The sequence below is a fragment of the Geotrypetes seraphini genome, chromosome 14 (genome assembly GCF_902459505.1).
Source record: "Geotrypetes seraphini chromosome 14, aGeoSer1.1, whole genome shotgun sequence".
Taxonomy (NCBI): domain Eukaryota; kingdom Metazoa; phylum Chordata; class Amphibia; order Gymnophiona; family Dermophiidae; genus Geotrypetes; species Geotrypetes seraphini.
Window position 1 is genome coordinate 56,582,434 of NC_047097.1, and position 126,463 is coordinate 56,708,896.

The 126,463-nt window shown below is 42.4% G+C and overlaps 2 protein-coding genes across 4 annotated transcripts; both read left to right on the plus strand.

The window, feature by feature from the left end:
• The first annotated feature begins 241 nt into the window (after positions 1-241).
• Positions 242-50,172, plus strand: ZNF592 (zinc finger protein 592). 2 transcript variants are annotated; one of them, XM_033920275.1, is made up of 10 exons: positions 247-700; positions 9,916-10,009; positions 20,744-23,103; positions 28,975-29,153; positions 29,523-29,699; positions 34,731-34,890; positions 38,210-38,521; positions 39,811-39,923; positions 43,584-43,731; positions 47,393-50,172. In XM_033920275.1, exons 2-10 carry the CDS (start codon positions 9,922-9,924, stop codon positions 47,861-47,863), a joined length of 4,008 nt encoding a protein of 1,335 aa, XP_033776166.1. In that variant the 5' UTR covers positions 247-700; positions 9,916-9,921; the 3' UTR covers positions 47,864-50,172. The 2 variants fall into 2 exon arrangements, with proteins under 2 accessions (XP_033776167.1, XP_033776166.1); XM_033920276.1 differs by lacking the exons at positions 43,584-43,731; positions 47,393-50,172 and adding an exon at positions 40,362-43,570 and having other exon boundaries at positions 242-700.
• Positions 50,173-54,715: 4,543 nt separating this feature from the next.
• SEC11A (SEC11 homolog A, signal peptidase complex subunit) lies at positions 54,716-92,792 on the plus strand. 2 transcript variants are annotated; one of them, XM_033919499.1, is made up of 6 exons: positions 54,760-55,038; positions 58,304-58,413; positions 72,846-72,995; positions 75,263-75,382; positions 89,264-89,321; positions 91,884-92,792. In XM_033919499.1, exons 1-6 carry the CDS (start codon positions 54,988-54,990, stop codon positions 91,932-91,934), a joined length of 540 nt encoding a protein of 179 aa, XP_033775390.1. In that variant the 5' UTR covers positions 54,760-54,987; the 3' UTR covers positions 91,935-92,792. The 2 variants fall into 2 exon arrangements, with proteins under 2 accessions (XP_033775391.1, XP_033775390.1); XM_033919500.1 differs by lacking the exon at positions 72,846-72,995 and having other exon boundaries at positions 54,716-55,038.
• The last annotated feature ends 33,671 nt before the right edge of the window (positions 92,793-126,463 follow it).

A 126,463-nucleotide genomic window follows, 5' to 3' on the forward strand; every position in this document is an offset into this window, starting at 1 on the left:
TTTGATATACGAGTGCTTTGGATTACAAGCATGCTTCTGGAACGAATTACGCACAGCAAACCAAGGTTTAACTGTGGATCCTTTTTCCAGATGTTCCCATCCAGACAATTCCTTGACACAATCTCCAGTGATACATTTTGCCCTGCTCCACATTATTGAAGGAGATGGAGACAAAAGCAGGCGCAGAGCCACAGCTCAGCAGGGATCTCTGGCATTTGGGCCTTCTCAGGTTGAGGGACCGCCTAGAACTCGGCCTAGGCCCGTCCCTTAATCTCTACCGGACCTGTTCGCGGGGCAGTTCTTGCGCCTCCCGCAGCCTCCCCGCATTAAGGGGCCGACGCCGGCGCGACCGTTGGCCCGGGAGCCGCGCGCGCAGGGCGGCACGCGACCGCTACTGCTCCTCCCCTTTCTCCTCCTCCCCCCCCTCCCCCCGCCCCCGCACGCCGCCGCCATGTTTCCTGCCCGCCCTCGGCGTGCAGCCGTGTAGGCCTCTGGCGGGGGAAACAGCTGTGCCGCGATAGCTGACATCCGTCGGGGAAGCGAATCCCGCCCGGAGGGCGAGGGGCGGCCTCGGGTGCAGGCCGCGAACGGAGCCGCTGCGCCTCCCCGCCCGGGGACGGCTTGAGGAGAGGCGGAGCGAGGCGTGCGAGGAGCCGTGGGCCCGGCACAGGCCAAAGGCCGGACACCGAGGAGGCGGCCGGTGAGTATGGGCCCTCCCCCCATCCCCCACACATTGGGGCCCCGGGGGCTGCCTTTTTCGCAGTTATAGTGGGGTCCCGGATACAGCTTTCTGCGCTGGGGCTTGTAGGGGAGACCCTGCCTATGGCTACCTCCTCCTCCGAGTGTCATTGTCGTGCACATTGGGTCCCCTTGGACTTGGACTCGAACCCTTTCATAGGCTGGTATCTTAATGCATTCTGCTTCATTTTTTTCAATCAAGTTCCTTATATTCAACTTGATGCATTTGATCTGTTCTATGTATTACTTCTTTCCCTGCCATGCCGGTATTTTCTGCATTAGATTGTTAATGCTTTCTGTCTTTATCTGTTCTTAAGTCCATTATTCTAATTTGTATTTTATCTGTATCCCATGTATTAGCTCACCTTGTGAACCGCCTAGAACTTTTCTGGTACAAAATTATTATTATTATTCTTCCCTCTCAGAACCCCAGCACCTCCACTGGCCCTGTATCACACACTGATCTTGCTACCATAGCCTTTTCACAAATTGAGGCCACTTTGCCCCTTCGTGGGTGCCCACTGGCCTCGTTTCACCATGTCAGGTTCACACTTTAGTTCTCACTGGTCCCCAGTTTACCAGGACCTAGACACATTTTACCAGCTTGAAATGAATGATACGATGCTGTATAATTTTGGATCACATACAATATGCTTCTGCTGCAGATGGTTGTTTATACAGTGTTATCAAATGTACACTGCACTGTACAGGTACATATGAGAGACATTGCATTATGGAGCTCTCAGTCTAGTCAAATAGCATGAAAAAAAATGGTTAAATTAAGAAGATCCATGGTTGGGAGAACCAGGGTTTTCTTTCTTGTTTTCTGTGCTTTGGTATGTGATCTTGTTCATTTTAGATTGGAGATCTATTTGTATGCCTTTTTCCTGTTTTGTGTAGATACAGTACAATTATTTTGTAAACTTGTAGGCAACCCAGACCAATGTATGCATCAATGAATGCCTAAGCCTTTGGTGTTCATTCCAGTTCTTGAAGGCTACTACTACGAATCTTTTCTATAGCGCAACTAGATGTACGTAGCACTGTACACATTAATATGCAGGCACTCTCTTTGTTTCTAATGGATTCACAATCTGTTTTTTTGTTTTGGGTTTTTTTTTTGTACCTGGGTCAATAGATCCCTCCCCACCCCCTTTTTTATTTTTACAAAACTGTAGTGTTTTTAGTGCTGGCCATGGCAGTAACAGCTCTAGTGCTCAAAAGAATTCTATGAGCATTAGAGGCATTACAGCTATTACCACACTACAGTTTTATAAAACAGGGGGGGGGGGTGTTAAGTGACTTACAAGGAGTAACACCAATAGGTCAGATTTTTCATGATATCCCTGCATTCCTACTACTTCCACAGTATACAATTTTTCTCTATCCTGACAACCTAACCCCTTGATGGCTCTGAACATATAAGAATAGTCTTACTGGGACAGACCAATGGTCCATCAAGCCCATTAGCCCATTCACAAGGTGGCCAATCTAGATACCTGGCCAAAACCCAAAGAGTATCATCATTCCATGCTTCCGATCAAGGGCAAGCAGTGGCTTCCCCCACGTCTTTCTCAATAACAGACTATGGACTTTTCTTCTAGGAAATTGTCCAAACCTTTCTTAAAACCAACTATCCTATCCAATCTTACCACAATCTTTGGCAATGTGTCCCAGAGCTTAACTCTTATCTGAGTGAAAAAATATTTTCCCCTATTAGTTTAAAAAGTATTTCCCTGTAACGTCAAGTGTCCCCCTAGTCTTTGTAATTTTTGACGGAGTGAAAATTTAATCCAATTGCACCTATTCTACTTCACTTGGAATTTTGTAGATTTCAGTCATATCTCCCCTCAGCCGTCTCTTTTCCAAGTTGAAGAGCCCTAACCTTTTTAGTCTTTCTTCCTACAAGAGGAATTCCATCCCCTTTATCTTCTTGGTCGCTCTTCTTTGAACCTTTTCTAGTGCCGCTATATTTTTCTTGAGATAAGGAGACAAGAACTGAACACAATACTCTAGGTGAGGTCGCACCATGGAGCGATACAGGGGCATTATAACATTCTTAGTCTTGTTAACCATCCCTTTTTAAAATAATTCCTAGCATCCTGTTTGCTTTTTTGGTTGTCGCCACACATTGGGCGGCAGGTTTCATCGTATTGTCTAATCTCCCAAGGTGGACCCTGTGAATCGGGTTATTCTTACCAATGTGCATCACTTTTGCATTTGTCCATATTAAATTTCATCTGCCACTTGAACGCCCAGTCTTCCAATTTCCTAAGATCTGCCTGCAATTTTTCACAATCCGCATGCATTTTAACAACTTTGAACAGTTTAGTGTCATCTGCAAATTTAATCACCTCACTCGTCGTTCCAATTTCCATATAATTTATAAATAAATTAAATAACACCAGTCCCAGTACAGATCCCTGTGGCATGTCACTGTTTACTCCCCTCCATTAAGAAAAATGACCTACTCTCCGTTTTCTATCCGATAACCAATTCCTAATCTACAACTGAGTTTTGCCACCTATCCCAGGACTTTAATTTTCTCAGGAGCCTCTCATAAGGAAGAGCCAGGAGTTAATACCAGCACCCTAAATAAACAAACACCAACATAACTTTTGTATGGTACAACATTAAAACACATCTTTCTGTAGCTATAAATGCATAATTTCTTTGCTGATTTTAATAGGATAAAAATAATTTAGAAAGTGAATATGTCAGGTGAAACAACTGGAAGGGTGTCCAAACTTTTGTATTACCTGCCCCCCCACCCCCTCATTTGTTAACAAGACTCAAAACTTTAGCAACTGCTTAGGTGTTAAGTTATGTGAAAATAATTCCAGTTGAACAACTACTCTGACCCCAAATCTCTCGACTTTTAATCTTTGTTCTGTATGGGCCCCTTATATCAAGCTGCACCAGAGGTTTTTAGCGTGAGCTGATGCAGTAAATGCTTCGATACTCATAGAATACCTGTGAGTGTCGGAGCACTTACCTCATCAGCCCCTGTAAAAACCTCTAGTGCAGCTTGCTAGAAGGGGGGTATATTTTGATTTAGCTTATGCTTATTTTAGTAGTAGCTCAAGGTGAGTTACATTCAGATACTCTAAGTATTTCTCTGTGCAAAGAGGGTGTAAAGTCTAAATTTATACCTGAGACAGTGGAGGGTTAAGTGACTTGCCTAAGATCACAAGGATCAGTAGTAGGATTTCAACTGGGCTTTCTTGGTTAAGAGCATAAGAATTGCTATACTGTGGCAGACCGAAGGGCCATCAAAGGAGAGTGTAGTGCAGTGGTTAAAGCTACAGCCTCAGCACCCTGAGGTTCAAACCTACGCTGCTCCTTGTGACCCTGGGCAAGTCACTTAATCCCCCCATTGCCCCAAGTACATTAGATAGAGTGTGAGCCCACCGGGATAAACAGGGAAACATTCTTGAGTACCCGAATAAATTCATGTAAACTGTTCTGAGCTCCCCAGGGAGAACGGTATAGAAAATTGAATAAATAAATAAGTAAGCCCAGTATCCTGTTTCCAACAGTGGCCAACTCATTCCCAAGTACGCATCTACATCCCAAGTAGTAAAACAGATTTCATGTTGCTTATCCTAGGAATATGCAGTGGATTTCCTCAAGCCATCTGAATAATGGCCTGTGGACTTCTCTTTTAGGAAATCATCAAAGCCTTTTTAAAAGCCTGCTAAGCTAACTGATTTCACCACATTTTCTGGTAACGAATTCCAGAGTTTAATTACACATTGTGTGAAGAAATATTTTCTCCGGTTTGTTTTAAATCTACTATTTAGTAGCTTCATTGCATGCCCCCTTAGTTCTAGTATTTTTGGAGTGAACAAGCGATTCACATCTACTCTTTGACACGCAGCTCCTGATTGGTGAGGCCCGACTTTAGTGCCGGAAGAGACAATCGGAGCATACCGCGAGTGATTTCCTTCACTTGCCGGCACTCCAGCTGCCCTCTCCTGTCTCCCCCGCTAAAAACCGTATTTGTGGTTTTTCAACATTCGCAGTGTTTCCTGGAACGGAACCCCCACGAATATTGGGGGAATACTGTATAACATTTTCATCTTTGCTTTTAAGTGCTTTCTTAGCAACCACCACACGTTGAGCTGAGGGTATCAGCATATCTTCAACAATGACACCTAGATCCTTTTCTTGGTCAGTGACTCCAAACATAGAACCCAGTATCACATAGTTATAGTTCGGGTTCCTCTTTCCCACATGCCTCACTTTGCACTTGCTCACATTAGTCATTTGCCATTTTGATGCCCAGTCTCACAAGGACCTCTTGCATTTTTTCACAATCCTCTTGTGATTTAACAACTTTGAACAACATTGTGTCATCAGCAAATTTAATTATCTCACTAGTTATTCCCATCCTTAGATCATTGATAAATATGTTAAAAAGCAGTGGTCCCAGCTCAGACCCCTGGTGAACCTCATAAGCTTATTTTGCTTAACTAGCCTCAATTTTCTAATTGAACTAGGCTTCTGCTAACAGCAACTGACAACTTCACAGGACTGCATTTATTTATGTTCAACTTTGATACGACAGAAGTTGTTTTTTCAGTGTTTTTTCAAACATCAGTTGTAACATTGGAAAGAGGAGGTTTTTGTGCTGATGACATTATCTATACCCTCTCTAGTTAGAGAAGAGTTCTTCCCTAATGGGGTTCTGATGCTTTTCTTCCTCCTCCAATAATTGTTTGTACACTGTTTGTTTGATTCTAAAGATATATTCATAGCTTGTTTTGTGTAGATATACTGTAATTGTCGGCTGTGGAAGGGTTGTCTACAGTGATTGTAGAACCTCACTATTTACCCTTCTCCTTTGAGAATATTGACTATTTAAACTTATTCTCTATTTTCTGTCTTTCAACCAGTTCTTAATCCATAATAGGACCTCCTATCCCATGACTTTCTAATTTCCTCGGAATCTTTCATGAGGTACCGTATTTTCACGCATATAACGCGCGCGTTATACGCGTTTTTACCTACCGCGCATACCCCTCGCGCGTTATATGCGTGAGCGCGGTATACAAAAGTTTTAAAACATAGTTCCCGCCCGACGCCCGATTCACCCCCCCAGCAGGACCGCTCGCACCCCCACCCCGAACGACCGCTCGCACGCGCTCCCACCCGCACCCGCATCCACGATCGGAGCAAGAGGGAGCCCAAGCCATCTTGCCCGGCCGACTCCCCGACGTCCGATACATTCCCCCCCCCCCCCGGCAGGACCACTCGCACCCCCACCCCGAAGGACCGCCGACTTCCCGACAATATCGGGCCAGAAGGGAGCCCAAACCCTCCTGGCCACGGCGACCCCCTAACCCCACCCCGCACTACATTACGGGCAGGAGGGATCCCAGGCCCTCCTCCCCTCGACGCAAACCCCCCTCCCCCCCAACGACCGCCCCCCCCCAGAACCTCTGACCGCCCCCCAGCCGACCCGCGATCCCCCTGGCGACCCCCCCGACCCCCCCACCCCCCTTCCCCGTACCTTTTGTAGTTGGCCGGACAGACGGGAGCCAAACCCGCCTGTCCGGCAGGCAGCCAACGAAGGAATGAGGCCGGATTGGCCCATCCATCCTAAAGCTCCGCCTACTGGTGGGGCCTAAGGCGCGTGGGCCAATCAGAATAGGCCCTGGAGCCTTAGGTCCCACCTGGGGGCGCGGCCTGAGGCACATGGGCCCAACCCGACCATGTGCCTCAGGCCGCGCCCCCAGGTGGGACCTAAGGCTCCAGGGCCTATTCGTTGGGGGGGAGGGGGGTTTGCGTCGAGGGCAGGAGGGCCTGGGATCCCTCCTGCCCGTAATGTAGTGCGGGGTGGGGTTAGGGGGTCGCCGTGGCCAGGAGGGTTTGGGCTCCCTTCTGGCCCAACTACCAAAGGTACGGGGAAGGGGGGTGGGGGGGTCGTGGGGGTCGCCAGGGGGGTCGCGGGTCGGCTGGGGGGGCGGTCGGAGGTTCTTGGGGGGGGCGGTCGTTGGGGGGAGGGGGGGTTGCGTCGAGGGCAGGAGGGCCTGGGATCCCTCCTGCCCGTAATGTAGTGCGGGGTGGGGTTAGGGGGTCGCCGTGGCCAGGAGGATTTGGGCTCCCTCCTGGCCCGATATTGTTGGGGAATTGGCGGTCCTTCGGGGGGAGGGATGTATCGGACGTCGGGGGGGGGGCATCAGGCTTTCGGGATGGGGACAGACCTTCAAGGGGGGACAGTGCACGGAAGTCAGGGGGGGTGAACGGAGAGTCGGGACAGCGCACGGAAAGTCAGGGCGGGCGAAAGGAGCATCGGGCAGCATGCGCGGTATACCCGTGAGCGCGGTATACCAAAGTTTTTGTACATATCATCGTGATTTCTGCGCGCTATACCCGTGTGCGTGTTTTATACGGGTGCGCGTTATTTGCGTGAAAATACGGTACTTTGTCAAACGCTTTTTGGAAAATCCAAATGCACAATATCAACCAGTTGACCTTTATTTACATGTTCTTTCACCCCTTCAAAGAAATGCAATAGATTGGTGAGGCAAGACTTCCGTGGACTAAATCCATGTTGGCTTTCTCTCATTAATCCATGCTTATGTGTATGTTCTGACACTTTTGTTCTTTATAATAGTCTCTACCATTTTGCCCAGCATCGACATTGGACTCGCCATTCTATAATTTTCCGGATCACCTCTGGAACCCTTTTTAAAAAACTGTGTCTTGTTGGCCACCCTCCAGTCTTCTGATACATTACCTCCCTCACCAATTCATGTGCTCCACTAAGAACTAGATCTACAATTGCTTCACCTCGCTTCTCCATCAGTCTCTGCAGTTGTGGTTAATCTCTCCAGAGGTCTACTATTCCTTCTAAATCAAGTCGTCCTGATATGCACAGACAATCAAGTTGCTATGTACTATGTAAACAAAGAAGGCAGCACTGGGTCTCGCCTCCTTTGTCAAGAGGCCACTTGAATTTGAAATTGGACCATTCCATGAAACATCTTTCTCAAAGCAGTATACCTGGCAGGCAAACAGAATACACTAGCAGACAAGCTGAGCAGGTTCTTTAACCTCACAAGTGGTCACTCAACTCGAAAACAGTACAGCACATCTTCTCCACATGGGGAACCCCCTCAGATCTGTTTGCATCTCCCATCAATCACAAACTTCCACGTTATTGCTCCAGACTACAAGTTTCAAGCTTTATTAAATTTGATATACTGCTTATAATTGTCTAAGCGGTGTACATAATTAAAAGGCTAAAAATATAAAATTTCACAGATAATCGTAATTGACTAAGACATACAAACTTGATTACAGGATGGATGAGGGAAGAAATACAATGCTTGATAGGTTTGATTTGAATTTAGAAAGACAGGAATTTTCACAGAGATAAGATGGCCTATTGTCCATAATGTTGGAACAGTGACAGAAAAATAGATTTTCAGGTTGTATTTATTTATTTTAAAAATTTCTATGCCATTTAAAACTAAATGGTTTATATAATTTACAATTTATCAAAATGTATACAAGCTGAATATCCAAAAAAAAAAAATAACCAACAAATATTCAGAATAAAGCTGCTAATAGTGGAAGGAAACAGGCTGAAAGGCAAGTAACTAACATGGAGAAAAAGACCTCAGTGTTTCAAGGAAACAACCAAGAAACTATATGTTCAGTTATAAACTGCCATACAAAACACATCCCAGGTCAAAAAACTCCATGGAAAAGATTCATAAAGATACAGTTTAAAATACACAAGTTAAACTGCAAAAAACCAGCAAAAAACTGTAAAAACTTGCACTTATCTTCCATTCATCTCCCACAAGCAGTGGAAATAAATATCCGTTGCTCCAATACGGAACCAGACACACTTTTCAAAAAATGAACTCAGTATTCCTGACAGGCCCTGTTTCGCCAAGTGGCTGCATCAGGGGAATATCTTTAGAAAGAGAGCAATGGCCATTTTCCCGAGGAAGATTTTTTGAAGCAGTTGCTAAGGGGCAGTAACAGAATACGATGTGGTTTGCTTTGGAATGGGGGACAGAACAAATTGAAGAGGAGTTCTGAGGAAGGAGAGGAGTGTGAGGAAAGAGTATGGGGGGGTCTTGCTAGGAGTTAGGGCTGGGGTCTTGATTGAAGAGTGGGGAGAGAACTAGAGAGGGAAGAAATGAAGGGTCTTATTGAGTAGGGAGAGAGAACAGGGATTAAGGAAAGGAAGCTGGTTGGGAGGGTTGGAAAAACTAGGGGCAGAGAGAGAAAGTTAAAGGTTGAACCTGTCAAGAGGAAGCATAGGGAAGGGGTTCAAGCTAAGTAGCAAATAGAGACAGCTAGGGAGGGTTGAGCCTGAGTGGGGAGAGAAAGAGTTGGGGGGAATGGTTTCAGACTTTAGGCGGAGAGGATCTAGGCCTGTGGTCTCCAACTCAAACCCTTTGCAGGGCCACATTTTGGATTTGTAGGTACTTGGAGGGCCTCAGAAAAAATAGTTAATCTCTTATTAAAGAAATGACAATTTTGCGTGAGGTAAAACTCTTTATAGTTTATAAATCTTTCCTTTTGGCTAAGTCTTAATAATAATATTGTAATTTATAGCTAAAGAGACATATGATCAAGAAACTGTTTATTTTACTTTTGTGATTTATGATAAACATACCGAGGGCCTCAAAATAGTACTTGGAGGGCCACGAGTTTGAGATCACTGATCTAGGCCCTCTGATGGGAGATGGGGGGGGGATTCAGCACAAAACATTGCAAATAAAGAATGCAGAATTTTAAAATATTGTGTACAGAATTCTTCCAGTATTTTTATGATCATTTTGCACAAAACCAGAGAAAACAGACCTTTCTTCTAACAAACTAGTGAAGTGAACACTAGCCAGAAACTCAGGTGTTTTAGCTGAAGGGTTACTGCAAACATGGAGAGTCTTTGTGTTTGTTGGCATCTGTATTTCTTGTATGCCCTTTGTTGCTCTGGCTGACCTCAATAAACATGATTAAAAAAAAAAGATGCCAAGTCACTAGAATTATATATATTATAGTTAATGATGGATGAGCAGGGGGATGCTGGATAAGGCACTTATTTTTTTCCCATTGTTCAAGAAACTTAAGATTCCTAGATAAGTTTGAAGTGCAAATTTATACTACATATGAATTTAAAAGATGTGTGTTTATCTGTTTTTATTCTAGGTCTTAATGCTGCCTTTGGATTTTGGATCTGCTCCTCCTACTTCTGAGACTGAAATCTTCCTTTCGAAACATGTACTAGCAGTTGTGCCACAAGGTAAACCTTGTGATTTTAAAATTAAGATGAAGGATCTGATTTGATAATTTTAGAATGTTCAAATTTAACAGCCTTTTAAATTTAAAGACTATTTAAGTGGCCTTTTTGATATTTGGGGATAATGAGAAACAAGTTAGGCAGTGAAATCATGGAGAAGCACCTGGGAGACTGTATAAATAAAAATAAATCAAGCCTTTAAAACAATGGTTCCCAAACCTAGTCCTGGAGGCATCCAAGCCAGTCAAGTTTTCAGGATATCCACAATGAATATTCATGAGAGATATTTGCATGCACTGCCTCAACTGGAAGAAGAGGTGGAATCCTGACCATGGGAGGGGGGAAGATAAGAGGAAAGAGAGAGAGAAATACCCGACCACAGGGTGAGGGTGGAAGGGAGGGAAAGGGTGGGAAAACAGGAAGATTTGCTGGGAGAAAGAAATGCAGATGGTGAGGGGGTGGGGGTGGGGTAGAGTGATGTTCGAGAGGGCCAGATTCTGGAAATAGTGATGGAAAAAGCAAGGGAGATGGTGCCAGAGAAGGAAAAGAAATGGTGAGTAAGGAGTGATGGGAAGAGAGAGGGGAAAGAAGAGAGGGTACCCATGGAAAGGAAGGGGAGAGAGATGATGATACCCATGAATGGCAGGGAAGATACTGTAAGAGAAGAGACAGAAACTAGACAAATTTGATGAGGAGGATGAAAAGTAGAAGAAAATTTGATCATGAAAGATGGATAAAGGGCAGGAGGTAAAGAAGAGGAAAAAAGAGTGCCTAGACAGAGCAACGGGAAGCAGAACTAGAGATGCGGAACAAGATGATTAGAAAGATAAAATCACCAGACAACAAAGGTAAGGGGAGTAATGGGATTTGATATGACATTACATTACATTAGTGATTTCTATTCCGCCAATACCTTGCGGTTCAAGGCAGATTACATAAAAGTTTTCAGAAATTACATAAAAGTTTACAGGAATAGTGTAAGAGTTACATATGAATTACCAAAGAGTTGTCGAGATCTCAAGGTGATAAATGTTTGGGTAATAAGAATTACCAGAGAGTTGTCGAGATCTAAGGTGGTAAGTGTTGGGTAAATAGAGGCATTTAGCATTAGTTGGGTAGTTGGGGGCTTATTAGAGTATATTAAGGGTATAGAGTGGGTAGGTGGGGTTTGGGTAGGAACTGCCTTTCTATGGGACAATTGAATTGAAATGTGTCAGTTTTAAGAATTTACATCTGCTATGTATTTATTGCACTATACAGGAGGAAGTGTGAGGGGGCGCTTTATGCAATTAAAATTTGTAATAGATGTATAGCCCTAATGATAACAAAACCATATAATTAAAAGGCAAAAATCCTATTGTAAAAAGATATTTACAAAACAAATATATTTTCAGTCACTTAGGAAGTACTGAATCATATTGTATAACACACACAGCATCTGTGCCCATTTAAAAAAATGGCTAAACAATGATTAGACAGGTAAGCAACTGGTCTTGACCAGTCGCTTTTTTTGGATCGCTAAAAGCAATCACTTTTTTTTTTTTTTTTTGTACATTGGGAAGCCATGATAGAGCATCAATCACTCTTCTAGTTTACGTGGCATTTCAATATTAATGAGCTTACTTGCATGGTTGGATCAGAGAATGAGTATCATGGAGAAAACCACACGGTGAGCAGTTTTCTGCATCGGGTCAGTAAAGGCGATTGTCGCTAAACCAGTCAAAACTGGTTTAGTGATGATCATTAGATGATCACTGACTTTAGTGCATCTGGCCTTTTGTCTGTACAATTCATCAAAATGTAAAACTTATTCTTTTTGCTATTTTACTTCCAAATGGCTACAAACTGCTTTTGAGCAAAACTGTTTGTGATATTAACTCAAAAGGCTGCATGTTGCAGCGGTGTGAAAAAAGCCCTGGGAGGATTCCTCGGGAGGAATATCTTTCTGATTATTTTAAAGAAAATTACCCTGATATTGTATTTAAGCAATGGATTCACACAGATTGGGATACCTTAGAAACTTGGCAATTATGCGTAGATGATTTTATTTCAGAATTAGTTGGCAAAATTTGTAACCTGGCTAGCCACTATTTCATCTAAAGGAGGTTCATATCGTCATTTTGATGGACTTTGCTGAGGATTATTTCTTTATTGTTCAGGATACAGTGCAGGGGTTTCATTGGAAAAGATTGTTGGGCGACATCCCACCCTTTTGTTGTTTATTGCAACCCTGATATCCAATGTTAGGTTCCAAATTTTGCACAGCAGCTTAGTACCAGGGGTTGTATTAATCCCCAAAATTTCAGTCCTCTGATAGTTTTGTTGAGCTGCAGCACCTACACAAAGTAGCTGTTATCCCAGGACAAGCAGGCAGCATATTCCCACACATGGGTGACGTCACCGACGGAGCCCCGCAGCGGACAGCCTCGAAAGCAAACTTGCTTGAAGATCTCGAGCTTTCGAGTGCTGCATCGCGCATGCGCGCGTGCCTTCCCGCCCGAACTAGGGGGCGCATCTCCTGTGAGGATCCTCAGTTCAACGTTTTCCGCGGAGCTGAGAAGACTTGTCGACTTGGTTCCCGTAGCGTTGTGCCTTCTCTTCACCGCGGCTGAGTACTCTTTGTTGTTTTCGGTCGCTGTGTTCTCGTTCTTTTCTTTTCTTTTCAAAAAAAAATACAATTTCTTTTGTGTTTTATTGTTGTCGGGTTGGGAGATTGAGGCCTAGGCCTCTCTTCCTCGTTCTCGACACGGACTTTGTCCTATCTATGTCCCGGCCTGTTACCGGGTTTAAAAGGTGTTATCAGTGCGGCAGGACTATCTCCATCACTGATCCCCATAGTCGGTGTATGATCTGTCTCGGGTCGACTCATCGCCCGGAAGATTGTCTTCGCTGCCTCACTCTTCAACCTCGTGCCTTCAAGCGCCGCTGCAACAGGTTCTTAGAACTTTTTCCTCGAATGGAGCCTGAAAAAGCTATGGCCTCGGTCGAGGCAGCTGTTAAGCCCTCGACTTCGGGACAATCCTCGAGTGCTAAGACCTCGACCTCGCCTCCTCGACAGGCCTCGGCCTCGAAGACCTCCGGGTCCTCGGCCTCGAAGGCCTCGGCGGTGTCCTCGAAGCCTGGATTGGGGGGTAAGTCTCCTGCTTCCTTTTCAGGTACCATCCCTAAGAAACCAACGGAGTCTGCGTCTACGCAACCTGGGGCTCCAGGTTCGACTCCGTCTTCTCGACCATCTTCAAAATGTGCTTCCAAGTCCAGGGAATACTCTCATTCGAGGTCGCCCTCCTTGGAACGCACAAGACCACCTGTGACTCCGAGTCCCTTGGTCTCCGTCCCCATGTTTGAGGACATGCTTAAGTCAATTTTGACTACGCAGATTTCCTCGATAGTGGCTCAGTTGGTCCCGGCCTCGACTCTGTCTTCGCAACTCCAGCCTGAGCAGCAGTCTGCACCTTGTCGACGATCTCCTCGTCGCAGGTCTCGATCTAAGGTTTCCTCGTCGGATTCCTCTCCTGAACGGATTTCTAAACTATCGTTGCCTCGATCGAAGCATCGGTCTCGGTCTTCGAAGCTCACTCCCTCGAAGAGCTCGAGGCCTTCGGATCTCACTTTGAAAATTGTGCCTTGCTCTCACAGTACCGTTGCCTCTTCGGTTTCATCGAGGCATTCAAGGTCGAGGACTCCGCCTTCGAGGCGTTTATCTCGGGATCGATCTCCTCTGGCTAAACCTCGCACTCCGCGCACCTCTCCATCTCGGAGTCTTAAGCGGAAGCATTCAGCCACTCCTCCTCTGACTGGCAGTGGAGCATCCTCTATCACTTTGCACCTCGAATCGGAGCCAGTCTCTCAATATTCGCGCGAGGCTTCTCCATCGTTTTCAGTGGCGCCTCATTCTCGTTCTGCCTCCCCTGAGGAAGCCTCGACTTCAAAGTCTTCTTCGTTTGCGAAATTTGTTTTCGACATGGGGCAGGCACTTAACATCGACTTGCATTCCGATTCTAAGTACATGCCCGAATATTTGGCGGATATGGAGCTTTCCCATCCTCCTAAGGAGACTTTGCGTCTGCCCATGACACCGGTGCTGAAGCAGACTTTCCTGCGGAATATGGAGACTCCTTATTCTGTGACAGCGATCCCCTCGAAGTTGGAGTCTCGGTATCGCACTGTTCCCTGCAAAGGTTTCGAGAAATCACAACTTTCTCATCAGTCTCTAGTGGTGGAATCGTCCCTGAAGAAGGCTCATCCTTCTAAGGTGTCTGCAACAGTCCCACCGGGGCGCGAAGGGCGCACTATGGACAAGTTTGGGCGCAGACTTTATCAAAATTCGATGATGACAAATCGAATTTTGAATTACAACTATGTCTTTACTTCATATTTTAATTATTTTTTGAAGCAGTTGTCATCCTTTTGCCCAGACTGGCCCAGAGAACGCCTTTCTGAATATAAACATATTATTCAGTCTCTCTCTCAATTGCGTCTCTTCATGTTGCAGGCATCTTATGATGCTTTTGAGCTTTCTTCCAGGGTCTCGGCATTTGCAGTGGCCATGCGACGTCTTGCATGGCTCAGAATAGTGGACATGGATCCCAACTTACAGGATCGTTTAGCGAACCTGCCGTGCCTAGGTTCTGAGCTTTTTGATGACTCGATTGAGGCGGCTACTAAAAGGCTCTCTGAGCATGAACGCTCCTTCGCCTCTCTTCTTCGTCCAAAACCAAAACCTTCTGTGACTAGAGCTTACAAACCTCCAGCTCGTCGCTACCCGATGAAGTCCACGCCGGCTTTCTCTAGGCCTCCACCTAGACGGCCCCAGCAACAACGTCCTCAAAAGTCCCAGGCGCCTGCTCCAACCAAAACAGCTCCGTCTTTTTGACGGTCCAGTGGTGAGCATTCTAACCTCTTTGCATCCAAACTCCTCCCTACCCATCGGAGGTCGCCTTTCCCTTTTTACATCTGTCTGGGAAACCATTACATCGGACCTTTGGGTCCTCACGGTCATCCGCGAGGGATACTCTCTACGCCTACTTCAGGTGCCTCCAGATCACCCTCCAGGAGAGTGTCTTTCCAGTTCCTCGCAACTCCCCCCTTCTTCTTCAGGAGGCTCAGGCGCTTCTTCGCCTTCGAGCGGTGGAGGAGATTCCTCCTTCCGAACACAATCTGGGGTTTTACTCCAGATACTTCCTAGTTCCAAAGAAGACGGGGGATTTGCGACCCATTCTGGATCTCCGAGCTCTCAACAAATTTCTAGTCAAAGAGAAATTTCGCATGCTCTCTCTTCCGATTTTGTACTCCCTCATGGATCAGGGAGATTGGATGTGCTCACTGGACCTCAAAGAGGCTTATACTCACATTCCTATCCATCCAAATTTTCGCAAATATCTCCAGTTCAAGGTGGGGAACCTTCATCTTCAATACAGGGTTCTTCCGTTTGGCTTGGCAACCTCTCCCCGGGTCTTCACCAAGTGTCTAGTCGTGGTAGCCGCGGCCCTTCATGCTCGGGGACTTCAAGTTTTTCCTTACCTCGACGATTGGCTTATCAAAGCTCCTTCTCTTCCAGAGGTTACTCAAGCGACCCTTCAGACTATTTCTTTTCTTCAAAGTCTGGGGTTCCATATCAATTTTCCCAAATCTCAGTTGGTTCCAACTCAATCGATCCAATTTATTGGCGCCGTGTTGGATTCTGTTCGCATGAGAGCTTTCCTCCCCCTCAATCATCAGGACACTCTCTTGCGCCTTTGTCATCACGTAACTTCCCTGTCGACTCTCACGGCTCGACAAATGATGGTCCTTCTGGGACATATGGCATCTACGGTGCATGTGACTCCCTTTGCAAGACTCCACCTTCGCATTCCTCAGTGGACTCTGGCGTCCCAGTGGCAACAAGCCCTGGATCCGCCTTCTCGTCATATAGCGGTGACGCCTTCATTGAAGAACTCTCTCCGCTGGTGGATGCTCTCTTCCAATCTTTCCAGAGGTTTGCAGTTTCACCACCTTCCTCATCAGAAAGTTCTCACAACAGATTCGTCCGAGTACGCATGGGGAGCCCACGTAGATGGTCTCGGTACGCAAGGGTTATGGACCGCCACAGATCGTCGATGTCACATCAATCTGTTGGAACTCAGAGTGATATTTCTTGCTCTCAAAGCTTTTCTTCACCTCCTTCACGACCAAGTAGTCCTTGTTCGGACGGACAATCAAGTAGCGATGTATTATGTCAACAAACAGGGCGGGACGGGTTCCCACTACCTTTGTCAGGAAGCTCTGAGGTTGTGGCATTGGGCGATTTCTCACAACATCCTTCTTCGCGCTGTTTATATTCAGGGCCTTCAGAATTGCCTTGCAGACAAATTGAGCGTCTGCTTCAGCCTCACGAATGGACGCTCAACTCCCCCACACTTCGTCAAGTATTCGTTCGATGGGGGACTCCTCGGGTGGATCTCTTTGCGTCACCCAGCAACTTCAAACTACCTCTGTTTTGCTCCCGCATTTTCTCGCCTCTTCATCTCGAGGCGGATGCTTTTCTTCTGGATTGGAGGGGTCAGTTCCTCTACGCCTTTCCCCCTTTCCCTCTGATTCTCAAAACCCTTGTCAAGCTGAAGTCGGACCATGCCACGATGATTCTTATAGCGCCTCGGTGGCCCCGACAACCTTGGTTCTCTCTTCTTCTTCAACTCAGCATCAAGGAACCTCTTCTTCTGCCAGTTTTTCCTTCTCTGCTCACTCAGAGTCAGGGGTCTTTACTTCATCCCAACCTGCAGTTTCTTCACTTGACAGCATGGTTCCTTTCTACTTGACAGATTCTGCTAAATTTTCTCAGTCTGTTCAGGATGTATTTCTGGCTTCCAGAAAACCGTCCACTCGTCAATGTTATGGTCAAAAGTGGACCAGATTCTCGGCTTGGTGTTCCACTCATAGTCTTCAGCCAAAATCTTCTCCTTTGGCTTCCGTTCTGGATTATTTGCTTCATTTATCTCAGTCAGGTCTTCAATCCACATCTATTAGAGTTCATCTTAGTGCAATTGCTGCTTTTCATCAGCCTTTGGATGGAAAACCGCTCTCGGCACACCCTCTGGTTTCTCGTTTTATGAAGGGCCTTTTTAATCTCCATCCACCTGTCAAACCGCCTCCTGTTGTATGGGATCTTAATGTTGTTCTGGCTCAACTGATGAAACCTCCTTTTGAACCTATTGACTTGGCTCATTTTAAATATCTTACTTGGAAAACTGTTTTCTTGATTGCCCTCACTTCAGCTCGTCGAGTTAGTGAGTTGCAAGCTTTGATCTCGGACCCGCCTTTCACAGTTTTTCACCATGATAAGGTGGTTCTCCGTACACATCCCAAATTCTTACCTAAAGTAGTGTCTGATTTTCATATCAATCAATCTATTGTGCTACCGGTATTTTTTCCTAAGCCGCATTCTCACCCTGGTGAGGCGTCACTGCATACTTTGGACTGTAAACGTGCGTTGGCATTTTATCTTCAACGTACTCAACCTCACAGAACTTCTCCTCAACTTTTCATTTCTTTTGACCCAAATAGATTAGGTCATCCCTTCTCGAAGCGCACCATCTCCAACTGGATGGCTGCTTGCATTTCTTTCTGCTATGCTCAGGCTGGTCTTCCTCTACAGGGTCGAGTGACGGGCCACAAAGTTAGAGCTATGGCGGCTTCTGTCGCTTTCCTCAGATCAACTCCTATTGAGGAAATTTGCAAGGCTGCCACTTGGTCCTCGGTTCATACTTTCACCTCTCATTACTGTCTGGATACTTTATCCAGGAGGGATGGCCATTTTGGCCAATCTGTTTTGCAAAATCTTTTTTCGTAAATTGCCAACTTCCCTCCCCCCTTTTTACTTAGCTTGGAGGTCACCCATGTGTGGGAATATGCTGCCTGCTTGTCCTGGGATAAAGCACAGTTACTTACCGTAACAGGTGTTATCCAGGGACAGCAGGCAGATATTCCCACAACCCTCCCACCTCCCCTGGTTGGCTTCTTAGCTTGGTATCTGAACTGAGGATCCTCACAGGAGATGCGCCCCCTAGTTCGGGTGGGAAGGCACGCGCGCATGCGCGATGCAGCACTCGAAAGCTCGAGATCTTCAAGCAAGTTTGCTTTCGAGGCTGTCCGCTGCGGGGCTCCGTCGGTGACGTCACCCATGTGTGGGAATATCTGCCTGCTGTCCCTGGATAACACCTGTTACGGTAAGTAACTGTGCTTTTTGTGTTTTGTGGAGCATGGCACTCTGAGGTTGACCTCCATTTCAGTTGCCTATAAGTCTTGAACCAATAGATCCAGCTGAAAAATTTTGCATGATTAGTTTGAGACCCCTGTGAATGTCCACCCAAAATTTTACTCAATTTGGAGGAGGTCGAGCATGGATGATTTTCAAAATTGGACCACTTAACGTGGAATAACCCATATGCAGAAGGTTTGTTGCCTTGAGTTACAGCCAACGCTTACCTACAGATGTTAAGCCATGTGTCCTCAGCATATATGCCATATCTTTTGCTCTCCTCAAAATGAGAGAGTCTCAGGGACCTCAAGTTCCAATGGAAATGGTACACCCAAGACAGAGACACAGCAGGCAAACGATAAATCTGGAACTGCCCTTCTAAACAATGGATAATAGTACAGATTGAGCACAGTTCCGACGGACATCATTTAAGTGCAATGGTGAGTATCAGCATCCTAGTTTTTCAGAAAATAAATAGGGTTCAGGCATCATCTGAATGTGTCAGGGTATGCAGGGATTGGCCTGTAAGGGCAAGATACAGCAGGCAGATAAAATACTAAGGGGCTGCCCTGTGAAGCAATAGATAATAGCATAGATTGGACTATCCAAAAGATCAGAAAGACAGCAGTTAGCAGAGGCATTAGAAAGTGTCCAATTATATTACATTACATTTCAGAGTACATTTATCACTAACTCAGATGACACATGTTTGTTTCTGAAATAAAAATGCTTTCAAAGTTTGCAGAATGTCTTAATTGGTCATACATTTTAAAGTCATTGGTAGTAGATTCCAAATCTTAACTGCCTAGAAGATCAGTTGTTGGACATACTTGGGTATTGTAGAGATAAAAAATGTTTGGATGAAGGATTGCAATTTTTTGATAACATTTGATCTAAATTTGTCATACTGCATGGGCAGGCCTCAGTATATATCAGAAATATCAATACACAAATTTTAGATGCCGCCCTTGTCTCCACAGGTAGCTAGTGTAGACAAGCAAATAAGGATGATAACCTGTTAAATTCTGACATTCAGTCTAGCTTTCAGGCTGCATAAGGGTTTGTGGGGCTGAGCCACTCTAAGTTGAAGATAACAGCAGAAAATGAAATACCAGCAACTGTCCTAAAAAGAAAAAGACACAAAAACCCAGATTGGACAGGGTTCAGACTGACAGCAATTAATATTTACAGTAGTTTTTTGTTTGTATTATTATGAGTCCCAAAGTGTTGTTTAGACTTTCACATATTTATATTCATCTACATCAGTGGTTTCCAACCCTGTTCTGAAGGACAACCAGCCAATTGGGTTTTCAGGTAAACCCTAATGAATATGCACGAGACTTCCCTGGGAACTTGCGCAGCCATTTCTGATCATGGCTCTGTACAGAGTAGGAGCGAAGAACAATTGCTCCTGCCCCGTTTCACTGCTAGACCACAAGGGTTCAAAAGGTATGTTGGAGAGGGGTCCGGGAGGCAGGAGGGAAATGGGGTGGTTAACAGTTGGCCTGAACAGGGTGTAGGAAGGAATGCTCCTGTCCCAGCTCACCACTGGACCACCAGCGGGAGACCTGCAATGGGTCTGGGTGGGGGGCATGCAGACTTGAGGACCCGAATATAAACTGAGACCTCCCCATTTTTGGGCCCCAAAATCTCCGTTTATATTCAAGTATATACGGTAGACTCAACTTATTGACTTTGGGCAAGCAGTCAACTAGTATCATTTCTCTAATTTGGAGATTCATAATTACATTGAGGTTGTGTGTTCATTTCTGTCAATCCCCTGGAATTCGCTGGTTTGGCACAAATTAAAGGGGGTGTTGCTGATGGATGCTGTGTTCTTTGGCTGACAGTTTTGTGAACAGCCTCTGCCCATGGCATCTCAAAGTAAGAAAGAGGTTTGAAGCTTAGAAGATTTTTGAGGTATTACCACATTTCCTGGGGAATCTTGTGGTGATCTAGGTGTTCACGGTGAGCTGTGATAGCACACGCTGTTTATCTTAAGTGTATGCCAAATGCACAGAGTATACCAGGCCACAATGCATTTCATCTCCAAATGATGCATTTTTGCAGCATATAAGCTCACGTATCATAGAATATCTAGGAAATGGTAGTGCAGGCAGAGAAATAACTGAGTGCTAGCTGATGCAAATGTTACATCTACAGTGAAACTGGCTAGATGGAGAGAGGATTGGCTCTGTATTGTTGCTTGTCTGTCTGTATGAAAGTGATTGTATGACAGTGTGTGTCACTAAGAATGGGTATGTGTTTTTGTGAGAGAGATAGACTTTGTACTGTTGTCCTCTTAGTATGTTGCTTTTGCTTGACCTTTAAGTTAAAAGATACAAGAGATTTTAATCATCTGCAAACAATAAAAGGTGGGAACTACTAATCTAGTGGCACAAGATATTCTCTGTGTCAGTCTATGGAATTGATCAGTCTTTTTCCTAGACTTGGTAACTTTCGTATATATTTTGTAACCTGTTCTGTTTTGTTTTTCTTTGCAGATTTTGTCAAACTTCCAAACATGGGTGACGTGAAAACCCCAGATTTTGATGATCTTTTAGCAGCTTTTGACATTCCTGACACAACGAGCCTTGATGCTAAGGAAGCTATCCAGTCAACCAGTGATGAATCAGAAGGCCATCTTAAATCAGCAGGAATATGTATGGATGAAAACTTGTCCTTGTCCCATACTGTCCCTGCATCTGATGTTCCAGTTGTAAGTGTCATTGTAAAGAACACTAGTCGCCAGGAGTCCTTTGAGTCTGATAAAGAGGGCAATCATCTTGGTCTTGGCCTCCTGCAGAATGGATTCCGTGGTTCTGACATGCCATGTGATCCTCATAACATAGGACATAATTATGGAAAATTTGATTCTACTTTTATTAATGGAGATAGCTCAAGAAGCTATGTTGATAAAATAGAATCTCACAAGACAGAATCCTTACCAACATTCACTCAGTTCAGTCCAATTTCTAGTCCAGAACCAGATGACTCTGTGAAGGACAATGGTATTACTGATAAGCAAAATGAAGCAGAAAGCCCATATTTTCCACATACTCCATTATATGTTCCTTCTGAGACTTGTTCCTTGGATACTCCTCAAAAGCCACTGGAACCAGAGTTGAGTATGTTTGATCAGTATTGTAAAAAGGAACAAAAGACTGATATTCAGAGTCCCCCCAAAAATACTCTGGAAACAAAAACAATGGAACAGGACAGAACAATAGATAATATGGAGGAATTAAATAAAGATCCCATTAAAGCTGATAGCTTTCTTAGCTCTGCATCACCTTTCAGTGATCTCCAGAACAGCAGCATAGAGGAATCCAAAAGTGTTTCAGCAGATATGAATACTACTTCTTCAGCTCCACCTCGCCAGCGCATAAAGCCATCCCATTCAAAGCTGTCATCTTGTGTGGCAGCATTGGTAGCTCTACAAGCCAAGAAGGTTGCTGGCATTTCCAAGGAAGAGCAGATAAGTACTGCAAAAGAAATTTCTGTCCCTTTAAAAGAAGCAATAAAAGGGAGTCCTAAAATGCCCAAATCACCAAAGAGTCCAAGGAGCCCATTGGAGGTTGTAAAAAGGATAAACAAGCAGCCTGATAGCCCAATGAGTGTCTGTAGTGACACCAGTAGCAAGGGCTCTCCATCTGTGGGAGCTGGATCTCCTCCAGCCATACCAAAAGTTAGGATTAAAACCATCAAGACTTCCTCAGGGGAAATTAAAAGGACAGTGACTAGAATCCTGCCAGACACGGAAGCAGATGAGTTGGAGAAATCTCCTGAAGAATTCTGTGCTGACAATCTTACCTATGAAGAGCCTGGTGTGAAACCTTTAATTCTTGATTCAGAATCTACTACAGAGAGTGAACAGACTAAAACCCCTACTAAAAGTGCAACTTCCACTTCTGCCAGTTCAGTATCCAGCATAGTCAGTGTTAAAATGGAGAATAATGCAAACAAAAATACAAGTGTAGCTTCCTCTCCACTTCAGAACCCCGGGAGTGGCACTGTGAAAGTTAATGTGGCACAACTGCAAATCAAGAAGCAACAGCAGCAGCAGCCTGTGACCAAGCCAGTATCTAACCTAACTAATCATCTTCCCAAGGCTGTACACCTGGCAAACCTCAATCTTGTGCCTCATAGTGTTGCTGCTTCTGTAGCTGCCAAATCTTCTGTCCAAAGGCGCAGCCAATCTCAGCCAACACAAATGTCTGTGCCCTTGGTGCATCAGGTAAAAAAAGTTGCACCAGTCATCGTTGAAGCATTTAATAAACTACTAAATAGTGCCAATCCTGTGCCACTGTATATGCCAAACCTTAACCCACCTGCAGAAAGCAATATACGTGTACCTTCATCTGGCTTCTGCTGCCTAGAATGTGGAGATTCTTTTGCACTAGAAAAGAGTCTTACACAGCATTATAACAGGCGAAGTGTCCACATTGAAGTTCTGTGTACACAGTGTTCCAAAGTACTGCTGTTTTATAACAAATGTAGCTTGCTTGGACATGCCAGAGAACACAAGAGTAATGGTTTCATCATGCAGTGTTCTCAGTTGTTAATGAAACCTATCTCTGCAGACAAAATGTTTGCATCATCTGCTACAGTAACCTCATTGGCATTAGCTACTCAGTCTTCAACTCTGACAGCTGCCTCAAAGGCTTCTGTATCACGAACTTCCACATCAGATTCAAGTGGGACTGGTAGTTCTAGCAATGTTCAGCCAGCCATGCCTCTATATGCTGAACCCACAAGGTTAAGTCGCCATGGACCTAAATGTCTTGAATGTAACAAGCAGGTGCAAGATTATTGCTCTCTAGCAGGACATTTTCAGAGGACAGTGGAAGAGAATGATGGATTGGTAAGGAAAATATTGTTGCATTCTTTATTGGCTTTCTGTAATTTTTCGCACATTTTCTCCCTCGTTGGGATTATTCTTTCAGGTTGTAGGTTCTACTTGTTCTTAGCAATCAAAAACATTCATTGGCCTGATTCAGATGAAGGGAAATGGAAAGGATGAGATCTGCACAAAACCAACAAATATCTGAGCAGATCAAATCCACAAAAGCCCAAATGAGTTATTGATATGTAATAAGGATTAACAGTATCTTTTACAAGCAACATAAATAATGCATATACACATAAAAACCCAATGTGGCCTTGTTTCATCCCAAATTGGACCACATTAGGGGTAACACTGGAAACATAAACTACAATGTGAAAATCATAAGAACATAAAAATGGAGGTATAAATATAACAAATTGTGTAAGTGATCAACTAAGAATAAAAAGCTATTTTCTAAAATATATGCATATATTGTTCTCTTCCATACACTAAAAACAAATAGCAAAAACATACCTGAATGAATGGAGTTATAAAGTACCTATGAGCACCTTGTATCATGCCAACAACGCAGTTTAACAATAGCGTTTGAATATAAATTGTATGAAAATACCTTCATTTTAAGCAAACCAATTAGACCATGCACTAAATTTATTCCTGTCTGCAAGCAGATAGCACAGGAAAATAAGTAAACAAACTTGCTGAAAAACAGCAAGATTCACTATACATACCACGAGAGCATAAGAATTGCCATACTGGGACAGACCAAAGGTCCATCAAGCCCAGTATCCTGTTTCCAACAGTGGCCAACCCAGGTTCAAGTACCTGGCAAGACCCCTTTTTAAACCCTGCTAAGCTAACTGATTTTACCACATTCTCCGGCAACGAATTTGAGTTTAATTGCACGTTATATGAAGAAATATTTTTTCTGGTTTGTTTTAAATTGACTACTTTGTAGCTTTATCGCATGCCCCCTAGTCCTAGTATTTTTGGAAAGTGTAAACAAGCGATTCAAATCTACCCTTTCCACTTCAATCGATATTTTATTGGCCTCTATTATATCACCCCTGAGCCATCTCTTCTCCAAGATGAAGAGCCCTAGCCACTTTAGCCTTTCCTCATAGGGAAGTCATCTGATAATTCCTAACATTCTAGTGCTTTCTTAGCCGTTGCTTCACATTGATCTCAGGATTTCAACGTATCCTCAACAGTGACAATCTTTTTCCTAGGCAGTGATTCCTAATGTGGAACCCTGTATCACTTAGCTTTAGTTCGGGATCCTCTTTCCCACATGCATCACTTTGCACTTGCTCACGTTAAACATCTGCCATTTTGATGCCCAGTCTTCCAGTCTCACAAGGACCTCTTGCAATTTAACAACTTTGAACAACTTTGTGTCATCATCAAATTTAATAATCCCACTTATTTCCATCTCTAGAACATTGATAAATATGTTAAAAAGCAACAGTCCCAGCTCAGACCCCTGGCAACCCCACTATTTACCCTTCTCCATTGAGAATATTAAGTGGTTTAAAATTTTTTTAGTAAACTTGAGAATATTAAACGGTTTAAAATTTTTTTTAATAAACTTGAAACTTGAACTTGAAACCATTTAAACCCACTCAATGTTTTCTTTCTTTCAACCAGTTCTTAATCCATAATAGGCCATTACTACCTATCTCATGACTTTCTAATTTCCTCGTCTTTTATGAAATACTTTGTCTCTTGAAAATCCAAATACACAATATCAATTGGTTCACCTTTATCCACATGTTCATTCTCCCCTTCAAAGAAATGCAGTAGATTGACGAGGCAAGATTTTCCCTTGACTAAATCCATGTTGGCTTTCTCTCATTAATCCATGCTTACATATATGTTCTGACAATTTGTTCTTTATAATAGTCTCTACCATTTTACCCAGCACCGACATAAGATTCACCATTCTATTATTTCCCGGATCACCTCTGGAACACTTTTTAAAAATCAGCATCACATTGACCACCCTCTAGTCTTCCAGTACTATTCTAGATTTGAAACAAAAATTACAAATTATTAACAGTAGATCTGCAAGTTCATTTTTCAATTCTATGAGCACTCTGGGAAATATTTTTAATACATGGAAATACTTTTAAAACCAATTGGAGAAAATTTTTTTCACTCAAAGAGGTTGTGGTAAGAGTAGATAGCGTAGCTGGTTTTAAAAAAAGTTTGGACAATTTCCTGGACGAAAAGTTCATAATCTGTTATTGACATGGGGGAAGCCACTGCTTGCCCTAGATCAGTAGCATGGAATATTGCTACTCTTTGGGTTTTGGCCAGGTACTAGTGACCTGGATTGGCCACTGTGAGAACAGGCTACTAGGCTTGATGTACCATTGGTCTGACGCAGTAAGGCTATACTTATGTTCTTATAGTTCTTGTGATTTGCTGTTCAGTTTGTCAATTTTGTCAATTGACTCATTACGTTTTCCAGTGTTACAAAGATTTGTTTGAGTATGTTTATTTATTTGATTTTCTATACCATTCTTCCAGGGGATTTCAGAATGGTTTTCATTAATTTATTCATGTACTCAAGCATTTTTTCCTGGCTGTCCTGGCAGGCTCACAATCTATCTAATGTACCTGGGGCAATAGGGGGATTAAGTGACAAAGAGTAGCGTGGGTTTGAACCCACAACCTCAAGGTGCTGAGACTAGCTTTAACCACTGCGCCACACTAAGGGTCAATTTTCTGTTTGTTTACCGGTAACTCTCCCATATCTTCCTCGGTGAAGTCCAAAGCAAAGAATTAATTTAATCTCTCCGCTATGGCCTTCTATTTCGCTGAGAGTGCCTAAAAAGTTTTTTTGTGTGTGTTTGCTTCCAGCACATTCTTCTTTTCAAGGTCTCTCTTCGCCTTCCTTATTAGCGCCTTCCATTTGACTTGACATTCCTTGTACTTTTACAATTATTTTCAGTCAGATCCTTCTTCCACTTTCTGAAAGATTCTCTTTATCTCTAAAAGCTTCCTTCACATCATTCGTTATTTACGCTAGTCACCATTTAATCTTCCTTCCTCCTTTTCTAATACATGGAATATATCTAGTCTGGGCTTCCAGGATATTGAATAATATGTACGCCTGATGTAAATTTTTGATTTTTGCAGTTTCTCCTCTTAAGTTTCTTTTTTACCATTCTCATGTAATCATAGTCTCCTTTTTTAAAGTTAAATGCTATTGTATTGGGTTTCCTGTTATCAAGCGGCCCCAGAACAATTAATTTTCACACCAATTCAGGCGCTTCACTAAGAACTAGGTCTAGAATTGCTTTGCCTCTTTTCAGTTTCTGAACCAGCTGCTCCATAAAGCAGTCCTTGATTTCATTAAGGAATTTTATTTCCCTGGCATGCCCTGATGTTACATTTACCCAGTCAATATAGTGGTAGTTGAAATCATCCATTATTATTGTGTTACCCATGGGTCACATAATCAACTCTGTGGCAAGAAAATGGTTGACCAAAAAATTACATTATAACTTGTGTCAAATGGAAGCAAGATGTAAAGTTGATGAAAAGCTTATCCGCTTCAATAAGCATTCCACTATGCATTTCAATGATATGATATGTGTATTTCAAAGTGGATCTGAGTACAGTAGAATCTCAGTTATCCAGCACCCATGGGGATTGGTGGATGCTGGATAACTGAGAGTTGTCTCTCCCTTCCAACTTTACTCTTATCATCCCCCCACCCCCACTTGTAGGTCTAGCATCTTCTTCCCTTCTTTCTTAATTTCTTTCTCTCCCCCCTTCTCCCCACACTCCCTCCCTCTCTTATCTAAAGCAGCAGAGCCAGTGCTGACAACCCCCTCCCTCCTTCCAACACCAGAGAAAGAGAAAAAATGATGTGCTACTTCTCTAGACTAACAGCAGCAGCAGTGGAGGCAAGTAAAATAAAAGCTGCCATGAGTTCTTTCTCTCTTTGCTGCTGCTATCTTTGCCTCATAACTGGAAATGATGTCATAGGGAGGCAGGTCTGGCAGCCGCAAGAAGAAGAGAAAAGGACTCACGGTGACTTTTCTTTGTTTTGCCAAAGGGGTGGTGTTGGCGTTGGGTGAGAGCAGCAGACGCTTCCCCATTACCATGGGAATAGTTGCTATTCCCACGGCGCTACTGCTGAATGGTCCACCATTTCCAGGGGATTTTCTGGGGTTCTTCCCACTAACTGAGATTGTTAGTGTCTCCACTGAGGCAGAGCTGCTTCAGGAAACCTAAGCTGTTCTGAGGCACCAGAAAGCCTCTAAAGTGGTTTTAAAAAATACTTAATATAAAACCCAAAGAACAGAGCACAGAAAAACAGACACCTTCAACTCATGTGTAGAAGAATGAACTGGGAATCACAGAGCACTGCCAAAGGAGGCGGAGCTGAAAAATATAGATGATGCCTTCTATACAACTTACAAGTAGGGATAAATAACCCATTGGTCAAGACTAGTATGCCATTTGCACTAGAAAAGCTAGTGAAGGAGATGTAGGAAGCCATTTGGTATAGAAAAATATTAATGTGGCCATGAGTGTAATAGCTGAAACAATTCAGTAGCCCAAGGACACCATGTTTTGAAAACAGGTTTTCTTGTGGGCAGATTCTGGTGAACTTGTATGAATTCCTGGAGTTTTGAGGAAACAGGATAGCTGCTAATTTAGACCCATCATAGCCATTTTATTGTTGTGGAAATACTGTAGATGGAATTCCTCTATTTCTGATGATCCACTATATTGCGTCTGAACACCTTTATGAGTTCGGTTGTGGAAAGTATCAGCAGTAAGATTTTCTGACAAGATTATAAAAAATAATTGAGGATTTTTGCACAAGTTCTGGTTGTCTACAGTGTTTGTAATAAAATTGTACCATGTAATAATTTAATAAATTGTATCTGAAATGTTTTCCTATTCTATTTTAATGATCATTTATTTTAGATATCTCCTTGAGAGGTTGCTGTGTAAAATATTTTGGCTTAATTCTGCCTTGAGATTTGGGTGCACATACCTCCCCCTTTTTTTTTTTTTTTACTAAACTGTGATAGCGGTTATTAGCGCAGGAAGCTGCGCTGAATGCTCCGCGCTGCTCCCGACACTTATAGGAACTCTTTGAGCATTGGGAGCAGTGCATCTCCCTGCATTAATAACCACTATCGCGGTTTAGTAAAAGGGGGGATAGTTTGTCACCTTTGGCATTAAATGCTCTGATTTTAGGAAGAACATCTTGCCAGTGATTAACGTGATTCATGCTTGCTAAATTTTTTGCATATTTTCTGCTTTTAATTTGAGTAATTTCCTTTTAATTTTTTATGCTAGTTATATTTTTGTTTTATTTTGTGTTCAACCTTGTTTTTGTGCACAACTGGTTCTTTGAGTTCATTCTTCAATACCTGTTATATTCTTCCTATATTTGTCCCTGCAGTTCTGGAGTTCTGATTAAGGTTAACATAACAGTGCACGAGTGCTTTCATTGGTACAGTGGAACCTCATTTTTCTTTAAACAGAAAAGGTTGAGGGAGGGAAATACAAAAGTATATGAGAAAAAAATGTAGTAGTTTTTAATATCATTCTCCAAATATGAAAGATTTTGAGTAATTACACAGCTTAGATTATCAACATCTCCCAGTGATTGGCTTCAATTATAAATGTTACAGCTCTGACCAGGCCATGGGTGGCTTCATTAAAGTGCAAGCTATAAGCTCTGAAGCTGTGCTCTCAGTCTAGCAGCCAAAATGTTATGCAAAACGTCAAAACGTTTTGCTCTTTTTTTATTATCTTTTTTTTTCCTCTTGCTGCTTGGCTGAAGACTATTAGATATGGTGCTCTGCTGTTGACACAAGGTATTGCTTTTTTCCTTCTTTCTCTTTCCTTGAACAGACTTGTCAAATATGTCAGATGATGCTTCCAAACAAGTGCAGCTACACTGCCCACCAGAGAATCCACGCACACAAATCCCCCTACTGCTGTCCGGAATGTGGGACTGTGTGCCGTTCCGCATATTTCCAAACGCATGTCAAGGAGAACTGCCTCCACTATACACGTAAAGTAGGATTCAGGTCTGTGTCAGAGAGGCCTTTTTAGTTCATTTTGTAAAGTAAAAATGTAATTCAACTCGTCAAAGCTTGAAGATCATTATTCCCAAAATAGCAGTTCAGTGTTGCTGAGCAGATGCTCAGTAACTGCCCAGCTGTTAAATGTTTTTGAGGAAAAATTAATTTTAAAAATAATAAACATTGTAACTTTTTTAACTCTGCTTTCTGTTCTTGACTGAGTTTGGAACTCGGATTTCTTACAGTATGCTAATTAGAGTTTCATTAATGTTAAAAACACAATTTGGACACAATTTGAGAATACTTTATGGCAAAATGAGTTTGTTCTTCTATTAGTTTTGCGATGTTTTTCATTCCAGTTGTTTTTCTTCACAGATGCATCCATTGTGGAGTTGTTTGCGTGTCTTTAGGTATGTTGAAACTTCATCTTCAGGACAAACACTGTGAAGTCTTCCACAAGTGTTCTTTTTGTCCAATGGCCTTCAAGTCAGCAGATAGCACCACTGCCCACATCACTGCTCACCACCCAACAGCACCACACAAGATTGCTCAGTAAGTGATTGTGACAGTGACACTTGCACGTCTAGAAATTCTGTATAAAATTGGAGGTAGCACTTGACAGATTCAAGTGCTGACTAGAATCATAGAAAGCCATTCACAGTGCCTTCTTTAAGAAAATGAAAATCACAAGAACTATACTGTATATAAATCAGAAACTCAAAATAACATTTAAACAGTATGGACTCCTGTGATAAGAAAACTGCAACATCCCCAAAAAGTAGAGAAAAAGAGGCATCAGAATAAATGTACCCACATAATTCAGCACAATCAATTTTTGCAACATGGGACTAAGTCAAATGGCTGGTGAGCCTATAATGGGACAAGTTTTTCCTTTACAGTTTTGTTTTGTGCTTGAGTTTGATTTGGAGATTTTTGAAGGGGGATATTTGCTAGAACTCTTGAGGTAGCTGTGTGTGAAACAGGGCCACTGTTGAGTCTAGCTGTTTAATTTTTGTTTTCTGTTTCCTGTTTTTTTCCCTTCTTTATGTGGTGGATTAATTTAGTCTTGATGTATTCCTGTGTTTAAGAAGATTTGGCTACGTATATGAATGTACGAACAAATTTTATATACATAGAAACATGATGGCAGATAAAGGCCAAATGGCCCATCTAATCTACCCATCCATAGTAACCATTATCTCTTCCTCTCTCTAAGAGATCTCAGGTGCCTATCCTATGCCTTCTTGAATTCAGACATATTCTCTGTCTCCACCACTTCTTTTGGGAGACTGTTCCACACATCTACGACCCTTTCTGTCCTTAGATTACTCCTGAGCCTATCACCTCTTAACTTCATCCTATGCCCTCTCATTCCAGGGCTTCCTTTCAAATGAAAGAGACTCAACTCATTCGCATTTACACCACGTAGGTATTTAAACGTTTCTATCATATCTTCCCCTCTCCCACCTTTCCTCTAAAGTATACATATTGAGATCTTTGTCTGTTCCCATACACTTTGTTACCATTTGGATCTTCTTATATTTGCAAACTTGGATTTACAATTCTGACAGAAATTAAATCTAATAAAGAGAACGACTGCAGATGGTGGATGATGAAATGTATATTTGCTTGTCGACTATCGAACCCTATTTTGAATTAATTTGCACTCAAAAACAAGCACATCCATCTCATTGATTAGCAATTCAATTCTATCTACTTTTGTATCACTGTTGTTAAAATTAGCCAGACATAGCTTAAATAACTTTTAATAAATAACTTTCAAATTTAATTTTTCCTCAGTTTAGTGTGCTGGAGCTAAAAAGGCTTGATTATAGAGCTTGGATCCAGTGCAGGAAAGTCCCTGAAATACAAATATGTTGTATCACTGCAAGCATAAAGGGCCTATAGACCCTATCAAAGGCCTTCTCTGCATCAAGGGATAAAATTAAATATGGGATTTGTCTAGAGGAAGCTATATCAATGAGACCTAGTGCTCATCATATATTATCAAAAGTCTTTCTGCCTATTATAAAGCCCTATTGGTCCGAGTGGATAACATCCAGCAAAACCTTTTGTAATCTAGCATCCAATATCTTAGTATAATTAGTACCCAACAACGATATCTACTTATAGGGCTTGCCAGGAGTTAGAAGCCAGCATTCATCCTCCCGAGGGTCGACCAGTTCCCAGAAGAGCTTCTTACTTCTGAACAATCTGCTGGGAGCTGTTCTTTTCAGCACCATAATCCACTCAAGATGAGTGGATAGTTCCCAGCAGCATTTGCAGCTCTTATGCAAAGTAGCTCTCCTCTCAGGCTCAGTGAGCTCCACTGTTTGGGCTCCCTCCGCTGTCCAGTGACAGGTACTCCACCCTATCAGAGTCACTCTTAACTAGATAGAAATCCACATCAAAGAAGTGGAAGTAGAACAATCGCAGCAAATTAACCACATCTCTCCATATTGCCGTTATGTGCTGATGGCGTCCCGGATCCGAGTATCTGAAGTTTGTTGGTCAGGTGTTGATTCCCCTGGGTTATCCCCTACCATTTCTTTTGTAGTTGTAATGATTGTACCCCTCAAAAGGTTGACTTTGATGGTTTATGTTTTATTAAAATTTGTTATACCTCTTGATCATACGACAGGTCCAAGCGGTTTACAGTAAAAATTCAATATAAAAAGAGCTCCAATAATATGATAGACCTCCAGCATACAAACAAGAATTCAATTATCTTTAAAATCACACCATATTCTAAATTAAATCTGAATGTCCTCTAACCTCTATAATCTCAGGCATCTTCCTGCCAGATTGATTTCCCTCAATAAATATGAATAATCTCTGATATGGATAAGTCATGATATGATGATGTTGAAGAACTGAGAGAGGGGTCCTGAATCTCTGGGAATAATTTCTGGGCACCCTCCATTGTACACAACCTTTGTAGTTTCCCTTCTAGACAGAAGGTTAGTATGAATGAATGCTGCCATTTGTATTTAATGTCCTTATCCAGTACATAGTGGATGTAAGGCTTCTTTTCTTTTCTTTTGTGCAGTGTGATGATAGCCAAATCGTGATACACAGTATCTCAATGGGAAAGATGTCCCAGCTAAAACACCTACACTGTGCACTTTAGCCAAGTTGGCCTCCTTCAGCTTTTGTGTTTTGAAGCATGTAGTTTTTTTCTGTGAATTGTCTTCCTATCAATTGTCATAGATCCTGTTGAGAGGCAACTGCCAAGGGATGTGATGATACAGAATAAATCAAAACAGCAAAATCCAAATAACACCAAAAGGTTCCACAAAGGAAATGAAGCAGCAAAACAACAAAAGATTGTGGAACAGAAGATCGGATGTACCAGTTTGTAGTTTAATAAGCGTCCAAATAACTTAAAAACAATCCACAAAGGGTATGTATATGCAGTCACAAGTGACCCACAGGATAAAAACCAAATAATGTATACAATAAAAATGACCCAAATAGGCTGTGTTTTATGACTTTTATGTTTTTATATTTAAGACAGCCATGTGTTTTAAGACTTTTATGTTTTTATATTTAAGACCCCTGAGGAAGGCATTTTTATTTTGCTGAAACACGGCCTGTGTTGATTCATTTTTATTGTATACATTACTTGGTTTTTATCTTGTGGGTCACTTGTGACTGTATACACCCTTTGTGGATTGTTTTAAGTTATTTGGATAGTTATTAAACTACAGACTGGTACATCCGATCTTCTGTTCCACAATCTTTCTGTTGCTTTACAGAATAAATCATAACATTGCAACTCTTGTGGCAAGTCCTACAGGTGTCTGGGATGCTAAATCACCAACATATATGCTATATTATCAGCATCTTCAAAAGAGGGGACATTCTGCATACTACCAAAGCTTGATAAGGACAGGGCACAAATTCTGATATTCTGGAGTCTGTAGCATCTGAGGATGGGAACAAAGATGAGAAAAAGGCATAAGCCAGATGCTGACCTTTTTGGTCTGAAAGTCCTGCTTGTAATCCCACTAGGAAGGGAATATAGAAAGCTGTCTGGTATTAATCGGTGTGGCATTTATCTTACTCTTGGATTTAGCATTAAGAAGAAAGAAATAATGAAGACAGCAGACTCCAGAATGTCAAGAGATAGCCATATCAGGTCAATTCACTACTATCTTGGATCGAGACCTCTTTTTCTGAAATATAATTTGTAGTGAATAAGTAAAATATTTTACAGACAAGTGAACACAACCTGCTGCTCAGGAATCTCCCAAATATAGGCACTTGCTCTAGAGCAGTGGTCTCAGACTTGCAGCCCAGGGGCCACATGCGGCCCGCCAGGTACTATTTTGAGGCCCTTGGTATGTTACCATTGTTCTGGCACATTGCCCGCCTCACTGCTATAACCTCACGCAAGCGCTTTCCTGCTCTGTACGCGAGTGTGAGGTGGAGTGGAGAGGACAATCGTGTACAGACTGCAGTTTATTGTGAGTCTGCCTCGTCATTCTAAAAAGTAAAATTTTGGAACAAGCAGTTTAGAAAGTCCATTGAAGATGACCCTCACACTGATCAGCCTGTGGAAGCAACTTCCACAGAAATGTGCAAGAAAGTCGATGATTTAATTTTGTCAGATAGATGAATTAAGGTTTCCTGACTAGCTGAAGAAATGGGGCATCGTGGCAGGTACAGTTTGTAAAATAATTCACGAAAAGTTGGGCATGTCCAAGATGTGTTCCAAGAATGCCAACGCCATGTTAGAAGGCCACGAGGCTCCAGTGCTGTCAGGAGAACTTGGAGATGCTCCATGAAGACCAAGTGAATTTTTGTCATCGTTTGTTGACTGGAGATAAGACTTGGGGGTCTATCACAGAGATTTGAGTCCAAAATGGAGTCAATGCAGTGGAAACACAAGTTATCCCCTACCCCAAAAAAGTTCGACAGAAAAATCTGCGGGCAAAGTCATGGCAACTGTTTTCTGGGATGATGAAGGACTTTTGCATCTGGAGTTCATGCCACACAAGACAATCATAACTAGGGATCATAACACAATGATTGCTTTGCAGGAGTCAATCAAAGATGAAAGATGAGGAAAACTCACAGCAGGCGTTCTGCTTCTTCATGACAATGCGCTGGTGCACATGTCAAGACAATCACAGGCTGCCATCTGAGAATGTGGGTTTCAGCAGCTGATCCATCCACTCTACAGTCCTGATCTGGCTCCCTTGGATTATTTCCTGTTCTGAGTTTTGAAGAAATCTCTACGTGGATTACGGGTTTTCAAGTGATGAAGACGTCAAGGAAGCTGTGATGTCCTAGTTTGAAGGTCAAACAGAATAATTCTTTTTCAAAGGGGTTAAAGTCATTGCAGGAAAAGTAGATGAAGTGATAGAGCTACCAGGGGACTATACTGAAAAATAAAACAAAAAGTTTTTGAAAACTCTTTTCTTTCCTACTGAGGTAGTTAAATTATTGAACAGCCATCGTATATTTAAAGCAATTTGGACATGGCAATAATAGTGTAGTAATGCCTATCATGTCACTACTAATTACAATATAGTGAACGATTTTAAAGCAATTTTTTTTATTTGTTTTGTTTTCCAGGATGATATACAAATGTTCTTGTGAGACAGTGTTTAATAGAAAGAAGCTACTACATGAACACTTTTTCCAGAATACTAACAAGTTGCTCGTGTGTGTGTTTAAGTGCCCAGTTTGTGATCTGGTGTATATGCAGAAACCATTGCTAATGCAACATGTGAAGGTAAGCTCAAGAACTTGAGAGAGAGGTTTTGTTTTTTTTTTGAAACTTTGGGAAATGGTCTCAATCTAGTGATATGTGCTAATTATCTTCTGAACAATGATTTCTGTTGTTATGACAGACATGTCAGAAATTGGTCAATACTAGTACAGTTTTTAGATATCTTCCTAGAGAATGACACAGGGATAGGGACAGAGCCTACAGAGAAGGGACAGGGGCAGTCTCTAATTAAACTTGAGACGAGTATCAATATGTGAAAACGTAACACATCTTAGACCATTGACAACTGAATTCAATGAGTAAAAAAAGCTGCAGAAGCTGCTTTTGGATTTAAATGAACCATTGTTAAATGACATCATTTGTGTCTTGTCTGCCTTTTATATGGCAACAAGATTCTTGTCTGCTGATCAGGTACCTACCATCTGCAGTGTCCTTCCATCATGTGCCCAGCAGCAAAAGCATCTTATAGGAGAGCATTTCCAATATTTAATATACACTTATTTTCTTTTCATCCACCACATAGGGCTCCTTTTATAAAGGTGCGCTAGCGTTTTTAATGCATGCACCAGATTAGCTAGCTGAAAATCTGCTGCCCGCTCAAAAGGAGGCGGTAGGTAGTGGCTAGCGCGCGTGTCAATTTAGCACGCGCTATTCCGCGTGTTAAGGCCCTAGCATGCCTTTGTAAAAGGAGCCCACAGTGTAGGTTATCCTAGGACAAGCAGGCAGCATTTTCTCATATGTGGGTGATGTCATCCATGGAGCCCGGTATGGACAGTGGAAAGAACATAAGAATAGACTTATTGGGTCAGCCCAATGGTCCATCAAGGCCAGGAACCCATTTTCATGGTGGCCAATCCAGGTCACTATTACCTGGCCAAAACCCAAAGAGTAGCAACATTCCATGCTACCGATCCAGGGCAAGCTGAGGCTTCCCCCATGTCTTAATAGCAATGGACTTTTCCTCCAGGAATTTATCCAAACCTTTCTTCGCTATCCGCTTTTACCACAATCACAAGAATTCAAAAGCTTTAAAACTGCCTGCTACCAAGCATGCATGAGTACCTTCCCACCCGACAAGGGCTCGGATTACCTCAGTTCTTTATTTTCTGTGGAGGGAAGAAGTTGTGTTACTAGAAGCTGCATTGCCTTCCCTCAGCACATTCGTTTTCAACTTTAATTTGCTTTTATTCTTTGGTTCACTGTTTTTTTTTTCTTCATACTTCATAACTTAAAAAAAAAAAAAGATTTAATTTTCTTTATTTTTCTTACCCCTTTTTTCCTCTTTAAGGGCGGGCGTCTAGTGTTGTGATCAGCGAGTTTTCTTTCTCTCAAAATTTAGTTTAATTTAGCCAATCAAGTTTTCCTGTCCATGTTGAAGCCGTAGACGGGATTTAAGAAGTGCTGTCGGTGTCAGCGGCATATTTCTATGATTGACCTGCATAACTGGTGTATCCAGTGTTTGGGGCCTGAACACCGGGTGGAATTTTATATTTATTGTTCCACCCTTCAAAAATGTTCACTTAAGGCCTGGCGACTTTAACAAAAAAAAATGTTCGCTCACAGTATGTTGGCCAAATCATCATCATCAGTTCCTGCATCGACTTTGGCATCAGATCTCCCTTCATCTTGAAAACCTGCTAAGAAGCCTATTACTTCCCAACCAGTATTGCAGGCCTCGTCACCATCAAGTCCCTCGATGCAGGCCAAACCTCAGCATCGATGCTCTCCTTCTGTGCAGGCAGTGCCTCCCACCCCCAGGCGCCCTGCAGAACCATTGATACCCGCTCAGTCTCAGGTATGGTACAGGATTTTTAATCCCAGGTCGATGACATTCTGTGCAGAGAGATTAGTAACATGTTCAAACTAATCTCCACGCCAGTGTCGGCACCGACCTCATCGGTACCAACTTTGCTTGAGTGTAGTTCTCATAGGACACAGGATACCACTTCAGAGCCTTCATCTAAATGTGGCTCTGCTTCACATCGACGTTCTTCAAGTCAACGTTGACTTTCATCTTCAGAGTGTCAGTCTGTATCCAGAGGATATCGACGCTCGATCCAAGCACTGACGATTGTCTTTTTCGGAACATCAGTCATCATCAAAGCATCAATGTACATCTTCACATAGAAATTCTACATCAAGGCATCAATTAAGTCATCGGGATTCGGCATTGATGCATTGAGGGTCTTCCTTGGGACATCGAGACATTTCATCAAAATGTTGACGTTCTTCGTAGGGGCGTCAACATTCATCATCTAAACATAGATGTTCCATGTCTAAATATTCTTTGAAGCATACATCAAAGTACTGGTGATCCCTTTCATCAGTATCTGGTCGGTACCGTCATCACAAAGAATCCACAAACCTCAAGCAGGATTCGGGTTTAATGTCAGAGTAGGGGGGAGGGGGATTTGTTAGCTTCTGAATCTTATGGTATACCTTCAGAACCGTCTCCCCCACCACCAAGGAGATTTCCTCCTGAGAGTCTTTCTTTTACCAAGTACATGAGGCAGTTGGGTAAAGAGCTTCCTGTAAAATTGGAAGCAGATATGGAATCCAGAGCTGAGTTACTGGAGGTATTAGACCAGGGGTGCCCGAAAGGTCGATCGCGATCGACCAGTACATCGCGAAGGCAACATGAGTCAATTGTGGAGCCCATCCCGGGCTCTGTGATAGACTCGCATTGCCTTCGTGTTCTCCCTGCTTCCCGATGCCGTAAACAGGATGGCAGAAGCACCGGGCCCACCATTTACCCCCCCCCCCCTTCCTGGGCCAGCCAATCGCAGGGAGAGTTCAGAACTCGGTGGCAGTGACTTGAAGGCCCGTTCCTATGATGGTGTGAAGCCAAAACAGTGAGTAATATTCTCACACCGGCTAATTAGCCCTAGTAAAGCACTGGAGTTTTTCTCCTTTTTGTGTTGGAGCACATTACCTCACACTGAAGATTCACATTATATATTTAAAAAAATTGTTTTTGCTTCAAACTGTGAAGTGTTCTTGCATTCAGTGAAGATAGCCCTTTGGTATAATTATGTATTTTTTATTGAGCCAATATAAAAATGTTAATGCTTATTCAAGGTTAGTTATTATTGCCTATAGATACTGTATTATTACATTACATTAGTGACTTCTATTCCGCCATTACCTTGCGGTTCAAGGTGGATTACATAAGAATTGTCATTATAGACTCTAAACCCGATTTGCCTAATTTAGTTCAGACCAGGGTGCTTTTCTCAGGCTGTATATTAGGATCTGATATTAGCAGATAAACCATAAGCTATTTCAAATTATGATTCATACTTATTTTATTATTGCTCCTCAGAGTGTGCATGGTGTACCAAAGATTCCAGAAGATCCTACAACTCTTCGACAGAAACCAGAAGCAGCTTCCAGTAATCAGGCCTCTGCCAGCTCCATACCTACACCTACAGCCATCGTGACTCCAGTAGAGCCAGCAGTAGCTAATGGCAAATCACACACTGCTTCTGCTGCCACAAAGAATACCTCAAGTGAACAGAAAGCACAGGAAATAAAATCCAGGCCAAAAGCAGCTGGTTGGACATGTGCAGAGTGCACTGAGTGGATTCCTGATCGTGAAACATACATTTCTCACATGAAGAAAAGCCATGGAAAAGTAAGTAAAACTTTTAGTTTCTGACTAATTTCAGCAAGAGTTTCTCATCTTCATAAATTGCAACAAAATATCACAGCAACCTAACATGTATGCCAACATCCTTAAAAACATTAGTAAGAATGTAATTGAATTTCACCTCTATCAGTTATGTTTACATTTTTATGTCAGCTATGTATTAAGCCTATAACATTACATTTTTACTTTTTCGTCGCATTAGCAGGACTGAGATTAGACATGCTGAAGTCCAGGGCAGAAATTAAGGAGGGAGCCCCCCTTCCCTAATCTCCCATCTGCCATTACTACCACATGTAAAACAAATTTAAATGATGACTTCACAACACAAAACCTAGACAGACACCAAATACAGAACAAGAAATCATAGATTAGAAATAGGAAGATAATAATTGAACTGAGAACTCTAAGAAGTTAAGCTGGAGAAATAAAAACTGAATTGCATTTGCTTTTGGACTGAATGTGTGTCCCAAAGCTAACATATTCCAATAATAAATTCAAAACTAAAACATTTTATTTCTACCTTTGTTGTTTGGACCCTTTATTTTTCTTTTATAATGATCCCAGTTTTTCTCTTTACTGCTAATTCGGTTTCCAGTAACTCCTGCCTGTCTTTTGTCTTGTCTCCTGCCGCCTCCTGTCTTGTTCCATTCCCTCACTATACATGTCTGATATATTGTGGATTTCATTTTAGTTCCTTTTATCTTTTCTACCTCTGTCCATTGCCTTCCCTCAGCACATTCGTTTTCAACTTTAATTTGCTTTTATTCTTTGGTTCATTGTTTTTTTTCTTCATACTTCATGACTAAAAAAAAAAAAAGACTTAATTTTCTTTAGTTTTTCTTACCCCTTTTTTCCTCTTTAAGGGCGGGCGTCTAGTGTTGTGATTACATCCTTTTTCTCAACATTTTTCCCTCTATTTTCCAGCTATCAACTTTCCATCTCATGCTCTCTAGCGCTTCCATTTCCCATCTTGCTCCTTCCCCAGCTTTCTATTCCCTTCCATCTTTCATCAGAATTACAGCCCTGGTTAAGTTATTATTTTATTAGCTATTCTATCAATTATGTCTAAAAGTTGTGTGTCTCCCCCCCCCCCCCATTTATGCTTTTGAAGCACTAGAGAGAGAGACAATCATGCACTGCTTCAGATGAGTTGTAATGAATTTGCAATACTTTTACTTACTTAACATATAGTTTGTATTCTATGTGTAACTATGTGAGCAGATGTACAGGGTCAGGATGCAGTCTAAAATAGACTGCTGTGTTTTTTTCCTCAGTCTCTGAAGCGATATCCATGTCGACAGTGCAATAAGTCTTTCAACTCCTCCAACAGCCTGCGAAAACACGTCCGTAACAATCACGATACATCAAAGAAAGTCTTCACATGTTCGTAAGTATCATAGCAGCCTACAGTGTTAATCATACCTTGTGTATTGATGATCCAAAGACTTTCCCTAGCAGTTTACCATTGCCCTCTCTGCTTGAAAAGTAGATGGAATCTGAGTTTTGAATTAAATCCCAAGTGTAGTAGCTGCTTAGTTTTATTGACGGGAAATTCTCCTTTTAGATTTGCCAGACAGTGTGTCATTACTACTGTTTGGAGAGAACTGGAGAAATATCTTATGTTGCATTTATATACCACCTTCATTAAACAAAGTTCAACCCAAAGTAATTTAAAGGAAAAATAATATTAAGGGAGGACAGCTTCAGCGCAAGCTTGTAAACTGATTTTCAAATATTTCAGCTGCACAAATATGTTAGTCTATAGATATGTACTCCTTGGGAACAGGAATTCCTTTATCTCTCGTTTTTTAAATTTAAATTTTAGGATTGGATAATTTTTACTTCTGCTGAGATTACCACAACCAGGCCTGCAGATAAGTTCTAATGGCTTTTTTAAAATTACCTACCATAAATGCATGTATAACCAATACTGAACATATTGGTTGGGCAGACTAGATGGGCCATTTGGCCTTTATCTGCTGTCATGTTTCTATCTATATATCAGGCAGTCCTGGAAGAGATTACACTTGTGTATAAATACTCATAGGCAAAGTATTCATATCAATAGTGGTTTCAAATCTATGGACATACTTTTTTGTGTTAACCCAGAAGAAGGTTAGCACATAAATTAACTCTTGAGGTAGGCATCAGTGCACATCAGATTAAAGTGGATAGTAATGAGGCTATTAGTTATTCCACCCTATTGCAGAGAACTGCTGCAGAAGACTTGAAAGTACACATAATGTGTGAAACTGAATGCCAGATCTGAGAAAGCATAGAGGGAATAGCTCACTCTTCGGCACTTGCATCGGGGAAGAAGAGTTAATGACCCCCCCTCCCCCCCAAGTTTCATTTTGCGGTGGCATTTTAAGTGAAATGTCCCAGTCAAAGCCCTGATATCCGTTCTTAGAGAAATACAGTGGTTCAGCTGATAGATGCTCATGACTTCTCAGACAGTATATTACAAACTAGTTTAGAAGAGAAATTATATATTTATTTAATCTATTTAAAAATTATTTTAAACCGTTTACAGCTAAGTGGTTCACAAAACTACATACATAACTATCAGATGACAAATTAGATAAAAGACCTGGCTAGATTAGCATCACTTGTTCATAATCCTACTAAATATGAGGCACTTTGAATCTCCTGTTCAGAAATTCCATCGTTTATTCCTCAAATTGTAAATACCCTATTGCAATTAGTAACATTATTACATAGCTGGGAGTCGTTTGGGACTCCAAGGAAGATTCACCTATAAAAGTATTTTTTTGGATGTCTGATCCACTAAAACCCTTATTCACACTGGAGAGAGGCAGAATTGATTCCTGTAATTTCACATCTATTTGATGCCCTTAATATCAGATTAAACATTTTCAACTACTTCAAAATTCAGCAGCCAGACTTCTCTACAGTGCTAAGTTTAATGATCATATAACTCCTCTTCTCTTGTTCCCCATTTAAGATCTTGATATGGCCCACTATCATACAGTTATTCCTACATATCTTCATTAAATGTTGTTTTCGTACCATCCTCATGTGCTGAGGTTGTCCCAAGAAGACTCTGGTGTAATTTATTGCATCATACAGCATTCAGCTATGTGGCTCCAAACCTATAAAATTTTCTTCCTTTTAGAACTATGTAAAGAAACTTCCTATGAGAAATTTAAATTGGGACTTGGTTGTTTAGACAGGTATTTGATTTATAATGTCCTTTGGTTGGGATCTAAGATTTGGCTTCTGCAATTTTTAGAAATCTGATTATAATAGGTGTGTCTTATGAAAATCCTTTGGTTTTCACAGTTAAAAAAAAAAAAAAAAGAGTTTATTGTTTAAATTATTCTATACTTTCCTCCCTTATGTTCCTCCAAAAAATTTGACTAAGGGCTCCTTTTACTTAGCGGCTTTAGCGCACGCACATTTTTAACGCGCGATAACCCCCACGCTAGCTGAAAAACTACCGCCTGCTCAAGAGGAGGCGGTAGCAGTTAGCGTGGCCGGCAAATTAGTATGCACTATTACAGGCGTTAAACCACTAACGCGGCTTCGTAAAAGGAGCCCTAAGGTTTTTATGTACTGTTTTACACTTATTATGTGAACTACTCTGATATGCTTTATGAAGGACAGTATACCAAATTTTCTTTAAAAAATAAAACAAATCAACATGAGATGTTGGGTCACATGGCTTTGACAGTATATGTAACTCCCTTGGCACATCTCAGAATGAGACAAGCCCAATGGATTTTGAACACTTAATGAATTCAGGCCACACAAAAGCTCTGAAACATAATGTGTCATCAGCTCTCTATAGGATACTCTTATCTGATGGATGGATCAAACCATTCTGTCCAAAGGAGTCCCCTTCCAAATTCCTCCTGTGAAAATAGTTCTCACCACAGATGTATCGGGAGTAGACTAGTTGTCTTTCAAGATAAACTTCATCCTACACATTTCTTGTCTTTAAAGGCAATATGTAACGCCCTAAATGTTTTCATAGATCGGTTGGCCAACAAAATAATTCTAGTCCAGGGAGATAATCAAATGGAGAATTCTGTGCAGCACAGAATTTGTGCAGAATTCCCCTACCTCATAGAATTCTGTAATTATTGTTCAAGATTTTGCTCAGTGCCAGCATTGAGTCTCTCCCCATTCCCCAGCAGAGATTGTGCAGCAGGAGGAGGAGGAAGTGAACCGCTGCACATCAGGTCACTTCCTTCTCCTCTTGCTTCAGCCACCCAGACCCTCTACCTTTAAGTTACAGAGCAGCAGAAAGGATGCCCACTCCCTCCTGCCACCAAGTGGCCCCCCTGTGGAACCGACCCCCTAATGCCATGACCCCCCTCCCCATGCCAGGCTCCCCACCCAACCCCCATACTTTAAAAAAAATTGGCAAGCGGGATGCCCACTCTCTCCTGCCTCAGTCATCTGGCTCCTCCCCTCCCCCATATCCTCTACGAAGAAGACAGCAAGAGGGATGTCCAGTCACTCCTGCCCGCAGGCCTGCCTCTCCAAAATAGCGGGCCTTTCCCTTCTCAGTGCATCGTGGGATGCACAGGGAGGGACCTAAAACCCTGATTGGCTCAGTTCTGGATGAATATGGAACTGGATGCCTCTTTGTCATATCTGCAGTATTATCAATGTGTTTTATGTGAATTATGTCAGTAGTAGATATATGTATCTCCCATACATACATAAAATGTAGAAAAGGTAGCCAAGAAATCCAGGATGGAATTTTGAATATTTTGATGGTGTATAATAAAGAAACAGCACTTTAGCTGCCATTTAGAAATGAATAGTTATCCTTTCTGCAAAAACTTACACTGTGGATTGTACTACCAGTAATCTTCTCTGTAGGTTTTCTGGCAGTGCTTCCTTTTTTGTGCCCTTTATTCTTCTCTGTTATGATAGCCCTGTCTGTACTTCTTTCCCCCTGTGGATTTAACCTTTGTGGTACATCTTTCTTTCTGTCCCCCTAGCATTCCTCTCTTCTCCTATGGGCTGCAATGTGGGGCATCTCTCAGTTAATGTTTCTTTCTTTGTTCTTTAGATTTTGCACAGATGAAAAACAAACCTTTTCTAAGGCCTCCATGCTTGAGAATCATATCAATCTGATGCATGGCATTAAACATCCTGAACTGACCAACACATCTCAAACAGAAGCCCCTGAGAATTCTGTGGAGAAGGATTCAGCAGAAGTAATTTGTGTTTTTATTATACATATATCCTACATTGTTTGCACATATGGATTGTCTTAATATATGGCATTACTGAGTGTTGTGTACACCAACAAGGGGTAAGAACTATGCTTTTAAATATAATTCTAAGCATACCAAAGATTTCTTTTGATTTCCATGTTCCTCTCTCTTATAAAATCCTCTAGATGAAGCAAGGACAGTTTATCACGGCCTTTTCATTGTTGCCAGTTCATCATGGCCGCGTCAGCATTTGGGGGACAATGCCCCCATCCCCTCAAAATTAATCTTTTCTTCAGCCTGCAGCCCTGGTTGTTGGCGACTTTCTGAGCTCTCCTTTGCTTTATCGTCCCTGGATGTACTATGAAGGGGCTTAAGGCTCTGATTGGCCCGGACACCCCATAGGAGGGGTCTTAGGCATCCGGGCCAGTCAGAGCTTTAGGCCCCTTCTTGGGGAGATTGTACAGGGCAGTGAGGGAAGAGGGATGAGGTGCAGAGCCTGGCAGGGAGTGAGGGGGGCTGGGTGCAAAGCCTGGCAGGGAGGGAAGAGGGCTGGGTGCAGAGCCTGGCAGGGCAGGGAGTGGGGCTGGGTGCAGAGCCTGGCAGGGAGGGAAGAGGGCTGGGTGCAGAGCCTGGCAGGGAGTGAGGAGAGCTGGGTGCAGAGCCTGGCAGGGCAGGGAGTGAGGTTGGGGGCACTGGGTGCAGATCCGGGCAGGGGAGGGTACTTGAAAATTAGGCCCCTGTCATATATTTGAATCAACCCTTATTGGGGGGGATGGGGGTCTTGACTTATATTTGAGTGTATACGGTACATTGTTTGTGGTAAACAGTCCCGTTTCCATAAAGGCATGTTTGACCAGAAGTGTAAATTTATCATGGACAGAAGCTAGGGCAGTCTTTCCAGTGGAGATGTGTAGGGCGGTGACTTGGTCCACTCTATATATGTTCACTAAGTTCTACAGATGTGGCGGCAAAGGACTCTGCCTTTGGGTACTCGGTACTACATGCCAGCACAGTCATCCCACTCTAGATTTCTGGGACTGCTTTTGTACATCCCGCTTGTCCAGAATGACACACCTATTGCACTGGAAAAAGAGATTATGATCTTACCTTGATAATATCTTTTCCAGTAGATAGGTGTGTCATTATAGACCCCTGCCCTGTTTATTTCCTATGTCTGCCTTCTATCTCATTGAGCATATTCTTCTCCAAGTCTGTCCCTTGGAGGCCAATCGGCCCTTTGGGCCATGCAGAGTTCTCTATTACTTGTGTACTGTGGAGTGCTGTTTGAGCTTATTTGATGCTTCTGCGAGCATGTTTGTTGCTCTGTTTATATGTTTTATAAATTTTATTGATTTTCAAACTTTGATAGTGAAATACAAATGATAAATCAGAAAAACTACATAAAACACACTTAACTATACAGTTAATACATTAAACAATCATTTTCTCCCCTCCTTATTTTAATTATCTAAACAATAATACATATGATATGATTTCAATATTATAATGAAATAATTTAACTCCTCAAAATACATTCCCTCCCTCCACCCCCGCCCCCCCCCTGGATGTGTAAGGAATCTAATGGAAAAAAAGAAAGAAACATGACCCTAATTATAATGCAAAATAATTAGTCAATGGACTCTATACATCATTAAAGGACTTACTAGTCCCCAAATGTTCCGCCATCATCCTTTCATACTTATAAGTGGTACACAGTTACCCACCAAAAAGTAAAATAATCCTATCATGGCTTTTCCAATTATGAGTAATCAGTTGAACCCCTATTCCTGTCAAGATCAGAAAAAGGCGACTTTTACACTTATCTAAAGTAGGTTTAACATGAAGTGGCGTACCACAAATTATCGCCTCATATGAGAAGGGGTACATGACTCAAGAATGAGATTAATTTGTCCCCAAATTGATTTCCAGAAACCAAGTATCAATGAACAAAAATGTAACAGATGATCCAAAGTCCCTATGCTCTGTTTGTATAGTTATAGTGCTTATGTTTCTTTAATTGAGCAGGAAAGACTTACTGGTTGGGGAAGTTTTCCCATATTCCTACTTCGCCTATTTTGGTCGAGCTCTTGCTTGGGTACTAACTGTAGGTGGAAGTAGAGCTCTCAGTGAAGTTGGAGGGATATAGAAAAAAAAATCTGGGGTGGATTCCTTCTACAAAGGCTCACGGCCATGGGGAAATTGTCCAGAATGACACACCTATCTATTGGAAAAGTTACTATGAAGGCAAAAGCGGATAGCGTGGCTGGTTCTAAGAAAGGTTTGGACAAGTTCTTGGAGGAAAAGTCTATAGTCTGTTATTGAGAAAAACATGGGGGAAGCCACTGCTTGCCCTGGATTGGTGGCATGGAATATTGCTACTCCTTGGGTTTTGGCCAGGTACTAGTGACCTGGATTGGCCACCGTGAGAACGTACTACTGGGCTTGATGGACCATTGGTCTGACCCAGTAAGGCTATTCTTATGTTTTTAAGAACATAATCTCTTTTTAGTCTAATAAAAAAGTATCATCTTATTTCCTTTGTGTTGTTTTATTTCTGTGTATTACCCAGAAACCTGTTAATTCATTGTTTTGCACTGATTTCTTCTCATTTCATTTTAATACAGTGGTGTGCAAAAGTCCTGCATCACATGGTGAAATTCAAGTATTTAACCATTTGAGACTCAGTTAACATAATTTAAGTTACTGACTTAACATAATTTTGTCTGAAAAAATTTCATGAGATTTCTGGTAATTCCTTGATAACTGTGACTATTCAACTATTCAGTTACATCAGAGTGATCAGAATGATTTTGATAACAGGCATAAGAGTTTGTGCGAAAACTGAATCGAAATTCATCAATCAGCAGTGTAGCATTTGCAGCAAATCAGAAGTGATATTTTTGCAGCCAATCTGCATTAAGCTTCACTATATGATGGGAAGTATAAATTTCTGGGATTTCTGCAACTGGTATCATTCAAACTGATTGACCAGCGACATCAATAGCAATGACGTTTAAATTTCAGTTCTTGTCAGAGAAAAAACAGGTTCGAATAGTGGTTCTTGGTGAAGAGGGGTATTTCAGCAGGCAAATTGCACAGAGGGTCGGATGCAATCAAAGTACAGTGATCAGAAGAAGGAGGAGACAGGAGGAACACAGGATAGACAGCATTGAGGTTGACCAAGAAAGACGAGTTATAGATAAGATCGAGTGTTGAGATGCACATCTGTTGGCAATAGGAAGCTGACCTCACCTCAGTTGCTGATAGAGTGGCAGGACAAGTGCTCAGCCATGCTTAGTACAGTATGGCCACTAGATCTCTGCATGGCAGAATGGACACATACTGGAAATTAAAGGCGGGAAAAACATACAAGGAAATTTCTGTTTTGAGCATATTGCATGCCTTTATATATCCCCTTATGTAAAATACAAATTCATAATGCAGAACTTTCACTCTTTTTCAGGCTAAATAAAATGTATCATCATATGCAAAGAATCCAATTTTTCCTACAAACAGTATGGCCACTAGATCTCTGCATGGCAGAATGGACTCATACTGGAAATTAAAGAAGGAAAAAACATACGAGGAAATTTATGTTTTGAGCATATTGCATGCCTTTGATGTAAAATACAAATTCATAATGCAGTTCACTCTTTTTCAGGCTCTGGCTCCTAAGAGGACAGCTGCTGAAGCTCTAATGGAGGTTGAAAGCACAGATGAATCAGATGTGTCACCGGTTAAAAAGCAGAAGACTTCTTTTACATGTGCGAAATGTGGCTATTCCACAGACACATGTATAGAGTTCCAGGAACACATACCTCAACACAAGACGGACAACACAACTTTTCAGTGCTTGCATTGTGGCTTGTGCTACACTTCACAGATCTCCCTCAACAGGCATCTCTTCATTGTCCATAAGATGAAAGAAGAGGAAGAAGAAGAGGAAGAAGGGAAAAGCCTTGAGAGACAGGACAAGCACAATGGGGAGGTTAACATCACAACAGAGGAAGAAAGTCTATGGGAGTGTAAAGAGTGCAAGCAAACTTTTCAGAGCGAGGAGGCCCATAAGGCTCACCTACGGACTCATGGTACAAGCTCTTTATGCACAAAACACAGTAGGGAATCAGAATAACCGAATTTCAAAAAATATTTCAAAGACGAGATGTAATAAAATGGGAAGGGAACAGTATAAAGGTAAAAAAGGAAAGGTGGTGCTCACTTTGTAGAGACCTGTTTATTCTTCTGTTAAAAAGTTCATTTAAAACATCAGTTAAAAAGTAAGGAAACTAAGCCCTCACCAAAGTCAGTTGTTCAGCTTAAACTTCCAAATCAATAGAGTAGGAAAGAAACAGAAGAAAAAGAAACAAACCCAGAGGTCATCTTTTGCCCTCAATGCTTTTTCAAAGGAAATGCTGTTTTGAGGAAGATAAAATAGGGCCAAATGCTGTCCTCATTGACTCTACAACTTTAAAAATGTTTTGTTTCTTTAATCAGTATATATTATTTCAGTACTTTCAGTTCATCTGACTACTGGGGATTTCACATATTGTGGATGTAATGGTTCTGAGCCTTTGCTGCTATTTATTAATTTTTAGATTGTTTTTGTTCCAAACTTTGTCACATATTTAGGCACTCCCCTCTCTCCTGTCCCATGTCCACTGTTTGTATACACATAGCCTGCTTTCTAGCAGCTGTCTGCACTTATTTAAAGCACAATATTAATGGCCTCCAATTGAACATTGACCATGAAAAAAGCATGAAGCTGTTGCCCTTTCTGATCAGTGTTACAGATTCAACATATGTAATAAATCTGGATAATTTTCAGAGAGGCCATCTCATCCTTGGTCCCAGGTGTGTTTCTTGATGTTCTTGCACACATTCATTAAGTTGCCCAAGCCTGCTCCATTTCACAGAATAAAGGCTCCTTTTATGAAGGTGTGCTAGGGTTTTTAGCGCACGCACAAAGGGGGCGGTAGTGGCTAGCGTGCTCAGGAATTTAACGCGCGCTATTGCGTGCATTAAGGCCCTAGCGCGCCTTTGTAAAAGGAGCCCTAAATAGTGAACCAGTCAAGCAGTATTTGAATTGGAGGAAGAATACATAATTTAAATCAAATATAAATTGGAAGTTCATATATGGCTTAAGTTTGTGGTCTGATCCAAACAGCTACTGCCATAAAGAAGCAAGATATATTAAAACCTCATATTGACCACAGCTAATGTAGGACCTCTTTTATCAAGCTGCATTAAGATTTTTTTTATTTCTGGCTGCTATGGTAAAAGCTCCAACACTCAAAGGAATTCTATGAGCATTGGAACTTTTACCGTAGTGGCCGGTGATTTAAAAAAAACAAAACCCCTAATGCAGCTTGATAAGAAGGCCATAGAGTCTGCATGAATGTTTTGCACTGTCCTTAGCTCAGTATTTTTATCTGGCGCTAATGACTTAACAGTACTGTAGAGGGGTAAAAAGGGCACTATTACTTTTTTTTTTTTTTTGGCTAAAACTCAACACAAGCCACCATGGTGATGGCAAAATGGCATTAGAATCTGTGTGTAGGTGGTACAAAATGTGAATAAATTAGCAAAGTGGAGTTGCTACATTCATATTTTCAGATTTGTCATCAGGTAGTCATATAAAGTAATGTTCTGACACCTGATCCAACAAGTAAAGAATTTTCTCTTCCTCTCCCCTCCCCACCCCCCAAAAAAAGTATTTTCACGATCCAGTGACCACTGTACTGTATTCCTACATTTTTATAACTCTTATTACTGTTCCTCCCCATCAGTACTAAATTTTATAAATTACTTTTGGAGATTTATTTCTTTGATTAAATGTAGTCATATTGACTATTTTTTTTTTTTTTTTTGTGGATGGCTCTATTTAAGTGCAGTATGAACTTGCACAATTTCTGTTTGCTTGCCTTATGGAATATTGGTTTGTCAAGTGAGCCAGTATTTCACATATTGACAGTGGTTAAAAATAACCATACACAACTCTCTTATTTATCTTCTTGCATTCGGAATCGCTCTGTTTCGTGTTCCCATGTGTTTTGATACTAATGATCGGGACTATTTGTACTTTTTTTTTCTTTATAATGTTTATAGTAACCTAGGGAATGTTTTACCAGGTAGCCTGTATAGAGCACTATAAGTAGATTTACGTTATCAGGGAACTTTCCCAAGCCATTATATATTTAATCTGCAGTGGCCCTGTGCCTTGCTATTATGTTTACTTCAAAATATTTCAAATAAAAGTATACAATAAATGACTTGATGTACAGTGTTATTTTGGAAAAAATGTTAAGGATATTTTGAGATAGACACAAACACTTTAAGAAACCAATCTCTGAAAGTGTTAATACTGTACAGTTAGACTTGGCCAATCTGTATACAATTGTGAATAGAATTTCTATTTGAAATAAAGAATACTTGGATAAGTCAGATATGGTACAATGGTAAATTTTGTTAATAAATTTTGAGGTCAGTATTCAAAGAGATTTAGCTAGCTAACTAAAGAATTAGCTAGCTAGATCAAAATTTTGAAAACCAACCGAGCTACCCAGATAAATTTAGTCCCCCTAAATTTCACTAGGCAATTACATTTAACCAGTCAAATTCTGGATGGGATGTGGGCTAACTATCTTTGAAACAGTCATTTTCTACACTGATGTTACTTTAATCATTTTTTTTCTGCAATAGCAGAAAGTAAGGCCACTTGCTTCAGAAAGTGCCATAACTACATTCAGAAGATGTCCCTCATGGACCTTCATACAGGAGCATTCATACACTGGACCTTCATACACAGGAGCATGTATCCCATGGTTTAGCTCACCTTGTGAACCGCCTAGAACTTTTTCGGTATGGCGATATATAAGAATAAAATTATTATTATTCATGTGGCCATGTTGTTGCCAGGTCTGGCATATGCACAAAAATGTTGCCAAAGACCGTCGGGTCTCGCAGAACATGCCAAACCCTTCTTAAATTTGAAGTTCAGGTCTACTCAGTTGGCATTGAGGCCATAAAAGCAGAAGGGCCATGGAGTAGTAATAAATGCTGGAGTTAGTGAGTTGCTTAAACTTCTGTTGATAAGTTCAAATAATGAGTCCATTCTTGGTCTCCCAGCTCATGCAGTATAGGGGGCAGAGCACCAAGGAGATTGAGGATCTAAGAGGCTTTGAAGATCACACTGTTAGCACATTTCTTCTTTGGTATATGTTTTTTGAGAGCAGAAATATATTAGAGTGTAGCATCTTATATTCAATGCAGCATTGCTTGCAGAATTATGATGAACAGGTAAAGTGATACTCTCCAGCTTCAGCCATCAGTTCTTGAATCAACCAGAAATAGGTCAGTTCATCTTCTGGGTCCCATCAACCCTTTGCTTTGAATATCTGAATGCCCCCAGATTGTTCAGGTCAAATAATTTTTCTCACTGGAGGGAGCAATTACTTCCAAACCTTGTACATGTGCTCAATGTGTAATTATGAAGGAAACGTATATGCTGGGAGGTGAGAGGCTGATATGCACGGACGGGGAGAGGGACCTTGGGGTGATAGTGTCCGAAGATCTAAAGGTGAAAAAACAGTGTGATAAGGTAGTGGCTGCTGCCAAAAGGATGCTGGTCTGTATAAAGAGAGGCGTAGCCAGTAGAAGGAAGAAGGTGTTGGCCCTGTACAGGCTGTTGGTGAGGCCCCACTTGAAGTATTGTGTTCAATTTTGGAGACCATATCTGGCGAAGGACGTAAGAAGACTTGAGGCGGTCCAGAGGAGGGCGATGAAAATGATAGGAGGCTTGCACTAGAAGACGTATGAGGAGAGACTGGAATCCCTGAATATGTATACCCTAGGAAAGGAGAGACGGGAGATATGATTCAGACGTTCAAATACTTGAAGGGTATTAACGCAGAACAAAATCTTTTCCAGAGAAAGGAAAATGGTAAAACCAGAGGACATAATTTGAGGTTGAGGGATTGTAGATTCAAGAGCAATGTTAGGAAATTCTACTTTACGGAGAGGGTGGTGGATGCCTGGAATGCGCTCCCGAGAGAGGTGGTGGTAAGGAAAACGGTGATGGAGTTCAAAGAAGCGTGGAATGAACACAGAGGATCTAGAATCAGAAAATAATAGTAAATATTGAACTTTAAGGCCAGTACTGGGCAGACTTGCACGGTATGTGTCTGTATATGGTCTTATGGTTGAGGATGGGCTAGGAGGGTGTAAATGGGCTGGAGTGAGTTTTGACAGAGATTTTGGCAATTGGAACCCAAGTACAGTACCGGGTAGAGCTTTGGATTCTTGCCTAGAAATAGCTAAGAAGAAAAAAATAAATTGAATCGGGTTGACTGGATGGACCATTCGGGTCTTTATCTGCCGTCATCTACTATGTTACTAAGAACAGCACAGCTACAATCTTCATGTAAATTATAGTCTTCTGAAGCCTCAGTAATAACTAGTTTCACATGAGCCACACCGCTCTAACTCTTCATGGGCTTCAAATATTGTTAAATACTCATGAAACACATTAAAAAAAAATCTCTCTCAATAATCCATATCCAAAAGGTACATAGCATGAAAAAGTGTGTGTCTCATTAGAGACTTGGGCCTTGGCATGTGCCAAATGGTTAAAATATCAACACCATATATTCATTTTAGAAAGCTATTAAAAACCCTTCAAAACAGCATACTGATGTGAAACTATTGTTAACTCGTTGACCATATATTCATTTTAGAAAGCTATTAAAAACCCTTCAAAACAGCATACTGATGTGAAACTATTGTTAACTCGTTGATGCCGATATTCTATCTATTGTAGCTCACTGACAATGGTCAGCCCATCTCTTTTGTAAACCGCATAGAACCGAAAGGCTTTTGTGGTATATAAAGAAAAAAAACTTGTGTTATGTTTTGTTCGCTTTGCACTTACCCATTTTTCTGGATCACAATTCTCGGTTCTTTCTAATTCTCATGTCTCTAAGGGTCATACCCCTTCAGGCACACCCAACAGCCATGCATCGCTATTGGTAGTTACTTTTAAGTGAGTTGGTAGTGACGGGTAAGTTGGAACCAGCACAGTTCTTCCAGTAACAGGCAGCACACCAAGTACACAGACTCTCCTTGCCTCCAACCCTCTGTTACCGGTGCTTACTGTTAAGTCAGTTGGTAGCAAATCGCCTAGACTGGATGGTAAACATCCCAGAGTGCTGATAGAATTGAAAAATGAAGTTGCAGAGCTGTTAGTAATTTTTCTTTAAAATCCAGCATATTATCAGAAGACTGGAGAGTAGCCAACATGACACCAATTTTTAAAAAGTGTTCCAAGGTGATCCAGGAAATTATAGACTGGTGAGTCTGACATTGGTGCAAGGCAAAATGGTAGAGACTTATAAAGAACAAAAAGACAGAACATGGATTAATAAGAGAAAGCTGACATGGATTTAGAAAAGGGAAATCTTGCTCACCAATCTACTGCATTTCTTTGAAGGGCTGAGTGAACATGTGGATAAAGATGAGTCGGTTGATATTGTGTATTTTTAAAAGGCATTTGACAAAGTACCTCATGAAAGATTTCTGAGGAAATTAGAAAGTCATGGTATAGGACAGGAATAGGCAATTCTGGTCCTCGAGAGCTGGAGCCAGGTCAGGTTAGGTTTTCAGGATATCCACAATGAATATGTATGAGATGGATTTGCATGCACTGCCTCCTTGAGATGCAAATCTGACTCATGCATATTCATTGTGGATATCCTGAAAACCTGACCTGGCTCTGGCTCTTGAGGACCGGAATTGCCTACCTCTGGTATAGGAGGTAATGTCCTATTATGGATTAAGACAGGGGTGTCCAATGTCGGTCCTTGAGGGCTGCAATCCAGTTGGGTTTTCAGGATTTCCCCAATGAATATGCATGAGATCTATGTGCATGCACTGCTTTCAATGCATATTCATTGGGGAAATCCTGAAAACCCGACTGGATTGCGGCCCTCGAGGACCGACATTGGACACCCCTGGATTAAGGCAAGACCTGGTTAAAAGAAAACAGAGTAGGTTTACTTTAAAATGGTCAATATTCTCAAGGGAGAAGGGTAAATAGTGGGGTTCCGCAGGGTTCTTTGCTGTTTGACTTCATGGTCATTGCTTTGTTAAATGAATTATAAGCACACTTTTCACATTCACATCTGAAAGTTAAATAAAATTCTGAGTGGAACTAGGTCTGGGGTTTGCAGGATATTGTTTGGTATTAACAACCAAAGCTTCCTTAAGGCTCATAATTTTCCAAATCTCCACATTTTGATTTTGGATCAGGCTGATATTCAAAGCAATTTAGACAAGTACCCTACTTAAATTGTTCAGAGAACTTAACCTACCAATATCGCTAAATATTGTCTCTGACCAGGCATTTTAAAAAAATGGACAAGGGGCAACATTGAGGAGGAGTCAGATGCCATGCGGGTGCTGACAATATTCAGTGCCAGCACCCATACATCTAAGTGGGTGAATTTAGGACTGCACTAAAAGCTTACCTGCTTGTCCTGTCTCCAACTATTATTTTGAGGACTGGTCCAGGCAGTCGTGTAATCAGGACCTTTGGTTGAGCAGTACTGAACAATCTGTCGGTAGGAGCTATTCATCTTTCTCATACAGATGTTAACAGGTTGCTCAACAGCGGGACAGTGTCTCTTGCCCTGATTCTATTGTGTTACAAATAAGCAACATTGTATGCTGTTATCGTGCAAATGTTATTTTACAGCAGATTATTTTTTTCTTCTCTTGTTTCCTCACGCATTGCTTTTCCACATGCAAAACTGTTGGGCTAGTACAGTTTTTGGGAATCTGAATTCACTTTCCCCACTCTTCTGTGCTACAGAGAGGTATTTTATCCTCAACACGGGCCACGATCTAACCCTCTTTTCCTTCCCTTTAACTCCTAAAAAAAAAAAAAATCGCATTTTTGCCCTTTTGGGAAGTCTCTAAGGCAGAAGAGCTGAACAGGAGGACGTTTCCAGAAAGTGTGTCCCCTACAGCTAAACGGAGGCGTGGACGGCCTCCGCAAAAGTCACCGTGTTGCTGAAAGTAGCGAACAATAAAGTTATTGACTGAAGCTTGCGCAGTGCCGGAAGTGTTGGGGCGGAAGTGTAGCAGCTGCTGCTGAAAGGGGAGCCGGTGCTTGGTCTTTGGCTCTGGCTCTTTTCTTTTCCCCTGTAGCTGTCTGTTGTTTATTTAGCGGCCTCAGGGCGTTGGTGATTCCAGGCTCGAAAAATGATGACCTTTGATTTTTTGGATGATGTTCGGCGAATGAATAAGCGGCAGGTAAGGAAGGAAACGTGGGATGCTATGCTGGGCTGATATCAGCCCTGGGTTTTCCCTCTCTGCTTCCAAGAACCAGAGCTATATTCTTGCTTCTCGCTCTTGCTTGCAGATAGCTGCCTCCAACCCCACCCCCTACCATTTCTTCTGCCTGTCCTGCTCCCTGAGAAGTCCAGGTTGTTATCCTGCTACCTAATACACATAGGCAATTTAATCAATTGATTAGGGCATGGTTAATATTTGAGAAGGGAGCGACTAAGTGTTCTATTACTGTATTTTGGAAAAGTGTACAAATTGCCATGCCTGTTCAAATATTTATTCTGAAAGTGCTCCTGTACAATCTCTTGGTGTTGCCCTTATTCATGGTCCAGTCAAGCCTATGAACTGAGCAGGAAATGTGCTGGTGGGTGTGAGGTACACGGATTTTCGCTATATATAGCAGCAGAATCGGAGAGGGTAACAAAGCAGATAAACTCACTGGAGCTTTCTGGAGCTGGGCAGACTTGCACGGTCTGTGTCTGTATATGACCGTTTGGGGGAGGATGGGCTGGAGAGGGCTTCAATGGCTGGGAGGGTTTAGATGGGCTGGAGTAGGTTTTGACGGAGATTTCGGCAGTAGAAACCCAAGCACAGTACCAGGTAGAGCTTTGGATTCTTGCCCAGAAATAGCTAAGAAGAAAAAAAAATAAAAAATTTAAATTGAATCAGGTTGGGCAGACTGGATGGACCATTCGGGTCTTTATCTGCCATCATCTACTATGTTACTATGGTGATCATGCAGCCAGCAAATTGGAGCACAACATACTACCCATATGTTTGGGATTGAGTTTACAGTATATTGTTTTCATCCCTCTGTTCTGAGTAGGATATCCTTTATTTGTAAAGTGAAAAAAGAGGACACATGACCCTGCCTCCCACCATTCTAGCCCCTGCCCCACTCCACCACTTTTCACCTGTCTCACCCCTGCCCCACTCCACCTTTCACCTATTTCTTTAGTCCCCTTTCAGTCTTCTGTACCCTTTTAGTGCTTCTCTCTATCTCTCCCCCACTCCACAGGTGCTTCTCTCTCCCTCCAATGCCCCTGTGAGTGCTTACCCTTGCCCCTCTTTCCCTCCCGGGTGCTTGCCCCTCTTTCTCTCCCTCCCTCCCTTGTGGGTGCTTGCCCTTCTTTCTCCCTCCTTTGTGGGTGCTTTCCCCTCTCCTCTACTCCCTCACTCTCTTTCGTAGGTGCTTGTCTCCTTCTCATCTACCTCCTCACTGAAATTTAATCTTTGAGCCAGCCAGCAGCAGCAGCGAGGTGAGCCTGATGCTGTCTGTCTGCTCTTGAAGCCACCTCTCTAGAGCAGGGGTATCAAATGTCGGTCCTCGAGGGCCGCAATCCATTTGGGTTTTCAGGAATTCCCCAATGAATATGCATGAGATCTATTAGCATACAGTTAAAGCAGTACATGCAAATGGATCTCATGCATATTCATTGGGGAAATTCTGAAAACCCAAATGGATTGCGGCCCTCGAGGACCGACATTTGGCACCCTTGCTTTAGAGCATCCTGCCTATGAGGGAACAGGAAGTCGCTCCAGAGAGAAGGCTTCTGGGGCAGGCTCACCTCGCTGGCCTGAAGATTAAATTTCAGTGGAACTTCCAGTTTAAATCAGACAGCAGAGAGATTTATGTACTTTTAAGAAATTGCTGAAATGTCATTTTATTCTATAAGATGAAATATGACTATTAATGTCTATGTATAATGAGAAATTATTTATGCTAGTCATATGTTTTGTTGTTTTGCAATATTTATTGGGTATGTGAAGATGTAATCCGCCTGTTAAAGATGGACTATAAACAATAAACTATAAACCAGAGGAGGTAGGTGGGGAAGAGGGGAGATCACACCAGAGCAGGCCCCTCTGCCTTCATACTGTCTCCTTTGTCTTCATGAAGAGTTTTGCAAGCCTTGTAACTTTAAAAAAAATGTAAGCCCTGTATGCTGCTACTGCTCCTTTCCCAGACAGTATAGAAAGCCATCCGGACACTCAGTCAGTCTTCCAAAAAGAGGACATGTCCAGCTAAATCTGGATGTCCGGTAACCCTAGTTCTATGGATCAGCCTATGCTTTATGACATTTTCACTAAATTTCAAGTTTATTTAATTTGTTTTTCTGTGTAGAATTCCCATAATCCAAATGCGCCCCCCCTTTCCGTTCTTTTTTTTTTCTCCTTAACCTAAGTCATACAGAAAGGTCAGCTATAACAATTTTTGAATCCATTTCTCATCTTTAATGTCCTAATTGGTTATAATTGGAATGAGACAAAGTAAGAGTTTCAAGTTTATTAAAACATTTTTTATACCGCTAACTCAAGTTTCAAAGCGGTGTACAGCATTAATAAAAAGATATCTTAAAAAGAAACAACACAAGTGAGTATTAAAATATAGTACAATACGATATTAGGTTAATAGACTTTTGACATGAGGCACATATACAAACTACACACAGTTAGGAAAGTAGGATTGAATTACAATATTTAAAATAAAGCACACTTAAGGGTTAAAACAGTAGGTTGGGAGAGGGACTATTGTTGGCTTAGCCCTAAAAAGGACAGTTTTATCCGAAAGCATCCTCAAATAAGAATGTTTTGAGTTTTGCTTTAAATTGCTTTATCGAGGATTCCACTCGTAAATGATTGAGCCAAATAACACTGTGTGAACTTCATGGTGGGTTCTTCCTTGGCATGTGAAACTGAAATAAATGAAACAACCAAAACAGTATGTGCTGATATCACTGCTAAGGTTTGTACCTTTTACAGTTATGGCTCCTGCATTTGTTGTAATATTTTCAGAATTTTGTAGGGCTCTTCCCTTATAAGGCTGGCTATACTTCTGGTCTTGAGGCAGCTTCTTCCCTTGAGTTGTTTCAATTGCTTCCATTTTGTCTTCAGCAACTCAAGCCATTGGTGCAGGAGCCAAATTCAGGAAGTGAAGCAGAATATCTTAGTATCATGTAGGTGCAGTAGCTTCAGCTGGGTATTCCAAAATTGGATTTTAAGAGCTATAACTGCATATATTTCTAGCCTTCATAGCTGGAACCACTGAGAGTGAAATATCTTGCATGTGGCAAGTTTGAATTTCATAGTATTGCACTCATTCAACCAACTTTATGACAGAAGGTTGAAACTCTTGCCCCAAAAAGCTCGTTTCCATTCTTACATTGTAAATAATCTGAAATGTTTGTTCAGCAGATTCTATAACCAAACTAATGGTTTGTTCTTCCAGCTCTATTATCAGGTACTAAATTTTGGAATGATTGTCTCATCGGCATTAATGATCTGGAAGGGGTTGATGGTGGTAACAGGAAGTGAAAGTCCCATTGTAGTTGTACTGAGGTAAAAATATGCATTTTTAAAATTGTGCTTGTTTTCATTCTGAGATCACTTGAAATTGATGTTTGTTTCTCAGTGCAAAAGGTTTTTGTGTAACCAACAAAAAACAGTTTTGTCATTTCTGTTGTAGTTTTAACAAAGTTCAGCTAAAACAGTAGTCTCTGATATTCATTACACAAATTCAGGATTTGTTGGAATGTTGCTAATAAGTCTGTTTTTATAAATCCACTGCAGCTTTTTGATGCTGCTACAGATATTTTTGTGCACTGCTGCTGTTTTGTAGATTCTGTGGGGCTCATAATCAAAACTTAAACACATCTAAAATCCCGCCCAAGTCAACACTTGGTCGTCTTAAAAGACAGGTCGTCCAAGTACCGATAATCGAAATGGCTTTTTGGGTGTATCCAGGGACTTTTTAGGCCTCTGAATCCTGCTGTGTGCCCAGAGCTGAAAGGGATGTTTCTGAAGGAGTGGTTAGGGCGGGATGTGGGCCGCCCTAGACTTAGTCATCCTGTAGGGATAATCAAATATTTGACGAGACTTCCTAGGCGAAACGTATGCGTTGTGAGTTAAAAAAGCAGGTGTAAGTGCCAAAAAAGGTATCCATAGTGACCAGATAACCACTGCAGGGACAAAGAAAAAAAGACCCACACGCACTCTCCCCATGTTCACTGACCCCATCGCATCCCAACAAAGTTCAGAATAAAAACATACATACCTGCCTCTGGAACATCAGCACCTACTATAGGAAAGCCTAGTAGTGCTGCACAATGGTGGCTTAAGTAGTCTGGGGATGGGCTACTGAACCATAAGCCACTGTAACCCCTACATTAATGGTGAAAAATGTGAGGCCACCCCTCCCCCCCCAGAAAGCAAAGCAAAATCCTTCTGTACTACTATATAGGTGCCAAATGCAGCAATAAGGGCTATTGGGGTTGTAGACAGGTGGGTATAATGGATTTTGGGGGGCTCATCATAACCTATAAGGAAGTTCTGGTGAGATGTTTGTGGCACCCTTTTTGTGAAGTTCACAGCAGTGCCCTATAAGGTTGCCCCTTGCTCTGTGGCTATGTCTGGGTGGACAGTCCATCACAATGCTGGCCCCTCCCTCATCCAAAAGGTCTTATTCTGGGCGTTTGGGACTTGGACAAATTTTTGGTTGAGAATGTGGTATAAATGTAGATGTTGTGGCAGTCTGGATGATCAAACGCCTGGATGTACAGAGACGATTTTCGGGGAAAAAAAAATTTTTTTAAGTAGTTTTTGAGAATGTCCATTTTGCCACTGCTGACTTTGGGCAATTAGCACCCTAAGTTCAAATCGGACTTGGACGTTTCTTTTGATTATGGCCCTCTTGTGCTTTTAAATTTTGCTATTTTTTTTTTTTTTTTTTTTTCTGACCTAGCAGTTTTTCTCTTGTTCCTTTGGCCTTACAGAATACCGTATTTTCACGCAAATAACGCGCACCCGTGTAAAACGCGCACACGGGTATAGCGCGCAGAAATCACGATGATATGTACAAAAACTTTTGTATACCGCGCTCACGGGTATACCGCGCATGATGCCCGACGCTCCTTTCGCCCGCCCTGACTTTCCGTGCACTGCCCTGACTTTCCGTGCGCTGTCCCGACTCTCCGTTCACCCCCCCTGACTTCCGTGCACTGCCCTGACTTTCCGTGCGCTGTCCCGACTCTCCGTTCACCCCCCCTGACTTTCCGTGCACTGTCCCCCCTTGAAGTCCTGTCCCCCCTTGAAGGTCTGTCCCCATCCTGAAAGCCTGATGCCCCCCCCCGACATCCGATACATCCCCCCCCGGCAGGACCACGCGCACCCCCACCCCGAAGGACCGCCGACTCCCCAACAATATCGGGCCAGGAGGGAGCCCAAACCCTCCTGGCCACGGCGACCCCCTAACCCCACCCCGCACTACATTACGGGCAGGAGGGATCCCAGGCCCTCCTGCCCTCGACGCAAACCCCCTCCCCCCAATGACCGCCCCCCCCAAGAACCTCCGCCCGTCCCCCAGCCGACCCGCGACCCCCCTGGCCGACCCCCACTACACCCCCCCCCGCCTTCCCCGTACCTTTGTGTAGTTGGGCCAAAAGGGAGCCCAAACCCTCCTGGCCACGGAGACCCCCTAACCCCACCCCGCACTACATTACGGGCAGGAGGGATCCCAGGCCCTCCTGCCCTCGACGCAAACCCCCCTCCCCCCCCAACGACCGCCCCCCCAAGAACCTCCGACCGCCCCCCCAGCCGACCCGCGACCCCCCTGGCCGACCCCCACGACCCCCCCACCCCCCTTCCCCGTACCTTTGGTAGTTGGCCGGACAGACGGGAGCCAAACCCGCCTGTCCGGCAGGCAGCCAATGAAGGAATGAGGCCGGATTGGCCCATCCGTCCTAAAGCTCCGCCTACTGGTGGGGCCTAAGGCGCGTGGGCCAATCAGAATAGGCCCTGGAGCCTTAGGTTCCACCTGGGGGCGCGGCCTGAGGCACATGGTCGGGTTGGGCCCATGTGCCTCAGGCCGCGCCCCCAGGTGGGACCTAAGGCTCCAGGGCCTATTCTGATTGGCCCACGCGCCTTAGGCCCCACCAGTAGGCGGAGCTTTAGGACGGATGGGCCAATCCGGCCTCATTCCTTCGTTGGCTGCCTGCCGGACAGGCGGGTTTGGCTCCCGTCTGTCTGGCCAACTACCAAAGGTACGGGGAAGGGGGGTGGGGGGGTCGGCCAGGGGGGTCGCGGGTCGGCTGGGGGGGCGGTCGGAGGTTCTTGGGGGGGGGGGCGGTCGGTGGGGGGGGGGGGGGTTTGCGTCGAGGGCAGGAGGGCCTGGGATCCCTCCTGCCCGTAATGTAGTGCGGGGTGGGGTTAGGGGGTCGCCGTGGCCAGGAGGGTTTGGGCTCCCTTCTGGCCCAACTACACAAAGGTACGGGGAAGGCGGGTGGGGGTGTCGTGGGGGTGTCGTGGGGGTCGGCCAGGGGGGTCGCGGGTCGGCTGGGGGACGGGCGGAGGTTCTTGGGGGGGGCGGTCGTTGGGGGGAGGGGGTTTGCGTCGAGGGCAGGAGGGCCTGGGATCCCTCCTGCCCGTAATGTAGTGCGGGGTGGGGTTGGGGGGGTCGCCGTGGCCAGGAGGGTTTGGGCTCCCTCCTGGCCCGATATTGTTGGGGAGTCGGCGGTCCTTCGGGGTGGGGGTGCGAGTGGTCCTGCCGGGGGGGGATGTATCGGACGTCGGGGAGTCGGCCGGGCAAGAGGGCTTGGGCTCCCTCTTGCTCCGATCGTGGATGCGGGTGCGGGTGGGAGTGTGTGCGAGCGGTTCTTCGGGGTGCGGGTGCGTGCGAGCGGACTTCGGGGGGTGAATTGGACGTCGGGGGGGGAGGGAACTATGTAAAAAAAAATTTGTAAAACGCGCTCACGCATATAACGCGCAAGGTTATGCACGGTTTGTAAAAACCGTGTATAAAGCGGCGTTATATGTGTGAAAATATGGTACTTACTTGAACTTCTTCATTTTTCAACAATTAGTTGTCTTGATATTTGCTTATCTACCTTCCAAATAATTGGTCCAGAATTTTGGAATTTGCTACCTTTTACATTTATGCAAAATTTCTGCAATTTAGGAAATATCTTAAGACCTATTTGTTTCAGAAAGCATACCCATGACAGCCCATTTAATTTAGCCTGGAAAGACCCTGGCTCTGGAGCCCGGATAAAGCTCTCATGTTTTATGTGCTATTGTGTGTTGTCTGTTTTTATTGTAATCCACTGTGAAAAGTGGAATGAGTGGAATACAATACTTAAATAAATGTCATAGAACAAATTCAGAAGATCGTTATATAGCGTGAGGATAGAATATAGAGCATTTCAATGTAAAAGTTATTTTGCAATTCATAAAAAGCATGGAGGTGGTAATCTGCAAAGAGCAGCATTTGTAACCATAACTGCTTTATTGGGTAGTATTTGTGGATGGTCATTTACCTGTAGATTTATATATAGGCACAAAATAAATACTTGTATATAATTTATTTGTTTATTCAATTTTCTATATTGTTCTCCCAGGGGAGCTTAAAAAGGTTTACATGAATTTAGCGAGGAACTCTTTTTGTACATTGTATCATTACAAGATAAGGGATATGGAAATAAACCATTATGTAAGATGTTTGTAACCTTTACAGGAAACAATAACAATGGATTCCATCAAACCCATGTTAATGAGAGGAAAGTGTTTATTAACTTAAGGAAAAATGCTTTGAGTACCTCAATAATTTCTTTGTGTGTCCCGGTGGGCTCACAGTCTATCTAATATGCCTGGGGCAATAGGGGACTTAGGCCTCCTTTTATGAAACTGCTCCCGACACTCATTGAGTTCCTATGACCGTCGGAAGCAGCGCGGGCCATTCAGCGCAGCTCCCCGCACTAGAAACTGCTATTGTAGTTTCGTAAAAGAGGGGGTTAGTGACCTGCCCAGAGTCGCAAGGAGCAGCATGGGTTTGAATCCACAACCTCAGAGTGCTGAAGCTGTAAATCTAACCTAAAGCTGCACCACACGCTCATAGATCTTTACAGCCCTGCAGTATATAAATTGATTATTATTATTATCTGACAGAGATGGCAAAACATAGTTATCAAAGCATGGTAACATAATATGACAAAACCTGGCATGGTGAGCATATTATTATAAAGCATGATTAACATAATACATAAACCACTTTGACTGTAACCACATAAAGGCAATATATCAAATCTCATTCTAACCAGGAACTTAAGTAGATATGAATTTTGAAACCATACAGCGCTTACCTGGAACCCATGCAAATATCTTAAATGGCATTTAGCAGTGTAGATCCCTTGGAGACTCTCAGCAATTAAATTTAAACTCTTATTATTTATATTAGGAAACAGAAGGATAAATCAGTCTGATTTTTATCCTCAAGCTTTCAGGGGTTTGGTTTTTTTTTTTCTTTCACAAGAAATGGAATTTAAGTGCAGATCTCTCTTCTAGTTAAAATGGTAAGGATTTTAGTGTTTGGTCCTACATACCTGGGGTCCAGCGAGGGTTTTCAGGGACAGGAGTGCAGCCCCCTCACGGTAGCCTTTCAAAATGGCCACTATGACCTCCCAATGTGTGGCGGCGGCCAAAAAAGCAAACAGTATGCTAGGAATTATTAAAAAAGGGATAGTTAACAAGACTAAGAATGTTATCATACCCCTGTATCGCTCCATGGTGCGACTTCATCTGTATTATTGCGTTCAGTTCTGGTCTCCTTATTTCAAGAAAGATATAGTGGCACTAGAAAAGGTTCAAAGAAGAGCGACCAAGATGATAAAGGGGATGGAACTCCTCTCGTACGAGGAAAGACTAAAAAGTTTAGGTCTCTTCAGCTTGGAGGAGGTGGGGCCGTTGGACGATGGGGATAGGAAGGGAGTGATTAAGGAGGATAAAGAGGTAGCTGAGAGGTTGAACACGTTCTTCTCGTCGGTTTTCACGAGTGAAGACACATCTAATATACCGGACTCAGAGGAGCTCATGAGTGGGGAACAGGCTGAAAAATTGGATCACATAGAGGTAAGTAAGGAGGATGTCCTCAAACAGATAGACAGGCTAAAATGCGGCAAATCACCGGGCCCGGACGGGATCCACCCAAGGGTTCTGAAGGAACTAAGACAAGAAATAGCGGGCACAATCCAGCATGTTTGCAACCTATCCTTGAAAACTGGTGAGGTACCAGAGGACTGGAAATTGGCGAATGTCACACCTATCTTCAAGAAGGGATCGAGGGGTGACCCCGGGAACTACAGGCCGGTGAGCCTGACTTCAATTATAGGGAAGATGGTGGAAGCTATGATCAAGGACGGCATTTGCAAGCACATCGAGAAAAATGACCTATTGAGAACAAGCCAGCACGGATTCTGTAAGGGAAGGTCGTGCCTAACGAACCTTCTGTACTTCTTTGAGGGAATAAGCAGTCGGGTGGACAATGGGGAACCCATAGACATCATTTACCTCGATTTTCAAAAGGCTTTCGACAAGGTGCCACATGAAAGGCTGCTTAAGAAGCTGTGGAACCACGGGGTGGGAGGGGATGTGCACAGATGGATCAAGCACTGGTTGTCGGGCAGACTGCAGAGGGTCGGAGTAAAGGGTCAATATTCTGACTGGCGGGGAGTCACGAGTGGTGTACCACAGGGGTCGGTGCTGGGGCCATTACTCTTTAACATATTTATCAATGACCTGGAAAAGGAGGCAAAGTGCGAGGTTATAAAATTTGCAGACGATACCAAACTGTGCGGCAGAGTTAGGACCAGGGAGGAGTGTGAGGACCTACAAAGAGACCTGGACAAGCTAGAAGACTGGGCAAACAAATGGCAAATGCGCTTTAACGTGGACAAATGCAAGGTCATGCATATAGGGAAAAAGAACCCGTTGTTCAACTACAAATTGGGGGGGGGGGTATTGTTGGGAGACAGCAGACTTGAGAGAGACTTGGGTGTGCTGGTGGATGCATCACTGAAGCCATCTGCACAGTGCGCAGCAGCCTCGAAAAAAGCCAACAGGATGCTTGGCATCATAAAGAAGGGCATAACAACCAGAACACGGGAAGTCATCATGCCATTGTATCGAGCGATGGTGCGTCCACATCTGGAATACTGCGTTCAGTATTGGTCGCCGCACCTCAAGAAGGACATGGCGGTACTTGAGAGAGTCCAAAGGAGAGCAACGAAAATGGTAAAAGGGCTGGAACACTGCCCATACGCCGAGAGGTTGGATAGGCTGGGGCTCTTCTCTCTGGAAAAGAGGAAGCTCAGGGGAGATATGATAGAGACCTTCAAGATCATGAGGGGCATAGAGAGGGTGGATAGGGACAGATTCTTCAGACTGAAGGGGACAACAGGTACGAGGGGGCATTCGGAGAAACTGAAGGGAGATAGGTTCAGAACAAACGCAAGGAAGTTTTTTTTCACCCAAAGGGTCGTGGACACTTGGAATGCGCTACCGGAGGAAGTGATCAGGCAGAATACGGTACAGGGATTCAAACAGGGATTGGATGGATTCCTGAAGGATAAAGGGATCGTGGGATACTGAGGGAGGAGCTGGGATGTAACACAAGTATAGAAAGCTAACCAGGTAATGAGTATAGAAACCAAACCAGGTCGTGCATGTGCAAGACCGGAGGGTTAGGACCTCGATAGGAAGACAGGACTTAAATGAGAAACCAAGGTGGCAAGGGAGCCCCTTCTGGTGATACAGACAGGTCGTGACCTGTTTGGGCCGCTGCGGGAGCGGACTGCTGGGCGGGATGGACCTGTGGTCTGACCCGGCAGAGGCACTGCTTATGTTCTTATGTTCTTATGACAGCTATAAGGGGAGATATGATTGAAGTCTACAAAATCCTGAGTGGAGTAGAACGGGTACTAGTGGATCGATTTTTCACTCCGTCATAAATTATAAAGACTAGGGGATACTCTATGAAGTTGCAGGGAAATACTTTTAAAACCAATCGGAGGAAATTTTTTTTCACTCGGAGAATAGTTATGCTTTGAAATGCATTGCCAGAGGTTGTGGTAAGAGCGGATAGCGTAGCTGATTTTAAGAAAGGTTTGGACAAGTTCCTGGAGGAAAAGTCCATAGTCTGTTATTGAGAAAGACATGGGGAAGCCACTGCTTGCCCTGGATCAGTAGCGTGGAATATTGCTACTCCTTGGGTTTTGGCCAGGTACTAGTGACCTGGATTGGCCACCGTGAGAACGGGCTGCTTGGCATGATCCAGTAAGGCTATTCTTATGTTCTTATGTACAGGAAGTACTGCAAGTTGCTGTGAGAGGTTATGGAAAGGCCACCATCACACTCCTGCCCCTGAAGAACCCTGCTGGTCCACCAGGTTATATAAGCCTAGGGGGAGAAGTACAAAATACTTAAGTAGGCCCTGGCCCAGTATTCAGCTGGGACCCACATAAGATAAGAAGGTGTATTTTAAGACAGGTTTTGAGCTGTCCTAAATTCAACCATTCATCTTATGTAGGCCCCGGCTGAATATCGCAGCCTTCACAAGCCCTGGTTCCTCCCCAGCACCACACTCTGGCCCATCCCTGATCGGCCCACTTTTTTGGGCTGGTCAGAGCCAATATTCATTGGCTGAGACACTGATCAGCAATTTAAGTGAACCAGAGCATAAATGCCAGAAACATTTTACATGATATAAGTAAAGGCATTCCATTGAGTAGGGAATAGGCAAAGTAGGGGCAAGATTGACATTTATGCACATATATTTTATAAAATATGTGCTTGTGTGCTGCTTCCTAACTGGCACATACCTACACACAAGTTACCTGCTTCAGAGTAGATATAAATGTGTGCCCTGCTTTCTGTGGAATAATTTTATAACCACACACAGATGGATATGTTGCCTTTTATAAATAAGTACAACAATAATATGCTTATACTTTTTTCTGCTTAGGCACGCTTACAAAATTATCCTTAGAACAATGCTTCTCAAGCTTATATATATATCCAATATGACCCCATTTTAACCACTTAAATTCACATGATCTCTACCTGCCTACTCATTTCTACCCATTTTTCTAAAGCAGGAAGGCAGTAGTCAAGTGTGCGCTCCTAGACACCAGTATTCTGCATGAATTTCTATAGTAGTCTAAAAGGAAGCCTGGCTCACAGTCCCCATGATAACTGCCATTCTGTTACATCCCTTTCCTAAGGAATTTAGTACGTTAGATGTTCAATCCCTTTCTGCAATCCGGGAGTTGCAGAAATCCAAACACTTTTCTAAGCATGTGCTCCTTCTACCTTAGAGAGAGAGTTGGAGCCCCCTACAGTTTCAGTTTCTGAAAGCAATCCTTGCAGAAGTCTTCTTCTCTGCATCTTTTTCTTATTTTGTTGTTGTTGTTGTTTTTTTTTTGCTTAGTTTGTTTTTTTGGGTGGCTTCAGTACCATGAGACCCTTTTTGCGGTGGTCCTCTATTGGAGGAAAGGGCGCAGTCCCACAGAGCTGGACTTCTGCTTCACAGAGACTCATTGGTGGAGCCAACCTGCTGTGTGCCATCCTTCTTGAATTCTGGGTCCTTTCCCCTGGGAGTGTGCTTCATAGTGCAGCAGCGCCTTACACAGGAGATTTCCACACCTGATTTTGGTTATTTCATCCAATCTGGTTTTCTGATACTCTACGTCCCAACATTAGGGACCCCTGAGGAAGGAGTGTTTCTTTGAAACACGGACCGTGTTGGGTCCGGTCCACATGGATACCATTTAATGTAGCTTATGTATTTGTGTTAATATTTTTTGTTATTGTAATAAATTCCTGCACCCTGTACATCTTCCTGTGTTCTGTTTAAATAGTCACTGCCATTCTGTTCCTGAAGCTAGTTTCCAGTTAGCCAACCTGGACGTAGAAATTTGAGCTATTAGCTTCATGAGTAGCGAGAATGTATTATTTGTATGATAGACCAGGAGATGCCTAGAGATAATGTATTTTATATGCTGGAGGTTGCAGTTTTCAACACTCCCTATCTCAAGGAGCTGCTCCTTGCTGTGCCATCTCTAGTCTGAGTCACAGCGGTGTAATCAAGCCTTTTCTCTTATCACATCTGCCATTTTTCAATAATGAGCCTGATAACTGTTTTATTCTTATTGATGACTAAAATGCTACAGGTAATTATAACATTCCTAACATTAAGCTTTCACCTTCAACTTAGATGTGATTACGTTAAAGGTCGGGTGTCTGCTGTTCTCACAAAACTGATCCCATCAGCGTATAAATAACAGAATTCGTTGGGAGGTGCTCAATCTTTTAAAGATTCAAGTTTCATCTTCCTTTTGAGACAAAAAGGTTAAAGACTTTTTGGAAAGTAGTCTAAGACAAGGAAATTTACAACCTGCCTTCTGTCTCCATTTTCTTTTATGCCTGTTGCTGAATAAAACTGTTGATAAAACACACCTTTACATGTGTCTGCCCAAAAGAATTCTGCTTTCTTTACCAGCGCACAGTGAATGTGACCTGCGTTCAGTTTTTGAGTTGAGGTGTGAACTCTGGCTTATATTTAAGAAGCCTTGTTTCTCACATAAGTTACAAATCTCAGTTGAAAAGCGGTCTGAATTACTTAAGATAATGGGTTCTTAACATTTTACCATTCTAAAAAGGGGGCAAGGGTTAGTGGTTGAAAAATGGAGGGATCTAAACTCCTAATTTATTTATTTATTTTTAATTATTTGTAACCCACCTATCTACAAATCTAGGCGAGGAACAAATACAGACATTCAAAATCAGGAAGTGGCAAACAATAAAATATAATAACAAAGCACATCAAAAATGGAATAAAAACACCTAAGCATCTATACACAATCGCAAATTAGTAAGCGCTGGGAAATTTATAGCTTGGTAGAAAAAAAGTGATGGGAGAATAAATTTCCCAGTGGAACATCACAGAAAAATTGCACCAACACTCATATTCATGTGAAGAAGCATTGGACTGGCACAGATAAGCTGCTCTTAACTTTACCCTTCTCCTCCGCTGCCAATTCCAGACTTTGTTCCTTTCATCTAGCTGCCCCCATGCCTCGAGGTTGTCCGTCAGGCCCCTTCCCATGTTTAAAAGCAGACTGAAAACCCACATGGTTTGATATAAAAGCTAAACCAGTATCTAGACATCCCAAGCCCAAAGTGTTAAACTTCAAACATTCTGACTTTGCTGAAGGAGGAGATAAGTGGAAAGACAGTGGGATAAATTAAAAAGAACTGTGAAAAGGGCAACAGATCTTTGTCAAAGTGAATAAAAGGAAAAGATGTGTCAAGAGGAAGCTGACAAAATAAGAGCTAAGGGCTAGCATTCACAAAATACAAAGCATCTCAAAAGGCAGAATGTAGAAAGGAATATCTGAGAGCAATGAAGAGAGAAATCAGAAAGGCAAAAGCAAATACAGAATTTTAAAATGACCAAATATGTAAAATAAAGTGAAAAGACTAAGTAAGGACAAAAGATGAGGTAGATTTCTAAAACCAAAGAATGATGAAAACCGATATGTGGAAAATAAGGGAAAAGCAGAAATGATTTTTAAAAAACCACCACTATTTTTAGTATTCACTGATGAAAGTTCTGTACAGGGACCACAGATTGCAAAAGTATTTATTCAGTTTTCTATATCAGTCTCCCAGGGGAGCTCAGAACGGTTTGCATGAATTTATTCAGGTACTCGAGCATTTTTCCTGTCTGTCCCAATGGACTCACAATCTTATCTAACGTACCTGGAGCAATGGGGGGATTAAGTGACTTTCCCAGGGTGACAAGGAGCAGCGTGGGTTTGAACCCACCACCTCAGGGTGCTGAGGCTGAAGCTTTAACCACTGCGCCACCCTCTCATAGCTACATCATTCACGGAAAGAATATTTGTGAACAACTTGAAGGGCTAAAAGTGGATAAAGCCATGGGACTAGATGGATACATCAAAAAAATATATATAGGACACAGAGAGATCAATCAATAATCTCACAAAAATACCTCTCATTTAAAACTCTTCAATGTTTTAAAGATAGGAACAGTGATAAGTACTCTTCTGGATACATCCCAGGAAATTGAGGGAGCTTCATTGAAGGATTTGTTTCATAGATCCCTGAAGACAGGAGAGGTTCCATGCAATTGGAAAAAGGCAAATGTGGTCCCAATAGTAACAGGAGCTGGGAAACAACGAGCTGGTAAGGTTCACCTAAGTGGTGGGAAAGGTAAGGGTGGTGCTGCTGAAGAAAAGGACATTTGCCAAACAAAGCCATTTAGAGTCCAGTGAGTTGCAGAATCCAAAGCAACATGAGTTTACTAGAGTCATATCATCCCAAGTGAATCTGATTGTGTACCTCCTTCATTTGTGGACCTTTTGAAAGTAGCTTCTATGGAGCCATGGCTGTGCCTTGATTCTCTCTTCCTGTCCTGGAGCACTCTCTCTGCGTCCTACCAAAAAGGAAATTGAGTCGTTCCGGGACAGGAAGCAGGCAGCCTAAGAGGATTGCTGCACTGCTGCAACTCTATAGAAGCTACTTTTGAAGATACACATTGAGGGAGGGGATTGAAACGCTGAAACCGTGGACTGGCAGAGGGAGAGAGGGAGCAATTTAGGTCCCTGGTGGTGGAAGAGAGAGAGAAGTGCTGGCCCAGGATTGTGCTCCATTTTACGGAAACTGCCCTGTTACTGGCCAGATCCAATGGCCTCTCCTCTTTCCTCATCCTTCTCGAGCTATCGGCTGCCTTCGATACTGTTGATCACTACCTACTCCTCGATTCGCTGAGATTTCAGGGTTCTGTTCTCTCCTGATTTTCTTCCTCTCTCTCATTGCACTTTCAGTTCTCTCTCTCTTTACTTGCATCCCCTCAATATTTATCCACATATCTCCTCATGCTCTCCCTCCCCCCTCAGGAACTCTGTTCATTAGACAATTCTCTCTCTCCTTACCCTTCTTCTCCACTGCCAACGCCAGAATCCATCCCTTCTATCTTGCTACACCACATACAGTTTGATTTTACTTTATTTTTGTCAATATTGGTGGTATATCAAATAAAATAACTAAGTGGTTAACAATAGATAAAAATCAAAGGGAAATAATTTAAAAAAAAAACCCCAACACAACAGGGAACACACTGCCTGAGTCATTATGTCAGACTCCATCTCTAGCAATATTCAAATCCAATCTAAATGACTTGTTCCATCCTATCATTGTCTCTGCAAGTAACTCCCCAACCCCTATATATCCTGTCTGTCCAAGTGAGATTGTAAGCTCTTCCGAGCAGGTAACTTCTATTACATGTCAAAGGTACATCGCTGCATATGCCTTTCAACACTGTAGAAATTATAGATAGTAGTAGAGTTGCTGACCGGATTTGGGGTGCTAAATTTTGTCAGCCTCGTAGATAAGACAACCATGATTTGTTTCAAGGTTTGTTTTTTTTTTAATCAAAATTTCTCAATTTATGGGGCTCCTTTTACTAAGGTGCGCTAGCGTTTTTAGCGCGCGTGCTAACACCGTGCTACACGCCAAAAACTAACGCCAGCTCAATGGAGGCATTAGCATGCACTAAAACCGTTAGCACAGCTTAGTGAAAGGAGCCCATAGTCAAGTATATATGGTACTATACTTAGATATATACTCCTAATTTACTAATTCCATGTACAGAAAATATAACAATAATTCATTTTTTTTTTCTATTGCTACTGCTCATCATTTCTATAGTGTTACTAGATAATATGCAGAACTGTCACTTGAGTTGTGTCTCCATAGCACCTGCTCTAAGGAGCTTATGAGCTATTCAAAACAAACATGTGACAAATAGTTTTCTGTATCAGTCCATCATTATCTGAAACATGGAGGGTTTAAATTGCTCTTAATAATTTTAGAATCCCCTGTGCATCTCATAAGTACATCCCTCCAGTTTGCCTATTCATATACCATATTTTTTATAAACCATCGCTCTGCTTACACTGCCAGAAATGTGCCATTTGGGACCAAATTAGGCCAATAACATCTGGCCACTGGGAATTGAACTCATTTCTCAGAGGCTACGAAGTAGCTTTCAGAAGGTTACTAAGAAGAAGAATCGGAAGAATCCGTGACCTACAGGTTAAAGGCTTTGCAATCCTGTGCCAGTCTCTCTCCTTGTTGATGATAAATTTTTCATAACTGGGCTACAGTTTTATAACCGTGACCTAAGACTTACTGTATGATCTGTGCCTGTTTTAGGGTGAATGCCCCTCAAAATTGCTTAAACACTTATTAGGATGGCAGGAAACATAAGTCTACATAAAAATAATGCCTTGCAGTTACTGGATTGATCATAAACTGAATTTTTTGATACAATATTTCTCTAATTTAGTTCTTGTAATTTATAACATTTTATTGAAGGAATCAAGTAAATATACAATAATATAATACAAAGAGATATTCATTACAATCAGATTCACAATTAGATTTACATATATATTTCTATCATTCCTCCAAAATATATTTCCATATGACCTATTTAATCCTACCCCTACACCCCCCTGTTCCCTTCCTCCCTTCCCCCCTATTCTTTTTATTTCTAATTTATAACATTGTATTGAAGGAATTAAGCAAATAGACAATAATAGACAAAGAAATTCCATTACCAATATTTCACAATTCAGATATTTCCATTCATATTGCTATCATCCCTCCAAAAAATATTTCCACCCCCCAAAAAAAAAAAAATGGAAGGCAACACAAATTGCCAGGTATTGTACGTAAGATTTTTTTTTTCCAAGATGATATAGGAAATGAAGCCATTTATAGGATCACTAATTAATGTCTCATAAGTTTGAAGATGGAAAGTGAATTTTGTGACGGATGTGAATTTGCATGCTCATGTACTGAAACGGTATACTTTTTGCTGGCAAAAAGGCCTGATTTCCTGACTTCTCTTTCCTCAGTGGCAGCATGGAGCCTGCATTTCACCGGGGTGACCTCCTCTTTCTGACCAATCGTGTAGAAGATCCAATTCGAGTGGGAGAAATTGTGGTCTTTAGGATAGAAGGCAGGGAGATTCCCATTGTGCACCGGGTTCTAAAAATTCATGAAAAGTAGGTAGAGCTGTGCTTATGAAAAGTCAATTGAACTCTTTCCACCCAAACTAATTATTTTCCAATATTAAGTGATGGTCCCCTGGCAGGGGGCTCCACTGTAAAATAGTTGACTGTGCCAGAATTAAAGGGTTCAAACTTCAAAATGAAGGCAAGTTCTCTGGGGAGTTGTCACTGAATTTTAAGATAATTAAAATACCTAGTTTTGACTGTAATCTATTTTTTGTTTGGTAATTGTTGTATCATCTATGAATTCCAAAGGATTTTGCTGTCAAGATAGTGCATCCTAGATTGACTGGTGGAAAATTTCCATTTTCTAATTTATTACAGCAGTCAGATTTCGGTTCCAACAGTCTGGAAAGTCATAGCAGGTGCTGCATGGTTTTGCACTTTTGGCAGGAGGCTTGTGTAGGGCTCCTAAACTGTAAAGAGATTTGACATAGCTATCAGGAGGATGCATGTTTTGTCTTTAAAATTTCAAGAACAGATTGTGTTGTGCCCATCTAACACCTACGTGGGTCACAATTATACACACACAATTCATTCACAGAAAAGACAAAAATTATAGCTATACATAGTAACAAATAAGATGTCTTCTTTTATTGCAAGCTAATCAATAAAGCATCCCTCCCAGCTTCAGTTACACGCAATTGTCTAAAACGGTGTTCTTTAACCTTTTGACACCTATGGACCGGCGGAAATAAAATAATTATTTTGCAGACCAGCAGATGAAGAACACTGGACTAAGTTGTGAGCCAGACCCTGCTCATCTCCACCCAATTTCTGTCCCAGACCCCGCCGCCATAATAGTACTAATTGTAACACCATTTTTTCCATTCATTTTTCATTTATACACACACACACAATATTATTGTATTAACAACACATAATGGTTAACCACAAAATTAAACTACACAAAGCACTCTGTATGCTTCTCAATATTAATTCCTACCAGAACACAGATAACCCCATGCAAATATGGGACCAAAAACTAAAAGTACTAATATATACAAACAAACCCTGGCGCAAGACTCTGCATGCAGTACAACCCCAGAGGAAAAGAAACAAATGCATTTCTTCCTGAACAGACAGCAGATGTAAATCAATCACTAAATTCAAAAATAAAATCATTCCCCCTACCGTTGTTGTCTCCCTCCCTCCATGCTGTGCCTTGCCTTCTGGCCTGCCCCCCGGTGTTATCTTCGGGCCAGCTCCCTCTTCCTCAGTGCTGCAGTGCAGAAAGCCGTGGGCAGCAGCTCCTCGCACATCCTGCGCCTCATCTAGAAGCCTTCCCTCTGATGTTGCGACGTCAGCGAGAAGGCTTCCAGTTCAGGCGCAGGACGCACGTAGTAGCCTATGCCCACGGCTTTGTGCACTGCAGCACTGAGGAAGAGGGAGCCGGCCCAAAGACAGCGCTGCATCGATCGGTGGCTGAAGAGCACTGTCTGGGGTTGTCCGATGCACGTGCCGGCCCTGTGGACCGGCGGTTGAAGGACACTGTCTGGTTGGACCAGTGGTTGAAGGACACTGGTCTAAAACGCTCCACATTTTGTTACATGGACATAAATAACCTAGCTTGAGAGCAAAATTTCCTTCGCAAACAAATGAGTCTTGAGAAGTCACCTAAAATGTTCAGCATTCTTACATAAACATACTTGTCTTGGCAATAAATTCCACAATTTGGCTATTACTTTTTGATAAAGATGCCTGATTTGTGGACACATAGGGCTCCTTTTACAAAGCCGCGCTAGTGGGTTTAGTGTGCGCGACTTTTAATCACACGCTAACCCCTGCGCTGGCTGAAAAACTACCGCCTGCTCAAGAGGAGGCGGTAGCGGCTAGCGCGGCTGACGGTTTAGCGTGGCTTTGTAAAAGGAGCCCATAATGTGCTGACTCCATTGACCTTAATGATCTTTTTGGCATATTCACTGCTAATGCTTTTAAAAAAAAAAAAAAATACTGTCTGCCCATACAAAATCTGGTGAATTATCATTAAAAACTTATATTGAACCCTCTCGGTGCAAATTAGCTATAGAAATGCACTAAAACTAAGTTAAGGAATATACAGGCTAGGCTGGATGAATTGCAGCCTAGTTTCCTCGCATCCTAGCCTGTCTAATAGTTCCTTTTCAGTTCTCCCATTAAAAGTCCCATGAGTGAGGCCATGGTAGCAATGGCAATAGATGGTGCATGTTTAGGGATTGCTTCCCGAATAAAACGTTTTACCATTCTTTGTTTCTCTCTCTCTCTTTTTTTATTTTTAAAAGGGAAAATGGTGATATCAAGTTTTTGACCAAGGGAGACAATAACGCAGTGGATGACAGAGGGCTGTATAAACAAGGACAGCACTGGTTAGAGAAGAAGGATGTAGTGGGTCGAGCAAGAGGGTAAGTGGGTCAAGATAATGTTTTCAAGAGCTGTATAATTGTGGCTTATTGATTATTGCTTATTAGCAATTTTACTTCACTGCTTAACACATTTTAGAGAAGATTTAAGCAATTAACAATTCACTCTAAAATAGAAAGAAATAGAGCACCATAAAATGGACAGGAAAGTTAAAAGCAATCAAATTCACTATCAAAAGTCATTTATATTGTCATTCATACATCGGTAGTAGAATCTCCAGCAAATAATGCAGCTTCTGTTCAGAAGGCTAAAAGCCAATTTAAAATAAGTTTTTAAAAGAATTTCAAATTTCTTTAAAAAAGCTTTTTTTTTTTTTTTTTTTTTTTAACAAAACTCGAAAAGCAGTTCCATAATTCTAGAGCAGTGTATCACAAACTCTGTGCCTCCTGAGATTCCAAGTGTGCCGCGGCACACTGGGGAGGAAGAGAGGTGCCGGCCATCTGAGTTGCCTACACGTCCTGTAGGGCCAGAGGCTCTCAACATGTGGTACGGCATCAGCGCTGCATGTCTAGCGACTTCCTGCTGCCGTTGTGAATCTCCCAGAACTCCTGCCTTCCTCGTCTTCTCTCCCCACCCCCAGACCAGCAGCGGCAGCTCAGTGTGCATTTAACTTCGCCACACAGCTACTGCCGCTAGCATTAGTTTAAATGCAGTTCCATCGGGCAGCCTCGGGGCCTTTGCTAGGCTGGTCCGTTTTGATGATGCAACTTCATCTTTTGTCAGAGGCGGGCCGGCCTAGCAAAGGCCCCGAGGCTGCCTGATGGAATCTTATCTAAACTAATGCTAGCGACAGATGTGTGAGGAAGTTAAAAGCACAGTGAACTGCCGCTAGAGAGGGGAGAGGTACTGCTGGACAGGGGAGGAGGGAAAGAGAAGGGAAGAGAGGTACTGCTGGACATGGGAGTGGGAGAGGTGCTGCTGGACGGGGGGAGAGAAAGGGAAGGGAGAAGAGATGCTCCTGGACCTGGCAGAAGGGGAGGGAAAGGAAAGGTGCTACACACTGGAAGGGAGGGTGAGATGGTGCATGGGGAGAGATCATATTAGTTGTGAGTGGGGTTGGGGGAAGGAAGGAAAGGAAAGAAAATTGTTGCAAGAGGAGTGAGTGATGGGAAAGGATGAAATGGACATGGGGTAGAGGAGAGGGAGAAATGATGCATGGGGAGAGAGCATGTTGGGTGGGGGTGGGAAGGAGGGATGTCACTCATGGGAAGAGGCAAGGAAAGAGAGGAAGCGTGCAGGAGGCAGAAAGTGTTGGACTCATGGAGAGGGCGAGATGGATGGGGAGGACAGAAAGGAGGGAAGGAGAAATGTCACACTCAGGGGGAGAAGGCAAAGAGTGAAAAGTTGGACTCATGGAGAGAAGTTGGTTGGGGGAGGGAAGGAGGACCAGAGGAGAAGCAGCTTGCAGGAGGAAGAGAGAAAAAAATGTTGGACTAGTGGAAAGGAGGGAGAAATGTTGGACTGGGAGAGGAGCCAGAAAGGAGGAAGGGAAGGGAGATGGACAGCAGGGGGCAGAAAGGAGGAAGGGATAGAGAAGTGTTACACAGGGGAGGAGAGATGACTAAAGGAAGGAAGAGATACCAGGGAATGGAAGGGAAGGAGGGGAGTCTGGTAACACTACAGAAATAATAATAATAGTAGTAGTAGTAGTATTAGAGAGAGATGCCAGATTATGAGGAGAGAGATGCCAGACTGGGAAAGGGGGGAAAGGAAGGAGAAAGATGTTGGACTACTGGGAGGAAAGGAGAGAAATGTTGGACTACTGGGGGGGGGGAGGGAAGGAGAGAGATGTCAGACCATGGAAATGGGGAGGAAAGGAGAGAGAGATAGGAAGGGGAAGGTAAGACATGGAAAAATAGATTTTGAGAAGAAAGCAGAAAAATTGAATGTTAAGTTAATGCCAAAGATTGATGAAAGGTAGAAAGTGAAGATGGAGAGAAAAATATAAGAAAGCACTGGAAACATAATTAAAAGCACAAAAAAATAAAGTCACCAGACAAAAGTAGGGAAAATGATTTTATTTTCAATATAATGATTGAAGTGTGTCAGTTTTGAGAATTTATATCTGCTGTGTATATTGTGTATATGAAAAATGAATGGAAAAAAATTGCATTACAATTAGTAAATGGGGTGGGTTCTGGGGCAGAGCTTGGGTGGGCCTAGGGCGGAGCTTGGGTGGTCTGTGGTTGGGGTACTCAGTTGATATTTGTTAGACTTGGGGGGGGGGTGGTACTTAGCTTGAAGTAGTTGAGAAACACTGCTGTAGGCAATCAGCCAGCGCCTCTCCTTTTCTCTGGCCCTCTTCCCTGCTGGCACCCCCTACTGGCATCTTGGGGCCCATCTGGAGGGCCTCTGCTCATGCACGGACGTCGATGTGATGATGTCATGCATGCGCATGATGTCATTACAGCAACGTCCGCGCACTTCCGGCGCCTCGAGCCGTTGCCACTACCTTTAGTGCTTGAGAAAGTTTTACTAGCCAGCTTGAGAAAGTTTTACAGACACTGCTCTGGAGCTTGCTGAGAAGTATCTTGAAATAAAGTAACCGTTATTAATTTGTAAATCGATTTGGGAAAAAATGTAGCAAATCTGTCACAAAAAAAGGAGAAAAATGCACAGCACGCAGTCACTTTTTATGGATTCAGCCATGTTTACTTGCATTTTAGAAGTCATCCTGTGGGAGAAATATTGATGTTCTCAGTGTGTCATCTTAGTATTTTTTTTAAAATGTATATTGCTTTAAGCATTTTCTTGGAAAGGCAAGTTTTACGTCAAAGTAAAGAAAGCAAAGGAATAGTTAGACACAGATGCAAAAGAGCAGTTGGTCTGCTGAGACCAACAATCTCTTCCTTTTAAAGTAGAGCATGCAAAGAAAATTCCTTACACACTGGGATGGAAAGTGCAAAATCAAGACTGGCCAAAAGATCTCCTTCCTGGAACTGGGAAACCTGGCAGCGCTGCATTAGAGCTGTCGGGTATTTTCAGTTATCATCATGCCTTATTTGCTGGAAAATGTAACGGAGTGATGAAATGAGGAAGGAAAGGCAGCCATCTTCATTTCTAAGAGTTTTCAGTGTCTCGATATACCCTGCTATGGAAGAAACAGTGACTAGTAAAACTCGGTGTGCTCATAGAATTCAAATACCGATGTCATAAATAGGATATATAGAAGTGAGAAATAAGAACACTATGAACACTCTACACCTCTGTAAACACTAATCCTGTGACACAGAACAGAAAACCCCAGACGCTGAGCTGAGATAGGAAATAGACCGGATGGACATCAGTTAGTTAAAGGGAGAGGAAAAAAAAGCATTCCAAATATAAGCAGTAAATGGATAATATATGATTTTACAGTACAGAAGGCAGAGGCTGGGATAGAGAGCAGAGTAGCCTGGTTTTTGCTCTGCTTTGTCTGCTCCAACTCATTTCTGCTCCCCGCAGTTGCCTAGAAGGAGGGGCTAGAGCAGGAAGCAGAAGGCTGGTACTGGGATAGAGTCTTGTGTGCTTAGGCCTAAGTAACAGTAGCTTTGCTGGCGATGCCCCCTTGGCCCATACTGCCTGGAACCTCAAGAGTAATTAATTATGGTTAATGTTGCTCCTTAGCTTAAAATAATTATCATAATCAGATTACCCATATAGGAAAGTAGTTACCAGTTTAGAGTAACTAATTACAGTAAAACCTTGGATTGCAAGTAACTTGGTTTGCAAGTGTTTGCAAGACAAGCAAAACATTTTATTAAATTTCAACTTGTATTGCAAGACATTGCTTGTAAATCAAGTACATACAGTATACACACATCACAACTGAGCCGATGGTTCTTCTCTCTCTGACCCTGCGAGAGTGTAGTGACTGTTCTAAATGAGCGAGGTTTGCAATACAAGTACGTATAGTATTTTGGGTTAAAGTTTTTGAATTGTGGAACGAATCTTCCGAGTTTCCAATATTTCCTATGGGGAAATTCGCTTTGATATACGAGTGCTTTGAATTACAAGCATGCTTCTGGAACGAATTATGCTCGCAAACCAAGGTTTGATTGTACTTTTCCTTTAATTTTGAACAGAACACATGGACTTTTGTGATTAGGCATATTTCGACATATTAATCCCATTACAAAGTTTCCAAAAATTTACCAAGAAGGAAATCATTAGAAAAGATAGCACAGCTTATTAGAGAGCAGTCTCAGGGGGGGTAAATCTTCCAGATCTTCGTCTTTATAACGTGGCGGCTCTGCTCCACTGGGTGCATGAAGCTTACACGGGTGCGACCAAGTTTGCTCCACCGGGGTTTTGGTCCTTGTTGGCAGCTCCGGTGTCGGTGTTTAACACCTTGAGACCTGGGGCTGGTTCTTGTGCTTCCCTGTTACGACCTTTGCGCAGCGCTTGGGGATGGTGGCGGAGAGAAATGGGGGACTCGTCGGGCCCTTCGCCGTTCCTGGAGTTCGTGGCTAACCCTGCCTTCCCTGCGGGTGAGCATGTTTTCTTTGCGCGGGCTAGTCAGTCCGGGTGTCGATTTGTTGGTCAGATTACCGAGTTGGGTTCGGGGCGGCTACCAGGTTTTCTTTCCTGTCAAGATCAATGGGCGTGGAGTGCAAGGTCCGTACTGTTCTATCTACAACTACGCAGTTATTGTTCTTCGCTTCGGTTGCCGACCGGGCAGTTGCCCACTTTTTCCCCGTTGGACAGGGCTTTTCTTTCCCTTTCGCTTGAATTTAATTAGTTATCGGCCTGGTACAAGCTAGGGAGGGATTGGAAACCTGCTGAGGCTTTTTTGTCCCGGATGGCAGAGGGTTGGAGCTCTGAGTTGGGAGAGGAGGTCACGGTCGATGAGTTGTCTAAGTGTTTTGTGGACGGTGCTGGGGCGACTCCTAACGTTGCTTTACATGAAATTCATCTTAAGATTTTACATAGGGCGTATATAACCCGTGCGCCGGGCATGCTATGGGCCTGTGGCCTGATGCTTTTTGTACCCGATGCCCTGCTCTTAAGGGGACGATGGTGCATCATTTTCTGGAATGCTCTTTAGTGGGGCCGTTGTGGGTGCGTGTGCTTCGAGAGTTGGAAGAGGTTTTGGGGCGCTCCCTGGAGTGGTCATACAAGACTCTGCTTCTCGGTGTCACGGGTCCCCTGGCTGAGGCGGGTATTGGTGAGCCTTTGCGACGCTTTGTGTTATTGGCTCTAGGGCTTACTAAGAAGCTTATCTTGCAACACTGGGTAGGGAGTGTGTGTCCTACGTTCCAACAATGGAGAGCTACTATGTCCCAGATGGCGGTCTGGGAAAGGCATGAAGTAGGCCGCTGTCTAGGCCTACCTCGGAATGGAGACTCCACACACTATATACTGGTTTCAATAGGTATACATTTATTAGCAAATCAGTAACAGCTTACAAGAATAAATCATTCAGCATATAATGGAACAGATGTGATCCTCAGGCCTGAGGGTCCTCTGATGTCTGTTCAGCTTACTTCTGCTTATAGGCCTGATTTTATACATTTTTTGGTGGTCAATACCACGTTAGCCTAAATCACATGATACATCTTTATTGGTTGTTTTTCTTATACGTCAATACATAAGTAGATTCATTTATTGGCTTATCTATTTGTGTCATCTTATACGTCTGTTCAGTTTGCTGTAAGGCCTAACCTTTTCCCGCAAATGTCCTTTTCCCCTTACCAAATATGCAATTCCGAGTCCAAAATTCCTTCTCTGCTGTGGTAACACATGATATATCTTGCTAAATAATGTTCCTGAGTACCCTGTTTTTCTGACCATGAGCTGTGTTCCTCTTTGCATAGTATCCGGCCAGGTGCCATGCATCGGAATTTAAGTCTTGTTTCAATCACTATAGGCCAGCTGGCAAGTGGGTTATGAAATATCTTTTACAGTTAATATACTGATTTATTAGAGCACGAGGGAGGGGAGGGGGTTTTTCTCTTGTGAGGTCTGGTTACTTCACCTTTATCCAAAGGACTTGTCCTGCTTCACCTGTATCACACCAGGTCTTCTTCTTCTTCGTCCCATCCTCTTTTCCCTCTCAGGCAACGCATGAAGGGTGCCACTAGCTGGCAATCAGTGGCTTATCTGGAGTGCTGGAGCTCTTTTTAAGCTGGGTCGGTTCTTTTAGGATGCAGAGGGGGTGGGTGGGGGTGAGTTTGGGTGGGAGATTTGTTTTCTTGCTGTTCTGTCTAAAAAATGAAAATTTTGGACTTTCATGAGAGCGCTTTGTTTGATTGTTTGATTTCTTGCCTAGCTGTATTGCTTATTTGTATTACTGTTACTACAGTGTTGTTCCTTTTTGGCTTGGTTGCTGATTGTGTCTCTTGTGATTTGTTCCTACAATAAAAATATATAAAAAATTGGACCTACATCTGAAACACCATACAATCTATTACTAACTGCTCAGAAGAAATCTCTATGGACATTGTAATCCTTCGCTCTCAACACCCATGTTTTACACAATCAAATTGTCCACCTAAACTCATTGATACCATGTTGGTGACTGCTCTCATGCACATTCTAAAAAATTGGAAATCACCTTCGCTACTAAATTATACTTTTTGGTGGAACTCTCTGAGTATGTATCATAGATTTGAATCCTATGCATATGAGAAAAGAGTTACATTCCGAACCTGCATGAACTTGAAATATAACAAATCTCCATGGTCATTCTTAGATTTCTATGTGCGCTCATCTTCTTCGACACTCCTGTTATCCTTTTCTTCTCTTCTCTTCTCTCTTTCATTTTTCTTTCCTTTTTCCTTTACTGCTCTCTCTCATCTTTATCTTACATATCCCTTACATACATTTTTAATAATTGGAGCCTTTGCTCCTATACAGTTAAACATAGATTTATATATTTTATATACAGAAAGCTTTATTTTGTTTCTATGTACTTTAAATGATTCTTGTATCCTTTAAAATACTTAATAAAAATTATTGAACTGAAAAAAAAAAAAAAAAAGAAAAGATAGCACAAAAACATAAAAACCTTATTTATATGGTTGTTTATATCCCGCCTCGCAGGAGAGCTCAGGACAGGTTACGAGTTTACATACATACCAAAGCATGGTAAGACAGAACATGACATAGCGTGATGAGTTGTATGCATGTAGCCAACATGCCTCAAGATGTTTTTAAAATTAGAAGCACTGTTCATAGTGGTGCTAAGCATTTTCAGCCTATTAGGAACCACAAGAACAAGGGGACACTCGGAGACATTGAAAGGGGACAGGTTTAGAACCAATGCTAGGAAATTCTTTTTTACTCAGAGTTTGGTGGGCACCTGGAATGTGCTTCCGGAAGTTGTGATAGGACAAAGTACATTACGGGGTTTCAAAGAAGGATTGGATAAATTCCTGAAGGATGCGGGGATTAAGGGATATAGGTAGAGGTAGAGATAGAGATAGGATTATGAAAGGATATAGATAGAAGGATAAAGGGGAATAAAGGGTTTTAGACAAAGGATCACCTTACAAGTCATGGACCTAATGGGCCGCCGCAGGAGTGGACTGCTGGGCGCGATGGACCTCTGGTCTGACTCAGCGGAGGCAACTTCTTATTTTCAGTATAAGTAAACATAATTTGCATTGCACATAGATATTCTTACTAATGTGACTTAGACTCAAAAGATTCCTTTAGATACCAGGTTTTCAGATGCAGTTTCTTGAGGTATAGCATAATTAATTTTTGTTATTAAAGCTAAAAAAAAAAAAGCCAACTTCCTTCTGAGCATGGAAAGTAAACCTTTGGCTCCAAATCCGACTATTAGCAAAATTGTAAGTTTTAAGCCAAGCTGTACCTATGAAAGGCAGTTATACAGAGAAATGTAATACCTGCAAAGAAACGGACAGCTATTAACACCTGCTAGAACATGAGGAGAAACAACATCCCAAAACACTATCCCTGGCCCATGGAGGCATATTGCCATTGTGAATCTGGCATCAGATTGACAAGTAAGCTGTACCTGATGCACTTCCTTGACTTCTGGTTCTTTCCACCACTCAGAGCAGGTAGCGGTGCGCTACACTCGTGCTGTCTCCAGCCAACCTGCAGGGGCTTTCTTTTGCCAGATTCTGCCCTTCTGATGCACTTTCCTGCTTTTAGTGGGTGGGATCTGGCAAAAGGAAAACCTGCAGGGTGGGTCAGTCAAAGGCAGTCCCAGTGCAGCGCTGCCTGATCTGACTGCACTTCAGAGTTCATGTCTGTTTCTCAATGTCTTCAGTTTTCTTCCGTCAAGACTAAAATATACAAAGCATGGACTGTCTATCCCAGGGGTAGGCAATTCTGGTCCTCGAGAGCCATAGCCAGGTCAGGTTTTCAGGATATCCACAATAAATATTCATGAGATAGATTTGCATCTCAAGGAGGCAGTGCATGCAAATCCGTCTCATACATATTCATTGTCGATATCCTGAAAACCTGACCTGGCTCCAGCTCTCGAGGACTGGAATTGCCTACCCCTGGTCTATCCCAATTGTCTGTTAAATCTAATCAGGGATTTATTGGTCGCACTATGCCTACATAGATTCAAGGTGACTTACAAAAACAGGGTAAGGAGAACTGAATGGTGTGGTAAGGAAACTTAAGTACATATTACAGCATAAGGATGCTCTAGAGAAGCCTCGGCTAGGGTCATCGGGAGTTGGAGAGAGAGAAATGTATTGTGCGATTGAAGGGGAATTAGATACAACTCTAAGGGGTTGCGAAAGGAAGTTAAACTAACATTTGGGGAGGAACATGTACGGCAAGAGAACTAGCGTGCATAGAAGAGGGAAGTCATGAGGTAGGTAGAGTCTGTTGCAGTCATTGTCCAGAGTAAGCAAAGTACTTGGTTCCATGGGGTTGTAGGATGAAGAGTGGTGCCATGCGTCAGTTTCTCTAAATGCAAATCGCATGAGGTAAAAGGATTTTACTATGCCCGTCCTAGATACGCTCAAAGTACATTGCAATTTAACTGCAAGAGGCTGTAGTACTGGTAGTGTCCACACAGTAGCAGTCTTTTATCTATTAAAATCATAGCATAGTTTTGAAGACCCCCGACTATCGCAACTGGTTTTTACACATATTATAGTTTACATCTGGGATTGCAATACTCTGAGCTGTGTTAATCCTAGAGAACACTAGGTTCATTGCTAGTTGTGATATCTTTCTCTGTAACTAATAATAAAAGATGGTTAAGAACATGTGCTTCTGATATCACATCATATAAATCTATTTTTAATGCAGTCAAATAAAATGTGTGACAGGTTGCAAGAATACATTTTGATATACAGTTTTGAAATATCCAGCTTTGCTCAATATACATATCTGTTAGTTAAGAACATAAGAAGTTGCCTCCACTGGGTCAGACCAGAGGTCCATCACGCCCAACGGTCCGCTCCCGCGGCGGCCCATCAGGTCTATGACCTGTGAAGTGGTTCCTGACCATTTCTATAACCTACCTCTGTTTCTATCTGTACCCCTCAATCCCCTTTTCCTTTAGGAACCTATCTAAACCTTCCTTGAACCCCTGTACTGTGCTCTGGCCTATCACAGCCTCCGGAAGCGCGTTCCATGTGTCCAACACCCTCTGGGTAAAAAAGAACACATGGAATGTGCTTCCGGAGGCTGTGATAGGCCAGAGCACAGTACAGGGGTTCAAGGAAGGTTTAGATAGGTTCCTAAAGGAAAAGGGGATTGAGGGGTACAGACAGAAACAGAGGTAGGTTATAGAAATGAATTCTGATGTTAAGTCTCGGGCCACATTATTATTCTTTGTGAGATTTAGCTCATGCATTTTATGGAATAAAGAGATACCTGTATTAAAAGGATGGAAGCAAAGTATTCAGCATTTCAGTTCAAAACACCAGTAAAGTGACTTTTGTGCTTTAAGATGTCTTGGGGGATACCCTGCACAGAGCTGCGGTTACAACTCTAAAGAAAGGCACCTGGGGGAAGTTGCTGTTATAACCCTCAATGAAAGTTTTGTTGGGGAGTGGGTTATAACATGCTGGTGTACCATACCTCCCTTTGCATTTAAAACAAAGGGAGGAAAAGACACTGAGGACAGGATTTTCAAAAACCCCGTTAAAAAGTGACGCGTCTGCTACCTCAGCCGTTTTGATACAGAATCTAAAACCCCGAGACATTCTTAAAAATTCGCACATATAAAAAGATCGGCGGACAGGGGCACATGCGCAAAACCCCCCCCCCCCCAAAACACACTCTCCTGCTGCACTATTGGATGAATGGAAGGGAGAGGAGGGGAGAAGCAACGCCGACTTTTTTCAAATGCACATAAAACATACCTTTCTCTCAAAAAAAAAAACTAGCATAATTCAGGTAAATCTTGTCATTTGTTTTTAATGTAAAATTTAATCAAGACCTACAGCCAGAAACACACAAGACAAGGGTATCATACACGCGTTCAAGAAGAAACGTTGGCTTTTAACAAGCGCGCATAAAACATACCTGTCTCTCCCCAAAACTCGAAAGAAGCGTGGTTTTACTACTCTCCATTAAAAATATATAGATACTCTTTTTTTTTTCCCACCCCCCCATTAGCCACAGTCAAAACAGAAGTGCTGGCACTGTAACGGCACCCGCAGACCAGTCGCTGCTTTTTGTCGCCAAAAGCCAACGCCGCTCTTCGAAAATGCCTCGGTGATTTTTAAGAATCCACCGGAGGGCTCGTTTCAATGTTAAGAGCACATTTGCTTGCCACTGTTGGAGACTGCTAGAAACCTTGCTAAAGATTAAGATAATCCGATTTGATAATCCGCTGCTAAAATGTGTGCAGGCCAAACCACCGGAAAACAGTTTAGCAATGGTGTTAAAGTTTTGAGAATATTGCCTTGACACACATGAAATTTGTCTCCCCACCAGCTAGAGGGTGCAAATATAAGAGACACCATCAACAATTGCTATCATATCAAGCAGCCATATGGGTTAAAGACCTAGAAAAATTAATTATGCACACAAACAACTATGAAGAATTCAGGAAACACCTAAAAACTTACCTATTCTTGAAATACCTAGGTAACGAACCGGAACATCAACCCCCCTCGTAACATCACCACATACCGGAACGTGCAAACTGCTAACCCCAACCCCTATTCGCTAAATATGAACACTCTATGAACTTACGGAATATTTCTACTTCTGTGTAAACAACTTGGCACTTCCTGGCCTTGCAACACACAAACTGACGTTAACATGATTAATGTTATCAGATGTACACTGCTATATTCTCTAATTCGTTGTATGAAATATACACTGCTATACTCTTTAATTAGCTGTTCGTAAAGTTTCACTTGATTGTATTTACAGTTTCTTTTATTGTAAACCGCCTAGAAGTCGCAAGATTGTTGGCGGTATATAAGAATAAAGTTATTATTATTATTATTATTACAGGAAAAGGACAAGGGAAATGAGATTGGGATAAAAAAGCAGATGTGTTAAATATAAGCAGTTGTTAGGTATTTTCTGAGATCAAGATAAAGCTACAGACTGGTTAAGTATTTGTGAGCGTGACAGAATGACTGTTACTATTTGGGTTTCTGCCAGGTACTTATGGCCTGGGATTGGTCACTGTTGGACGCAGGATACCGGGCTAGATGGCGAAAAGCAAATTCAACCATGTCTCACCGCTTCTGTCCAAGCTCCATTGGCTACCGATAATCTCCAGAGTCCACTTCAAATGTGCCTGCCTCACTTTCAAGATCCTACACGGCATCCTCCCTCCCCTCATCCCTCTCGCTTGGAACTCCTCCAACCCTAATTCCACCAGATCCACCCAAAAAATGAAACTTTCCTTTCCCTCGCTAAAAGGCGTTTCCCTTGTAGGAAAACTCGGTTTCTCTCTCCACTTCAGATTCACTGAGCTCTGGAACAACCTTACCTCCCCTCTCAGGATTCAAAGCTCTCTCCAACTCTTCCATAAACATCTGAAAACCTGGTTATTCTCAAAAACGTAACTCCTCCTCCCTCTCTAATCATTTTAGTCCTCTAATTCTCTTCTCCTCTTTTGCCCCCTCTGGAGTTCCTTTCTACCCTAACTCTTGTTAACCGTGTCGAGCTTTACGAATGTAGAGATGATGCGGTATACAAACCTAAGGTTTAGATTAGATTGGATTAGATTGGTCTGACCCAGTATGGCTATTCTTATTTTCTTTTTTTTTTTTTTTTTAAATCTTTATTCATTTTCAAATCTTTGCCTCTGAAACGAAGCACAAATTTTCAAGCTTGGTGAAAGATCCGATTTCTTACCCATTAGGGAAGATGTGTGTTGGACACTTTTGAGAGTTTGTCAGGTTGGTAGAGCTTGCTTTTGTCCTTTGCAAGAATAGAAGCAATTTGCCGGGATTAGTAAGAGAAAGATCTTGTGAGTTGCTGGGTAGGTTAAATTGATGTAGTGTGCTCTTGGTCCTTATTCCTTTTTTGGTTTTGTTTGATTTAATAAGGCATGCAAAGATTGAGTGAATAGATCAGTTGGGGAAAGTACTGAAACCCTCATTATGTAAGAGTGTTTTTCCAAGACACCTTGAAAACAGAAGCAATTTCTTTCTACCTGCTGCTTAAAGTCTTCTGCACCTCAGATTTTAAATCATTTAGACCAGTGGTCTCCAACTCAAAGCCTTTGCAGGGCCACATTTTGGATTTGTAGGTACTTGGAGGGCCTCAGAAAAAAATAGTTAATGTCTTAACATAGTAACATAGTAGATGACGGCAGATAAAGACCCGAATGGTCCATCCAGTCTGCCCAACCTGATTCAATTTAAATTTTTTCTTCTTAGCTATTTCTGAGCAAGAATCCAAAGCTTTACCCGGTACTGTGCTTGGGTTCCAACTGCCGAAATCTCTGTTAAGACTTACTCCAGCCCATCTACACCCTCCCAGCCATTGAAGCCCTCCACCAAACGGCCATACACAGACACAGACCGTGCAAGTCTGCCCAGTAACTGGCCTAGTTCAATATTTAATATTATTTTCTGATTCTAAATCTTCTGTGTTCATCCCACGCTTCTTTGAACTCAGTCACAGTTTTACTCTCCACCACCTGTTTTTGAGGTTACTTCTGAGTCCAACTGAAAGAGACTTGCCTCATGTACTTTTATGCTATGTAGGTATTTAAACGTCTCTATCATATCTCTCCTCTCCCGCCTTTCTTCCAAAGTATACAGTACATGTTGATCTTTAAGTCTGTAAATTATATATATATATGCCCTGAGTGGTATGAAATACAATATTAACTATAAGTAGCAAAAATCCACTCAACAGGAGAAGTGCACTAAACAGGAAAAGTCCTCAGAGATGGAGCCTACGCACAGTCATAGACTGGGGAATTCAGCATAGTTTGTCAGCTCCTGGCTCTTTCCTGAGGCACTTTTTCGAGTCATTGTTGCCCTGGCATGTTCTCAAACTTCCATTAGTTTCAGATAAGTAGTCACTTTGAAAACTTTAACACTAGTTCTCAGTTCTATGGATGAGTGCATGGAAATAATATGTGTAACACTTTGAATGGTGGTAAAAGATAGATAAGGTTTTAAGGCTATTGAAAAACTAAATAATCTAAAAAAAACCTAAATAAATTAAAACTGTTTTAAATGAATAATCAATTAAAAAGTTAGGAAATAAAATACAGGTTTTTTGGCCAATGATTGGAGCCAGGAGCTGACAAACTACGCTGAATTCCCCAGTCTATGACTGTGCATAGGCTCCATCTCTGAGGCCTTTTCCTGTTTAGTGCACTTCTCCTGTTGAGTGGATTTTTGCTACTTATAGTTGATCTTTAAGTCTGGCCTCATACTGTGTTTACTATGGTAATTTATTCTGAGATCATATTTTACCATGATCTGTAACTGGACCACACATTTTTTTCCTAGGTTTGTGCCCTATATTGGAATTGTGACAATCCTCATGAATGATTACCCGAAATTCAAGGTATGTGACTTGCAATGTATTTCCTACTCAGGAAATAGATTTTAGATAGCTGAAAATATAGAAAATGAGTACCAATAACTTGTTGGTAAACTCTATTTAAAAATAAGTTTATTTACAAATCCATTACTTTACTCATGAATGCTAAAGCAAACAAAATTGGTAAAAAACAATTAATTTAAATGTATGAAATGGAAAAGTGGAAAGAGAACACCGAGGGAATGTGTCCTAAACTTAATTCAGGAGGGATCTCCCTTCTTGAACATGAGTTTCAAGAGTAGGAGCACATACTGGGAAGAAAAGTTCAAGTTTATTAATTTTAATATATCGACCATCGCTGAGCACCTGGCCGGTTTACAATGGAAGGTTAAAATAAATTATTATTATAAGGGGGGGGAATGTGAACATTAAATGAACAAATTACAAATACGAACATGAGCTTGAGGGGGAAGAGGGAAGGGAAAGTTAATAATTACATCATTAAAAATCAAATTAAAAAGAGAGGAAGAGAGGGGAGGAAATAACATCAGGAAAGGGAATTGCTTCTTAAAAGCTATAGGTTTTCTCTTGCAGCCTGAACAGTGCATAAAAGTATATAGCAGAGCATCAGGGTTTTATCAAGATGCTCAAGAAGGACATAGAGGTACTTGAGAGAGTTCAAAGAAGAGCAACTAAGCTAATAAAAGGTATGGAAGACCTCTCATATACTGACAGACTGAAAAGGCTGGGGCTTTTCTCCCTGGAAAAGCGGAGACTTAGAGGAGACATGATAGAAACCTTCAAGATCATGAAGGGCATAGAAAAAATAGACAGGGACAGATTTTTCAAATTAAGGGGATCAACAAGTACAAGGGGGCACTCAGAGAAATTGAAAGGGGAGAAGTTTAGAACAAACGCTAGGAAGTTCTTTTTCACACAGAGGGTGGTGGATACATGGAACGCGCTACCGGAGGATGTGATAAACAGGAGCACGCTACAGGGGTTCAAAGAAGCTTTGGATAGGCACTTGGAAGACAAAGGGATTGAGGGGTACAGATAAAAGTAGAGGTAGATTATAGGGATGAGATTAGAGGTAAGTTATAAAATTAATCAGGGATCACTGTTCAGGCACTAGGCCTGATGGGCCGCCGCAGGAGCGGACCGCTGAGCAAGATGGACTTCTGGTCTGACTCAGCGGGGGCAACTTCTTATATTGTTCTATGTGATTTTGCTAAAAGCCTGAATTGCCTTGCTGGTTGGTGGGAAACCAGTGCATCAGACTGTGAGTGTAGGTGATAAGGGATTACTTAGAATTAACCCCAGAAGAAATGAACCAAGCAGCCGCCTTTTTGTAGTATCTGTAATAGGTCTATGCTTTTACACATCCAAAAAAAGACCAGTTCAGTGATTTAGCCTGAAGGAGCTAAAAATGTAGACTGCTGTATTAAGGTGCTCATGTAACAGGAAAGGGCACAGTTTTCTTTACTACAGGAAGATAAAAGAACATAGAAACATAACAATTGCTTTTGCTGGATCAGACCAGTGGTCCATCGCGCCCAGCAGTCCGCTCATGCAGTGGCCCCCAGGTCAAAGACCAGTGCTATAACTGAGACCTGCGTTAGCTCTGGTTCAGCAGGAACTTTTCCAACCTTGTCTTGAATCCCTGGAGGGTGTTTTCCCCTATGACAGACTCCGGAAGAGCGTTCCAGTTTTCTACCACTCTCTGGGTGAAGAAGAACTTCCTTACATTTGTACGGAGTGCCCTCTCGTTCTCCCTACCTTGGAGAGGGCGAACAACCTTTTCTATATCATATTGATTTGGGCAGACTTGCTTTTTAACTGGCTTCTTATTTTACTGCAGAGTTGCCTAAACCTGTCCTGGGGGACCCCACAGCCAGTTGGGTTTCAAGATAACCAAATAAATAGGCATGAAACAGAAATGCACACATTGGAAAAATGTGGTAAAGTCTCATTTATTTCATGCATATTCATTGTGGAAATCTTAGAAATGAAGACCTAGGAAAAAAAAGGCAGAGATAGATCATATGGCCTATCCAGTCTGCCCATCCTTGACATCTACTTTCCATTTCTCTCTCTTGGAGATCCTAAGTACTTGTCCCAAGCTTTCTTGAATTCAGACACAGCCCTCGTCTTCACTGGGAAGCTGTTCCATACATGCACCACCCTTTCCTTGAAGAAGTATTTCTTTAAGATACTGCTGAGTCTGTCCCCATTCACCTTCACACTATTACCCCCATTAGTAAACTCTGTATCAAAGCGCTTATGGCATCAGATTGTAGAATTCTCTGCATTGATCTTCCTACCTTGAAACAATGGTATTGTTATGGGACAGCAGACCTCCAGTTAGATATAGGTAACTAAGGTTTGATGGCATCAGCTGAGATCTTTGCAGCAGGTAAATTGCGCTTCAAGGGAAACTCATACAGGTACAGTTGCAACAGGTAGGCCTTTAAATAGTGCCACAACAAAATTTGAATTACTAGCTGAATAGAAAATGGAATCTCTTGTAATATCTGGTTACATTCTTCTTTGATGTTTTCTGTTTTATTTTCTTTATTTTTGCAGTATGCTGTGCTGTTTTTACTGGGTCTGTTTGTGCTGGTCCACCGAGAGTAAGCAGTGCTGACTGTCCTTCACAGTTGAGGTGCTGATGCTTCTGGCAGCATAGTATCTCAGAAGAGAACAAGGATCCGTGACATGCATGAGGAAAAACATGCAGAATATTATTGATGCTTCTTGCCAGCACAGGATTTTTTTTATTTTTTATATATATTACAGAAGTGTTTTTTTGTTTGTTTATTTTTATTTTTTTTTGTAAGAGTAATAATCAGTGTTTAAAATTTGCTCATCTGTCATACTGTGTAGCCTTTTTGTACATGGGTAAAAGTTTTTTTTATATATTAAAAGTTGAAACCAAAGTCTTCAGTGTTTGTACATAGGAGCCCAGATTTCCTTTTCTTAAGTGCCTACCCAAGAGTGCTGTTATATGTAAGTGACATGCTGTAGAGGCTGACGCCTGTAATGCTGCCTTGCTTTTTTTTTTCTTGGTGGTGCAGATGGGGGGGGCGTAGCTGAGTTGACCACCACTCTAGGACCTTTGTCCCCAAACTTGAATAAAAGACTTTGCATATCATGTCACTGCTCTTTGCCCAGTCTTGCTATTTAGTCAGAGCAATAGAAAACTCATTTTGTATCACAGCCCCAGGGAGCTTCTTCTGTTTACAAAGAAAGGATCAGCTATGGGTTTTTATGAATTACATCATTGCCTTAGGAAGGGACTTCAGCAGTCCTGAATTCATGCATCTGTGAGCATCCTTTTGCCTTATAAAATTGTCTCTACTCAGTTATTGGTTTTATTTCAACTGATTTGATTTTTCTAAGGCTAACCTGGTACTATTTAATGATGTATGTTACCACTAGAAAACAATGTCAGATACTGTTTTAATAAAACACGAGTTATGTGTTTGGTTTCTGTTCCTTTGGTCTGGTAAAATCAGTTATTCATAATCTCTTGGGGCAGTCTAACAAAACTGAGTTGCTTTTTGATGCATATATTCCATAATTTATTTTCTAGTGCAATGTGTCTAGTGGGTTTGAATGCTAGGATTTTGTATCCCAACTAGCAAGTTGCTTGCAGAAAACTATCAATCATGTTTTCCAACCCCTCCTCCCAGGGAGTTGCTCCTGCCCCTCAATTTTTCTGCAAGCAGGTTGCTCAGAGGTGTTTTTGCCAGTTACCTGTGACTTGGATTGGCCTCTGTGAAGACAGGATACTGGGCTAGATGGACCATTGGTCTGATCCAGTAAGGTTATTCTTATGTTCTTCTGCTGTCTTACCCAAGGAGATTTGTTGAGCGGCTACATGGTCTACCCTTCATATCTTCACCAGGTTCTATAGGGTGGACGTAGCACCTAGGAAGGATGTTGCTTTTGGAGCCTCTGTCTTAAAGGCAGGCCTATCAGGCCCATCCTAGACTTTAGGGACTGCTTTGGTATATCCCTAGCATTCAGGACCACTAGACACATTGCACTAGAAAGAAAGATTAGGTTCTTACCTTGGTAATCTTTTTTTTCTTGTAGATGTGTCTAGTGGTCCTGAAGCCCTGCCCTGTGTACGGGCTTTGCCTGCTTTCTACCTTAGGATCAATCAGAGGATCACAAAAAAAAGATGAAGTCTCAATATTTCCTCATGACCATACGCTCTGATTTAAAGCTCTGCTTGTCAGCAGGACATGCAAGTAGCTATGAGCTCTATACATAGTTGATGCTAGTTACACAAGTTTGACTGGTTATATAGGTTTTTTTTTCTCTCCTATGATTGTTACAGAGCAGAACAAAATTGTGGTGTCGGGGATCTTTCCTTGCTTTTCTCCTTCCTGTTATGTCTTTTTTTATTTTATTTTATTTTTTTTAACAGTACTACTTGATTGATTGTGTACAAACTGAGGGCACAGAAGCAGCTCCCTGGGAAGGAGGGGTTGGAAAACATGATTGACAGTTTTCTGCAAGCAAGTTGCTGGTGGGGATACAAGACCCTAGCGTTCAGGATCGCTAGACACATCTATGAGAGAGAAGATTACCGAGGTAAGAACCTAATCCTCCTTTGCTGTAAATAGTATGTATCTGTGTGTATGTCTTTCATTTTCGCTCATTAGAGATATTGAGCTGACAGGAGGATGCTGGTGCAACATCCTCCTCTGGGCCATGGAATTCCTAAGGCAGCTGAACAGATTATCTGTTGTCTTGTATGTTCTCTTTTGCTTCCTCTATTCACTGTTGGATGTGTTCACTTTCATTTAGAAAGGGATAGTTCAACTGGCACACGTCCAATGCAGGTTACTAGTGACCAATGGTCATTGTCCTTTGAAAGCTATTTGATTGCCTGTGTACATAGGCTACTGGTCTTAGTCCTGCTTCAAATAAACAGGTCAAGATCAAAATTATTTCAAAAATTAAGACTAGGGCTATTGATATCCACTGTAATTGCTGCATAATATTTGCCACAGGGGAACAAAAAAATATAATATATCCAATATGTTCAAACAGTGCGACTAAACACACCTCCTCGAGACCAATGTCGATTGTAGAGAGTTGTTTAGTATAGTTCAACCCAACCAAATAAAATCATGTGGAACATCCTAGGACCACTCACTTTGTTTGTGTAACCCCATGTATAAATAATAATCTCCACTCTGAAAATTCAGTGATAACGATACTGAAGGTCTCACAGTAAGATCATCACGATAGTACCATCTTAAATACAAAAACTATTTTTTCTTCAAATTGGAAAAATGAGAAATTCACAACGGAACTGACGTCTGTAAATGGTCACTCTGTACTTATCTAATGTATTTCCAGCGGTGTACTATAGTAAGTTCAACAGAGCTCCATTTCAGAAGTCTCTCCTCCATCAGGAACTTCTACTCTGCGAATAGTTAGTCTGTGTGTGAAAGATGGCAGTCGGCAGAGGGAACGCCATCCCGCAGCTTCTGCAGAAAACAAGGCAGTGTAATGACATCTTAAATGATGTGTTCAAAATAACTTTATGCATATAATACAGATGAACATGCACATGCGGGATAAAATTATACATAATACGCATATATTTGACCAGATCAAATGCTCAGAAGATTTTTGAACTTCAAACTGTTCAACCACGTGATCTAAATGATTACATTGATTGGCATACCGAGAACAATTAAATTCCTTGCCCCCAAATATAAAGCCTCAAATTATGTCTATGCAGGAGGAGAAAAACAGAAGGGAAAATGGAGGGGGAAAATGAAATTAGGGAAAATTGAAAAAAAATTGAGGTTGAGGGAATAGAGCAGGGGGTATCCAACCTGTGGGCTGAGGGGCGCAGGCGGCCCCATGAAGTATTTTGTGTGGCCCCGGTAGAGGGTGATGCAGTGTTTTCCTCCACTGCCCCCGGGTGTTTACCGTCTTGCTGGCTTGATGCAGCGTTTGCGCATTTGTGCCAATGCGGTCCAGGGAAGCCAAAAGGTTGGACACTCCTGGAACAGAGTATGATGAAGCTGGGCTGAGGGAAAAGAGAGACTGGTTAGAAGAAAATATTATAAATGGCTTGAATGGAGCAAGGGAAACAGACTATGATGTTGACATGCTGGGAGGGGAAGAAGCAATTAAACCAGCTGAAGATTGTTTTTAAGATTTTGCAAATAGTATCAGGTTCATCAAAATGCAAATCTTCACTTGACTACCGTATTTTCACGCATATAACGCACATATGTGTATAACACGCGGGAAAAAAAGCATTGCTGTAAAAAAATCTATATAGCACGCACCCACGTATACCGCGCATGCTGCTATAACCTCCTCCCGCCACCCCCGCTTACTCCCTCTTCTGGCCTACGAACCGGCATCCTCCCCCCCCCCCCCCCGCTCGCATCACCCCCCCTCCCCCGCGATCCTACATCCCCCCCAGCACCGCAAAGACATCGCTTACCCGATTGGGCACCGGCACAAGCACCAATGCACAGGACATGCCAGTGCCAGTGCCCGAAGATCCTCTCTCGCCTGGGCTGGGCTGGGCTGGTCTGGGCTTGGCTTTGAGCATTTGCGCATGCTCAAAGCCTTCTGGTCTCGCTCTCTCCGAGATTCTCAGATTCAGAATCTTGGAGAGAGCGAGACCAGAAGGCTTTGAGCATGCGCAAATGCTCAAAGCCCAGCACAGGGAAGAGGGAGGATCTCCCTCGCACCGCCCAGCCCAGCCCAGGCGAGGGAGGATCTTCGGGTACTGGCACTGGCATTTCCTGTGCATTGGTGCTGGTGCCGGTGCCCAATCGGGTAAGCGATGTCTTTGCGGTGTGGGGGGATGTAGGATCACGGGGGAGGGGGTGACGTGAGCAGGGGGGAGGATGCCGGTTCGCAGGGGGGATGCCGGATCGCAATGAGAAAAAAAAAATTGTATAACGCGCTCACACATATAACGCACATGGTTATACTCGGTTTGTAAAATCGTGTATAACGCTCGTGTTATATGTGTGAAAATATGGTATACTCGGCTTCCCAGAAAACTACTCAATTGGTATTATAGAGCCATCAGAAGCGGCACCCCAAATACACGGAGCATAAATTCCAGGGGCTATATTGCCGCCAGTGCTTCCTCATAGGCTCTTGTACCAATTCATTATTTTTCATCGTTATATATTATTTTATAGTCGCTATATCTCTTTTTATATTTTGTGCAGTGCTTAAATAGGTAATCTTAAAGAGTTCAGATTAGCCGATACCAGGAGCAGTTAGCCGCCAGCGCCTCTTTGACATGCATGTTTCGTACAGCAATACTTCTTCAGGGCGTGGCATAACTACAAATAAGAAGAAGAGCATGGCGCTTGATTTGCCACACTCCCTACCACTGCTCTTGGCATTTAGATACAGGCTCGTCATTGCTGTCATTCGTTGCCAGATATATTTTCTTCCCCCCCCCCTCCCCTTTTTTTTTTTTTTTCTTTGCGGGGTGAGGGGAAAATATCTTGTGAGCTATGAGTTGAGCATCCCCAATCATTTTCAAAAGTTGGCCACAATCTCTCCTATTCAGAAGTCTAGCTTGAGCACCTGCCGCACACCTTTTACAACTGCTGTTATTGCTTCATGTAGATTTAATTATGAGAAGTGAGCATCGAGAGGAGGTGTATGGAAAATCCCTCAATGCGGATGAAAGTTTAGCAGTCTATGGCATGTCACCTTTTTATAACTCAAACCTTGTGAGCTGAGGGTTTTGCTAGATTAGCTCCCACTCTTTATACCTCCTCTGATGTTACTTAAAAGCATATTAGCTTTCATCATCTGGAGGCTAAAATGTAATTGTTAGTTTTATCAGATACTGCCGTAAACATTCCTAAAGCATTTGGATGATGCATGCATTTGGAGAGTTCCATTAAAGCACCATTTGAGGCTCCAGTGTTAAAAGCAACTGCACAGATGAATGGAGGGCAATGAAGAAGGTAACAGGTCTTCAAAGACTAGAAGATGTCACTTACTGAAGACTTGGAAAACAATGAGTTTTCTGACTAATAGCTAATTAATTGGGGCACCAAAGACATAAGCATCATTTAAGTAGAACAAGGCTTCCCAAATCTACCAGTCATGCTTTCAGGATCTCTACAGTGAAATATATCTGCATATAATAGACTAAACCATATTAATTAGACTCCTGGCTATTTATTCAACTGGGAAAACATCAAAATCAATACACCAACATCAGTTGCCCGGTAGATAATTTAATGTCACTTATTTTTACCATATACATAAATATCCATACTGCATGTTATATATGGAATTTTTCTTAGTATATATATATATATAAACTTATTTTTGCATGTATGTAGAATCCTCAGCAGGCTCTCATTCCTTTTGCATTTCATGTAGGAATAGCACGAGCCACTCTCTTCATCAGATCCTTTTTTATATATATAGTTGTGCAAACACACCGATTGTGATAAATATAACTTTTTAAATATTTAGCAAAAAAGACATCTTAATAATAAATCAAGGGAGCGTCTCCCACATGCCGTGTTTTCAAATTCATTTCTTTAGGGTTGAGGCTCCCAGCACGAGATTAGCAAGTTGTATTCAAGTCACGCTCCAATAATCGCTAATCTCGTACTGGGAACCTCAACCCTATGCATAACAAAGTGGCAAATGGATGTTTTACCCATCAAAATGTCTAAATTGAGATTTTCAGAAGTGCAGAACTGGACATTTTTTCTGCAATAATGGAATAGAAAAAAGGTCCAGGGCAGAAAAGAAATATGTTTTTGCCTAGACCTATTCAAGTCATGACTTAATCAGAAATAGGTGCCCTGTTGGAGGGATGAAAGCATGCTTTCCCTTAATTACCCAGTGGTCACCGTACTTGAAGGACACACGGTACTACTCAAAAGGGTCCAGAGAAGAGCAACTAAAATGGTTAAGGGGCTGGAGGAGTTGTCGTACAGTGAGAGATTAGAGAAACTGGGCCTCTTCTCCCTTGGAAAGAGGAGACTGAGAGAGGGGACATGATCGAAACATTCAAGATAATGAAGGGAATAGACTTAGTAGATAAAGACAGGTGGTTCACCTTCTCCAAGGTAGGGAGAACGAGAGGGCACTCTCTAAAGTTAAAAGGGGATAGATTCCGTACAAACGTAAGGAAGTTCTTCTTCACCCAGAGAGTGGTGGAAAATTGGAATGCTCTTTCGGAGGCTGTTTAGGGGAAAACATCCTCCAGGGATTCAAGACAAAGTTAGATAGCTACCTGCTGAACCAGAACATACGCATTTAAGGCTAGATTCAGGGCATTGGTCTTTGACCTAAGGACCGCCGCAGGAGCGGACTGCTGAGTACGATGGACCCAGCAGCGGCAATTCTTATGTCACTGACCAACTCCCACCTCCTACCTCCCAGAGATGTACGGCAGTTCCAGATATGGCCATGCCTAAGAAAGCATCAAGCAAGAAGATGGATTGCCTAGTGGTTGACAGCTAGCAATAGTCAGTACAGTGGATAGGTTCAATTCCCATTTCATTTCAGTACAAACACATGAGCCCTCCTGGAACATAGAAAAACCTGTACCTATAAGTAAAGGACCTGCAGGTCTGAGGGCTAGTGTAGTAATGGACTTTTAGGCACAGTAAATTTTCTCTGTTCCTGGAGGGCTCACCATGCAGTATGAAGGGGTTTAGGTGGGAATTGTATCTGGGTCCTTTTATGTGACGTCCACTACACTGACCACTAGGCTGCTCCTCTGCGCTAGTGGGATGTTTGTGTGGTCAGTTGGCTGGGAAAGCTGCCAGACAGACATCCTTATGGCTTGTTTCTCGATGGTTGTCCTTTTTATTTTCTTCAAAAATGGTGCTTACAGAAAGATCTGATCAGCCTGAAAATTTCTAGCTGAAAGCCATAATCAAAACCAGAAATTGAGAAGTTTTTCTGGTTCAATCGTGGCTATGTGCTAGATGTTAGACTGAGATGTTTTGGGCAAAATGTCTCAATTCAGCTTAGATAACGTATCAGAAATTCCCCTCCAGTTCTCCAGATCAAGTTCCGACAGATCTTGAAATATCGGTTGAGAAATTATTTTGATAGGGATAACATAAAGAGATTGCTTTTTCAACTTAGAGATTTTCGATTTTGTGGATTGAAAACCCAGATATTTGTTGCTCATTCAACACCAAAAAAGAGGCAACTGTGACAGAAGGAGAAGGGGTCCTTTTACTAAACCACGGTATGGACGATCGCCTGCATACAGCAGCACAAAAGGGCACACTCGGGCATTCTCTGGTAATTTTTATATGTGCTAATGTAATTTTTAGTGCTGGTGTGGGTCTGGGGATAGAGAGTGGTGTATTCTGCGCTAATCAGTTAATGCAGTTAACTGATTAGGGCATGGTTAGCACGTGAGCCCTTAGCTGCCTAGATTGGCATGCCCCTTTTATCAAGCCGCACTGCTGAGCCGCCCATAGGATTAGACTGGGCAGGTCAGCATTTAGCTTGTACTGCTTGACAGTGTGGCTTGATAGAAGTGTGTGTGGGGGGGGGGGTGCTATCACCTCTCCGCTCCCCCATGCCACACTCTCACCCTCCCTTCCCTGTCCCTCTTCAAAATCTCTACAAGCATGAGCAACTGCTCTAGCCTGCTGCTTGTGCTGGCCTGTCTCCCTCTGAAATCACTTCCGGGTCGCAGAGCCAGGAAGTGACGTCAGACGGAAAGGTAAGGCCAGCGCAAGCAGCAGGCCAGCGAAGCTGCTCGTGCAAGTGAAGATTTAAAGAGGGTATGGGAAGAAGGGAGGGCGTGTGGCATGGGAGTGTGGAAGGAGTGAGGGGGAGAGGAGGGTGTAGGGAGGTTGGTGCCAGAGGAGCAGGGGGGCAAAGAGGAGACCGTGGGGGGCACCTCCTACCTCGGTATGCCATTGGTTATAGTTAGTACTCTGTTTCCTTATTAACCTATATTTTATGGCTTAATATCGAGGATTTTACAGTCCCCCCCCCCCAATTCTAATTTGTGAACTTTTAAGATGTGTAGTGAATTTAAACTCGGGTACCTTTTCTAGGATAATCTTTCCCTTTAAAAAATAAAAAAACAACCTGTATGCATTCTCATTTCATAAATCAAAAATTCTTTAAAAAATTTTCATGGGAACACCTTCCTGGAAATGTCTCTCCTAAATGTAGATAAAAAGTATGTGCCTTGGGGAAACGCACACAATTTTACCCACAAGACTGATGGAAAGATCCATTAATTTGCCTACATGGCTTTTGAAAATTGCCCTCCATATATAAATTGAAAAGTCGATCGATAGCAAGCACGTTTGAATGTGTGTGAGGTTAATGAGCAAATACCCTTCTTTTACGTTTTATTCAAATAATGCACACCTAGACAAAATATGTTAGTATGCCAACTTCCACATTGGCTTCATTTCAAGGCCAGGGAGATTATTTTTGAAGTTGTTTGCCTACTGAAACTTGTAAAGTTGTAGGAAACTGTAATTTAATTAGCTCCATTTTGTGATTTGCTGTAAGATCTGCACTTTTTACACATCGTGTGTGTGGCACAAGGCTGTGTCTTCCCACTCATCACAAGTGACAGATAAATGTGTTAATTGGAAGCTCTACACCAATGCAAAACAACATCAGCCTTTATTTTTATCTTTCGTTTACATGATCGAAATTCAAAATCCAAATTAGCAAGAACGCCTTGTAATTAATGAATAATGCAATGCTTTTAGAAGAGTACTCAAATATTGCCTTTACCAGTCGTCCTCCTCCCAGACAGATGGCCTTATTCTCGTGCTCTCACTTTTCCTATTACACTTCCTCTCATTTGAAAATCTACACAGGAAGATTGAATTGGGCTTCCAAATAAATCATAACTTTCCATTGGGTTTGCTTTTAGTTTAGAATTACAAACTAAACTACAATGTCCACTAGAGTTAGAACTCACTGAGGGTAATAGACTGGAGCTTTTTTTCATAAGGTCCTTGTTTATATGCCACATAACTTTAAAGTGCTCATGTGTTCAGATTATTCACATCCAAAACTTAACAAAATATGTGCTGAGAAGAACCTATGTCACCATTTCTTAAATCTTCTCTCTGCAAGAAACTCCCCAACTCCTATATGCCTATCTTAAATTACATTGTAAGCTCTTCAGAGCAGGAACCTTCTATTGCATGTTAAATGTATAGCACTGAGTACACCTTTCAGTGCTATAAAAATGATGATTAGTAGAAGTAGAAGCCAAAAAAATAATGTTAAATCAGTGTCTATTGTTGCTCACCTGAGGATATAAAGAGAGATCACATTTTTAACTGTGCACTTGCAACAACACAACCAAGGGCAAGGTATGTAAACACTCAGGAGTGTGTGCTATGATGGCCAAAGGTTTTTCTTCAATTAAAAATCGTTACTTTGTTAACTGAGTACATATGAAAGGGGATTTAAATTAAATGGTGCTCAAAGTTTGACACCATAACAATCACTGTTAAGTGTGATTCTATAAAGGATGTTCACCCTTTATAAAATCATACTTAGTGCCAATTCCCATCGCTAACATTGGGTGCAGTGGTGTAGGAGGGGGGGGGCAGGAGTTGGACTGCCCCAGGCGCTGTCTTGGCGGGGGTGCCGGTACTTCTCCTCTTCACCCACCCACCCCTTCAAAACTTTGCTGGCAGCGGGCAGCAGATCCTACCTGCTGCTCGCGCTAGCCTCAGCTGTCCATCTGACATCACTTCCTGGACTAGGTTTTTCTTCCCAGGTTTCCCTGATGATGTCTAGTATTCCCCATAGAGTAACTCAAAGGGAGAAAGCCCTGGATTTTCCGCCGTACTCCACTCAGTGGGTCTGGTTCATCCTGAAGGCCCTCTTTACTGAGATCCCCTTCAATGGCAGCCTGTAAATTCTGGGTCTAATTTGATTTCTCTAACCAACATTATCATTAGGATTTAGGCACTTTAGACTTCACATATATTGTAGTTTGGGTTCACCAGCAGAAAAATCTCTGGAAATGATTCTTTTTTTAATTACTCTGCCACAAACACCAAAGCACTTTTCAAGAAAATTCTTAGAAGGTTCTGGAAATCATCCCTCGGCGCTGAACGCTGATGACATCATTCATCTGTGCGACTGGGGTTCTGTTTTCAGAGTACATCTGTTACAGGCAAGTGACTTTAAAATCTGTCTTAATAATTTGTATACGTTTATAGAATCTGTGGAGTTCTGCTCCGACACTGACCTTAATATCACTTGCTACTATATAAGTTATTTATACAAGCTCTAGCTCAATTAGTTAATATGTAGAACTGTTAGGACTTGACCAATTTGTAGAAAACATATCACACCCCACCCCTTCCCTGGCATTGCTTCATTATAAACAGAGCAACAAAGGTTTGCATCGGTGGGAGGTGTTTGATGTTGTGTGGTGCAGGGGTTAGAGTTACAGCCTCAGCACCCTGAGGCTGTGGGTTCAAATCCCTCGCTGCTCCTTGTGACCCTGGGCAAGTCACTTAATCCCCCCATTGCCCCAGCTACACTAGATAAAGTTTGAGCCCACTGGGACAGACAGGGAAATATGATAAAGTACCTGAATGTAAAACCACTTAGGATATAAGTGATATATAAATAATGCAAATAAATATAGGAGACTGTAGGGTTATGAGCAGCAGCATGTTTGGCATATAAGGGGCAAGCCCATATATTTTAATCCTTCATTTCAACTGGAAAGCTTAATTTAACTGTAAGAGTCATACAGACAGATGTTATAAGCTGGTTATCTAACCTTTTATGGGTTTGAATATTTTGCTACTGTCTGGGCTTAGCCCTGCTGATCTGAACTGGTGAACAAATGTTCTACAGTAGGTCCAGGACATGATGAATTGTAAATCTTCCGTATTCCAAACACCAAGTCAAATGTAAGCAGTAGGAGATTATTCAGATTCAGCTTGAAGCTTAGTATTACTCAAATAGATATCAAATGAAAACAGATTATATAATAATAATAATAATAGCTTTATTTATATCCCGTCATACCTTTCAGTTCAAGACGGCTTACAACAAGAGCACGAAATAGGAGTAAACAAATAGACGTGTAACATATCAGAAGGCAGGAGCATGCAAGTAGACTTAGAGGAAATCATTTGAGGAAGTTTAAACAAATTTATCGAATAAATGGGTTTTCAGTGATCTTCTGAATGATTGGCGTGACGATGAGTTAAGGAGTAAGTCACTTAAAGTATTGTTCCACCTTCCTCCAGAGTGACTTGTGTCAGTTAGAGAAATGGGCGGAGAAATGGCAGATGAAGTTCAATGTGGAAAAGTGCAAAGTAATGCATTTAGGCAGAAAGAACAAGGAACACGGGTATAGAATGTCAGGTGCAACTCTGGGTAAGAGCGAACAAGAAAAGGACCTGGGTGTACTGATAGATAGGACCCTGAAACCGTCGGTACAATGCGCGGCAGCGGCAAAGAAAGCAAATAGAATGTTAGGCATGATAAAGAAAGGAATCACGAGTAGATCGGAGAAAGTTATAATGCCGCTTTATAGGGAAATGGTCAGACCACACTTTGAATACTGTGTCCAACGTTGGTCTCCCAACCTAAAGAAGGATATAAAACTAGAGAGGGTGCAGAGATGAGCAACGAAGCTAATAAAAGGTATGGAGAACTTGGAATACGAGGAACGACTTAAAAGACTGGGATTGTTCTCCCTTGAGAAAAGGAGACTGCGAGGGGATATGATCGAGACTTTCAAAATACTAAAAGGAATCGACAAAATAGAGCAGGAAAAAAAATTATTTACAAAGTCCAATGTGACACGGACAAGAGGACATGGACTGAAGCTAAGGGGGGACAAGTCCAGGACAAATACCAGGAAGTTCTGCTTCACGCAACGAGTGGTGGACACCTGGAATGCTCTCCCAGAGGCGGTTATTGCGGAATCCACCGTTCTATGATTTAAAAGCAAACTAGATGCACACCTCCTTACGAGAGGCATAGAGGGATATGGGTGACTAAAATTACGCCAGGTGTACACCTGGCTGGGCCTCCGCATGTGCGGATCGTTGGACTTGATGGACCGAAGGTCTGATCCGGAGATGGCAGTTCTTATGTTCCTGCTTGGAAGGAAAGTGTCTTGAGGAATCTTTTGAATTGGCATCCTTTGGGATTCGGAAAGGCGAATAATAGTGTTCTGTGTGAGAGGCAGAGTTTGTTTTGGAGAACAAAGTGTTTCAGAAGGTAGGTGGGTGCAGTACCGAATAGTGTTTTGAAGCATAGACAACCGAATTTGAAAATTATTCTGGCCTCTATTGGTAGCCAGTGCAGTTTTTTGAAATATGGAGTGATGTGGTCGGAATTTTTCAGGTCAAAAATCAGTCGTGTGGCTGTGTTATAGATTGTTCTCAATTTTTTGGTAGTTTTTTAGTAGGATCCTAGATAAATGATGTTGCAGTAGTGATTTTTAAGCTTCTCTATGGAATATTTGGTCTTTTGGTCCATTTATACTGGAATACCCTTAGATCTTGCCATTTGAGGATTACACAGAGATATAAACTACTGTTCCCTTCCTTCAAAGAAATGAAATCGGCCAGGAAACTCAATCTTTTGCTTATAAATTCTTGGAGTAACTGCCAATCGGTAATCGGGTCTGGGGATTTTCAGTAGGATGGGGCTCTTTAACTTGAGGGTGGGGGAGGCTTGGACTAAGGTTATAAAGAGCACCAAGAGGAGTTTGGGGTCTGTTCAGAAGGGATATCTTTGCTGAGGGGGTGGGCAGGGGGGGGTCCTTTAATGCTATTTCTAGTGTACTTGCTCCTTTAGGATGGTTGAAACATTTAGTTTGCAAATTCAATTACAAGTTGTGTTTATGTACTATGGGAGTCACTAACCAAGGGTAGAATTACCACAGACCAGTGAGCCACATGCTAAGGTTCTTACCTCCATAATCCTCTTTCCTGTAGAACAGCATATGATTCCTTATAAATGGGTTTTGTACCCCAACTTGCAAGTTGGATTGCAGAAGGCATCAACCATTTTTTCAGCTCCGCCTCCTTGTCACCAGGGTCAGTGCCCTCTCCAGTCCATACCAAAGCAAGTGATAACCCCCTAAAAGCATGAAAGACTAGTTACTTGAACTTTAAGAAATCCAACTGCCAAGCCCTTCTCCAACCTTCCTGCAGGAACGAGAGGACCTCGGGAATGGAAGCCCAGAAAGGATCCGACTGCTTAGCCTTGCACCAATGCTGAAAATTTTTCCACGCTTTAGCATAGGCTTCTACTGTCGCTGGCTGAAGAGAGTCGATATCACCATCTATGAATATCCTTTCCGTGCTAAGGTTGCACGCTCAATAGCCATGGTTTAAGACCAAAGCATTCCGGATTGTCTAATACTATGGGCCCTTGCGACAGAATGATGTGATGCAACAGCACTTCTTCCCCGGTCTGATCTACACTGCTGCTCTCTTCTGCTCCCAATTAGCCAATTGCAAAGCTATTCCTCAGCTATCCAATAGGCTTCAGGGGGAAGCAGGACCAGTAGTTTAGGACAGTGTTCTTCAACCACCAGTCCATGGACCGGTGCCGGTCCACAGAAATTTCCTGCCGGTCCACAGGGCCAGCACGTGCATCAGGACTAAAACAGTGTTCTTGAACCGCTGGTCCATGGTGCGATTGATGCGACGTTATCTTCGAGCCAGCTCCCTCTTCCTCACTGATTCAGTGCACAAAATCATGGGCAGAGGCTCCTACGCCTGAACTGGAAGCCTTCTCTTTGACGTTGCAATATCAGAGGGAAGGCTTCCAGATGAGGCACGGGATGTGCAAGGAGCCACTGCCCGCAGCTTTGAGCACTGCATCAGTGAGGAAGAGGGAGCCGACCTGAAGATAATACCGTGGGCGGCATAAAATGGCCAGGCGGGAGCAGGCCAGAAGGTAAGGCATAGCATGGAGGGAGGGAGACAACAAAGGTAGGGGGGAATTATTTTATTTTTTAATTTAGTAATTGAATTATGTCAATTTTCTGAATTTACATCTGCTGTCAATGTGCTTTGTGTAGTTTAATTTTGTGGTTAACGATTAAGTGTTGTTAATAAGATTATATTGTATATCTGTGAAAAATGAATGGAAAAAATAGTGTTACAATTAGTACTATTATGGGGGCGGGGTCTGGGGTGGAGATTGGGTAGAGATAGGTAGGGTCTGGCCCACGACTTAGCCCAGTGTTCTTCAACCGCAGGTCAACGGACTGATGCCGGTCCACAAAATAATTATTTTATTTCTGCCGGTCCATAGGTGTAAAAAGGTCAACCTTCTGTCCTGCTTTCCCCTGCAGCCTATTAGCTGGCTAAGGACTGTCTGACCAATGGTGTCTCCTAAGCTACTGATCCTTCCAACTTTTCAGCTCATAAGTAAGAAAAAATATCAGTAAATGAATAGATATCTTTGATAGCAATGGGGAATGAGTTTGGATGGTTGCAAAACAGTAAGGCAATGTTTACTGTGGAGTAAGTAGAAAGTAAGCTATAGTACAGTTGTGTTATTTCAGTGTTTCCTGCATATGTAAATCTTAGGTCTCGGTTGTGTACATGTGATATACTATTATTAGCAACTGTTTGACATAGCCATGACTAATTATTTTGCTACCTACTGAATTAAATGCGCATTGCTCAACTTCGTTTTAGCACGCACTCCAGACGAATCTAGTTACTTTGTGTAAGCATACTAGCTTTCCTGTGATCTGCTCTTTCCAAAAATGGTAACACGTTCAAACCCTGAGTTTATTTTTGTTCTAAAGTGGAATTTTGACTTTTTCTTAAAAAAAGGTTTTTAAGTTCTGGTGGAAGCTGCTACCGATGGGACGATTCATCGCAGCCCTTTCATCACCACTGATTAAGAGCCGCCAGTTCAGCGTGGCCCTTCAGCTCGGGACGTTCCTTCTTGCCCGTTTCAGTGCTACATTTTCAGCCCCGTCGATTCCAACACGCCGGCCTGTGCGTTGAAAGTTTACACTTCAAAATCAGGCACAGTGGCGGTAAGGGCTTATACACTAATTTTTAGCTATTGGCTGCATGCTAATGGCAACATTAGAGCACAGCCATTAATTGGAAAATTGTCCATTTTCCAGCTGTGGTCAATATGGTCTTAAAGCAGGCACACTAAGCCCATTTTTTTAAAATCACTGCTTAGTTAAGACTCCTTAATCTTTCATTGGCTCAGGTACAAAGTTAAACAGTAAGTTCTCTGGGGAGAGTGACTTGAATGTAACTCCCTCTGAACTACCAATGAAAAGGTCTGAGCTAAATCCAAATGAATAAACTATGATGCTTAAAATTGTTGCAGTTGTCTGGGTCTCGCCACATCTGGGCAGATAGAAACGATGTTTCAGCCATCATGCTGTGGCTTTCTTCAGGGTATGCTGTAAGGTCTGCAGTTTGTCTTTATATATAATCGGTCCTCTAGCCTGATTGGCTGGGGTTTGAGGTGATCGAGGCAGGAAAGTCCATTGGTCATGAATTTGAATTTTGGTGGGAAAATTTGTTAGTCACAAATTTGAAATTGGTGGCAAAGTTCGTTGGTCACAAATTTGAATTTTGGCAGGAAAGTCTGTTTGGACACAGTTTTAAATTCTGGCGGGAAAGTCTTGGTCACATTTTTAAATTCTGTCAGAATAGAGGCTGGAAACTTTGAGAGGGAGGGAGAAGGCATTTGTCCTCAGCCCCAGTCCTTTTTGCGCTAAATTTCTTTTGGATAAGCAGTTGCTTTGCTTTGCTTACGGAGAGCCCTTTATCTCCATTGAAGTTATTGGGGTGTCTTGCTATCTCTATTATTAATTATTTCTATAGTGCTATCAGATGTATGCAGCACTGTACAGAGTCGTAACAGGACAGTCAAACAGGATGTCATGGATACAGCTAAGGGGGAACGGTTAATCTGCCTTTTTGAGTTTTCTTGGCCACCAGCGGTCTTCTTTCTCCAGAACGTTTGTGTCCTCAAATAGAATCATATGACCAGTTTCCTTGGCATGGAAGGCTACAGCTGATTTTTCTGTGTTGCATAGCTTGTGAAACCTTCTGTTTTCTAAGATTAATCAAGACAGCTGTAACTTCTGCAAATGTACAAAAAAACCACTCACAGAATAATTTATGTATCTTAAAAACAGAGAACTCCAGGGACCATATGGGCATCCTTCAAAACCCTACCAAGGTCGACAGCAAATTATATGCAGAACTAAATGGTGACACTTCACTATGAATCTTTTATTAGTGAAGTGTTTGAACATGCAGTAGTTTGCAGACTTTATTAAAAATCAGCAGAGATCGTTCCAAAGAAACAAGCTAAAGCTGGCTCCCAGGTAGAGTCATCTTATAGACTCTCTGCTACACAGTTTAGCCCTCTTTACACAGGCTTATAAAGACACATTTGAGGTTAGAGCGATATGGGGACCAAAACTATGCCAGGGTACACCTGGCGGGGCCTCCGCGTGTGCGGATCGCCGGACTTGGTGGACCTAGGGTCTGTTCCGGAGATGGCGCTTCTTATGTTCTTATACCGCCCTTACCCAGGGCGGGTTACGAACATAAATACAAAATTACATGCAAAAATACATACAAGACGGACAATAAATACACCCACAATACAGAGCAAAAATACAAACAATAAAATACATAGGCGACCAGCACCTCACGGTCATCATCTCCTCCTCATTAACAACACAGTCTCATAACCTGTATTTCATCTGGCAAAAAAGATGCTGTTTCACCAATCTTTTAAAATTCTATATGTTCTGTTGCCGATGAATATACTCGGTGAGAGTGTTCCATTCCCTAGGGCCCTCCCTATACAATGGAACATACTATCCCTAGACATTGTTAGCCTCATCTCTTTTATGGATGGAATCTGCAGCTCTAATTGTTCTGCAGATCGAGGTGGACGAGACGGAACACGTGGCAGAATGCTCTCAAGATGTTTAGGAGCCAAATTAATTTATTTAGACCTGGCTTTACAGGCTGAAAAAGAGAGGTCAGCCTTGCTAGCATGTATTGTTCCATAGTTACTGTGTAATGTTGTGAGTTGGCTTTATTGTCTCCCGAAACATGGCGTATAAATCAGGCTAAATAAATAGCAAGCACATGTTGGAGGAAGCAGGTGTAGATAAACGGAAAATTCACACATTCTCACCACACACATATATTCAAATGTTGGCTGCTCTTTCGGAGCTTCCTAAGCTTTGTTTCTCAAGCTCTGTTGCCCCTGAACAGTGCAGAAATGGACAACAAAAGTCGGATTTGTGCAGTTTTGAAGAGAGACCAGAGATCTGTAGTGTTTTGCACTTGTTTCTTTCATGAACGCCTTGGGCAAGGCGACTGTCTCAAGAAAGCTAGAAGGTTTTTTGCTTAGTGACCCAAATTTTTAGGGACAGGAAAGGACATTTAAGCATTTTTCCATAGCAATTAACTCCACTGTCTCCTGAGATGAGTGCGGCGGCTGCTAAGAAAGCAAATAGAATGTTAGAAATTATCAGGAAAGGAATGGAAAACAAAGATGAAAATGTTAGAATGACCTTATATCGCTCTATGGTATGGCCGCACCTTGACTACTGTGTGCAATTCTGGTCGCTGTGTCTCAAAAAAGATATAGCGGAATTAGAAAAGGTACAGAGAAGGGCAACGAAAATGATAAAAGGGATGTGGCGACTTCCTATGAGGAAAGGCTAAGGTGGCTAGGGTTCTTCAGTTTGAAGAAGAGACAGCTCAGGGGTAATATGATAAAGAGGTCTATAAAATACTGAGTGGAGCGGAAAGGATAGATGTGAATCGTTTGTTACTCTTTCCAAAAATACTAGGGCTAGGGGGCATGTGATGAAGCTACTAAGTAGTAATATTTAAAACAAACTGGAGAAAATGCCAGAAAATGTGGTGATATCAGGGTAGCGGGGTTTAAAAAAAGCTTTGCATAAATTCCTAAAAGGGAAGTCCATAGGCCATTATTGAGATGGCTTGGAGAAATCCATTGCTTATTCCTAGGATAAGCAGCATAAAATCTGTTTTATTACTTGGGACTTGGGCTGCCATTTTGGAAAGAGACCTTCATTCTGTCCCAGTATGGCAATTCTTATGTTCGTAAGATCCAAATTGCATGGACATTGTTCCTATGCATCTGTAGAGTCTCCAGCAAACCAACAAATACAATCATTTATTTCTCCAGAAGCATTTGTGGGTTTTGCAAACTCCAGGATCTTGGACACAGTTTCAGTCTGAGCTCCTGGAAGAACAGTCAAGCAGCAACGGATTGGGAAGAAAACGCCCACACACCCGACAGAGACAGGAAAAGAAAACAGCTGGGGCTGGGGAAGACTGAGCTCCACAGTTTGCAAAATTTGCTGCCCTTACTATAACTACAAAAAGACAGGGGTCGTGATGACTGTGGTAGTTTGGATGATGGCAGCAGATACTGCTGCCGCCAGGGTTACAATGAAGAAATGCTTCAACAAAGAATTCCAAAGAAGATGGGGGAGGGAATTTACAGTGGTGCCTCGCATAACGGACGCCTCGCACAGCGAACGCTGCGCACAACGAACTATAGGTCTTGCTTCCCACAACGAACTTCGTTTCACACAACGAAGTCGCCCGAGCTGCATCCTTCCGCGCAGGCACTGCGCTTAACTGCCCTCTCTCCGGCCTGGCTCCCTGTGCAGTGGCGCTACATATTTTAAACCCCCCTGCCGCCGCTGCTGCATATTTTTAAGCCTCTGCCGCCACCGCATATTTTTAAACCTCCCCCCGCCGCCACATATTTTTTTAAAAAAGCCACCACTGCTGCAACTTTAATCTCACCCGCTCACTCGTAACTGGTGGTCTAGCAAATTTCCCAGCCAGAAGCGCAGAGATCAAGAGCAAGCCTTCTGTGCTACTGCCTGGGCCTGCGCTGATCTCTGAATGGCTGCAGTCAGCTCTCGCGGGACTCACAAGAACTAACTGCAGCCATTCGGAGATCGGCATGGGCCCACACAGGCGTGCAGAGGAATTGCTCCTGATCTCTGCGCTTCTGGCCTGTACGCCACTGGCTGGGAAAGATGGGAGGAATTAAAAAAGGTACCGAGGGGGGATGATTAAAAAGGTACTGGGGAGTATGTGGGGGGTGATTATAATACACAGCAAGGATCAACAAAACCCCTGTCTCCCCTCCCCTTCACATATATCCCCTCTACTATCAAGAAAATTGAATAAGCCAAATTATTATAGAATGCTATACAAATATCATGCTAACAGAATACCACAGTCACACATAGCAGGAATAGGGTTAGGGTAGTGCAACTAGGGCAACTGTCCCCCCTGGTCAAAGAGAGCCGTAAGCCTCTGCCTGGACTTTGCAGTCCCCAGTTGTGTCTAACACCAGCTCTAACAAGATAAATTTATCTTTTTTTATGTCATCTTAGCATATTTTATGCTACAGAACGAATTATTTTTTTTAACATGTATTGTTATGGGAAAACGCGTTTCACATAACGAACTTTTCGCATAACAAACTTGCTCCTGGAACCAATTAAGTTCGTTGTGTGAGGCACCACTGTATATATATAAAATCAGATGTATCTGTGTATGTCCCAGTATAACTCTGCAACGCATGGATAGATTTCAACCAAACTATGTGGGGGAAAATACTGTGGGGGTGACATATAAAAATGATCGAAAACAACAGATTTTAGTGTCTACCCCGTACTTTTCAGGCTCGCTAAGATGAATACTCAGCATAAATCTGAAACGCATGGAGAGATTTCAACCAAACTTTGTATCTATGACTTACTATCTGGGGGAAAATACTGTGGGGGTGGGAACGGGGTGACATGTCAAAATTATGGGAAATGACCGATACCGACACTCCTGATGATGTTTTAAGTCCAAGTCCAGCCCGATAGAGAGGGACATTCCTGTGGGACATGTTGGGGGTGGGACATTTTGGGATAAATCAATATCTGGGAAATTCTGGGTAATCAGTTAGTATATATTAAAACAATGGTTTTATTTTATCATACCAGTGAAGGATTTTTTTTCATTGATTTAAATATATACATTTAAAAAAAAAAAGAATGTATAGGAAAACACCAATAAAGGATTTTCAATTGGACCTATTATGGGGAGGTTTCTCCATTTTAGTTCACCTCAGCTCCTTTGGCTTTTCTTGTATATTTTGCAGAGTTTCCTGTTCTCCGTGTTTGTGTGGAATGTTCACTGGCCACCAGGTTCTGCTGCTCCCTTTTACGATCCTCTGGGCGCTGTAAAAAAGGTCGCAGCTGTTGTGCTTACTGCTCAACCATCTGCTCCATGAGTTATGCCATCTCTTCCTACTAGCTTTGAAGGGCTGGCCCAGCCACTTGGCAAACTCATTAGAGGCCCTGGCTCAGGGCCTGTCTTAGGCAGGGGCGTCCCTCCCAGGTCCAAACAACATCTCTCTCCTTCTCCCAACCTCTAATCCAGCAAACCCCAAAAAACAACACATGCCAAGTGAGAATCTCCATGTTGCTGACCACTCACAGTCTACTTCTATTCCAGAGAATGAGGTATGCTTACCTCCTTTTCCTTGGCGGGAGCACTTTCTCAGAGGTCTATGTGCTCCCCCGTCCTTGGGGTCTTGAACCCAATTGATGCCTTGTAAGGTTTGAGCCTCATTAATTCCTGGGAGATAGTCTTACAGATCCCACCACTGTCACAACCTGTGGTTTCCCTTCATGCACAGTCTAATTTACAATAATTCCTCATTAATCATCTTGTTTTCTTATTTTTAACTATCTTATATTTAATTGCAAATATTAAAATTCCTTCTCTAGATAATACTGGTTCCCTCTCATAGGACATCACATTTTCCTCATATGCAATAGGTTCTTGATCTGAAGAAGGGGTTACCTTTGAAAGCTAATCAAAAAATGCATTACCTTATTTCCTGTATTTTTGTTTTATTTCTACATATTACCCTGCTAAAACATAAAATCACTGATTAGTGTTTGACGTACTCTGATGCACTGAGAAGAAGGAATGAGAAGAAGGAAACAATGCCAAAATTTTGAACTAATTGAAGCGGGCCCTAACAAAATAGCCTTGAAACAAAATAGTCCTTGACATTTTTTCTCTTTCTATGTCTTCTATCCATTTTCTTTCTGCATCCCTATCTGTCTTGTCCAGCATCTCTTCTCTGCATCCCTGTTCAGCATCTGCCTTCTTAGGGCTAGATTCACTAACCTGCCCGATCGTGACCGATCCGGGCAGGTCCGATGGATTCTTCAACCAGTAATATTCAAATGGGGGCGATCGGAGGAACGCCCCCATCTGCCGGCATGGATCGCTAGTGTGTGATCCCGACGCAAGTGCAGACCATCTATAGATGGTCTGCGCAGGCGTCTATGACTCGTCCGAGCCGTGACTTTTTTTTTTACTTTGCTTTTTAGCCCAGCGAGCCTGTGGTTGTAATCCACTTTAAACCCGCGGGTTAAAACCACGGGCTTGCTGTGTGTGTGTGTGTGGGGGGGGGGGGGTGGCAGCAGAGAGCAGGGCACCAAGGGAGCTGGAGAGTCGGAAAGGACATTTACGACTGGTTCCCAGCAGTCGCTTCTTGGGTTGATCGGCCAGCCCAGTTGGATTGCGAAATTTGTGTTGTGAATCGCGTCCCTGCCTACTTTGCATGCCGTTCCCCCTCATTTGCATGCGCGGATCGGAATCGGATCGGCAGAGAGGTAAGTGAATCGGAGTAAAATCTGGTCACAAAGGGGTCGCAAACCGATCGGTACACGATTGATTTGCTTAGTGAATCTAGCCCTAAGTGTCCTTATCCACCCCTTTTCTAGCATTTGTCTGTGTCCATGTCTCTATTCTTATTTCCTACCCAGCATCTCTTGTCTGTGCCCTGTCCCTCCTCTCTCTCTTCTCTTCCTCCCAGGTCCAGCATTTCTCCCTCTCTATCCAATGTCTGGTATAACTCCCTCTCTCCATCTGTGGGTTCAGCATCTCTCCTCCTCTGTTCTCTCCACCAACTCCCCAGTTCGGTCTCTGTCTCTTCCCTCTTCCGGTTTGGAGCGAGGTAGAGATGCTGGATTAGAGGTTGGGAGAAGGAGAGAGATGTTGTTTGGACCTGGGAGGGACGCCCCTGCCTAAGACAGGCCCTGAGAAAGTACCTCACTCAACTCACAGCAGCAGCAACATGGGCAAAACAGTCAGGGGCCAAATTATAGGCAGGACCTTTTGTCGGGGTTTTTTTTGGGGGGGGGGACTATTTTTTCTTCAGGTTGTGGTTTTTTTTTTTTTTTGGGGGGGGGGGGCTTTTTTTGTCAGGGCTATGTTTTTTTACCTGAAGCATGTCAGACACTAATCAGTGATTTTGTGTTTCACTGGGAACCGTGGCGCAGCAAAAGCTAATGAAGATCTGGCGTATATTTGTAAGACAGACTAAGGGCTCCTTTTATCAAGCCGCGCTAGCGGGGTTAACGTGCGTGACTTTTCATCACGCGTTAACCCCTGCGCTGGCCATAAACTACCACCTGCTCAAGAGGAGGCGGTAGCGGCTAGCGTGGTTGGCAGTTTAGTGCGGCTTGTTAAAAGGAGCCCTAAGGTGAAAGCAGGTGTAAATGCCCCCACCTACATGTCTACTTTGTGAATTCCATCCATGCTCTTCCAATAATCTGCCCCCAATACATGCCTACGGCAAAGCACTTGCCATCATGTCATCACATTCACTTTTATGCCACTGAGAATTTTATAAGAGGCCATTTATTTTATACAGTTGCCCCCAGGTGCTTCCCCCCTGCAGTTTGCTGGCCACTAGCCCTCCTCCTTCCTTTCACCCTGCAGTGCAGGGCCTGCTATGGTGAAATATATGCCACCACTTCCCCAAATTTCACATGAGTTTATCCGTCATCCATAATCTCGCAGCCTCCAGGCAATCATTAATTTTTATTACATATCCTCCCACATCCTCTCCTAAATCCAAATACAGTTAAGCATTGATGAAAATAAGAATGTTCAAACCACTGCATATAACACATCAGTCAGCGACCTTAAATACCTTATATGTTGTATAACCCTGCTTCCTGACCAAGTAGGGCTAAGAAAAGTGATAGACAGTAAAACCTTGGATTGCAAGTGACTTGGTTTGCAAGCGTTTTGCAAGAAGCAAAACATTTTATTAAATTTTAACTTGATATACAAGCAATGTCTTGCAATACGAGTACATACAGTATACACGCAGAGAATGACATGGTGATAAAATTCATCACCGTTCCCGTCTCCGCGGATAACCGCGGGAAATAATCCCATGTCATTTTCTAGTGTCTATTTCAACCTCAGTCCTTCTACACCAGCATTCTTCAAAGCAAAGCTTGTGGGTCAGTGGTTGTGGCCATTCATATTCTGATTCTTCCCTCTCTCCTTAAAGAATGACATGAAGATGGTTTCCCGCGGTTATCTGCGGGGACGGGAACGGTGATGAATTTTGTCACCGTGTCATTCTCTAATACACGCATCACAACTGAGCCGATGGTTCTTCTCCTAACGGTATATATACTGGATCTGCACTATTTCCTATTTGTACAGCATCTTGTAGCTCTTGAAATATACAGCTCCATTATTCTTGTAACTTCTCCTGGAAATGACCAGAATTCTCTCTGTAATTATCCTGGAAATGTCCAGTTGTCTCTTTTGTAATCCGCCCAGAACTGCAAGGTTGAGGCGGAATAGAAATCAGTAATGTAATGTAATATAAGAGTGTAGTGACCTGTTCTAAACGAGCGAGGTCTTGCAATACAAGTATGTATAGTATTTTGTATTAAAGTTTTTGGGTTGTGGAACGAGTCGTCTGAGTTTCCATTATTTCCTATGGGGAAATTCGCTTTGATATACGAGTGCTTTTGGATTACAAGCATGCTTCTGGAACGAATTATGCTCGCAAACCAAGGTTTTACTCTAAAGTTTAAAATACCACATCAAATTCCACCCAAACAGACACCACAGTGTAGTGGGGCCAATCAAGAAGGGCACCAGTGAGCTCCCTGTAAGCAGCGTGGCAAGCAACATGAAGGGCTCCTTTTACTAAGCTGTGATAGCGTCTGTAACGTGCGCTAAACCTGCACTACGCGGCTAGAACTAACACCAGCTCAATGCTGGCGTTAGCGTCTAGCACGCGCGGCAATTTTGCACACACTAAGCGTGCACTAAAACCGCTATCACAGCTTACGGCTTCTTTTACAAAGCCACGCTAGCGGCCCCGAAGCCCATAGAGATTTAAAGGGCTTCGGGGCTGTTGCCGTGCGCTTTGTAAATGAGGCCATTGTTAGTAAAAGGAGCCCTAAGTGAGGCACAGTAGGCATTCACCATGGCCAGATACGCTTTCTACCCTCAGGAAAGGTCTTCCAGTCAGAAATGTACAGTATTCTACAAGCTTGCAGCCTGAGGTGTTTCTTAAGATCCCTGAAAATTAAAATCGAGAACATTTCTACTCACATATGCCACCCTGATACAAAGCCACATTTGTTAATTGTGAAAACAGCCTTTCAGGCTGAGTTTACATAAATGATTCATGTCCCTTGTTTTCCGTATTACGTGACCGGAGAAGAAAGTCATGCTTCCAGTTCCCTTGCATTGTGCTCCAGATAAAGAATTTAAAAATTACATTGACTGAGAGTTTAGATGTAGTTATTCATTGTCTAAATATTTTCCACCCTTCCGTGGCGTGCCAAAGGAAGGCCAGTCCCTACATGGTCACATTACTCCATCAAAGTTTATGTACATTAAAAGTAATTTATATCACTTTCATTCATTCTTCATGATCCAGGAATATCTCTCAAGCCAACATGTACTTAACGGAGATGCTTTTCTTTCCTACTCAGGAGAGTTGCTTTACCCTTCGAGCCCCAGTCTGTAGGAATCCATTACAAAAATGTTGACGTAACATTCATGGCTTTGACACAATGGGATGATCTAAGAATGGGATGAAGCTTGGCTGTTCTTCTGTGGGAAAGTTCTTCAGAACAGGAAGAACAAATACAGTCATATTTTTGACAGCGCTTAGGCCCAAATTCGGTAACCGGCGCCTAATGTTAGGTACCTATTTCGGGGGAGCCCATCTAAATAGGCACCTATCTAAATCAAGTAACACGCTCAATTAAGCTTTTTAATCGGCAGTAATCGAAACATAGACGCCTATCGAGAAAGAGCGATTCTGTAACAAGGCGCTTCTAAAAATGTAGGCGGCCTTCAAAAAAAAAATAGGCGCTATGCACGTTGGGTGTGGCTGTGGCTTGTTGCAGAATTGCTACTCTTAAACGTGCTTAAGCGCTCCGCTAGGTGCCTAATTTTTAGTTGTTTACTATCCCCAGAAAGTATGTTTTAGTAAATCATAAGTCTATGCTTAGAGTATATATATAGTTTAGCGTTTTTGACCTACAGGCTAATGATCTCTTCGCCTATTACCAGATCCGTCACTATGTTCAGTCCCTCCCAGTGGCTGCCCTTACGGAAGTCTGCAGGGAGGCGCTTTCGGAACTCTTCAGCCCAACAGAGGATTCCTCTACGGTTTCATATTGTGGGGATCCGGGATTGCCAACCAAGTACGAATCTGGATATATTAGCGACAGCGTGGGCTGAGGACTTGCATTGCCAGTTGACTGCTCAACAGTTACAACGGGTCCTGAAGAACATTCAGAAGGTGTCACCCAATATTACTCACTGGGAAATGCAATTGAAAATTGTTCTTAGACTTTACATTCCACCGGAACGTGCAGCCCAGATGGGGATTACTGCGTCGCATTCTTGCCCGAAATGCAATCAGGCTCACGCATCTTTGAGTCACATGTTTTGGGCCTGCCCCGCAACCCAACAGTTTTGGAGACATCTTGGCCTATATACCACATCGCTTTGGGGAAGGCGATGGCTTCCGCAACCGAGAGCGTTATTTGGATTTTATAATATAGCCTCACCCAAACCCAGGGGAATGTCAGCATTTCTCTCCAGAGCCCTTTTGAGGGGGGAGAAAAGCCATCCTCACCAACTGGCTCTCCCGTGATCCCCCGTCCTATGCACAATGGAGATCCCTAATGATAGTGCACGCAACACTGGAGAGACGCATGGTGGGAGACTTGACTCTTGGCCCGGGTCGCAAATTTTGTCAGGTGTGGGAGCACTTCTGGCGGGACCTCACACCGCGTGCTCGCAGTAGACTTTTGAATCTTTAAGATTTTATTCCCACTCTCAGCTGTTGGACTGGCCATGGATTTTTGGGGAGGGGGGGAGGGGAGGGGAACTGATTATATTGTTGACAATGTTATTTCCTGACTGGTACTACTGTTTGTATTTGCTTCTTACTACTGGAATAATAAAAATAATTTAAACATATATAGTTTAGAGTTTATATTAAAATCCTCTAAGCCTCTAGTGAACTTTTAGTTGCGCCTAGAGCTGGCCTATTTCTTGGGCGCCTCCAAAATCGGTTCCGCTCAGCGTGATTCATTAAACAGCGCCCGATTTTACTTGAATTGCGCTGAACAGTGCCTAATTAGGTGCCTAACTTTTGGGCGCTTCTTATAGAATTTGCTCTTTAATTCCTTCCCTGACGTTCTTCCCCCCATTTATGTGCTTTCCAAAAAAATTGTAGTTCTGCCTTTCATCCTCCCCAATATGTTTGACTTGGGTTATTGTCTGTCGTCTATATGTTTTTAAGATGTCTATTTTCACGTTGTAAATCGCTTAAAAATGTCTTATAAGCGTTTCTATCAAATTTTAATAACACTCAGAACTTGTCGGAACTGAAGAGAAAGTGACGGAAAGAGAAAGAGACAAAGGGCTCCTTTCACTAAGCTGCGTTAGGGCTTTAACACGCGGAATAGCGCGCGCTAGACGCTAATGTCAGCATTGAGCTGGTGTTAGTTCTAGCCGCGTAGCGCGGGGTTAGCGTGCGCTAATCTGCGTCGGCTAAAAAACGCTAGCGCACCTTAGTAAAAGGGGCCCAAAGAGTTTGCGATGTGAAACACAGTAGATGACGGCAGCTAAAGACCTGAACGAGCCATCCATGGAAGTCTGCCCAGTACTGGTCTTATTCCCCAAGAACTCGTTCCAGTTTTTGTCAAGCCATAATCAGGGCACTGGCCTTATTTCCCAATTATTGAAATTGCTGTCTAAGCACCACTAAGTAATGTTTTCCATTCTCTTTCCATATAGGAATCTTTTGTGTTTATCCCACATTATGTTACCATTTTTGTCTCCACCACCTCCTGCAGGAGGGCATTCCAGGCATCCACCACCCTGTCTGTGAAAAAGTATTTCCTGATGTTATTCCTAAGTCAACCCACCTGCAATCTCATCATGTTCTCTACTTCTACCGTTTCCCTTCTCTGGAAAAGGTTTGTTTGAATATTAATACCTTTCAAATATTTGAATGTCTGTGTCATGTCACCCCTATCTCACTTTTCCTTTGGTGCACGGTTACAGATTTGTCATTTCATGTCTTCTAGAAAGGGGGGGGGGGGCTCGATGTTTATCAAACTTCTGCTTCTCATCTCTTAATTCATAATTCAACCTTTCCATTTTGACTCTTCTCTTGCTTCAATGGGTTAGCAGCAGTGATTCCTACAGCTGCCTGCCGCTAACCTGGAAGCCCCTCCTCTGACACATCCTGCCCTGTGTCAGAACTTCCTGTTTCTGCCCAAGCGGCTTCTGGATTAGCGACAGGCAGCTGTAGGAATCGCCGCTGACCCATTGAAGCAAGAGTGAGGTTGGGGTTTGGGGGAAGGAAATATGTTGCAGGAGGGATGAGAGTGGTGGTGAGAGAGGGAGACATGGACATAAGGGTGGAGGGGAAGAGGAAATGGTGCACGGGGAGAGAGAGAAATATGGATATAGGGGTGGATGGTAGGGAGAGATGGTGCATGGGGAGAGAGGGAGAAATGGACATGAAACAATTCTCCCCCTCTTTTACTAATGCATAGCATAGGTTTTAGCGGCGGTAACTGCTCCGATGCTCATAGGAGGAGGGGTCTGTGTGGAAATACAACGTCAAAAGTCTCATTAAATTGTTTATATTTATTTTCTGTAAGTACTTGAAGTTATAGTTCTTGTATTAAATGCATATTTACCCATATCACATTAAAAATCGTATCTCAAACCCCCTTATTGTTTATTGTTTAATTAGTTTTTTGATTAAACGCTTTATCGATTCTGCAAAGCGTTGTACAAAGCATTAAATAAAATAACATTTCAACAAACAAAATTACAATTAAAACATACTTTCAAAAAAAAAAGAACTGTAAGACAAACTACAACACATACTAGGTTAATTAAGGACGAACGAACAGAAGACACACGAAGGAAAAAGGGAAGAAATACAATAGCTATAGTAAATGAGAGAAACATTAAGGGTAAGCACAAAAGGGCAGGAATTAATAGAAAAAAAGAAGACTAAAATAACTTTAGTTAAAATCAGCTTAAAAAAAAAGAGAATGATAAAACTTCAGTTAAAAGCATCTTTAAAAAGGAAACATTTTAAGTTGCTTTTGAACGTTTTTAAAGTATTTCCCTTCTCTCCTCATTGCAGCTCTTTGTAAATCTTGGGTCAAACATTTAGGATAAAACCCTTCCTCTAGGGTATAATTTTCAGGTCGTCATGTCTCTTCTCATATGTCTTGTGAAGCAAACCGCATACACTGTCTGTTGCTTTTCTCTGAACTACTTCAAGTCTTTTTGCATTCAAAACTGAGTCCAACATTCCAAGTGGGGCCTCACCAACAACATGTACAGAGACATCGACACCTCCTTTTTTCGGCTAGTTATATCTCCCTCTGTGCAGCCTAGCATCATTCTGGCTGCGTCCACAGCCTTCTCCCATTATTTCACCACCTTAATATCCTCGGAGAGAGGTGGATCACTGGGATCTGTGAACAGACCTTGGGGGTTCATAGACAAAACCGCGGAAGACAAAGGCGCGCGCCGAAGAAAATGACAGTTTTTAGGGGCTCCGACGGGGGGTTTTGTTGGGGAGCCCCCCACTTTACTTAATACAGATCGCGGCGGCGTTGTGGGTGGTTTGGGGGGTTGTAACCCCCCTCATTATACTGTAAACTTAACTTTTTCCCTGTTTTTAGAACGTGGAGATGATGCGGTATACAAACCTAAGGATTAGATTAGATTAGATTTAAAAACATATACCCCACTTAAACCTAAGCGGTTCACAAGATACATACACAGTTTTTAAAAACAATACAACGAATATTAAAAAAGCTCTCCAACAGTATTATTAAAGTAAGCAGCTTTCAAGAGAAGACCTCTATAATTAAAGTCGTTTTTAGCACCTTTTTAAATCTCTGAATTTCAGAGAGCATACTAAGTGACCCTCTCAGATTATTCCATAGTAGCACCCCTGCCACTGAGATTACTGAAGCCCCGTAGTGTCCCCTCCGACCTCAGGGTTGATATACTTGCAGCACTTGAGTCAGATACCAGGGGATATGAAAGTGTATCACTTTAAAAATCGACAAAAGAACTTTATAAACAATCCGGTATTTCACTGATAGCCAAGAGACAAATCTTACTCAACAGCCCTTCAGCGATATCGCTTGTAAAAATATTAAATAGAACAAGCCCAAGAATAGAACCTTGAGGCACACCACTTCTAACATCCCTTTCCTCAGAGCGATCTTCATTGGTCACTACCCTATGTCGCCTTCCACTCAACCAGTTCTTGACCCAGCCCGTCACTTTGGAACCCATCTCAAGGGCACTCAGTTTATTTATTAGATGTCTGTGTGGAACACTGTCAAAGCCTTTGCTAAAATCTAAATACATCTAGCGCACTTCCTCTATCCAATTCTCTGGTTGCCTTGTCAAAGAAATTGATCAGATTTGTCTGACAAGACCTACCTCTAGTGAAACCATGTTGCCTCTGGTCCTGTAATCCATTGGATTCTAGAAACTTCACCATTCTCTGTTTTAAAAGCATTTCCATTAATTTGCTTACCACAGAAGTCAGACTTACTGGCCTGTAATTCTCTACTTCTTCCTTACTTCCACTTTTATGGTGAGGGACCACATCTGCCCTTCTCTAGTCCTCCGGTACCACTCCCGACTCTAGAGAAGCATTGAAAAGGTCAGTCAGCTCCACCCACTGTTGGTCCCTTTTCAGCAAAGGTAAAAGCAGCACCTGAAGACAGGGAGAGAGTGGCAGTAAAGCAATTGTAAGCTCTTGAATATCTGGATGAAATCTTTTGAAAATTGCCTTTTAAATAACTAATTCTATATTTTTGCCACTGCAAAAGATGGCTGTCTTTGAAAATTTATCCTCGTCTCATTTTCATTCAATGACTTCATCGTCATAGAACTGTGCCATAATGGAAGGAATTTCTTTCTTTGGGTGGATCTTCTTGAGAAAGGGCACTTTTGCTTAAATTGAAAACAAATCAAGGGGAATATGCTTCCTTAGGTTTCCATGGCTGGCATCATGATTGTTGCGGTTTTGAAAAGACATTCAATTCCCCATTTTTATTTTGAAGGACCAAGTACCGGCCTACCAGCCTCCATCCCAGGCTTTCTGAAGAGTACTACGAGAAGATGGAAAGAACGCCAAGACCGGAACAACTTCTAGTGATAAGACTGAATCTCTACCTAAGACAAATATCTTTTTAAAGAAAAAGTTATAGTTTGAAGATCAGAATAAGGCTATTTTAGGCTCTGGATAATGAGCTGTCTGAATCCTTTTTGCAAGTACTGGTGCTTCAGTAGGTTCCACAGTGCTTATTAAAAGAATATGTCAACACGACCTACCAAAAAGCTGCAAACTGGGGTTGTTGCATGCATAGGCATAGCACTGCGGTGTACATAAGTCAAAAATAATTTACTTTTAAAGTTACAGGCTTGGTAAATTCTGAGTTCATACACTTCCAGTTCTTAAGAGTGCAGGATCCCAGAAAACTGAAAGAGAGGGAAGAGGGCACGGCCAGAGTGCACTAAGGGAAAGGGGACGAGACTTGATATACCGCTTTTTCTGTGGTTACAGCAGGGGTGTCAAACTCTGGCCCATGGGGTGTAATAAAATTTGACCTGCCAGACAATTACAAATTTGCACTTAAGTTGACACTTTTTTTACCCAATCGGGTACATGCGCTGCATCAGCTGTAGGTTCTTGCAGGATGTGTTGCACTGCGCTGCGCTTTGCTCTGTCGAGACGTCCTTCACTGCGGGTGCAGGGGCAGCGACTGTTCTCCTGCCGCAGTTGGCACGACTATAGCTTTCTACTGCTTCTGATTCATTTGCTCACCTTCATTTATAAGGGTTAGTGGTCTTATAATAATTGTTCTTTATTTGTTCTTCGTACATTGTAACGCCTTTTCTTTGTGTTATCATGTGATAAAAAAATTATTTTTAAAAAAAAAATATTCTTTATTCATTTTTTAAATCAAATACATAGTGCAAACAGATTAACAATCATATAATATAACATACTGCACTCTATTCCAACAAATAATATACCATTATTTATCTCCCCCCCTCCCTAACCCTTCCCCCCTTCCTGGATCTGTATAACAAATAAATTCTTATTTAAAAAAAAAAAAAAAAAGCAAAGGAAGAAAGAGTTGCATGCACTCCCAACATTGACGGAAATCTTTAGCCACAGCACCACTCCAGAAATCAAAATGTAGTAGAGCCATGAAGCCATTGTGACATCACTGATGAGGTTGGCTTGTAGGCATTATGATGTCACACTATTAGCTATGAAACTTTTCACACTATTTATTTAATTTTCTATACGGTTCTCCACCCCATGGAATTTGCATTCATGATAGATGTCCTGAAATACTGACGAATAAGGTGTGGCTCATGGGGAACATTGGCCTAAGAAAAGTGAGAGGGGTTGTTGTGCGATGTCACACTTATTTTCTGTCCACACAGCCCAATATTTGTTATCTGCTGCGGTTCCATCTGTATGGGAAGAGTGGCTTAGTGGTTACTGCTGTGGCCTCAGAATCAGGGGAACTGGGTTTAATTCCCACTGCATTCCTTGTGAGCCCTGGCAAGTCACTTAACCTCTATTGTCCCAAGTACATTAAAAAAAAAAAAAAAAAAAGAGCGTGAGCCCACTAGGTTGGAGAGGTTGTAACCCTATACTTCTACTAAGACTAAGGGGTCCTTTTATTAAGGTGTGTTCTTACGTGTCAAGATGGAACACATAGGAACCAAAGGTATTTCAACAATAGGGCTAAGTCAGCACCTTGGATTTTTCAGGGATGGGGTAAGAGTGATGTGGCCCATTTCCATGGGTAAAACATCCCTCATAAATAAGTTATTAAAAAGCAAGAACTCCGAAGAAATGACATAAAAACATAATGAACCCCAATTTATTAACAGATGGCTTATCCCATATAGTACAACCCGATCACTTCGTTCGTCTTCATTTAATCTTCTTTCCGTGCCTTCAATTAAAATGATAGGAACTAGAAGACAAGATATGTTCTCAGTTATGGCCCCTCATTCATGGAATCTTTTACCACAATACATTAGAGAACTAAAAGACCTAACACTGTTTAAAAAAACGTTAAAAACCTTTCTCTTTAAAGATGCGTATGGATCTTAGGACACTGAAAAAATCGATTATTTTTTAACCGTTACCTGGTTTTTTTTTTTCTTTTTTAATTTTTCCTTAAAATTTTTTTTTTTTTTTTTTTAAACAGCTATTATAACCCCCCTTTTTGTTCTTCCCTTTTATGTTTTTTCTTCTCTTCTATCAAAAATTGTAACTATTCCCCCTCTTATCCACACATGTCTCGTATGTCTTGCCCACAAAATTATTTTATACTTATGCCTACACTCAGTTTGTTAAGTGTGTTAAATTTTAACTAACAACAAATCTGTTTTTATGTCACCATTAACATTGTACTTGTTTAATTTATTAATATATGTTATTTTTATTGTACATCGCCTAGCAATTTAAATAGGCGATTCATCAAGAATAAATAAACTTGAACTTGAACTTGAAGGTCCATCAATCCTAGTATCCTGGAGTAGTTGGAGTCGGAGTTGAAGTTTCTGTTCTTGAATCAGTTCGAATTTGCTTCTACGGAGAGATTACAAGAGATTTGTAAGACCAGACACAGATTTTTAAAGACTGTTACCACAGGAGTGAAGCACAAAATCATAGATGTTTGTCAGTAGTGGGTGAATAAGTAAATTTCTGCAGGGCTGACTGACCATCCATTCCTCCCCCCTCCCCCCCCACTTTCCAAGAAGCGAGAACTTCAATGAGATTGTAGCTCTCAGCAAGGAGTTTGCTCAATTGACATTCCAGTCTTAATTGCTGCCAAAGACAAACTGACTTTTTTGTTAAAATACATAATGAGACAGCACATTGATCTCCTATCTACTTTTACCAATAAGAAGTCACCTCAACCTAGTATTTTTTAAAATATTTATGACCCACACTATCCACAAATCTAGTCAGGGAACAACAAAAGCATACATAATTCCACTTAAAAATTGGTGCCCCCAAAATTGGCACTTGATCCTGTTCTATAAGATTTGAGTGCTAGGATTTATTTATTCAATTTTCTATATTGTTCTCCCAGGGGAGCTTAGAACAGTTTACATTAATTTATTCAGGCTCTCAAGCATTTTTCCCAGTCGGCTCACAATCTATCTAATGTACCTGGGGCAATGGGGGGGGGGATTAAGTGACATGCCCAGGGTCACAGCGTGCAGCATGGGTTTGAGCCCACAACCTCAGGGTGCTGAGACTGTAGCTTTAACCACAGCACCACTCCAGAAATCAAAATGTAGTAGAGCCATGAAGCCATTGTGACATCACTGATGAGGTTGGCTTGTAGGCATTATGATGTCACACTATTAACTATGAAACTTTTCACACTATTTATTTAATTTTCTAGACTGTTCTCCCAAGGGAGCTCAGAATGGTTTACATGAATTTATTCAGGTGCTCAAGCATTTTTCCCTGTCTGTCCTGGTGGGCTCACAATCTATCTAATGTACCTGGGGCAATGGGGGGATTAAGTGACTTGCCCAAGGTCACAAGGAGCAGCGTGGGTTTGAACCCACAACCCCAGGGTGCTGAGGCTGTAGCTTTAACCACTGTGCCACACTCTTCCCCTTATGCCTTCTGAAACCAGGTTGAATTCC

Excerpts from the sequence above, each read along its gene's own strand:
- ZNF592 (XM_033920275.1), top strand. The coding sequence starts at position 9,922 with ATGCTGCCTTTGGATTTTGGATCTGCTCCTCCTACTTCTGAGACTGAA. Across the intron at positions 10,010-20,743 it reads ACTAGCAGTTGTGCCACAAG|ATTTTGTCAAACTTCCAAAC; the intron begins GTAAACCTTGTG and ends TTTTCTTTGCAG. Across the intron at positions 23,104-28,974 it reads TGGAAGAGAATGATGGATTG|ACTTGTCAAATATGTCAGAT; the intron begins GTAAGGAAAATA and ends TTCCTTGAACAG.
- SEC11A (XM_033919499.1), top strand. The coding sequence starts at position 54,988 with ATGATGACCTTTGATTTTTTGGATGATGTTCGGCGAATGAATAAGCGG. Across the intron at positions 58,414-72,845 it reads CCCATTGTAGTTGTACTGAG|TGGCAGCATGGAGCCTGCAT; the intron begins GTAAAAATATGC and ends CTCTTTCCTCAG. Across the intron at positions 75,383-89,263 it reads GTAGTGGGTCGAGCAAGAGG|GTTTGTGCCCTATATTGGAA; the intron begins GTAAGTGGGTCA and ends TTTTTTTCCTAG.